General features: G+C 39.8%; 5 protein-coding genes across 7 annotated transcripts; 2 read left to right on the forward strand and 3 right to left on the reverse strand.

Annotated features, from left to right (window-relative positions):
- Positions 1-1,357: 1,357 nt before the first annotated feature.
- Positions 1,358-5,613, reverse strand: MRPL16 (mitochondrial ribosomal protein L16). Its single transcript, XM_014861816.3, has 4 exons — positions 5,378-5,613; positions 4,991-5,056; positions 2,910-3,058; positions 1,358-2,062 (listed from the first exon to the last, which is right to left on the reverse strand). The coding sequence occupies exons 1-4, from the start codon at positions 5,430-5,432 to the stop codon at positions 1,577-1,579; spliced, it is 756 nt and encodes a 251-aa protein (XP_014717302.2). The 5' UTR covers positions 5,433-5,613; the 3' UTR covers positions 1,358-1,576.
- OOSP3 (oocyte secreted protein family member 3) lies at positions 5,607-74,440 on the forward strand. 3 transcript variants are annotated; one of them, XM_070487904.1, is made up of 5 exons: positions 5,607-5,762; positions 52,374-52,555; positions 54,305-54,402; positions 55,900-56,053; positions 72,458-74,440. In XM_070487904.1, exons 2-5 carry the CDS (start codon positions 52,400-52,402, stop codon positions 72,707-72,709), a joined length of 660 nt encoding a protein of 219 aa, XP_070344005.1. In that variant the 5' UTR covers positions 5,607-5,762; positions 52,374-52,399; the 3' UTR covers positions 72,710-74,440. The 3 variants fall into 3 exon arrangements, with proteins under 3 accessions (XP_070344005.1, XP_070344007.1, XP_070344006.1); XM_070487906.1 differs by lacking the exon at positions 72,458-74,440 and adding an exon at positions 56,533-60,678; XM_070487905.1 differs by lacking the exons at positions 5,607-5,762; positions 72,458-74,440 and adding exons at positions 51,017-51,114; positions 56,533-57,371 and having other exon boundaries at positions 52,377-52,555.
- CBLIF (cobalamin binding intrinsic factor) lies at positions 13,374-27,454 on the reverse strand. The gene is made up of 9 exons (XM_014861810.3): positions 27,209-27,454; positions 26,390-26,566; positions 25,316-25,429; positions 24,740-24,880; positions 22,909-23,090; positions 18,988-19,165; positions 17,374-17,575; positions 14,780-14,898; positions 13,374-13,594 (listed from the first exon to the last, which is right to left on the reverse strand). The coding sequence occupies exons 1-9, from the start codon at positions 27,285-27,287 to the stop codon at positions 13,533-13,535; spliced, it is 1,254 nt and encodes a 417-aa protein (XP_014717296.3). The 5' UTR covers positions 27,288-27,454; the 3' UTR covers positions 13,374-13,532.
- On the reverse strand, positions 31,928-43,746 carry TCN1 (transcobalamin 1). Its single transcript, XM_014861809.3, has 9 exons — positions 43,591-43,746; positions 41,096-41,275; positions 40,096-40,236; positions 38,839-38,994; positions 37,431-37,612; positions 35,114-35,303; positions 33,624-33,804; positions 32,313-32,431; positions 31,928-32,148 (listed from the first exon to the last, which is right to left on the reverse strand). The coding sequence occupies exons 1-9, from the start codon at positions 43,667-43,669 to the stop codon at positions 32,087-32,089; spliced, it is 1,290 nt and encodes a 429-aa protein (XP_014717295.3). The 5' UTR covers positions 43,670-43,746; the 3' UTR covers positions 31,928-32,086.
- Positions 74,441-107,589: 33,149 nt separating the features above from the next.
- On the forward strand, positions 107,590-121,757 carry OOSP1 (oocyte secreted protein 1). Its single transcript, XM_044750455.2, has 5 exons — positions 107,590-107,665; positions 117,275-117,456; positions 119,409-119,506; positions 120,653-120,781; positions 121,646-121,757. The coding sequence occupies exons 1-5, from the start codon at positions 107,590-107,592 to the stop codon at positions 121,755-121,757; spliced, it is 597 nt and encodes a 198-aa protein (XP_044606390.2).
- Positions 121,758-130,482: the final 8,725 nt, after the last annotated feature.

Below are 130,482 nucleotides of genomic sequence, written 5' to 3' on the forward strand. Positions count from 1 at the left end.
AGCTTTGATTTCCACTCATGGACAAGTCCTTGGTTTTGACTCTTAAGCCCTTTAAGGCATCAATGGGCAATGGTCTGTTAGTATCAGGGGCTGTGTAAAAATGCCTGGGAATGGATTGATCCACTTAGGCAAAACTACAACAGAACCCCCATTACCACGACATATAGTCCTTTTTCTATGGATGGTCATGGTGGAGTTCTGTCTATCAATGGCCTCTCACTCTGTGAAGATGGCTGGGCCCAGGATTGTGGTTCAGTAACTAAACATTGACCTAAAACAAAAGTTAACAGATTTATACCATGATTGAACTCCAAAAAGTCATCAATACCATGCTCTATGAATTATTAAAAGAAGAGATGAAAATGGTAGGTCACAAAGGTGAAACGAGGCTGTCACTCACATCACTTCTTATCTGATTCATGTTGAGCTGACCTTGTTGGCCAGCAACGTGTGTACAAGAAACTGTTCCAAACACTGTCCCCAATTCAAGGTTCTGATGTGTTTTAATGCAATTTAGTGGTGTTATAAGAGGTTCCCTAAAAATACATGAAAAATAGTATACAACATGAGGACCACACAACTGTTTAGATAAATTTGTACTTTCGAAAGTAAATTATTTTCTTTGCTGGAGACCTTTTTAAGAAAGTGGCATAAAAATTTTGACCTTTTAGTCAGTGTACTGTTTTCTACCCATTTTCAAAAGCAAATGGTTTAATATTTCTATCAATTTGTATTCCCTTTAGTTTGAATAGGAGATAGAAAGCTATTGCTGGCTCTCTCTGAAAAGCAGATTAATCCTGTTAAAGGCAAACAGGAAGCTGGTAGACTGGGGATCTGAATCACGTGGGGCCCTCATTCATCCAGCAGTCACTGTCTGAGTGCTGTGTGGCACACTGCACTGTATTAGAACCAGACACTCTCCCTCCTCAGTTTCAGACCTGAGGCCGCACAATTTCAACCTCTGTTTTTATCAGTTCCTTTTGCTAAAAGGCAAAGGTATGTCCCTTGCCATATTGTCCAACATTCCCCCTTCCAAGATTGAGAGAAGATGGGTAGCTGGGCACTAATAAATATCTGTTGAATCAATTAACCAATGTACTGTTGTTTTTTTCTTTGCTTGTCCAAAAATGTTAGTTTGTATTTGTAACTACTAAAATACATGGAAACTAGCTCCTGAAGTGTGTTTATATAAAAGGTAGTACAGATAATTAAGTTCAGCTTGCATCAGAGGTTTGAGACGCAAACATTTGCCTCAGCCCTAGAGATGTTCATTGTATAGGTAGGGAGACCCAGAGATCCTAACAGTCAATCAGGCCTGTTTCTTAAATATTTAAGGGATTGAGTGACCAGTGAGAAGTTATATCCTGAGGTGATGTTCAAACTTTATTTAATATAAATGCACTTTTTAAAAAAATCAACAGATATCATACAATTTTTCAGAAATCATCTACTCATATGCTACTCCTTGGGTATGACATCAGAGCTACCCAAAGACTTTTAAGGGTAGGCTGAGGGGAATAAAATGTAGATTCCTTCTCTCTCAACAGCCTGTGTACGTTTATTTCTCACATTCTCACTACACACGTTCGGGCATGTAGAATTTGCCCCAGTATCGCCCCTTCTGGGTCAAGTCATATGGGCTCAGTACTTTCCGTATCCCCAGCATGTTGGCAGTGGCTATGCGCTCAAAGGTCCAGGGGTTTTGGTTATTACGTTCTCGTTCCTCTTGATCTTTCCGCATCTTCTCTAGAGTCTCACGGCTCACAGCCTTTGCTGGGAAGGGCAACTTGTGGGCAACCTGGTCGAGAAAACCTTGTACCTCCTTGAATTCACAGCGCCCACCCATCTCTACTATGAGGCGGCCAGTCTTCACGGGAGTCACGTAGTGATCAATGGCACCTTTGCCTCCCCCCATGCGCTGTCCCATACCCTTGCGGGTGATGGGCTTGAAAGGGGCCGGTACCCGCCACAAGGCAAACATGTTCTTGGGGTCCATAGAGCGGTTGATTGTCAGGCGCATCATTTCAAAATGGCCCCAATGGAGGTAACCACCACCCAGTGCCTAAAAGTGAATGGAAGAATTAGAAACACATGGGGATTTAGATCTCTTTCATGGGCTCTTTTCTTATGTCTCTTCTTTCATAGTAACGGTGGCTTCAATGATACACATAAAAATATAAGTTCTAATAAATACCATGGAGGAAAAGTCTAGAGTACAGTAATAAATGAGAACAAGGGTGGACTCACTTCAATGGATAGCCAGGGAAGGCCTTTTTGAGGCGACATTTAAAACAGGCCAGAACACTAAGAACTAGCCGAAGGAAAACAGACGAACGTTCCAGGCAGAGGAATGGTGTATGTGAAGATCTTCACAAAGCAAAGGGCTTGGTGAGTTTGAGCAGAAGCCAGTGTGGCTGTAGCAGAGGGAGGAATGGGGCAATGGCCATGAGGTTCTGAGGCAGGCAGGGGCTGCTCACGCAGGCTGTGGGAAGAGGACTTGAAGTCACATCACTCTGGCTGCCTGATGGGAAATAAACCCTAGACCACACCCATCTGTCACTACTGACACCAAGTCATCATGGAAGCTACGTGATGAGTAAGGAAACAGCTGTCCCACATCTTAAGTCATGGATAGTGTTATTTTTACCAGAGGCTTAAGAAGATCTCATGGTCTGATTGTGGGGTAAGTTAGGTAACCTCTTCCTTCTGCTTTTACATTATTTTCACTCTACATTAAAAAAAGATACAAACTCAAATGTTTACTGGGTAGTGCACATCAGTTTAAACAGCAACTGGTGGCACTTCTAATAAAACCTGTGGAGGAAGAGACGAGGATTAACTCAAAGAATATGACATTTTGCCAATCCTTGGCTTCCATCCTGTGGCTGCTTGACGCTGAACTCACTCACCAAGATTGCAAAATTGCCTTCTGTGAACTCAGTAGCTTCAGTGGAAGGTCCTCGTATGTCACGCAAGTTTTTAGGTTCTCTTCTCACTTTTGGCACAAGTGGTACCCTTTCAACAAATCTAAGCTTGGGCTTTTCAGGAATGGAAACATCTAAAAGGAGCACAGACAACCAAGAATACGTAAAACTACACATCTCAAAGGACTCATTTTCTTCCTAGAAAGATTTATAACCATCAGGTGAAAGTCTTAAAGTTACCACTGACCAATAATTTCGAAAGTATATTGGGTTTTTCTTGTGGATGCTTTTATTGACACTGGAATCTTTTGGCAATGACAACAGTTAATGCAAGTATTTCTGAACATTTGAAGATGGCAAAGTTTTAACCTTCAAACCAAAATGCACTTACTAAATACCTACTCTGTGCCTAACACTATAAAAGATACTGTTTGGGAAGGCATAGAGCTATAAGACTGTCGCAGAATAACACTAGCTAACATTTTTCTCTGAGCTGAATGCTTTTCATGCATTATCTTATTTAATCTTTTTTTTTTTCTTTAAGGAAGATTAGCCCTGAGCTAACTGCTGCCAATCCTCCTCTTTTTTCTGAGGAAGACTGGCCCTGAGCTAACATCCGTGCCCATCTTTCTCTACTTCCTATGTGGGACGCCTACCACAGCATGGCGTGCCAAGTGGTGCCATGTCCGCACCCGGGATCTGAACCAGCAAACCCTGGGCCACCGAAGCAGAACGTGCGCACTTAACCACTGCACCACCAGGCCGGCCCCCTTATTTAACCTTTTAAAACAACTTCATTGCCTGGGCAATTTTTTAGGGCTTCCTTTTTTAAAATTTTAACTTTTTAAAGTTTAACACACATACATGAAAGGGCCAAATAAAAATATGTACAGCTCAAGGAATTATCACAAAGTGAACACACAAACACACCCACAAGACTATCACTCAGATCAAGAGACAGAACATTAGGCAGGTAGTATTGTTCTCCATCTCATAGAAAAGGAACTTGAGGCCTAGAGACATTTTACAATTTGGTCTAGATCATCTGGTTAAAACAGCAAAGCCAGACCGCATGACACTGCTTTTTTTAAACGACCACACCGCCTCTTTGATTGTTAATGGGGGTAGTGGAAAGAATACTATATTGTACATGAAAATATCTAAGTTCTCCTGCTCTGCCACATTCTTGTTGGCAAACTCACAACCTAGGAATCTTTAGATCAATGCTCTTTCCTTTATTTATGCAAAGGCTTTTCATGCTGAGAACTGTACATTTCCTACAACGTGCAACAGCTTGCTGAGTGAGAGTGGGTGGGCTGAAATGTGGGCTGGGCGTCTTTATGATGTCTGAGATTTTGACAATTTGGGCAAAAAAAAATTACTAACTTGTAAGTCAGTTAAAACATTTTTATAGTAAAACAATCATGATTGTATGATGGAGTCAAATACAAAACAGGAGATTTCAAGGAATATCAAATTATTAGTGGTCTATTCAGGGTTACAGAAACTGCTGCCCAGTTTCTACACGCAGCTGTAGAGAAACTCAGTAAAGCTTTCTCTCGCCTCCAAGTCCATACATACTTCCAGAGCATGTAGTAGTTTAAGGGTTATGTGTAGAAGATAACACCCTCAGAGGTCAAGGCCCTTTCTTTGTTTTTTTGAGATTTCCAATATATTTTTATAAAGTGGCTTGCCTTAAATGTTTATGTTTAACAAATTAATGCTTTTCACATAATACTGTTAAATGACTACATATATGTAACCTCATTTGGCTAGAACATCAAAAGTCCAAATTTGAGGCAAGTTAGCCCTAGCGGAGGGTGCACCGTGGGCCACAGGGAAGATCCCTTTACACATTTGCTCCATAAAATCAGGGTCCTTTTTTGGGTCTCTTTTGTTCTTTGATTTATCTCTACCGCTTAGAACACTGCTCTGCTTGGCATACTGTATTAGTGAACGAGTGAATGGGGATTGGATAAGCACAACACCACCCCGGCATCTTCATCTACCCTCTGCTGGTTCCATCAGAGAAAAGATAAACATGAAAACGACAGATAAGCTCTCACCCTCAAAAGTTGGCACCGGGAGCAGCGTCTTTAGGCCAGCACTGGCGGGCGGGGAGGCCCAAGAATCTACAAAGACAAACCAAGTTAAAAGAGGACGACGACAAGGCCAGAGCCTAGTGCAACCTGGGCTAAGGACACTCCTGACCGAGGTGTCTTGAGGGATGGGACGCGGGTTCCAATCACGCTCCTAAAGAGGCCAGCGGAGTCTCTGGGCGCCGACCCCCAGGCGCGGCTGCGACCCTTCTGCACGAATTTTACGGCGGGAAAGCGCAGCCCCTCCCAGAGCTTCAGCCACCCTATGCGGAGCCGCCTTTGAGTTTGCGGGATGAAGGACGGGGGCAGGGAGGACCTAAAGGAAGGCTGTGAAGGACCAAGGGGACGTCCGACCTGATAAAGGCACGCGCAGGAGGGGCGCACTGGCCCGAGCCAGCAGCCGCCACATGGTCACCCGCGTCCGTCCGCGCCGGGCTTCCCGCAGCCACGCCGGCGACGACCTTAACCCGGGCGGACAGCGCGGCGTTCTAGAGTCACGCTAGAACCGCCGCCGGACGGCTGTGCGTGGGACCGGAAGTTGCACGCGCCCCGGTCCACTCCGCAGAGAGTCCCGGCGGAAGCTGAAGAACTGGGAGCGTCGGTGCTTGGGTTCCGGCACTGGTGGTGCTCTTGGGTTCTGGAGTCTGTCTAGAGTCGGGCAGGGCGGCAGGGCGGCAGGGCGGCAGGGCGAGGAGTGCTTTCCGCGGGGTCCGGCGCTGAGAAAGCCTGTGTTCACGGAGTAAGTTGGTTCTTTACAACTCGCTCCATTACGCCGCTTCTCTAGGGGCGCCCTCAAAGACTAGGAAAATCCCACTGGTTCATTATTGTCTTAACATTTACTGGGCGCTTGCAAGGTGTCAGGCATCGAATACCTTATCATTGCATTTACCTCCCAACAAATCCACGAGATAAGTAAATCATTATATCCATTTTGCAGAGTCCATCCCGAGGGTCAAAGGATTTAGCTTTCGCAGGGTCAAACGGCAGGAAAACAGTACAGTCAGAATTTGAGCACAGTGTGTGTTATTCCAGAGACCCCAGTGACTGGACAATATCATAACTTGATGTCTAGTTAAAATGAAATAATGTATAATTGTTCTGGAGGATGTTGGACAAATCGTTTTTACGTGCCTGAAGCTTTTTAATATTTGGAATGAAAGATGATCTTTTTCCGAGCTTTTAGGACACAAATGGGATTAGCAAATTGAGACCAATGTCTGTTGTACTTAAATCATGCTAAATGTCTGTGTGGTCTTTCCCCAAGGATTAATTTTATAAATAGCAACAAATAAAACCTGTAATGCTTGCAGAACTACTGAGGGAACTCTCCCTGTCCAGAATTTTATGCACTTCTGGACTATCTTCACACTGAATCTACCTCAAAAGAGTTAATGGAGTTTATTAGAGACAATCATTTCTGTCCCAAGGGCAGATCTAAAAAAACGGTCAACTGTGCCCTCCTACCTCCCCCAGCTGGTGTCAGATTCTGGGCAGCTCTTCTGTGCTCACCCCTCCCTTTTACCAAAAGTGGGAGATCTAAATGTGCTCAAGGATTTAAAAATCTCCAGCTGAACATTGCATAATCCTGTCTTGGGTGGAAAATAAGGCGGCAGTGCAATCACTGTCTGATTGGTGTCTAAGTCTTCTGATGCCCTAAAACTTCCACCTCATTGTTTATTTTAAAAGAACCAAAAGGTATACTCAAAGTTCTGCATTTAAATAGTAACTTTACTAATGTCTATTGTTCTTTGCAAGAATTGTGTTAGGTACGATGGAAGATACAAAGATGAAAAAACAGTGATTCTAATCTTTAAGAATTTATATTTATGTAGGGACCATATAGTGAGCATACAAATAGCTAGTGTTGAGATGTCAGAAGAGAAGTGTAAAGAAAGGGCTGGGAAAAATCAAAGCAGGGACCTGAGATCTTCTCTGATCTCTGAAAATGGCTTTCATGCCTTGAGTTCCTCACAGCTGTTTATTTACACATCTCTTGTGATATTTCAATGGTATTATATGTAGGAAATTGAGGTTCAGAGATTAAATGATTTGCCACACAGCTAATATGATGTAAAGCAGGGCTAGGAACCTTGATGTTCGTATTTACTTCTACTGGAGTGGGTTTGCTAAAATCTCCCGAAAGTTGGTCTTCAGACTACCTGCGTCAGAGTTTCCTGAGACCTTTGTTAAAAATGTAAATATGTGGGATCCAGCCCAGTGGCATAGTGGTTAAGTTCGTGCACTCTGCTTAGGCAGCCAGGGGTTGGCAGGTTTGGATCCTGGGCCTGTACCTGCACACTGCTCGTCAAGCCATGCTGTGGTGGTGTTCCACATACAAAAAATAGAGGAAGATTGGCGCAGATGTTAGCTCAAGGACGATCTTCCTCAAGCAAAAAGAGGAAGATTGGCACAGATGTTAGGTCAGGGCCAAACTTTCTCACCAAAAAGAAAGAAAGAAAGAAAGAGAGAGACAGAGAGAGAGAGAGAGAGAGAGAGAGAGAGAAAGAAAGAAAGAAAAGAAAGAAAGAAAAGAAAGAAAGAAAAGAAAGAAAGAGAAAGAAAGAAAGAAAAGAAAGAAAGAGAAAGAAAGAAAGAAAAGTAATATCTGGTCCCTACTTAGTAAGTCAGAAACTCTGAAGGTGGGTTTCAGGAATTCCTATTGTGGACGAGTCTCACAGGTGATTCTAATGCCTGGTCAAGTTTGAGAATCAGTGCTCTGTGAGCACTTTGAAAATTTAAAAATTGAGTATAGGTACAAGGCATTTTTTCTGGATTATCCAGGCCTGCATCCACTGGGACTTATATATATATTTTCCACCTGTATAAAAATTATCTGGCACATCAGTTGTTAACTGCTTATTTTAAAATCAAGAGATAACAAAAATCGGTAGCCTACTGCCAGGTCTGGTTGTTGACATAAATGATGCACACGTGTGTGTGCACGTGCTATCTCGTTTTGATAAACAGATTGGGTTTTGCTTATCAAATTCTAATCATAGTATCATAATATAATAAATCACTATGGAATTTCCTTGCTCCAGGAAGCCCACAGAACCTTCTCAAGGGGCTCATTAATGTTACTGTCTTCATCAGTTTAGCTTCTCTGTGGTGTAGAGCATTTCTAAAAGGGCAGTGGTACCATAGAATTTTCCACAACAGAAGACAACATACCCTAATACAAGATTAATAATTAACATACTGGAGTGACTTTCTGTTTACAAAGGGCTTTCATATACACATACATAGGTTATCTTATTAGGTTCCTATTTTGTAGATGATAGTGGTGGAAATGAGGCATAGAAAAGTCTTCATTCATTCAACAAATATCTGTTGGGTTTCTACCTTACTGCCATGAGAAAAATTAATGTGTCTATACATATATTCGAGAACTTTAAAGCTAATTGGATTCAATCCCAACTTGGGGAATTACTAAAGTTTTACAGGAGAGTTATTTCCAGCATTTCTCATTAAGTAACTTAACAGGCACAAAGAATGGATCAACTCCTTAACTGTCTGACCAAGAAGAGGGAACAATGCCAACTGTTCTTGTTTCTGTCTTGGCATTCACAGACTGTATCCATGGTATTCCTATGAATGGTTTCACCATAATAAATGATTCTCTATTGTGGTTCAGTCAGGTTATTTACAAATCTGTTATTATAGACCATGCTGTAATAAGCCTTCTTAAACATACCCTTTTGGTACTGTTTTGGTATTTCTTTGGGGAAGATTCCAAAAAGAGAAATTGCTGGATCAAAGAGAATGTTCATTTAAAATCGTTTTGCTTTGTACCATTGCACAAAATTGCCCTTCACCAACAATGTATCAGAGTGCCCATTTATCCACACCCTTGCTGAGGAAGCATATTATAGTTCTTTTAAAGCTTTGCCAATGTGAAGGGTGAAAAAGCCAATGTTATGTTTATAACAGGATTGCTTATGACTCAGTTTTGCCTGAGGCCCCGAGGTATGTGGTAATCTCCATATTCCAAAGTGAGATGCTGGGCCTCCCAGGCAGGACTCTGCTGTTGGGTGCTGTGTTAGTTTGCTAGGGCTGCTGTAACAAAGTAACCCAAACTAGGTTGTTTAAATAACAGAAGTTGATTGCTTCACAGTTCTGGAGGCTACAAGTCTGAAATCAAGGTGTCAGCAGGGTTGGTTCCTTCTCAGGGCTGTGAGGAAGGACCTACTCCAGGCCTCTCTTCTTGGCTTGTAGATGGCTGTCTTCTCCCTGTGTCTCTTCACATCGTCTTCCCTCTATGCACGTGTGTCTGTGTGTTCAAATCTCCTGTGTTTATAAGGATGCCATGTATTGGATTAGGGCTCACCCTAATTACCTCTTTTTAACTTACTTCTTTAAAGAACCTTTTCCGGATAAGGTCACACTCTGAGGTACTGGGGGTTAGGACTCCAACACTTCTTTTTTTGCAGGAGGAGAAGGGGACACATTTCAGTCCCAGAGGGGTCGGAAACAGAGGTGAGAGATCAGGGGCAGAAAAGATCTTACTTGCCCCGTGCAAAGTGGAAAGTGGGCAAGTACAGACCCCTCCTCTCCATTTTACTTTCATTACTACCTCTCTGTCTGGAGCAGGACTGAGCTGGGGGAGGGGAGCAGCTTTACCTTTAAATGAAATTCAGGGTTTTGACTATCACACAGTGTCGGACCTTTTAGTTACTGAAATGAGAATATTTTCTGTGACTGGAAGTGACAACACAACTTTTTTTTAAAAAAAATCAGAGAGTAATGAGAAAATGCAAAACACTGGTCTTACCAAGTTGGTTTGGATAAGCAGCTACAGGACAAACTAAAGTTGATTTCTTCTAGCATTCTCTGAGTCCTAGTCAATATAACTTGCATACTGGTTGTAGGGTAGTTTGCATTTTCTTAAATGACTAGTGATGTTGAACTTTTTCTCGTATCTCTGGTTTCATATATTTCTGTCTATTTGTTTTTCTGCATGTGTAATTTGCTTGCTTGTGTACTTTGTTTTTCAATTGTACTGTTCGTTTCTTTCTTGTTGATTAAAAACTGCTTGTCATATGTTAAGTATATTAACTCCTGTTTGGTTGTATATGTTTCAGTTCTTTTTTTCCAGTTTTCAATGTGTCCTTTACTTTTTTGAAGTATGACCATTTGTAATTTTTATGCAATGATATCTGCCAGTAATTTTCTTAGGAGTTTTTGACTCTGATAATGTGCTTATAAGGGCCAGAAGTAGGGAATGTAATTTAATTCTTTTTCCAAGTTGAAAATCCTCATTTAGGGGCCGGCCTGGTGGTGCAGCGGTTAAGTGCGGCTTGGGTTTGCCGGTTTGGATCCCGGGTGCAGACATGGCACCGCTTGGCAAGCCATTCTGTGGCAGGCGTCCCACATAAAAAGTAGAGGAAGATGGGCACAGATGTTAGCTCCGGGCCAGTCTTCCTCAGCAAAAAAGAGGAGGATTGGCAGTAGTTAGCTTGGGGCTAATCTTCCTCAAAAAAAAAAAAAGTGAAAAAAGAAAATCTTCATTTAGTATGTGACTTTATAATGTGCTAAATTGGCACATAATTTTTTTAATATGGAACGCTTCATGAATTTGTGTGTCATCCTTGCACAAGGCCATGCTAATCTTTATAATCGTGCTGCCAAAGCAAGCACCCAACATAAGTTTTTTGGTCTCTTTTGACATTCCGTTCCCATGTTCTCTCTGAAACCAGTGCTACACTGTTTTAATTATTGTCATAATTATGTCATAATAATGTGTGTTATTACACATTTTCATATATGTGTGATCAAATTCTACATTTTTACACTTTACAAAAAACCTCGTGGCTATGTTTAGCAAGTTCGATCTTCAAGATAGAATTTGGAACCATTTTGTTAAGTTCCGGTCTTTCTCCCTTTCCACTTTAATTTTCTTGGCTAGATTCTTTTTTTTTTTTTCATTTTAATCTCAGAGCCATTTGCATTTCCGAGTGAGACTCGAGGCTTTTGATATTTCAAAGAATTATAGGATCTCACTTGGAACGGGCTGGAGGAGTCATCTGTTTCATTCCCCTTCCTTGTCAGTGTGTTATCCGCAATCATGTACTTGCTATAGGTCATTCATGTATCTAGTTAAAGGCAGGTACAATTGTGTACAATTTTTAAATGGGGGGAAAGTATTTGGTAGCAATCTTCCCTCCCCCTTCCCCTCTCCCCTGCATCTTCACAGAAATATTTTTGTGTGATTGACCGCAGTCCTAAGGAAACTTTAGGCTTCACCAGCCATGGCCAGTAGAGGTCACAAGAGAGCTTATTACAGTCACTGAAACTGTGACCAAATGTATACCTGGGCATTAGGTATTATGCAAAAACGAGCCCACACAGGCTTCATTTTATTAAGGCATTTCCTCAAAGCAGAATTGCAACTTGTCGTAGCAGATCCAATGTCAACCTCACTCCCCTGTCCCCAACACCTGCCAATACAGATGAACAGAGTCAGTTAATTACTAGGCAGGTAGCTAAAACGAGTTTTTTATATGTGAAACCAACCTGTGATTCTCCCCTCTTTACTGTTTCCCAGGCCCGTCTTGTTCTTCCCGTTTCTATCAGTAGAGCAAAAGTCAAGAGTGGGACTCTTACATGCACACATACTCTCTTTCTCTCTCACACACACATGTCTTCCTTTCGTTGCCTAATTTATTGTTAAACAAGAAAAAGTCATCTTTGTTTAAAATAATTTTTTCCCCATTTTCGAGTTGCCCAATTATTATGTTTTGAATGGAGAAAACTTAGAAAGCAGAGAAGCAAACAAAATCAGTCACCAATAATTCTATCCTGCAAAGATAACCACTCTAACGCTCTGATATGGATGACATTGTAACGTTGTGTGGTCTGTTCCCTTCACTTGGCTAGGCATCATGAGCATCTATTCATGTCAGCAAGTGGTTATCTTCAACATGACTCAGTGACTTTTAAGTATCCCAAGATGTGGATCCACCAGGGTTTACCTATTCGTTGCCCTTTGTTGGGCATCTAGATTGTTTCCCTTTTTTCCACATTATAAACATTATGATATGTTATGAGAGCACTTATTCACCCCTCCCTGAGAGTTCCTTCCGTTACAGCAACAGTCCTGGCCTTTTTCTGGGGTACAGTGACTTACCTAATAGGTATGTTTGGGGTGAGGACCTGGACCTGTGTGGTTCACACCTTATTCTCCTGGGAGCCAGACTGTTACCAGAGAGCAGGTTCTTGCTCTGAGATGCCAGGAGGGGAGACCTGTGACAGGGCAGCTAAGTCTGTTTGCGTCTGGGGCTCACACAAAATTGGGAAGTATATTGAGGCTGCATATCTAAGATTCATTCTCTAATTGTCCCAGCAGACATTTGATTCTTGTATATCTGTGTCCTTTTATGATTCTCACTTTTGTATAACTTTCAGAATTGGGATTTTTTGGGGGGTCAATGTTGAGTATATGTTAGGTCTTTTGATACACATTTTCATATCCTTCTCTGGAAAGTTTATACCAGTGGTGACTCCTTTCAGCAGACATTAGATTTGTGATTGTCTTTGAAAGCTTAAATTTTTCTTTCAAACTATATTTAATACATCATATATATTATATATAGGGTGGGGTTATAGATGTATATCTACATTTAATATATAAAATATGCTATATATTAAATTTTATATTACATATTAAACACCAAATGTATATTCAATGTATATTTATATATATAAATTATGTAAAACTGTACATTTTAAACTTTATTTTGCCTGGAACAAATACAGTCATGCATCTCATAATGACGGGGACATGTTCTGAGAAATGCATCATTAGCCAATTTCATTGTCACGAGAACATCATAGAGTGTACTTGCAGAAACCTAGATGGCATAGCTTACTACACACCTAGGCTATATGGTATTAATCTTATGGGACCGCTGTCCTATATGTGGTCTGTAGTTGACCAAAGCATTGTTATGCGTAAGTGACTGTATTGGAAATAGAAGGGGAGAATTATGACATAAAATCATTTACCTGGTTCTGCACTATCTGGGAGTCTCATATGAAATAATTTTGGCCATTTCATGTATGTATGTCTGTACGCGTGTATGTGTGTATATATGTTTACACTAAGTGGTTTGAGAAGGAGTACTTGCTATAAGTAACAACAATAAGAGTTTTTAAAAAATATATCATTTCATTTGTAGAAATAAAAGACTGTGTTGGATAATTAATCAAGAAGGTCAGAATAATCTCCAAAAATATCAACTGGGCTCTCCCTTCTCGCCTCACCCCAGGTTTAAACAATGACTGACAGTCATTGCCTTAAGAAGCTGGAAGTTTTTTTTTTTTTATGAGTCACAGATACTGAGACTCCGGGGAAGTTTGCCTCATTTATTCTACATCGTGGTTTCCATGTTTTTACAAGGAATATGGTAGCATCGTAGATATCCACTTTTTTGCAGAGATTTGAAATGAAGTGAAAAAAATCCCAGCCATCCTTTGGAGATGTTTCATAGAACCTGCACCCATCTCGTGGTTAGTACTGTGTGAAATTGGCTGTGATGTGCTCATGGTTGAAGGGTATGTAGTCAGCAACTCCTGGAAACAAGCAGAGAATAACATGAGGTGACCATGGTGCGTATACCCACCCCCAGCTCCCGAAAGATCAGCCCACTGTTAGAGGAGTGAAATGGGCAGCTCGAGTAGCACAGAAGGAGCATGAAATTGAGATTTAGTGAGTCCTTGGTTCCAGTCTCTAGGTTGCCACATGGAGCATGTCTTTGGGCAAGTCGCTTACATTGTGTAAGCCTCCTTTCCGTCATCCACAACATTGCGCTAAACATATTTACCCTGAAGAATTCTTTTCAGGATTAGAAATGATGACTGCCAGATGCCTAATACAGTACCTGACATTTAATAAGTGTGCGATAAATGGTGGTTCTTATTAAGATGGCTTATTTAAGCCAGTTAGAGCATGCAAGGCAGGGGCTTATGTTCATTTCTGAAGACTTTGTAAGAAATAAGGTAGGGCAGTGGGTTGAGAATGCTTGTCTTTCAGGGCAGGAAAGATAGATGATGACAAGTAGCTTTCAAGTAGACGCGCATCAGAAAGATTGACAATTCCGGGCCCAAATCTTTTTGGATCTCAAGGCCTTTCCTCTGCAAGAAGAGGGTCACTACTACCTACAGAGTTGGTGTGGAATAAGAGAACATCACCACACAAAGAGCCGTTCCTCCTCTCCCTCGTCCTTGTCTCCCACTGGCTATGAATTCACTGTGCTTTCGTTTTATGTATACACATTTAATTTGAAATCCCAAAGTGGCCGTCTTCTTAGAGCACATACTACTTTTTCAGTCTTTTTCTTTTTTTTTTTGTCTCTCTCACATTATCTGCTTTTCCGTTTTTCAGCTCTTATTGCTTTAAGTAGATCAATCCACTTTTCTTGTGCACTGGATATTTTCCCACTGGCTCAGAGTGGAGTTAGGATTGATTTTTTGAAAAGCTATTTTAGATAGCCACCCATCCATTCTATCTATCTAGTCTGTCTGTCTATCATCTATCTATCTATCTATTTATCTATCTATCTATCTATCTAATCACTGTATATATATTCACGATAGAGGCATATGTACATATATGTAATCACTGTATATACAATTATTGTATATACACATGCAATCTCACAATTATTGATTAAATGAGTGAATGAATTAAGTAAGGAAGTGAAAGAATGTAGCCTTCAAATTATGTAAGAAATGCCCAGATTCCTTTTCTTGTCTTACCTTCATTCAAAGGTGTTTTGCCACTGAGGAACTGCCAGTATGTCTTGTGATTAACATTTTCAGCGATATTGTTGATAGAAGAAACGAGAGGGCCCCAAGATGTCATTGTGGTTTCAAATCTGTAAGAATAAAATCATATATGATTAACATCTCCCTGGAGGTCAAGCAATAAAAGGTTAAGAGGAAGAGACAGAGATGTTCTGAATGCTTTAGAGATCAGATAAAATCATGCTCAAAAGAGAAAATGCAAATGATTAGTGAATAAAAAATTACTTCACTTGGAATTAAATGAAATGAAAATGAGTGGACTTTTTAGAAAACCTATCAATGAGTAAATTTTAAAAAATGTAAATGCTGAACAATGGGTAAATAATTATGTGAGTGATGGAATGAATATCCAAGATTGAATATTTTGCAGTTATGAACATTGTGTCTTTCAATAATTTTAAGTGACATGGGAAAATGATTGTGCAATCATGGTAAGTGAAAATGTGGGATACAAATTTTACATGAACTATGTCTGTCCTATGTTTATGATGGATCATAACTATATGTAATATGCACAGAAAAAGACACCAACAAAATTATAAAAAATATCAACAGTGATTAGATTGTGGATGGACTCTAGATGCTTTTTTTTCTTCTTTATGTTTTTTCCCTCAAAATGTCAACTATGTGTATTTATTACATTGACAACCAGAAGAAGAAAAATCAGGCAAAATTAAAGCTAAGCTTGGTAAGCTTGGAGAAGAAGTAAAGTATGTTCAGAGGGTTGTTTGAAAACTATGTTTTTTAAATAACAGGGTGAATGACTTTTTTTTTTTTTTTTGCTAGGAAAGATTCGCTCTGAGCTAACATCTGTTGCCCGTCGTCTTCTCTTTTTTTTCCCCTCCCCAAACCCCAGCACATGGTTGTAGATTCTAGTTGTAAGTCCTTCTAGTTCTTCTATGTGAGCCACCACCACAGCATGGCTACTGACAGACGAGTGGTGTGACTCCACACTTGGGAACTGAAACTGGGCCACCGAAGCAGAGTGTGCTGGACTTTAACTGCTAGGCCATCAGGGCTGGCTGGAAAATTAAGTATTCTTAAAATGACTTTTATCCTGATCTGTCTATAGAAGTTAGGGAAGTTACGGAGGTGGACTGTGGGCAGCAGGCACAATGTATTTAACTGAATCCTTGGGAATAGATCCTGTGTATCACTCAATTGTCAATTCCTTGGCCTTTGTCAATCTTTCTCCTTGACGTCTCTGCAGAATTTGGATCATGTCCTCTTTCCTTTGAAAGGATTTCCTCTTTTCCTTTTCATGACCTGGCATTTTCCCTCTACACGTCCTGTAGTTTAGTCTTTTCCACATTTATCTACTGCTTGATCTTTTTGCAAACTAAAAACATCCCCAAAGTTTAATTTTCCCCTCTGTAATTTATTTCTGGACTTTTTCCTGTCAGGAAAGGGTAGTGAAAAGAACATGAGCTTCAGAGTGAGTCAAATCTGGGTTCAGATCTCAACTCTATTAGTTACACATTGCGTGATTTTAGGAATACTACTTAACCTCTTTGGGCCTAAGTGGTTCTGTCTATAAAATGGGAATAATTAGATCTGTCTCATGGTTTTGTTGGGAGCATTGTGTCTGCCACCTTCTGTGCATTTCCTTAACTTGGATCATCATCTCTATCAGGTGACTATCCAATCTCTTTTGCCTGTTTTGATCTTTTTTGCCTAAGATTTCCTCTGTACCTCCAAAAGCTTCCTAATGTTTCTGTTTTGAGCACCCACAATTAAACGTATCTAAAGGAATAAAGTCTTTTTCTGTGAAAGACATTCTGTCTTCCTGATACTTCTATCATTAGTTTTGAAGCTTCTTTCTCTTGACCCCCACATCCAGTACTCACAGAGCCTGTGGAGTCCTCCTTGATATGAGTCTGTTTATCCCAGATGAAGTCCTCACCACTTCACAGCTTCATTGCTATAGTCATGCCTTAGCTTTTCTCCTTGTCTCCCATTCTCAAGCCTAATTAACATTTTACAACATGATTTTTCTTACTCAAAAACTTGTAATGCTTGTCTGCAATATGAAGTCTGATCTCCTTAGCCCGGTATTTGAGACTTTTTACAATATCACCCAACCTATCCTTCCAGACATCACTCACTTAATTCAGTCCTGTATTTTCTTCTCTAGTCCAGCTGACCTACTTATTGATCATGAATCCCTTGCTCATTCCTGTCTTGAATGTTTTCTTCTAGATACTCCCTCTTCCTGGAATACCATCCTCCCGTATCTTCCTATTTAGTATCTATTCTTTGAATGTGGTCCAAAGCCGTGAACCTTCCTTGACTATTCTCACTTACAATGGACTCTCTCTCCTTTGAATTCCTGTTTTTAAAACTCTGTCATATATTGACCTGTATATTTAATTTTTCATGAGAGCCTTGCCTAGTTAGTACATTGTAGTCCCCTCAAGGGGCTATTAAATAAAGATCTGTTCAATTATAAGAAGGAAAAAAAGTAAGAAAATGAAGGAAGGAGAGAGAGAGGATGGGAATTCAGGTTAGGCCTGCGGAGAATGGCGGATGTTACTTGTCACACTCACTTGAACATGGGATTTTTGCGCTGTGCTTCCTCTAGGACGACAAGGAGCACTGATCCGCTTTTTACACTAACATTGATGGTCACGTTGAAGAGCAGGTCCACCCCCCTCAGCTGGTTATTTATCGTGTATATGACAGTGATGTTGGATGCTGAGGTGGGAACAGTGGTAGGCTGGTTGGGTAGAGTTGGCTGCACCTCATTATCTGTGAAGAGTAAAGAGGCCAAATTTGTTAAAAGTTGTGGGATTTGTATTACAGGTGGAAAATCTCTGTTACTGGCAACTCATCCCAGAAAACATTTCAAGAAATGGCAGTGAGTTTGGGGCTTTTGTGGATTGTTCTTAGGAGCTGGTGTGATCTATGAAGCTCTCCTTTCCATTCTGGAGAATTGCTTGTAGCTGAAGAACTGACAGTTTTACAATGAACATTTATTTTGTTAAAAGAATTTGTAATCTAAAGGGAGGATTGTGAGCCCTATGTCGTGGTATTTTACATGTACTCATTGTTCAGTTGTGGTTTTTGTTAATCCTAAAAATCTAGAAGCAAAAGTGGTAAGTTTCAGACCATTTAACAAAATACCTGGGCAGCTAGTGTAAAATCCTATGAAGGACTCCGTTGCTGCCTTGCTAAAGTTGCAAAATCATTGGGAAGCAGCCCAAGGAGTTGGGTGAATGTGGCTGTGTTTGGTATGATGGGGATCAGCTTACTTGATTGTGGTCTCTATGGGTTCTGCACTGAGATAGACAAGGAGCTTATTAATCTCCGCTTGTCTTAGGAAGGCCATGCAACAGAAGATGAATAATGCTTTAGATTAGCATTTAATTAGAAAGAAGAGTTGGAAGAATCTATACCAAAGATTAGCTATTTCCGGAGTGATAAAATTTTTACGTAGGACTCTCACTTTCTAAACGCGTATTTCTGCAATATTTGAGTTTTAAGTATCTGTGTATTATATTTGTAATTAGATAAAATAAAGATATTTTACATAAAAAGATAGCATGCCAGGATTCCAGCCCATCCCTTTGGTGTGCTATAAGCACCAAGACTTCATATTTAGATCTCCAAGGCTTAGCTGAAATGTCAACTTTGTTCTTCTCCTAGGCTCACAAAATCAATGATTGGTCACACTTTCTTTGCTTTTGCACTGTATGTGGCTTCTATTTCTATTTAATACTTATTTTATTCTTCCAAATATTGTAGTTTTTGTCTACATATCTGTCTCCTGACTTTGTAAAGAGCAGATATGATAAGATGCTGCATAATGTTTGATACATTTGTCAAATGAGTGAATGAAGTTATGTCATTTGATGGTTAGGACCATGGGCCTTCCCTCTCCATCAGCATCCCACAAAATGCTTTACCTATGGTAGGTGCTCGATAAGTGCGTGATGAATGAAGTAGACATGGGGGCTGAATTCTGAGGGCAGGATGGCAAGGCTGTGTGTTAGCACACAATTCTTGGGGACTGGAAGTCACATGTGGTTCTGCCTACATCTGGACATAATGGAGTAATGGACGTAATAAGCTCCTACACCACTTAGAAATGATCCACATATCATTCCTGCATAAGTTGCTACTTCATTACTTAAGGAGAGGCAGGTGTTAAGAGTTCTTACCAGGGCTGCAAGACACCTGGGGCACATCTAGGTATGTCTTGCCTTTAAGGGAAGGGAGGATTTGGGCAATGGACATGGGGTTGTGGAATTTTCCCTGCTCAATCTCGTTAAGTATTGTATCCATGGTCTCCTTGCAGTTCCATTCCTTGTTAGGTTTCTCAGGTGTTACAGAGAGAGCCTGGGACAGAAAAATAGAGAGATAGAGAGAAAGAGAGAGAGAATGGTTAAGCATAGCTGAGAGTTGGCTTTTATAAGCCTTATAAGGGATAGACTTGTTCACTAATCTTTGTCATCACCCAGAGTCCAAAATCAAAGCTGCACGAAGTTTGGGATGACGTCTGTCTGGTTCATTGCTGCGTCTCCACCACCTAGCTCAGTGTCTGTCACATAGTAGTCACTCAACACATATCTGTGCAGCATTCAGATTCAGGGAACACTGTTAGGGCTTCTGTGTTTACTAAGAGTTCTTGGATGCAGAATGAGGGCGAGAGCTGGGCTAACTGAGCTCCAGGGAGTGGTTAGTCTAGGACAACCTGGCCATCTAAATGTGGTAGGCCTTTTGTTTTTGGTTGTCCTGCATGCCCTTTGGTGGATTCCTCACACACTTTGTGATCGTGGGAAGACTATCAGCCAGAGGCTCCACAACCCTGGCTACTGGAGTGGACTCATGGCCTGGGCTGGGCTAAACATAGAGTGCTATCCTCTTGGTGGCAGTGATTGGCGGGCACACGCACTAATCAGAGTTCTTCTCTGGTATACAGACATTGGGAGAGAGAGGTATTTTTTCTTCCTGCTGGGGTTATTCAGAGCTTACTTGTATGGTTATATGAGTAAGTAAGCTGCTAGTACTATCTTCCTCAGCCACTTTGAAGAAGCCATGAGAAAAACCAGGGCTGAGAGATGAAAAAAGAGTAGTCTCTAATATTATGATTTGAGCCCTTTATTCAGATTAATCCTGAAATCACCTACTCCAGCCCTGGACCCCCCAGTTTATGTGAAATAGTAAATCTCCATTTTTTTCTTAAGCAAAAGTTATTTGGGTTTCTGTTATTTGCAAAATCAGTCTTGATTAATACACCCGAAGCAATTCATTCTAATTTGCTGAGTTTTTTAAATCTCGTGGATAAAATAGAAATAATAATTCCTGCATACTTTTGGGGGGTCCTTTGAAGTTCAGATGGGATGATATGTGAAAGCGTTTAATAGTTTGTGATGGGTAAGCTGTCGTTACCACCTTCCTCCTTTAGGGTTGTGCTGATCACAGCCACCAGAGCACGTTAATGGGCTGGGATTGCTGATTCACCTGAAGCTTGGGATGGGAAATGGGAGATGGGAGAGGGGAGTCAGAAATGGCTCTGTGACCTAGAGGCAGTACTTTGAGCAACTGAGCAGGTTTGACAGACATGACCATCACTGTTCAGCTTGGCAACCATGAACTGTGGCTCTTACCAGAGGCCCCTTTACAGGGCAGTTTGGTTTAAGGGGCATCAGGTAGGTACTCCCCAGCAACCATATCTTGTCCATATCCCACACTCACCTCCCGAATCCCAAAATGGGAGATGTACCCCCTTGGGATAAAATATTACCACTGTCAACACTCTAGAGAGTAGTAACACATTCAGCCGTGAGAAGTCATTCATAACTTTGCGTGAAGAAGTTTATCAGATCCCTCTCCAAGTTAAGTTCCTATCAGAGGAAACTTGCAAGCATTGGCATATTGATGGAAGAAAGAGGAGAAATTCCAGAACAGAGGAAATGCCCCGCCAATGCCTTTGAGAACTTAGAAGACGGTGAGTGAAGGCAGAAAATGAAGACGAATGTCAACCCTCCTCTGTCGGGGGAGACCACAAACAATTATGGAACACCATGTTGTGCCTGTGATTTTTGTATACCTTTGCAACCTTGTTATGATGAGGAAAAGGAAATTCAGAGAAATTCAATATTTGCCTAAGATGGTAGCAGATGCAGGATTCAAACCTAAGTTGTTACAGGTCCAGAGGCTTTCTTTTTCCACACCAGAACATTTTAGATTAGAAAAAGGTTATATGTTGGACATCTGGTGTTTTCAGACTTCAAGCTGCCTGGGTAAACTCTGGATATGGGCCATAAGGAGGGCAGGGAGAGGTTATGCATCCTAACCGAAAAGAAATCCACGTGGCCTATGATATCTGGATATGGGTGAGGTCCTATCTCTTCATGGAAAAGCTTTAACTCCCAGGAACAGCTTATCAGAGTGTACCCTACAGGTGATGAAATCCCAAACAGAATTCCCAAGTCAAATTAGCAAAAGCAAACACTCCTCTGTCTGGTGCTAAGGTGAACCGAGGTTATTTTCAATGAGTCATAAATAACACCCGTGACGTATTCCTTCCAGACTGCCTTTGTTCCTCCACAAAGCTGTTTAGATTTGAGCCCTGGGCATGCTCTTGTACGATTCAGCCACAGAAAAAACAGCGTTTGTTCTATGGCAGTATTTCATTGACCATGACATGACATGGAAACTTTGTTCTCATTCATTGCTCCAATGGCACATTGGAGTGGGGATTTTGTGTTTACTCTTAGGCTAAAATGAACTAATTTCTGGTCTGTTTATGCCTTTTGCCAATTTTTTTAATTTTAATTTTTTAAATTATTTTTTGTTGAGATACAATTGACATGTAACATTACATTAGTTTCAGGTGTACAACATAGTAATTCTATGTTTGTATATGTTGTGAAATGATCACCACAGTGAGTCTAGTTAACATCCATCACCACACAGTTACATTTTTTTCTTGTGATGAGAACTTTTAAGATTTACTCTATTAGCGACTTTCAAATATACAGTACAGTATTATTAACGATAGTCACCATACTATACATTACATTGCTAATTTTTAAAGTGTGGAATATCACTGACAGTCTCCATATTCCCCCACCCCCAACCCAAGAAAGAATTTCTTTCTAACACTAGTCCAGAGCCATATTAGATTTAGGGCTGGCATTGCATAGGGCTGGCATTGTAACTCCATGGTTCTCCGTTTCCTGGGCTTTCTGAGTTGGAAAGGTCATGGTGTAGTTTTTCTCTTAATCTCATAGGGCATTTTGAGAATTTAGAGCACACGTTTCTTAGTTTGGACTAGAGGATTTGGCCACAGATGAATTTTTAATTTCTGATTCTAGTTGGTTATCTCTCCCCACTGTCATTGGTGCGTCTTCCATGGAAAGATGCTGCTCTAATCAACCCTCATCAATGGGGAGGTTGTATTTGGAACTATGTCAAGCAGCATCTTACAGAAGCCAAGCCTGAGAATCACTGCTAAGGAAGCACAGGACTGAGTATAGGCTTGGCGACCAGATACCCCTGGCTCTGCCGTTTATCAGGTCTCTTTGTGAAGCTGAAATGAGATTGAAGTTGTAACAGAGCTTGCCCAGGATTAAATGTCCAGTCAGCTTTAGATTATTTTCACGAATCACTTTGAATACAAGCCCACCTTCTTTGGACCAAGATGAAGGGCTGAAAAGAGGACACTTGATTGACAAGATGGAATCAGAAAATTCACTATTTTCTTGAGAACCTACTTTAATATCTTATTTTTTATACATCAAACTTTCAACAGGCTATAATTATTATGAACAAACTGATCATTATTAATAATAAACCAATCAATTTCTTGGATTTATTTATTCCTTTTTTTTCCCCCAAAGAGGGGAAAAGAGTTCATGTATATTTGTTTTTATACTTTACCTATGAGGTAGGGAGACATTAACACTTACCTGCATTTTACCAGTAGAGAAACTGAGGCACAGGCACCACAAGGAACCCACCTCAAGTTCTACCAGCTGGTCTTTCTGAGAGATATTAGCAGAAGCCTAGGCTCTGGATCCTACAGTCTAGGCTTATTGGCATGGACCCAATGAAGAGCATCAATGATGTGTTACCTGCATGGCAAGGCCAGTGCTGTAGATGCTTCCGATGATGCCATTGTCTTGGATTCTTATGCTGATATTCTTCACAATATCCTTCAGTACCTGACCAAACAGGACTCTGTAACCTTCCTCTGAACCTACAGGGATCTTATTGTACATACAGGTCAGAGCTAGTGTTGCCATTGCTCCCGTGTCTGTGAATAAAAGTGGACGCGGGGGAGGATAAGACAACCACCACCACCACAATATGAACAACTAACATTTATTATGTGCTTATTGTGTTCCAGGTACACTAACCCCTTTTCTCTTCGGGACAATCTGTGAAATGGGACCTATAATTATCTCCGTTTAAAGGATGATAAAATGGAGGCTCAGAGGGGTTAAGTAACTGCCCAAGGCCACACAGCTAGTAAGTAGCAGCACCAGGACCTGAATGCAGATCTGTATGACTCCACAGCTCATGCTTTTAATTAATGTAGACTGGCAGTATATTCAATCCCACTTCTCTTGTCCCAGTGTTTAGCTTTCAAAATGTGACCAGTTCTTGAAGGCCCTGCCATTACCACCTCTCAGTGAAGCCTCCTCTGGTCATGCCAGCACAACAGCTGTAGTCTCTTTTCTGAACTCCTTTAGCATTTGTTTTTTGTACCTGTTTTGCTATCTCGATGCTTTCTTCTGTGTTTTGTGCTCTGTGAGCTCTTGGATGGTGGGAACTTTGCATCTCTCATAGCACCCAGCACAGGAGCTTTTTCATTATTTGCACGTGAAAACATGTGAGGACTGAATGTGTAATCTCTGGCATGATAAGACCAGAACAAATAAAAGGCTTGCCAGATGGCATCTTTTCTTTCGTTGATCTTTCCCTCCCCACCTCAATCTCCATCTGAAAATAACCTCAGTAAGGCTGACAGTGTTGTTGGGACCAATGTTGGCAAAGAAGTCCAAATTTCCTGAACTTGCAGAGATGCCCCAGCAATGCCTGAAGTCCCAGATGGGAAACAGAGGCCAGTATGTTGTTTACCTGCAGGGAGGGTACTTGGGTACATATCTACCTGGCTTGTTGGTCTAGTAGAGCCCGGAATGAGAGATTGCTGATAAGACCCATATAAGTGGGGGAAAACCTGATAGAATGCTGTTATTGCTTAGAGAGTGGCAGAGGAGAAAAGACGACCATGAATGAGGGGCATAATAGTGGCTCTCACAAAGGGCATTATACAGAACAGTGACCATTATCCACAGAAAGGTAGACAAAAGAAGGACATGGTGTTGTAGAGGAAACAGTTTCCATCTACAAGCAGCCATATGCTTGCAGAATTAAGGAATAATAAGATGGTTCCAGTGTATCCTTGAAGGGGAGCATCGTGGGTTTAGGGTCCAGAGAGTAGCTGTTTAATAGAAACAGGATATTTGGATGTTATAAGGAGAAACATTGAGAAGAATAGAGTGTGGAAGCATCAATAGTGATGAAAGAGAAAGTTCAGAGGACGTCTGAGTCTAGACATTGTTTTAATAATTTAGCAATTTGCCTGGGAATGACTCCAACTCCTGAATTGGGTGACATGTTTATTGCTGCCCATGGAGATTCTGGCACTGCCAGACATTTCAAGTATTGTCCTGGTTTCCATGTTTTACTATCTTTCTTTCATTTATTCCTTACCTCACATGTCGAACAAATACTTGTTAAGTATGTCCCATCTGTAGACATTTTCATGGTCCCCAGATCCTCCTCCATATAAAGCTCCCCCTTCTTTGTCCTCCCACTTTGTCCTCCAGTTCTACCGTTCAGTATCCTCGATGCTCCCCACTCAGGACAGTGTTTGAAAGTGGTGAACTAACTACTCACCCATGTTGAAGGGAGAGGAATTGGCCAGCAGGGTCTTGGCAAAGCGGGCTGCTATTGGTAAGGTTGTCTCAGGGTTCTTCTGACACAGTGCCAAGATCGCCAGACTGGGTCCATAGAAGGTTGAAGCTTGGGTACTGGTGCCTTGGGAGGGGATAGAGGGCCCTCATAAGACTAACATTTACCATAATGAGGACATTTGTGAAAAAGGAAAAGCCCAACCTTTTTTCAATAGAAACTTCTAGAAAACTTATCCAAAAAAAGAAAGACATGATATTGGCGAAAGATATTGTCAATGTTTCTCAGAATAAGAATGGCATCTGGCATGAGAATAGAATAAAAGGGATGATGCTGTCTTCAGGTGATGGCATAAGTCTGTGTCCCCAGGATAGTTGTCTTTTCTAGTTCATTTGGATGGGAAGAGAATACCCATTTGTGGGATTATCACAGGGAACGTGAGTGGAGATGCATTGTGTCTTTTCTCTAACTGTCCACTCTCCCATCCTTTTCTTTTTAGCTTTGAAATTCTCAGGAAGGACTCTTTGCTTCACTCTCCCCTCCCTTTGGATGAGGTCTTACTTGAAGGTACCCAGTTTTCCATTTGTCCCTGTAGAATTGATACTCTATTTCCAGGGTCTCGGCAGGAAGAGGTGAGGGCCATGATGGTGAGGGCAAGCTGACCAATGGTCAGGTCTGTAGAGTAAAGAAAAAAATCGTTAAACAAAGGCTTGCTCAGGGAGAGAGCACCAGGGGCCAAGGCTGAACTCTCTGCTTCTTTCCAGATCATTTTGATTTTTTTAATAATGTGATTTGATAATGTGTTTTTTGATATTTCTTAAGGAAAGAAGTATGGAAAAATACTTAAGAAATGTTTAATCTAATGGCCTCTGTGTGACTTGATTATTCCATTAAGAGTTCCTGGGGGCTGACCTGGGGGGCGTAGCGGTTAAATTCGTATACTCAGCTTTGATGGCCCAGGGTTCACAGGTTCAGATCCCAGGTGTGGACCTACACACTGCTCATCAGGCCATGCTGTGGTGGCATCCCACATACAAAATAGAGGCAGATTGGCATAGATGTCAGCTCAGGGACAATCTCCCTCAAGCAAAAAGAGGAAGATTGGCAAGGGATATTAGCTCAGGGCCAATCTTCCTCACCAAAAAAAGAAAAGAAAAGAAAAGAAAAGAAAAAGAATCCCTGCTGTCTGTTTAGAAAAGCAGCAAGAATACCCATACAAATTCATATATGAAATAGTTCCAAAATAATTTTAACTTTATTGCTAACTTGAGCCTCAAGGCAACTCCTGCGAGATTTTATTATTATCATTGTGATTGTCACTATTAGTGTTATTGTTATAAAATCATCTGCATTTTGCAAATGAGGAAGTGAGGTTGAGTGGGATCAAGTGATCTGTTCAAGGTCACAGAGTTAATGAGTGGCAGAGCCAGAACTGGAAGCCCTATCTTGTTACAGCTAGTGTAGAGAGCTCTTTCAGCTTTACTGCCCTCCTCTGTGAATGCCCTGGATAAATACATATTTCTTTCGATATGGATGATTTCGGTACAATCACAGGTAGCATTGGAGTGGGGGGACGTGGAGCTAGGGTCTGGGGTGGAGATTCAGAGAGCATGCGGAGGGAGTCTGACTTCTTACCAGCTGCATCACTGGCCATGAGCTGGTAAGTCAGGAGCTTCTGCACCTCCAAGTTGTAGGCTCCAGCCAGGTTCATAGCAATCAGGACACTGGGGTTTGGGAAGGCTGAGCTGGTTACAGAATTCTCCATACGCACTTGTAGACCATTAACCAAGGGCTGCTGTGCCGAGGGAACAGCTGAGAAGAGAAAAGCCATTCGCTAAACCCCTGTCCCCTCATTGCCTCTTTGCAGAAACATCTTTCCTGCATCTTCTAGGAGAAGATGGATTAGCATAAAGAGAAATGGAGAAAACATTGAGATTTTCTTTTGAGGCCAATTACTCCCTATATCTTCTCAAATAACCCTTATCTTTAAGAAAGTGATTTCTCACTTAATAACTTCAAGCAATATGCCTCACAGAGGTTTCATATTATTTCTAGCACATTCTTAGAAGTCATTGATTTCCTTGCGTCTATTTTTTTCTCACTCACGAAAAATATGAAAGTTTTGGGATAAGACCTATCCTCAGCAAGTACCCTACATTCTCACTAGTAATGGTAACTTCAGAACAACCTCTGACTATCTCAACCGTCATTTCTGCAACAGCATGTCAATCTCTCAAGATGAAATGCATAGACTTGCCTCTCAAACAACTTATGCTGTTAAGTCAGGAATGATAAACCACACACACTCACACCCTGACTCGTCCATTTTGGAACTCCCCTGCAGTGATCGCTATTTTCAACCGCTTTCTCACCAGCAGACTTCCGTGTCTGAGGTTTTTGCCTATCTCCACGGGAACTACTCCCTTGGCCTCCTTGGAGAAAACACATACTCACAGCATGAGCTTCGGCTCTGGGTGCTGGACCCAGCCATAGCCCAGAGAAAGTTCACGAGGTAGAGGGCAGACCAGGCCATCCCACCCTCTCCTGTCCCGTCCTCGTCTTCTGTCCACAAATCCCAGGGTGTGCAAGTGGAATATTTCTCTACTTTCTCTTTATGTATGCTTCACTTTGTAAAGCAGTCTGCCCTGCTCCTCCTTCTGCCAGCCTCTCTTCACCACCTGTGCTGACCTTGCTCTCCCTGATAGAACTTACTTCCATCTGCTTATCTAAGTTTACCTACTACAGACGTTCCAAGGTGTCTGAAGGTCACTTCTAGGCAGCACAGTCATATGAGAAACCCAGCACAGGCTGGGTATGCAGTGAAGACAAGGATGACAATGAGCCCTTTATCAAAATCCTGGATTGTTACACTGGGAGGTTGGCGAACATATGAGTACAAACAAGACCTCCTCCTGGGCCTTTTTACATCCACAGAGATGACCTCCTGGCTTTTGATCAGAGACCACTTCATTGAGGTTTGGGCGATTCCTAAGGCACCACCTCCCTTTATGGTCCAAGGCACTTGCTTGGCAATATGCTTTTAGGTTCTCAGGTGAGGATCTGCCAGATGGAGTCAGGCTTTCTGCAGTTAATTTAATTGACGTCACTGGATTCCAGCCTAAGCTCTTTGAAGGTCTTTGGCTTTAGGCAAGCAATGGATCACAGTTTCCCAGAAATGGTTTTGTTTGATTTTTCTTTCCTGATCTGCAGGTGAAAGTGGTTTCAAATGCCAGGGCTTTCAGATATTATCTTTTAAAGTAAGTAATTAGAAAACGAAGGATCAATGACCTATATTAACTATTAAGTATATATATATTTTTCAGAAATGTAGCTATATTATAAAGCAAAATGTATCTCCCTATAACAGAGAACTGGAAATAATACCTTGAGATTATGAAGGAGGGGGCTAATTTTTTCTAACTACTGGATGTTAAGCAGCTCCTTTTAGGGAGACATTCTTCAGTGGCTCCCATCTTTAGAATAAACTTCAAAGTCCTTTTAATGACCTACAAGGCCCTGTAAGATCTGACTTCTGGTTTCCTTTCCGACCTCACCTCCAACCAGTTTCTCCCTTGCTCACTCTGCTCCAGCCACAGAGAACTTCTTGGTCCTTGAACCCAACAGTCACCTTTGCACTTGCTGTCCCTTCTGCCCAGAACACTCTTCCTCCAAATTTTCTCAAGGTGGCTCCCTCACTTCCTTCATGTCTCTGCTCAAAGGTCAGGTGTCAGAGAGGCCTTCCCAGACCATTGTATATAAGACAGCCTCACCCTCACCGACACCCACTGTGCCCCTTACCTGCTACAACTCCTCACTGCTCTATCCCCAGCACTTGGGACACTATCTGGCTCACAGTAGCAATCAAATAAGTACTTTTTGGATGAGTGAATTAATAAACAAATATAAGACATGAGTTATAAAGCACTTTTTTCCTTTCTTGGGGAGTGTTGGTGGTCTTGTGAGGTGAGGGCACAGGGTGCGTATTGGGGTGTGCTAGACATCTTCTAACATCACCCCATGTTCCTACCTCCTGGTATTCATGCTCTTGTGTAATCTCCTTCTCTAGATTGTATGTTGACCTGGCTTCTAATGAATATAATACAGCAAGGGTGATGGGATGAGGTTACAGAAGACCAGCTTCTCTCTTGCTTGCACTTTTTCTCTGGCTCTTCTCGCTCCTTGCTCTGAGAAAGGCAGTGGCCATGTTCTCAGCTGCCTTGTGGAGAAGCCCATGTGGGGAAGAACTGTAAGCAGCCTCCAGCCAACAGCCAGGGAGGGGGCGTCCTGCCAACAACCACGTGAAGGGGCAGCTCCATTCCCCAGTCGTGTTTTGAGATGAAGGCAGCCCCAACCAACATCTTGATTGATGCCTTGTGAGAGACGCTGAGCCAGAGGACCCAGCTAAGCCATCCCTGGATTCCTGACCCACAGAAACTGAGATAATAAAGGTTGTTGTTTTAAGCCATTAAGCTTTAGGGTAACTTGTTACACAGTATATAACTAATATATGGCGTATAGTGGCAGATGAGACCAGAAAGATAGTTTGGGTCTCCATGGTGGAGGTCCCTGCATGCTTTATAAAGGAGTAGTAGGCAGAATAATAGCTCCCCAAGATGTCCACCTAATTCTCGGACCTGTGAATATGTTAGGTTACATGGTAAAGGTAATAAAGTTGCACCATGGAATTAAGATTGCTAATAAATGGATTTTAAAATAGGAGGATTGTCCTGGATTAGCTCAGTGGGCCCAATGTAATCATAGAGGTCCTTATAAGTGAAAGAGGCGGGCGGTAGAGGTCGAGTCAGAGAAGGAGATGTGACAATGAAAGCAGAGGTCAGGATGATACAATTACTTGCTTTGAAGATGGAGGGGGCCACGAGCCTGGGAATGCAGGCATCTTCTAGAAGCTGGAAAAGATGAGGAAATGGATTCTCCCCCAGAACCTCTAGACGGAACACAGTCCTTTCAACACCTTGATTTTAGCCCAGTGAGACCCATTTTGGACTTCTGACCTCCAGAACTGTATGATGAAAAATTTGTATTAAGCTAATAAATTTGTGGTAATTTGTTACAGCAGCAATAAGGATCTAATACAGGATTAGGAACTCAGCATAGCACTGACCTTGGTCCAGAGCCTGCTCATGACCATCCTGAGATGATTCACACCTGGTGTGCCTGTTTTTTAAACATGCGCTTCCTTGTAAATTACCACTTACAGCCATGGTTGCTGCAAGACTGATTCTGACACAATTGTTTCAATTAGCAAATAACTTGCAGAACAGGAACCACATAAGCCATACATTACTTAATTCATATATTTTGACAATTCTTGGCTAACCATTGACTGGGCTTTTTTTTTTTTTTTTCTTCCTGTGCCTAATTTTTCGCTTTCAAAGTGCCCAGACTCTCTCTGGACATTTGTGCTGATTATTCTTCGCTGTGGCAGCAGGTGGAAGTTTCTCCTCTCAAGTTCAGCCTTGGTTCTGGAATAGTCTCAAGCCTTAGGGGCTTCTCGTAAGGCAAGTGTGACCAGAGCTGTGTTTCACTGGCCAATGTTAGTGGAAAGCTGAGGGACTGTTCCGTTAGCCATCATGTCTATGTCTGAGATGAAAGGCGTTTCTATCAGACAGCAAGGTTGCTACATTCTACTTAAAGACCACTGGCTGGGAGAAACTCAGCTGTCTCTGTTAAAAATGGAGGCTTGTAGCGGTAGAGGGAGGTGTTAGAAAACATAGCGGCTTAAAGTGAGACCTGATATTTGATCCAATCAGAAAAATTTATTATAACTGCAAAGGAAATGACTTTTTAATTCCATGACTGAGTGTTATTTGATGCCATGTCAGTATACCAGTTAGAATAATCTCCTAAATCACATTTGGGAAAATAGGTCTAATGCAAATTGAGTGCTTTACTGGTGTTAGCTGAATATTATTGAAGGTGAACTAGAATCATTAAGCGAGAGTCAGGGATCTCAAAGGGACCTATTCCAACTTTGTTAGATTGAGATTCCACTTCACTGCTGAATTTCAGGGTCAATGCTGTTCTGTTATTTTGATATACACGTGTACTAGTTTTCCCAGAACAGTCCTAGTTCTTAAGCTGTTTTTTTCAAATTTCATTATTAATAATGTTCACTTTCACTCTTGGTGTTGTGGTTGGACGATAAACTTTACGGTCACACTCTTTATGATAAACAGTAGTGCCAATTCTAACAATCCATTGCTGTCTAGTTATGAGGGCATCAGTCACAGCCAGTTCATTAGGGCCAGGGGAGAGTTGAACCTGAGAGTCAAGGATCGGTACCAGAAAGCAGCGTGGAGAAGATGGTTCAAACTCTGACCATTAGCAGGGCTGCTGGTGGAGGGGAGGAAGCTAAGATTGTCATGAAGAAAACACAGGAGGAATGACGGAGACGCTTCTAAAATAACTAATTCTGCCTGAAGCCATTTTCCTTGTGGGGGTTGCTTTAAATGGGTTACTTTATGCTTTATCTGAAGCATCTTTTGCCCTTTGGCATCTTAAAGGCACTTCTGATTTCTGACTGTATGTGCATGTGGCTCAGGCACTCAGTATAAAGTGTACCCAGCTCATGCTGCTTAGACACGATTCAACTTTTTTTTTAAAACAATATGAATTCTGCCAAAATAAACATCAGATATGAATTTTTTGCATGTATTTTGATGGTATGAGTATCAGGGTTATTTTTATGGGGAAATAAAAGGAAAATAAATGTGGGAGAAGAACAAATGGGACTCAAGCAAGATGGCTGGAGGAGATGATACCACTCCTGAAACTTTATGGACTGACTTTTTATGTATAAGCCTCACATTTCTCTCTCTATCCAGAGCAATATTTTTCTTTCTACTCACTGTCTGCGTGAGGCCAACATGTCCACTTAGTTCCTCCCTTGCCTCTGGGTCTCAGAGAGCTCAGTCTCCCTAGAAACTTTCTACGTGGTCTCATTGGTTGCTGCTGCAACGTTAGACCTAGAACCTTGTCTCCATTTTCCCCAGTTGCCCAAGGTCACCCACGTGGTTATTGGGGGAACCTTGAGTAGAACTCAGCTTAGTAGACATGAGGTCTATGTCTTTCACTTCACTTCTTCCTGAGGTGGTCTTCTCGCTAATAATAATTCCCTTTTGTAATGAAATGATTAGAACATGCTCTTTTTGTATAGTTGCTGATATTTTATTGAACATGTAAAGAGAGAAGGGGAGGTTATTGATTCTCCTATTAGGATTGAGATAAACGAAAAGGAAGGCACGAGGCCGATTTTCAGATGGAATTTCCACTGCAAAAGGATTAGATACAGCTGAGGAAGCTTCGATTTTATTAGTATGTGCTCCAACGAACTTCCAGATTTTCTCCATCATGAACAACATAACTACCAACTCCTGGAAAGGAAGAACGAGAGGTGGGTCAAAGATCACCGAATCACCAAATCCTAGATATCACTCTCCCAACTCCTTGGCACGTTCCCCACAAAAGCTCATACTCTCACATCTGAAAGCTTTGGGCATCTTCACTCTGTGGGGCTTTTTGGCGTACTCTCCCTTACCTTGGCTCAATGGTTTGCCCTCACTCAGAAGTTGCCAGTAGGTTCTGTCATTGTTGTTGGCCTTTAGGCCCTGAACAGAGGTGATGTAGGGGCCCCATGAGCTCTCCTCCACTGTGAAACTGTGGGGACAGTGAACAGGTTACAGAAACTTAGAATTTTCAAAGGCAATCCTCTATGGGCATTTCCCAAACTTCAATGTACCTAAGAATCACTTGAACATATTACCAAAAAAATGCAGATTTCCTGGTCCTATCCTAGATACTTTGATTCCATAGGTCTGGGCTGGGACCAGGAATCTGCACATTTTATTAACACTCTGGGTGGTTCTGATGAGGCAGTCCACCGTCCACGCTAAATTAGAGAAACGATGCCCATGGTTTCTGCCCCCGCCTCCCTCCATACAGACACTTCTCAGTCAACAACTTCTAATCTTCTACCCCAAGATGGTTGAAGACTCTAAAGTAGTAGAAGAAAATGTTCACTTCGTGTCCTAGAGGCATCATAAGTTAGTAGCTTTCTCTTAGGAAAAAGGAATAGGAAAGAATAATTAATATTTCATGTGTTTATTAAAAGGTGACGTGGTCAATGTCTCTTTCACATTCTTTAGTAACATTACCTTCCTGGGAGCACTTGAGAGCAGTCTTTATAGTACATTTATATCACACACACACACACACATTTTCACATATATGATTTTCTCTGTAACATCTTACATCGTAGGATTAGACACAATAAACAATTATCAATTAGGTTTAAGGAGCTAAATAAACCATATTTTTCAGAGGCAAAGTCAATTTTAATATTTGACCGCTCTAGGCCAGAGAACCTTAATCTAGGGGTCCATGGATCTCCTGAAAGGGTGTGGGGGGGATGCATGGAGAGGCTTCCAGGCATTTTTGAAACCTCTGATTTAAATGCCAAGTTTTGTATATGTTCATTTTTCTGGGCTGAGCATCCCACTCATCTGATTTTCAAAGGGGTCAGTGATTCAAAAATAGTTAAGAACCACTGTTCTAGACACAAACTGTCAATACAAGAGAATCTATTTATTGAAATAGCTTTACTGACAGAAGAGAGATTCCTGGGACTTATTCACCCATTAAGTGAATATTAATTTAGTACCTACTATGTGCTAGAAGATGAACAGTCTCACCTCCTTTATTTAACCCCTGCCACTAGAAGTAGATGGATAGCAAAAGTCCTGATTAAGAAGTGTTTTAAATGTCCTTCGTATTCAGGTGCAGATATAGTCTTACTGAGTCATTCAGAGTCACACCAAATACCTTAACCTTAGGTTATACCCTGACATACCGAAATATAGTTTCATTTTTTTCCCGAGCTGCTTCCATCACGTTTAGGAAGACAGAACCATTTAGCACGGCGACGTTGGTGGAATATGTTCTATTGATTTTCACAGAGTAATGGACTAAGATATTTGAGGGTGAGTTAGTATATCTCTCAGATGTAGGCTTAGGAGTGGGACTGTTGAAATCTGGCAGAGACAGAAAAGCAAAGAAGAATTATTATTCAGAATAATACAAATGATGTTACAGTTTGCACACCTATACACCCCCTATCCGAGGACTCCTTTCCTTTATGCAGAGGAGGATTTGCTACAAGGAGAAAGTATCATCCATCAAAGGGCAGATCTCTTATATGACTAAAGCAGAAATTAAAACCAGAGACTTACCGGCTTGTGAATGCTCCTGTCCAGCTCAACTCCCAGCCGTTTAAGCAATTCAGTTGCCCCATTTCCCATTTCTCACAGAGGCTCCTTTTTGGCTTTGGCACAGCATACAATAATGATTCCCTTTTTTTTTTTTTTTGCCTTTTTATTTCTTAACATTTATTGAAAATATATTAAGTGCTAGGCACTGTACTAATCATTATCTGTGGATTATCTCATCCGGTCCTTACAAGAATCTAAGTTAGATACTGTAATCATTCACATTTCTTACATTAGGGAACTGATGTTTAGAGGCTAAACATTTTGTCCAAGGTCTGTAAACCTGTAAGTGGCTGAACCAGGAAATGAAGGAGATAGAAGGAATAGCTCCTTTCCTTATACCTTCTTGCAAAATCAGTTGTTGGAATAAATGAGTTGTGCTGCAATTTTCTTATAATACTGCCATATTCCTTCCACACTGATGTCTTATATCCCTGAGGGATCACTCATTGAGCATAATGGAAAGTCAAAGACACTATGCTTTGTTTAGGGTGGGAATTATGCTCAGAACATCTGTGTCCAGCAATCAGAAAACCTCCCGTTGGAGATAGACATCATTTACTCAAGCCTACCTTGTTTATCAATGTTTGAACCAAGAACACCATCTACTACCCTGTTAAGAACAAATCCTCAGGGGGCCGGCTCCGTGGCCAAGCGGTTAAGTTCGCGCGCTCAGCTGCAGTGGCCCAGGGTTCGGATCCTGGGTGCGGACATGGCACTGCTCGTCAGGCCACGTTGAGGCGGCGTCCCACATCCCACAACTAGAAGGACCTGCAACTAAGATATACAACTATGTACTGGGGGGGCGGGGGGGGGCAGGGTTGGGAAATAAAGCAGAAAAAAAAAAAAAAAGGTTGGCAACTGTTGTTAGCCCAGGTGACAATCCTTAAAAAAAAAAAAGAACAAATCCTCAGGTAGTTATAGTCTCTGATGACCTACGGAGGGCTGAGTTCTGTCTGGGAACTGATATGCTTTAGAGGTTTATATGGTCACTTTTGGTCCCTAAGACACCTAAATCTCACACGCTTTGGGCATTATGCTGAAAGGCAGAACAGTTTGCTCTTTAGTGTTATACCTGGATCACTGACACAGGGAGAATCTTTGTTAATATCCAAGTAGGTCTTTCCCACCAGGGCAGGTAAGATCTGGGCTGCAGCAATTGGAATACTGAATGCTCCTTGAGAAATTTCTTTGAACACTGTGTCCAGAGTTTGTTGGCAATTCCATTCATTTTTGTTGTAATATTCTGATGAGACAAAGAGAGCCTAATGAGAGAGAGAGAATGAATGAGAGAAACTTCAAATAAGGGGAAAGCCTACATCTAAGTAATTCAGTAAATACTTATTGAGCATTGACTACATATAAGGCACCTTAGACCACTAAGATACCTTTCCTTTCATCAAGAAATGTATAAACTAGTTTGGGTGGGCAAATTTCTTAATAACACAAACTATAACAGCTCCAATGAGAATAGACTTTCTCTACTGTATTCACTCATGTCTACAATACTGGAAGAACACTGTCATATGGAAGGTACTCAAGAAATATCATTAACAGACAAACTATTATAAAAGGAGCCCCTAAGATGAATGCTATAAGAGAAGCATCTAGTGGCATGGACTTTCAAAAGAAGAAAAGCTCTAAACACTATGTGAGGCTGAGGAAAGGCTTGGTGGAGAAGGTGCACTTGATAATATGATGGCATTTCAGGAGGTGATATAAGGAGAGGAGCACTATACCTAGAGGGAACAGCATGACCAAAGGTGCTAAAGTAGGAATGGCCAGGGTATGGCCTGGCCATGATGAGAGTATCTGTATTTTAGCAAAATGCCCGGAGGATTTCTCCTGGCCTGGGAGGACTGGTGTCCAGGGAGCACTCAGGACAATTGTGGAAGAGCAGGCTGGAAAGGAGGTTGGTTGACGGTTGAATTTCAGTGAGGTGTCTGACATTGTTTGCTCGACAATGGGGAGTCTAATGGGTTCTTGAACAGAAACTATCCAGGCAGCAGATGTAAACTGGATTGAAAGGGCAGAATTATGGGGTAGGAAAAGTTAGGAAGGTACTAGAGTGAGCCAGGCAAGGACTAAAATAAGCTGGACTTGAACATATTGCTCTGTAGTTTCCCAGGAAAGAACAATCCCCACTTTTCCTCTTTTCTCAAAGATTCTTAAAGTTACCCAAGTAGTTAACAAGCATTTGTGGTATACTTAAAAAAACAAAACTTATTGCATCTCTTAGAAACTGTCTTTTGGGTAAGAAGCTCCCAAGCCTGCTGTGAATTAATATCACCTGTGGGCTTTTAAACAAGACCAAAGCCTATGCTCCACCCGTAAATTTCTGTATTAACTGGCTAGTGTGGGGCCTAAACATTAGCGTTTTCTAAAAGCTTCTCCAGATGATTAAATGTGCAGCCAGAATGGCAAATGACTGTTTTATAGTAGGTTCAAACTTAGCAAAGCTGACAACATGAACAGTAACAACAAGACAAACAACATTATGCTTGACCCCCGCTTGCATCACCAGCTTCATCTTGTAATTTTTCCCAAGGAGCCTATGCTGATGATGCCAAACACCTTGACTTTCCTAAAATACATAGTGTTCTTTTGTGCCTTTGGTCTGTGTCCTTGCTGTCCTTTCTCCCTTTGAAGGTCCTCTCACCCGGAGTCAGCCTGGCAAACCCCTGTTCCTACTATAAAAATCAGTAAAAATTTTTTTCTGTAGAACTTGACCTCTTCTTGTGTCTATTAGAGTTGAGTAAATCAGTGAGTAAATGCGTGAATAAAGTCCCAGGCTTCAAGGAACATACGCACGACAGTGCAGGTCCTGAGTGTGAGTTTTGAAACCACCTGTTTAGGTCTCATCTCCGTCTGCATCAATTTCTGGCTTTGTAATATTAGGCAAGTTACCAATACTCCATGACTTATGTTCTTATTCTAGGAAATGCAGGTAGCGACTCTTTCCTCATTGAGTAGTTGTGTGCATTAATGAGTTAATGTCAATACATACTAGCTGCTGTTATTGCCACTACCACTTATTACTTCCACAACAGTAATCTAATTTGGGAGGTAAGATGAAAGCACAAAGCAATGCTATATGGTAAAGTGTGAAATTGCATGTGATAGAACAACAAGATAGGTTGAAGCAGACTCTAGAATTTCCTGAAGAAATTGTACTCAGGAAAAAGTTCATAGAAGCATTGGATATGGCAAGGTAAAGATTGAAGGTGAGGAGAATACATTTCATGCAGGGGAGAGGAATCACATGAGTAAAATCACAGTTAGTCCAGGAAACAGAATGGACAATAAGATCTTAGGAGGCCAATAAGAAAGGATAAAGATACTGCTTTCCTCCGTGACTCCCTTCTCTGTCTCCTGTTTACCCTCTGACTTACCTGCATAGCTTCTCCTGTACTAAATCTGTTTCCAATGAGACCATTTTCTTTTTTCTCAGACAGAATCTTTTTTACCAGTGACTTTTTATGCTTTTTGATATGATTTAAATACTCTCCATCTGTTTCAATCTGCCCTTTCCTCTCCACACAGGTCAGAGCCAGGACAGCCATTGCACCAGTATCTGTCGAGAAAAAACATTAGTCATGGGGTGACCAACCATTCCATTTGTCCTAGACTGAGTGGTTTCCTGGTATGTGGGAATTTCTGTGCTAAAAGAGGAACAGATCTGGGCAAGCTGGGATGGTTGGTCATCAGATATAGCAATCATCTCTCCAGCACTAACTGCTCAAATATTTCAAGACTCCTTTTTTAGGTTGAGTAGCCATGTACCTAGTACTCAATAACTCACATCGTGGTAGCAGAAACATATGGATTTGTAGGTGCATATACATGGACAATCTTCTACTTTTACTTCTTGGTTGTTTGATTTTCTCATTTTTTTCATCTTTCAGCCATGTTGTCAAAGGAATTGAGAAAACTCAGGATGATACACCAAACAAAATATGTCTTTGTTAGGTTTTCAGGTTTCTATTAGACTGATTAGAAAATAGCACTTAAGAGAATTTCCCTTAAGAACTTCCCTTGGAAGAAGGAAGGATAAGATCTATTTTGTTTCTGGCTCATTACTTGGTTCCCCTCGTGTTCCTAGGCATGGTGCTTCCCATCTCTCATAGAAAAAGGAGTATGATAAATTTCACATTTTCCTTACTATCCAGAGATACTGAATGGTGATTTTCTTTGAGCTTCTTGAAGAAAGATGAGCTTGCGTATCTGGATTAATACTAACTGTCTAGAAGGGACTTCTTTTTTGGATGTGTAAGCTGGCACACTGGAATATTTCTACTCCTTCTCCATTGTGAATACACACTTTGTTGATCAAAATATTGGGCCTTGTCACTGCAGAGGTTGTGTCGTTCAAGTAAAACCACACATACAAATGGTCTCAATAAATTAGAGAAAGAGGCAGGGTTAAGATAAGTGAATTCCACTGAATTTCCTTTCTCTAATATTTATATTTCCTAAAATGTCTTATATGAAGATTTCCATGATCCATCCTCATTTTAAGATGGGAAAATTAAAATCAAGTGTTAATATCCATTGAATATATAACTCAAAGAAGAGGTGAGGTAGGAACCAGGTCTTTCTACCATACTACACATCTAGGAAAAGGCTTAAATGCCACCCAATATCCATTCTTTTCAAAAAGAAAATTCTCTTTTGAGGAGACTAGGGTAAAGAGGATATAAAAAAAAGAAATCTAAGTATTTATTGGTAGAAAAACTCAAGGGGCAAGACCAACTGGTAACCATGGCTTCTATACCAAAGGAATTGGGTTTAATGACTCACCTACTGAGAACTGACCACTAAAATAATAGTTTTTATTTTCAGGATTGAAGAGTTCAGCAACTTGGCGGATTGAGTAGTTTCCATTGAACAGACACAAGGCCAAAACATCCAGGCTCAGCTGGTAGTAGTTGGTCAGTGGAGTGCAATTGTGTGCTCCTGGCAGAGAGAAAATGAATACCTTACTTATGGAAGCGGTACTGGAGTAATACATTTTCAACCTCTTCCTACTTACTTTATTCCTATTTCTTAACATTGAAAGAGAGGTAAGTAATAGAGGGAGATTACTCATAGAATCAGCAAACCTGAGAAATTTAAAGACTCTTAAGGGCCACCAAATTCAACTCAACTCCTTTCATTTTATAACTGAGGAAACCCAGCACCAAAGAGGTTAAAATACTAGACCAATATTCAGATGGTTACAGAGTTAGCACTAGAACACAGACTTCCTACCTCCAAGCCTCTTGCACTTTCAATAGTAGTATGTTGAAACTATAAGTAGAAGCCTGGGTTGGAGGCCATCTCAAAGGAAGATAGTATTGGAGAGACTTAGTGAATAATAGTGCAAATACTGGATGGGAGTTGAAATAACAACAATGTTACCTCACTAGAAGCCATCATGGTCAATCTATTTTTCTCAGTAATAAAGTACTTTGGCCATCTTAGTTCTTATACAGTCATGCATCACTTAATCACAGGGATGCTTTCTGAGAAATGTGTTGTTAGGTGATCTTGTTATTGTGAAAACATTATAGAGTGTACTTACACAAACCTAGATGGCGTAGCCTACTACACACCTAGGCTTTATGGTACTAATTTTATGGGACCGTCGTCGTATATGTGGTCCGTCATTGACTGAAACTTTGTAATGCAGTGCCTAACTGCATTATTATTGGATGCTTTAGTACTTATGACATGGTGTCTTGCATTGTTCAGCTATTTCTGGTGTTATTCATTATTTGTCTAACACACAAGCTCCTGGAAGAATAGAGAACTGTGTCCTACATGTTTTTGTGTGTTTGTGTGTGTCCATTATCATTTGTAAAATAGTGCTTGACATAGGGTCAATGCTCAGTTGAACATATTTGAAAAGAATTTAAGATGCGTGTTGAAAGAAGGAAGAAGGGAAAGTGATCTGCAAAGACATAGCAGGGTGAATGGAATGAAGAGGAGAAGGAAAGAGTGGAGGGAAACTTCATACAGTTTTGAATCAGTTGAGAAGACATGATTGGCCAGGGTCTCTGAACAGTTGGTTCTCACCCATATTTTCAACTTCTGCTTGGAATTTTGTTTCCAGCTGGCTGACCAGATTGTTATCATATATAAATCTTTCATCAGGGTTTTGACATTCTCCCAAAGCCAATATAATCAAGGCAACTTGCCCTGAGGTTAAATCTGAGCCTGAAAAGAAAAGTATTCGAGTTTAATAACGTACATGCTTATGACTCTTTTGGTCTCTGTCTTCTTTGTGACTTATATTGCCTGCCACTTCTTTCTTCTGTTCCACTCTATACTAATATTTTATTGTTCCCTTCTTTATCTCCAAAGAAGAGCCTTTGCTAGCAGTACTGTATAAATGCAAGCAAGATCTTAGTCTCTTTCCTATGAAATCATGGATCTTTTTGGAATCATGCAATCCTTATAAAAATGAAAAAAGAAGAAAATAAATAATAAAGCCTTGTGATTTTCTCTCTTTGTGGGTGCCATCTCATCAGGTTAGTAATAACTGACTTGTATGTTCTATGTCATAGAATATCAAAATTCTTGGGCTTCTCACAATTCTTCCAATAGTATTGTTAGTTAGGTAGGGGTGGCTGTATTTCCCCCTTATATTAATTAGAAAGTTGAGAGTCAGTATTGCCATGAAAGACTCAAGGTGGAGCCTGGACTCAAACCCACATCTCTATTGCCCTGTGGTTGCCTCTTTATTGTCAGCTTTCTTAGTTGTGGTCCACATCCCTGTCAGCTAGCTTATATAATATTAACAAATTAATAAATAAGACTCTATAGTTTCTTTTGATTTTCTTTGGGACCTCTTGAAGGAAAACAGTTTTTAGGACCCAAAGAAGTAAGGCCTAGCTCTAGAGTAAGGGGCAGTGGATGGATGTTTTGAGGCACCTTTCTGTCACCCCAAGTTTTATGCAGCTGGAATAGATGTAACAAGGATACTTTGAACACACAATTTTTAGGACTGACTCAAGATAATCTTTATAGATAGGAAAGTCTTTTCCTAAATCTTTCAGAGAACATGGGCACTCACTTCTGCTTTTCACATTCTCTTCGATTTGTTGGATCAGCTGTTGTTCTATATCTTGTTTCTGGATCCCAACAAGTCTGAGGGACAACAGGACATTGGAAGCTTGGATTCCTCTGGTATTATTTGAACTGATCATTGTGCTTATCAGAGGTTGCAGACGGAAGTAGTTTCCTTTGCTTACCTCTGTTGCAGGGGAGGGAAGAAATAAGAAATACACACTGAGAAAATGTTAAGGTGAGGAACAGGGGTAATAGTAAAATATTTAGTAACAGACATGGCACAGAGATAGACCAATCCAGGTGTCACTGGCTATGTTTCTGGAACAACACAAAGGTGAGTCTGGAACCCCTGCTATACCAGGTATAACTCCTTTACCACCCAGCATGGAAGTATTTCAATATTTTCACGACTGGTTCAACCTTACCATTGTGTACTGGCAGAATTTCAGTCCTGCCTAGAAGATCTAGTATCATTCCCTAATTTTGAATATGAAGCCTAGAGAGAGTGTCCTTAAAGAAATTTCAGTAATCCGAGACTTAACTGAGACTAGAATACACGTTTTCTGACTCCCAGTCCGTAGCCCTTTCTACTTCCTGGATCCAGTTCTTTCCTTCTTCATCTTCTTCTAACTCAATTGGGCTAATACTGAAGGAGAGAAGGCAAAATTCTATGCTACATTGGTGATTGACCCCAAAGCTGAATTGTATGATTGCCCAACTGGCCAGACATCAAGATCATTATTCAGCAGTATGCACCCTATGGAAAAGCCTCCAGTTTTAGTCTATAACATGTCCAAATCCCAGGGGAAAGGATCGAGGGAGTCACATTATTCTGTGGAAGTAAAAAGAGAATCCAGAGACCCCCAAGAACTGGAAGAGAATAAGAGTAGTTAGTTACCACTTAAAACATACTTTGTCCGTAATCCCACGAAAATCCTACCCATCTCCAGATTATCTTATGGGTTAGTGGAATAGTGAGAAGAAGATGAGCCCTGGGTTCAGCTTGACCTTGGCTGGATTCTGTGCTCCGTAACATATGACTGTGGGTAAGTTATGTAACTTTCCTTATCTTTGGTTTCCTCATTTGAAAATTGTGGATATTAGTACCTATTTCATAAATATTGCACAAGAAATCACTTACTAAACTGTAAAATGCTGTACATATGATTACTTCTAGCTCAACTGGTGTTTCTATCACTATACTTAGAGAATCTAGGAAATGTGATTTACCTTGCCCACCTTTATTCACTTTAAAAGAGAAAGTCAAGAAAATCTGAATTGAGTGATTGTAGAAAGGTCATGGTTTTTTACAGGCACAATTGGACAATTGTGAGTTGTCCCTGAGATTTTTTGGAAGCATCCAGTTCAACAGATTTTTTTGGCACCGAAACAGACATTTTAGTTCCTGGTCCACAACTCAAATTAGCTTCCTTGACCACTAACAACAAAGTTAATTATTTTGTACAATGAACTGGACTTCAAATCCTCCATAGAGACCCCCTCTTATTAGGATCCAACAGAGGAAATGACAGGCAGGAATAAAAATTAGAGTTGGCAGATTCTGTGTTTTAGCTTTATGAATACAAGTCTTTCTGCTGTGCTGTTGATCTCTTCTTGTAGGCTACGGAGTTCTAGGAAGATGTAGTCACAGATGGTACCACATAGTCATCTTTAGACTGGTTTGAAGCTTCATTCCAGGATAAAGACTTACAAAAGAGAAATCATGCACATGACAGCCACATCAGACTTCAAGAAATCACCTGCTTCAATACCCTTCCCCAATTATCTTCCATTTATGGATGAAGCTAAAAATATTCAGAAACATTGGATCATTCAGCTACTAAGGAATCAGACTAGACCTGAACTCAGTTTTTCTTTTCCATATTTAGTATTTTTCATAGAATCACACAATCTCTGGAGCCTACACCCAGAAGAGAGATGATGAGGCTTGTACCCATGTCCTGTGGGGAAAGTTGAAGGGAGGGAGATGTGTAGCTTGGAACATCTAAATGCGATAGTCACAAGACAGCAGTCTTCATTATTTGAAAGAGATTATCAGCATAATTTTTTTCTGTGTAGTTACAAGTGGTAACCCAGAATATTCTGTGTTGTTCTGGGTTGAACTTCAGAATAATGGATTGCATCTCAAAATCAAAAGATAACTTTCCATGATCTTGAAAAATTCCTGGGATCATGAATTCTCTATCACTGAAAAGGAACAAGAATAGACATTTACTTGGTAAGGTTGCTGTAGTAGAGAGGATTTGAGCATAGGAAGAACAGTTAGTCAAGTTAACATTGAATCTATGATCCCTCTTAAAACAACACCTTGTGGAACTTTCCTCACCATCTCCTGCCATTCTTTACATTACTAATAGAGTCTGACCACATATGGAACTGGAATAGGGTCTTGCCTTAGTTAACTCTACACAAAGTCCTCTGTCAGTAGCCTTCAGGAGACTATCACAGTACAGTAATTTTAGCTCAAAGCATACTCACCACAGATCTCACATAGTTGGCTTGGAATAAGAGAAAACAACAGAAGCCCCACTAGGGGCAGCTGGTGTGATTGTCTCATCTCTCCACCAATGTACTGGAATGGTGAGGGCTTGGCTGGCTTATGTATTAGGTGGTGGACAGAGGGTAATAAGAGCTCCTCCTTTAACTGGCCTCAGCCTCTTTCACTCAAGCAAATATTGAGCAATATCAGGAGGTGTGGTCAAGTGTATTTGTCCAAGTAATGTAATAAGCCCGGAAGAAGACTTGAAAAGTATGGTCAGGGAGAATGAGGAAATAATTTTTCTTAGCAGCATTATTCACAATAGCCAGGATATGAATTCAACCTAAGTGTCTGTCAACTGATGAATGGATAAACAAAATGTGGTATATACAACACGCTATTATTCAGCCACGAGAAAGAAGGAAATCCTGCCATTTGCAGTTACGTGGATGGACCTCGAGGGCATTATGCTAAATGAAATAAATCAGACAGAGAAAGACAAATATGGTATGATATTACTTATATATGGCATCTAAAAAAGTCAAACTCACAGAAGGAGATGGTAGAATGTTGGTTTCTAAGGGCTAGGGGAAATGGGGAAATGTTGGTCACAGGGTATAAACTTTTAGCTATAAGATCAATAAATTCTGGGGATCTACTGTACACCATAATGTCTATAGTTAATAATAATATACTATATACTTGACATTTGCTAAGAGTAGATCCTAAGTGTTCTCTTCCCTGACACACAAAACATTAATTATGTTGGGAGATGGATATGTTAATTAGCTTGATTGTAGTAATCATTTCATAATATATACATATATAAAATCACATTGTTCACCTCAGATATACACAATTTTTATTTATCAATCATATCTCAATAAAGTTGAGAAAAAAGAATTTATCAGCTTAGCTATGGACTTAATCATGACTTAATGACATACTATTTGCACTGTATCTCCCTACCTAGCACATTTTCTAGTCCACAGAAGGCATTCAGGAAATAACATTTTTAAAGTCTTTACAGAAAATCTTCTCTGTATAAGGTATCACAATAGAAGCTGGGGAATAACAAGATAAATAAAACAAAGACTCTAGGCCCAGGTTTCTTAAAAGTGACGCTCTTCTATCAACATTTTGCATCAGGAATTCTTTGTTCTGAGGGGCTATCCTGTGCATTGTAGGGAGTAAACATGCGTCCTTGGTCAGTAGCACTTCTCTCCCCAGTGATGACAATAAAAAATATCTCCAGACATTCCTATATGCTCCCTTGGGGGACAAAATTGCCATCCCTCAGTTGAGAACTGTTCTTCTAGTCTTCAGATAGTTTTAAGTTTTGTGTTGGGATAATGTCATACATATCTTACTTTTTCAACATAGTTTGGCCCCTGTGAGGTGTAGGAACCATGATACTAGCCCTTTTTGACTGATCCTTACCCCACTCGTGTCCTCACTTCCATCCACAGTTACCTGACTTTGCAGGATTCATCTTTATAATCATTTTCTTGCATGTCCCCTCAATTCCTTAGTCTCTCTCTCTCTCTCTTCGATGCTTTATTGGCACAATGCTGGTTAAATCTATCTCTCTGCCTGTTCTATGTCTGAACCCAGATAGCTTAATGAGGCTGAACAAAAACAACAAATTGTGCTGATTTGGCCTATCTTTAATTCACATGCTCACTAACCTCTAGTGGACCCATAATGGTGTTGGGCAATTGTTGGTTCCCCAGGTGAAACTTGAAACTGGCTGTCATACACAGAGGGCGAGGAGAGACCAAGTCAGAGGATAAATTCCCCTTAAACACTATTATTGCTATCACAGCCAACTGCAGAAGCTAACTGACCTTCAAAAATCTTGCCTTCAACTGGCGCATCTTCCTAAGAAACAGTGAGTCACAAATTAAGTAGTGTGACACCACCACATGCCACAGATGACTAATATCTCATTTTCTGCTAACGATGAGGTAATACTAAAATAGCTGAGCATCCAATTCCAGAATTCTAACTTAACGCTCTATTTTCTAAGACCACTTTTACTTTGAACTGTGTCAGTCAGGGTCCCGTTAGGAAGGCAGAAAATGCACCACGTAGTTCAACATAGGGATTTAACGTGAGGGCTTAGTTTCTAAGGTTTTAGAAGAGGTGGAAGAGTAAATGGGAGAAGATGAGGCAGCCCAGAGTTTAGCAACTGCGGGTAGCCACTACCCTCTGCCTGGTGGGGCGAATGGAGGTGATGGAAGCATGGAAGATAGGGATGTCTGACAGGATGTAGACACACCAGAGATGTCTTAAAGAGATTAAGGGGAAGAAATACCTTAGATCCTCCTCTTCTCCCATCTTCCAATCTCCTGCCAGTAACACAGCAACATCCAGTCTGCTCCACCAGCGGCAGTTTCACAATCAAACACATGAGGCAAAATAGGCTTCACCCAGGATCAAGTTCACTTACCATAAGAAAGGATACAGGATGTGAAACTACTCAGCGTGCACAATATCAACATAGAGGAGGTGTTATGAGTCCCAGGCTCAGCTTCTGATGTTCCAGTCATTCTGCACTTGAGATGACCATGGCCATGAAAGATGAGGCTTGAATGTATGTGCACATTCTTAGCTCAAGGGAACCATCAGTGCTGGGGCCTCCTCACCTTTTATACATGCCCAGTTACACAGACCCTCAGGCGTATGCGATTAGCCCTCATTCTCCAGGACAACAGCAACTAAGCAATACGTAGTCTTTATCTGGACTGTCATTTATGTTATCCCTGGTATAGGTAATTTCAAAACAATTCCTTAAGTTAATATTGTTAGGACAGTTAACCAAGGATCAAATCCCCAGGCATCCCTGAAAGCAAGGTGATAGGCCATAGAAGCAGCTATAAATTCTTCCCACTCAGCCTCCCACTGATTACTCCTAACTGGAAGCCAGTTAGTAGAGGGGCCTGGGAAAAGAAGTTTCCAGCATCAGCCCTCTGGTTCAAAGCTGAGCAGAGGAAGGGCAGGAAATAGCTCTTACAGTAGTGAAATGGCTGGAAGACTCTCTTAAACTTTCCAATTTTCTTCTCCCTCCGCCATTGTATCAAAATCCTCAGCTGACGTTACCGACAAGTTGGTTACAAATATAATGGACAGCTTTCAATTTGCACCCAACCTGACCACTTTCTAAAAACCAGTTTTTTTGAGATATAATTCACATCCTATACAATTCAGCCATATAAAGTAGTTTCACTGGTTTTTGGTTCAATGGTCTTTCGTATATTCACAGAGATGAACATTCACAGATATGTGCAACCATCACCACAATTGATTATAGAACATTTTCACCACTCCAAAAAAATCCTTTGCCCATTTTTTTCTTTTTGAGGAAGATTTGCCCTAAGCTAACATCTGTGCCAATCTTCTTCCTCTACTTTGCATGTGGGATGCTTCCACAGCATGGCTGTTGAGTGGAGTAGGTCCATACTTGGAATCCAAACCTGCAAACCCAGGCCACAGAAGTGGAGCATGCAGAATTTTAATCACTTGGCCATGGGGCTGGGGACACCCCTTTGCCCATTTTTAAATTGGGTCATTTGTCTTTTTTATTATTGAGTTGTAAGAGTTCTTTATATATTCTAGATATGAGTCCCTTATCACAAATATAATTTGCATATATCTTCTTCCATTCTGTGAGTTGTCTTTTCTACCTGACCTCTTAAAAGCACTGAATATGGTTGATTTTCCCCTCTACTTTGTCACATTTTTTCCTTGACTTCTGTGACAATAGCATCAACCTCCACCCCCTGATTGTCCTCCCAGTATTTTCGACTGCTCCTTCTTTGTACTCACTACCAATATTTTTTTAAACTTTATATGTTGTATGCCCTCAGAGCTTTGTATTAAACTATTATTGTTTCTCGTGCTACATACTCTAGGTGTTCTCACATCCAGGTTGAAGCCTTCAAATATACTAATATTTCCCACGTTTTCATTTCTATCTTAGAGTCCCTTCTGAGTCCCAACTTATAGCCAAATGTTTTCTCTACATTTCTACTTGGGTGTCTCATAGGGGTCTCATAATGAACATATCCAAAATTGAAATAATTTTCTTCTATTGCTGACTTACTTCTTCCTTAGTGCTGCCATCTTTGCTATTTAATAACTGTGTGACTTTAGGCAAGTCCCTTAACTTCTCTGAGTCTCAGTTTCCTTATCAGTAAAATGTAGATAATAATACTTCCTATCTCCTAAGTTTTTGTGAGAATTTTATGAGTTACCATAAGGTGCTTAGAATAGTACCTAGTACATACTAAGCAGTACCTAATTGTTAACTCTTGTATCTCACCAATAACAATCAACTTAGTTTTATGTACCTGAAGTCTAGTTGTCAAGCCTGATACTTCTGTCTCCCTCAGTCACTGATCTAATCAATCATCGGGGTCAAACATTCTACCTTTTGGTAGACGCCATTCGGCTTCTCTCTGCCTTTACTGCCACTACTCTGGTCTAAATTACCACAATTTCTACACCCCCACAATAACTTCCAAATGTTTGTTTTAGTCACTTGTACCTCCTCCAAGTCCTTCTCCATCCAACTCCAAGGGCAGCATTTCTAAAACTTGGTTAATCCACAGACCTCATTTAAAGAAAAGGAATTCTCAAGGAACAGAGTTTGACATATACTACCCTAAGACTTTTAATCTATAAAAATGTCATTTTTGAATTTTCCTTGCAGAAGAGATATTTTATCATTGTGCTGTTAATGTTTTTAAAAAGGTATTAAAATCCTCATAGAATGAAAATATGTCTGTGACTCTTGGGGCTCTGAATATTCAGTTTCACACCTACATTGATCTTCAGAACCATAATTCTGATTATTTGCTTCCTGGTTAAAATCTTGAAGGCTGCCATTACACTTTGAATAAAATTCCATATTTCAAATAAATCTCTAAGAACCTGTACCTTCTGATCTTTGCTCAGCTCTCCAGCATTATGTCGCTATCTTGCACGTTATGCTCTAGCCTCACTCTTTTCAGTTCTTCTACTGTGCCAACTTCCTTTCTGTCTCACGCTCATTTGCCCATGTGGATTTCCTCTCTTGAATGCTTGTTTTCCCTGTCCCCTCAAATGGCCTGCTCACCCTTCAGCTGGAACACTACTTCCTCACTGTACTCTCGCTGTACCTCCAGACCTGGTTGTGTCCCCCTGTTGTCTACTCCCTTGACTGTCTCTACTTCCCTTTGTAGCACTTATGAGAGTTGCAATTGGTGACTTGCAGCATTCTTTCTTAACAGTGTTTGTTTAATCTGAGTCTCCCTGCCAGACTGTGAGTTCCTCAAAGGCAAGGGTGAGTCTTTCTTGTTCACTGTTGTATCTCCTACTGCACCATGCAGAATGCAGTAAGAGGTTTGAAATATTTGCTGAAAGGAACAGCCTGAGATCCCTAAGCCGAATGATAAATTAATAACACATGTTGGTAGATAATCTCATTGGAATAAATATTAGAAGTTTATACAGAGCAAACTAGGGCCATGTGGGCAGGCAATTCTGAGGGTTTGAGCTCTTGGTGGCCTGTCCTCTTGGTCCAACACATCTTTTTCCTCAAGCGAAGGGCACAGTGGAGAAGGTCAGAGTGAGGCCCTAAAGCATGGGTCTCTGAGCACAGGTCCCTCCTTCCCAGATTTGAAGGTGATGCCACATGGCATGGTGGCAGACTGGTTTATCCCATCTCCTTTTTCCTGTTATGAAATGTGGCTGTCTAGAAGAAGCTAAAACTGGGAGAGAGGAGTGAAATGCTACATTGGGTGAAGGTCTTTTTTCCTCTTATGGAAAGGCTTTGTTCAGACTGCTGATTCTGGAACTTGGCCTGATGTCATGCTAGTCGGACTGCTGTCTCTATTTTCTTGTTGGTCATTCCAGATCCTCAAAAGACCACGACTACCAGCACAAATAACATCAATGTTTTACAGTGTTTATATTACATAGATGCTGGAAATACAGGGAGACTGTATGAAGAGAAGGAGGATTTGGATTCATTTTTTTATTCCTCATTGAGTTATCAAAGATGATATTTATTGAATAGTCCCTAGTAACATCTGATTTCTCATTTGAAATTATGATCTTATGCTTAAAATCAAAAGATGCAGAGGATTTATAATGTTGGTGGTTAAAAAAGGTTCTAGGGCCGGCCCACTGGTGCAGCAGTTAAGTTTGCACGTTCTGCTTTGGTGGCCCGGGGTTTGCTGGTTCAGATCCTGGGTGCAGACATGGCACCGCTTGTCAAGCCACGCTGTGGTAGGTGTCCCACATATAAAGTAGAGGAAGATGGGCATGGATGTTAGCTCAGGGCCAGTTTTCCTCAGCAAAAAAAAAAAAAAAAAACCACACACAAAAAACGAGGAGGCTTGGCGGCAGATGTTAGCTCAGGGCTAATCTTCCTCAAAAAAAAAAGATAAAAGCTTCTAATGTAAAACAGATGAAAGTGAAATAAAAATAACTGAAGGAGAGTTGGAGGTCTGCCTTCCTCCCTCCCTCATCAGCAGTCCTGAGGACATCTGCCCAAAGTTTCTCAAAATGTGAACCTCCACAAATCACCTGGGGCAATTGTTTAAAATGCGGATTCCTGGGCCCTGTCTCTCTGGGTTAGACTCTGGGAATTTGCATTTTTGACAAGACCCTGCAGTGATTCATTTGTACTCTAAAGCTTCCAGCCACAAGAGACCCCATTGGAATGGAGTGGGGTTAAGACATCAGTATTTTTGAATAGCACTCCAGATAATTTTGATAATTAATCTAAAGTTTGGGAGCCATTGAACTAGGTGGTCTCTAAAGTGATAGTAGCTGAGTGAGTCATTCTCAAAGTGTGGTCCTCGACCAGCAGCATCAGTATCACCTGGAACTTTTAGAAACACAAATTCTTGGGCTGCCTGCCAGCCGTGAATCAGAATCTGGGGCACAGCCCAGCAAGCTGTGTTTTAACAAGCCCTGCAGGTGATTCTTATGCTGCTGAATTTTGAAAACCCCTGGCTTAAAATATCTTCAAAAATATCCTTCCCCACAATTCAATACACATGCATTGACACTCCCTGGACATTTTGTTCTCCCAGGAACTTTGGAGGGGCTGGAGAAGTCACAGTTCTCAATGATTTGCTCGTGGTACTTTATCTGTGCCCCTGATTTTGGTACTGGAGTGAGCAGGAGAATGTCAAGATTCAGCAGGTAGACAGAAGTCTTTCTCTGAATAGATAAATAGTTTTTGTTTTGTTCTTTTTACTTTCCATATTTTCCAAATATTAAGCAATTTGGCTCAGCAAAAAACACCACACATATTCCTGGAAGATAAAAAGAGTCAGCAAAGAGTGATTTGTAAATACAGACAGCTGGATGTGGTATTGACTATAAAATTAAGTGGAGTAGGCCAGGCACTTCCTATTTCTTGTTTTTCAGAGGTCATTGATTGGCAGTTGACATCATGAAGGATTTTGTGAGGTTACAATCGTCTTTACTCTTGTGTGTGATTTTGGCTTTTTTTGAGCAAAAGACAGGTATGTGTTTTATTGTTTGACGGTGTGGTTTCTTGGAGGTTGGTGGGCCTCTTGTTGTATGCTATTTTGAGTAGAAGTGTTGCTTTCTCTCTTTCGCCCTCTGCCTCTCCTGAAAGCAAGTGATTTATCTAATTTATGTGTAGCTCTCCACTCCCTTCACTCTACCTGTGGAAAATGGTTTCTCTACTTGAAGTTTCAGCTTGTTCTTCCATGTCCCACCCTGATCTACTCATAATCCAGCCACCTGCCTCCCCCTAGGTGATCGTGTGTTTGTTCTAAATCAGGCTGTGGAAACAGCTCATCATTTTTTCTATTCTCACTTCTTATTTTTCCTGAGTCATCAAGTTATCTTGTAATATCTATTGTTTTATTTGCAACCCACTTACTTTGTCCATGTGTCCTACCTATGGCTTATATTAAAGTAGTCTTTTCTAACCTAGACTATATATCTTTTTCCTTATTAAAAAAGTCACTAGCTAGAAGTATTACCTAGAAAATAAACATTTTGTTATTTCTAGTATTTCTTTATCACGAAATTGTAGTGATGGATAGCTTTGTCTCTAGGACATGTCTTTGCCTATCTATCTAAAAACTTCCTTAGGATCTACTCCTGGTAGTAGAATTAATGAGGCACCAGAACTGTGGATAATGATTTGAGTTGACAGACGTATCAGACATGAATATATTTACTCTAAGACTATCTTCTTTTTGCCTTATAAAAGGATACAGGGCAGGGTACATACCAGGCACAGATCTTCATTTCATTGGCAGACTCAGCAGGTGCCAAAGTATGTGGTTCCCTTTGTCCCTTCACTCACAAAAGATGTGTTTGTCTGCTATGGATGAGGGCCAGAAGCTACAGAGAAGCTGCAGCTTCAGTGTCCCACCGATCATTTACACTGGTCTAGTCATGCAGACTCAAGGCCAGCACACAGCTTGAGGCTCCTGCAGTCCAGGGGAAGTCCCACACGATAAGAGAAGGAGAGACAACATCCCACATTTAGCTTAACTCTGTAGTTTTTCAGGAAATGGTACTGGGAGGAGGAGATGGAGGCTGTCCCCAGGGCCTGCATGAGCCTGGCCTGGTGTTAATTTTTCACTCACAACCGTGACAACGTCATCTGAATGATCACATTGCATCTCTCAAGGGTGTTCCGGGGGTATTTTTTTTTTTTTTATAAAAGTCTATGCTCAAATTTTCTCTGAGTGTCCTCTAGGACAAATTTCTATCTGAATCTTTCTTTTCTCGGTTCTTCCAGCAGTGTCCGTAGGATGTACCTCTTCTATGTTCTGGGCTGTGGTGGAACCGACTCTACTCGGTCAAGGTCACTTTCTGCATTCTGATGAAGTGTCTCTGGGAATTGGCTGCCCTGTAACGAACATAACTTCTCAGGGGTATGAGTTTAATTACCTTGTCACCGAGTGTGGGATTCAGAAAGAGGTAAGAGCTGTGACTGTTTCAAAGAATAACCTAACCCCCAGATCTTACCTCGCTGTGGTGCTATGCTTAGAGTCCGTGCAAGACAGGGGCAGCCAAGGCCAAAGATGAGGAACCTGCTCATTTTTATGACACTAGAGTTTGGTACTTTTAGGATAGAAAGACCAGTGAGACCCAGGAACTGGCCTTTCAGAGCTCATGGCCCATTGACGGAATCTAATTTATATGTTATTTCCTGCAGGGGGCAGGCCTGAGCCTGGGTTCCAGGGGGTTGGCCTGGAGACTGAGGCAGGCTGGGAGCCATTCTGGAGGCTGAGTCCCTGGGGGCTGGCGTGGCACTGGTGAGGGCCTGGTACTGGGGTCTGCTGTGAAGTCCTGTGTCTGCTCTCTTTTCTCCAATGGGAGGATGTCTCCTCCATGCTGGGTGGCCTGGACTTTGGAGAGCAGTAGTGGGGTAATGTGAAACTGTCTTTCCTACTCTCTTCAATGTGTCTTCTCATTTCTGTGCTCCACCCAAGGGCTATAATCCCTATCTGGAATCCTTAGCTCTAATGAAGGTATTTGCATGTGTGGATAGCTCAGACTGATGTTTCTGTGGGTAGACAGTGCTGGGAACTCCTACACTGCATCTGCTGATGTCACTCTCCTATTTTATTCTTTTGTGATGCTATTATAAATGGAATTGTTTTCTTAATTTTATTTCCAGATTGTTCATTGTTAGTGTAGAGGTTTTTGTCTATGTATTTTATATCCCACAACATTTATGAAGATGTTTATTAGTTCTAATAGATTTTTTGGTGTATTTCTTGTGATTGTACCAGGCCCACCATTTTTATTGAACACATGCTCCTCAGATTGTTACAAGCCTTTGGTTATTTTCCAGAGTTTTGAAAAAATTTAATTGACAGTTTTTGCCAGTTTTCTTTGTTTGAGAAGTGGGTTTTTGGTGATCTTGACTCTATCATACTGGAAGTGACTATGGAATATATTTCTATTAATAACAGAAGTAAGGTGCATATAGTATCTATTTTCCACACTTCATATACAACTTATAGACTCTCGACTAAAACAACATATTGAATAGCAACACAATGCACAAATAACCATGTTATAATCATGTTATTGGATGTTATATTTCTATTAACAGTCATTGGAAATAGTTTACTTACGTGAGAATATTTATTGTATAAATTAACAGATTGAAAAATGGTAATCCAGTATTCTATTTTTGTAAGAATGAGTAATAGAAAAATATACACCTAAATGTGTTTACAGAAGTTATCCCTGTGTTAGGATTATGGAGATTTTTATTTTGCCACAACATAGAATTTTCATATGTCTCCACAACATGCGTGTATTCAGAAGACACAAACCTCCAATTATGGTTTTAAATTAAAAGTGCCTCTCTGTCTAATCTTTCCAGAGACCTGGGACCCAGCACTGTGGTAACGTTTGAAGGCAAAATCTTAGAATAAATTTATTAAGTAGAAGTTGTAGCCTTTGTTTCTAACCTGGCAATTCATGATTCCAATTTCATGATTTCAGTTGCCACAAATGGCAACTGGTTGCACTGATGATCAAGACCCTGACTTGGTATTTTCTTATTGGTCTCTGTGAAAACAGTCTCTTCAGGATCCATGCGGAGAGACCTTAGTATGATCTTACATCTTGATCTGTTTCTAGTTCAAATTTCTTTAAAACTCCTGTGTGAGATGCTATACTTCAATTCAAAAGGTCTTTTTGTCCCATTAGGTTTTCTCCTATGGAGTGATATTTTATTCAGCCCTCCATTATAACATAATAAACAAAGGAGTCACTGGAAAAATTCCTTTAATGTGTATTGTTTCCAGGTGAGTATAATGGGTCAGCTGGTTCACAGTTTACTTTCTAAGAACTACTTGTTAAAAGTAAAACATTTGGAAAGTGAAGCTCAGCTTGGTTTGAGTCTTGGAATGATGTCTCTTTGTGTGGTTCCTCAGTCCAATGAAATACTTATCCATGTCATTCGGTCATTGCAGATGCTCTGCCCGGATCCTCTTGGACCACCCCTACCATTTCTGTGTGCCTCTTTCCTTGCTTCTCTGGAGTTTGGCTTTTAATGACCCCAACTGGGCCTGGGAGTTTACAAAATTCCCCCATCCTCACATCGAGCGGTGTGGGAATGTGAACACCTGGTTCTGTTGCCCGATCTAAGGACAAACTGTGAGGCAGGATTTAACTTTGGGGCTCTCTTGCAGGTTCTACTGAGGCTAGAACTTTGCTTGAAATAGCACACTTTTGTCATCTCTGTCTTCCTCTTATGCATGCTCCATTCCCTTACTGGTAACACTTCTATAATAAATCACCTGCCTATAACTCTCCTTGTCAGGTTCTGCCTTTGGGGAACCCTACTAAGACATACTAAAATGGATTAATAAAGCTCAGAGGTTGATGTGCTCATGATCAGGTAGTTAAGAAACGGTAAGTCAAGACTTGAACACACCTTCTCACATAGCTACCTCTCTGAAGATCAGGAGATGCTTGGAAAAACAGGAATTGGAGAGAAAGCATTGAGTATCTACTCTTTAAGATCAAACATTTTTTGAAAATTAAATTCTGACCTAAGTTGTATAATTCTTTATTCTATACAAGACCTAATGTTTTCTAATTTTTGTGACTTACATAAATCCTGTACACTTGCATGGGCATAATTTTTTTTGAACTGTTTTGAAAAAACAGTTTAAAAAAAGTAAAAAAGAAATGAGGGTGCTTGTTTAATATAGATACCATGACCCTATGGCTTTTGGGAAAACTACCTAAACTTTTTTGTATCTTAAGGATCAGTACAATAACACTTTTGTGTTGTTAGTGACATGGAATCAATTCTAACTCCTGGAGACCCCGTGTACAGCAAGAGGGAACCCTGCCTGGTCTTTTGTGCCATCTTCTCACCTTCCAGCGCTATATCAGATAATGCCCTGCTGCTGTTCATAAGATTTTCAAGGTCAATTTTTTTTGAAAATGGGTGGCCAGTTCCTTCTTCCTGGTAGTTTACGAATGGAAAATGTAAAAGATTCTAGGACTCCTGCTTTATGCTTGTCTCTGGGAACTTCTTCATAAGGCCATCAGAGCTAACTCTATCTTGGGGAATAGATTCCCCAATGGTAGAATGTTGAGAGGGGAAGGGGGGAACCATTAATAGTGTTATTCCTGAAAAAAAAATTAAGTAGTGGGAAGAGTGGAAGTGGTGGTAACACTGCTCCTGGTAAAGTCAGGTGGACAGCAACGGGTGAAGCCAAAACAAGACTGAATGGGTTATTTTAAAATTTAACCTGATATGCACATTTTCTCTTCTTTAAAACTTTTAGCTCGCCATTTTTAGATGACACTCCAGGCACTACCAACAACAATCTCACAAAGTCCCAGGATGGTCTTCCCTCTGACAATTCTTGTCCTTCCTGGACCTTAAGCAACACTTGCCTGTTTGGATTGCCTTGGATCCCATACTTCCAAGACTCCTCGGTGAGGATCCTTAGAAGAGACAGAACACGATGATGTGGATATAAGGAAGGCTAAAGCTTAAGTCTCTGCTAATAAGTTTGTTTGTTTGTTTGTTTCTGGTTTAAGTAATGTCTAGCTATGTGATGAGTCTTACACTAATTACAATTGTGTTTGGGAAAAAAATGTGACTTCCACATATCTATGTATGTTCTGGTCTTATTGACAAGTCTTCCTCACCACAATCATCATGTCAGAGTAACTAAGTCTCCAGTTGGGTTTAAACATAATCTGGGTTGATAATCAAACCATTCACTTTAATTATCGGCCACTTAGATAAAAGTTGCCAAGTGTCTAGATCTGCTCAACATCTTCCTCCAATCCCTGGCACTTAGATGCTCAAAATTCATTGGTCAAAGTGTTAATCAATGTGTTTTCTGTGCCACGTTTGTCAGTAGCTGCACTGCAGCTGTTTACTAACGATTTGTCTTTTTCTTCTGCAGGCGAAGCCATTCTACCAGTCACTTCTACCTAAAATGCCTCATTCTTTAGTCCATGAGAGTGCAAACGTGGCTACATTCTAGGTGTTCTAGGTGATTCTGTGATAATCTTGACAACTCGGTTGCTGAAGCATTCTTAAATTTAATTTTTAAACCAATCGCTATAGATTTTGGAACTTTCCCTATGCCACCTCCTGAGACGCCACCTAGAAGTTAGGGTTGAGACAGTGCCTAATGTGTCGTGTTTTTAGGAAGTGTTTCTTTTAAGCGATGTAGCAATATAGCCCTTGCACATTCTCTTATGATAAGACATTTGTATATAATTCTTATGTGGAGATAATTTTACAAATAAAATCTGCTGTGTCTTTGTGGCTATACTTCTTGATGTCTGAGGAATAACCTCAGAATAGGGCCTAAGCTGAGAGGTTGGTGTGGAAGTGTCGTTGTCACCCACCCCACTGTTAGTAGCTGTTCAAGAAACCGCTTACAGAGGTACTGCTGGTTACGCCTGGTAATGCGTTGGAATTCTTTTAGTTTAACTTCTTATGGTGAGTGGAGATGAGGTTGGAAAAAAGAGTTGATAAAGGACTTTCAGAAAGGTAAGCGAGTGATTCACGCCTGCCACTTAATTAAGCACACCTTCACGCCAGGAACCTTGCTCAATATTAGCTACTGTATTAGTCTCTTTTAAAACCAATCTTGGACTTGGAATCCTTGTCTCAGAGCCTGATTCTGTTCAGATTACATGCCACTCACTAGCTTTGTGAATCGGCAGATTATTTAACTCCTCCATGTATCACTTGATCATTTGTAAGATGGGAATAAAATATCTACCTCCTAGGACTGTTTTAGTGACTAAATGAGTTAATTTATAAAAAACTTTTAGAACAACACTTTATTTTTTTTTTTTGAGGAAGATTAGCCCTGAGCTAACTACTGCCAATCCTCCTCTCTTTTCTGAGGAAGACTGGCCCTGAGCTAACATCCGTGCCCATCTTCCTCTACTTTTATACGTGGGGCGCCTACCACACCACAGCTTTTGCCAAGTGGTGCCGTGTCCACACCTGGGATCTGAACCGGTGAACCCTGGGCTGCCGCGAAGCGTAACGTGTGAACTTAACTGCTGCGCCACTGGGCCAGCCCCTAGAACAACATGTTTAAATGTTAACTTTTATGTAGCAGATACAAAGAATAAGACATAGTTCTGTCTGTCAATTTAATATTGGAGATGAGTTGCAGAGTGCTATATCCAGTATGACATCATTTGTAAAGTCTTAAAAATATGCAGTGTGCCAAATTTTCAAAACTAATGCTGGCTACACGTATGTATTTAGTAAAAGTATAAAACCATGCATGGGGATGGTGGTTACTCTTTCAGGCGAAGGAATAAGGAGAATTGAATTAAGTAAGGACACATGGAAGAGGGGGTGGGTCTCCACTGTGTATTTTGGGTCTAAAATACATCTGAAACAAATATATACAATGTTAAAATATGTTAAAGCTGAGTGGTGGGCATATGAATGTGATACCCCATAATCTACCAGTTGTTTGAAATATTCTTTTCTTCTAAATTATGCCTTGGATATAGAGCCTGAGTAACATTGATTTGTATTAGTCTACACCTTTACAAAGTGTTCTTTACCAAGTTCATCTTCTGAATAAGAGAACAAAGCCGAAGAAGTCAAATTGCCGTGTTCTCTTTGCTAGCTGGAGGCAAGCCAGAACTGAATGGTACTTTTTATACTCTAATCTCCCACAGATGTTATTGTATTGGCAGATGCAGGCAGTACTGTTCTATTGTTTAGCAGTTTTCTGAATTGTGCATGTCATATTTTAAATTCGGTAGAAACACAGTGATCCCTTACTGTTGGTAGCTTCTGATTTAAGAAAAACTTAGTAGCCGTGGTGGAAATGAACACCATTGGGTCAACAAGGAGACAGAGAGGAAAGTTGACTATATTGCAGGCCTATAGCTTTTGGGGGGGGCTGTTGTAGAACATTTCTGTACCTTTCTTCAAGATCAAGTGGATGAGGTTAGTCTTTGTTCTTGCATTCTAGGAACGAAACCTTGAGAGATCCCTTAGGACCACCCTTCTTTGTATCGGTTACTACTCCATGGTCAGTAACAGCAAAATTCTTTAACATGCTAATGGGGATCTTCTTGAGAGCTTTGTAATAGAACCTTTTAGGGGCCAAGTCTTGTCTATGTGATCCTGTCCCCTATTTAATACTAGGAAAACTTAGTGAATAGAGAGTCTGGATGTGTGTCATTTGAAAGTGACTGCCAGTGCCTGCTGCTGTCAGAATCTGAAACGGAGACTGGAAAAACCTAATTTGTGGACTCTCAGCTCCAATAATGCAGGGCAGGGAAAGGCAGGTGTGGATCTGAGGCAACATGTAGGCAAGACGTTTGAGCTTCCTGGGCCAGCAGAGCTTCTACTGTCTATTTTAGTAATGGGTTCTGGCAAGGATTTCTATATTAGGGCTAAAGTTGTTATTCTTTGCTTAATCTTTCTCCTTCCTTCCCTCCCTCTCTGCCTTCCCCACCTTCTCTCCTTTCTAGGATTCATTTCAAATGAATCCTTGTTACTTTCACAGAAAATATTTCTTTTTGCCATTTTCATCATCCTTTAAATATCAACATTATGTTCAGACTCTCTCTACTCCCACCAAAACAACAACAACAAAAAAACCCCCACTAGTTCCAGAATGGAAACCAGGGGCTAAGAAATTCAGAAAATAGTGAACTAATCAGTAGTTTTTATTTCAGCAATGGAGATATGCCAGGATTTTGCATTAATTAGGGCTAAAGGTAGTTGTAATTTGTGTATGCTCTGTCTTTCATATCTAGCATTCATTTGGAGTGAATCCATTACTTTCATACAAAAAATATTTCTTCTTCCAATTCCATCATCTTTTAAAGGTCAAAAGCCCATTAACTCCAGAATGGGAACCAGCGGCAGACAGTGGTGACCCTGATTCAGTGTCCCAAAGCCAGGACGCTTTTCTTTCTTGAAAGGATCCAAACTACTAAAGAGAGCAAAAGCATTCCCTTGAAATTTTTTCCCCCAAATGATCCTATCTGTTGGGAAGTTATCTCTAACTTATACGTTTGCTTACATAGCTTTTATTTTTTGGAAGATAAGATTATAAAAGGACACAACTTTAAGAAATGAGCAGGTTAGGTAGGTAACATAAGTAAGTGAATAGGGAATGATGGAATGAGCTAGCTTGGAGAGCCTAAACCATTTTTTGAGGGTGTAGTCCATACTTAGCCAAAACCCAAATGTTGTAGATCTTCTGAGTTTCAAAACAATGCAGAAGTCCTCAAGTTTAACATGATGTTTCCTGCTTTTTTAACAATGGCTACTAGTTAAAACATTTCAAAAAGCAGTAGAATCCAGACTAAGTCAAGTTAATCTCAATGAGTCACCAAGAGTTGATCTTTGATAATGGAATGAATGGAGAAAAATGTCTGGCATATGGTGGTTGCTCAATACATGTTACTTCTCTTTTTCACAGTAGTTCTATACTTTGCTGACTGCAGCACAGCCATTTGAGTTGCTAGCCCCTGTACTTACTTTCCCCCACACTCAACTCCACACTGGGAATGTTGGCTTCATTGTCTACCTGGAAGGTTCCCTTTCTCTAAGAAGCTCTGTGAGTCTATGACCTTGCTTAAAAGAACATACAACAGCATATCCTTTGCCAACCATTCATGCTGTATCTTCCCATTTTTAGGACACTTTATTCTTTTAAGAGATTGGCATGTGTGGAAATGGAATTTAGTTTGCTTACTTCCCCTGACCCATTGCTCAAGGTACACATATAAGTAGCTCCAGATACTCCAATGGGGTCCACCTTTGGAAACTTCCAGAAGATTGGGAGCCCCCCACATCATTCTGACTTGAAGCTTGCTCATATAGGGCATAGCATCATTTTCAATGAGTAGGAAAAAAAAATCATGGGACAGGCTCCAGAGTCATTTAAGTATCAAATTCCTCCCATCACTGGGTGATAGTTTAGTCACAGGAAGCCATCAGCTTATGATATTGAGACAATGCCTGCCGTAGATTTAAAAGGATGGGGCAGAATAATTTTTTGTGGTGATAGGCTTATATCTGGGACTGTCAAAAGAACTGGCTTTAGATAAAAAATAGTAAGAGAAATCAATAAATTGTCCTATTAAAAATTATAAAAATTACTAAAATTAATATACTTAATATACACACATTTTGTCTTAGTCTATTAAGGCTGCTATAACAAAATACTGTAGACTGGGGTGGCTTCTAAACAACAGAAGTTACACAGTTCTGGAGGCTGAGAAGTCCAAGATCAAGGCATAGGCAGATTTGGTGTTTGGTGAGGGCCCAATTCTTGGTTCATATATTGCCCAGACATATTTTTGCTATGTCCTTACATAGCAGAAGGGGCAAGGAAGTTTTCTTGAGCCTCTTTTATAAGGGCACTAATCCCATGTCCTTAGAGATCTGCCCTCATGACCTAATCACCTCCCGAAGACCTCACTTCCAAATACCATCATATTGAGGATGAGGTTTCAACACAGGAATTTTAGGGGACACAAGCATTGAATCTGTGATACATACTAAAAATAAATTACACTGTATGCATGGCATTTACTGTATATAGTATGCTACATAAATAATTATAGACATAAATACATGTGGTTATGATGAGTTTGGTAAAGTTTTGGTCACAATAGCAAGCAACTATAAATTTAGAAAACAAATATAAAAAATATGCAGCACATTTTAACAGTGAATCTTAAAAATCTGTGGAATATAACAAGTCTTGACTAAAGAAGGATGACACATTGCTACTGGATAAGAAACTATGTAAATAAGCAAATTTTCCTTTAATAAATCTGAAAATTTCATGCAATTCCAAATAAAATATCAATAGAATTTTTGGAGGGACAGCTTACAAAATGATTATAGATTTGATCCAAAAAATAAACACAGTGGAAGTTCCAGGAAATTTTTAGAAAATAAAAGAGAGAGGAGATTTTTCTAGAAGATATTAAATAACTTGTAAAACTAGAGGACTCCCACACTTTGACCACAATGTAGGAAGACACACTCAAAGAGGTAAAAAGAGAGAAGTCAGCAGTAGACCAAGTATGTAACTAAATGGTGTATAATTAATGGTCAATTATCAGTAGGATGCAGAGGGATTATTTAACAAATGATATTAATATAATTGGGTTGGCATTTAGAAAAATTTAGATCCCACTTCACTTATTTTTTTAAAAGTTTCCAAATGGATCAAAGATTAAAGTGTCAAGAATTGTCATAAATATATTAGAAGAAAATATTGGTGAGTACTTTTAGAATCTTGGGTTGAATAAGCATTATAAAACACTAGAGACTATAAAGGAAAAGACTAATAAATTAGAGTGCATAAAAATTGCTGCTGTACTGGAAAAACATTATAAATTGAATTAAAATGATAATGAAAAAATATAAAGATAATTTGCAACTTACTTGGTTATGGTTAATTAGCCTGAAAATGGATTAGAAAATAATATAGACAGAAAATTGAGCAAAGGACTTGAACAGGCAATTCCAGTAGAGGTATAAATGGCTAACAGCTTATGAAAGAATATTTCCCTTGATCAATAATAACACAAATGCAAGACCAAAGCTAACAGTTTGGGCCTTTTGTATTGTGAGGTCAGAAGTTTTATAATACCTGTTGTTCAGGGTCTAAGAAAACAGATAACATCACTCACCCTAAGGCAAGTAGTAAATTATACCATCTTTGACAATGTGCGTTTAAAAATAGGTGTGCATATCCTTTGCTCCAAAAGCTCCTCATCTTGGATCTTGAGCTACAGAAGTGCTTGAATATGTGTGCAACAATATATATCTTAGGATATTAATTATGATTTGTGATAATTAAAATTTGGAAGTGGTTGAAATATTCATGAAAGGTCATTTGTTAATCATATAATATCTATTCATGTATTTCCATGCAACTGTTGGAAGAATGTTCTGGGTACTTGGCTACTGGCTCAGATTAATGTCAACAATATATTAACTGAAAATGGCGGATTAGTACATATCATATTTTTGTGAAGTCATCTATGTATATAAAGGACCATATATCAAGCTGATAATAGTGATTATCTCTGGAGGTAGAGGAGATTATAGAATTTCTAATTTAAAAATTTTTTTCTTTGATATTTTTATATAAGTGGTAGACATTACTTTTGTAAAGAGTTTTTTAAAGAGGAAATTATTTTCCATTTTTTATAAGCATGTAAAAGTCAACTGTCCAACAGGGGTTTTCTACTGCTGCTGATCTTAATGTCAGTTAAAAAATTCAGTTCCAAGACGTGCTACTCCAAACCTATCTCCCCAATTCAATACCAAAATCAGTGTCTTATGTTTGGATGATCCTAAGTAGAGATCCTTAAATTACTTCTAAGTGGCAAGGGGGGTAGATGAACACCTTCATGGGATGTGTAGAAGAGGAGATAGTCAGAATTTATTTGTGGCAAGTATGACATTTATTTAGTCTTTTTATCTAAATTTTATCTAAAATTTTAAAGCTAAATTTTGTATTCTATTCCATAATAGACTTTCACTTTTAAAAATGTAGAACATTTTTTTTGTTTTTGCTTTTGCTGAGTAAGACTGGCCCTGAGCTAACATCTGTTGCCAATCCTACTCTTTTTTTTTTTTTTTGCTCAAGGAAGATTATCCCTGAGCTAACATCTTTACTGATCTTCCTCCACTTCATGCGTGGGTTGCCGCCACAGCATGGCTGACGAGCAGTACATGTCCATGCCCGGGATCTGAACCTGGGCTGCCAAAGCAGAGTGTGCTGAACTCAATCACTACACCACAGGGCGAGCCCCAACAACGTTTTGTTTTAGTCCTTTCTCCTACAAATCTTCCAGCTACATTTGTTCCATTGTATCTTCGTGTAAACTCCCACCTTCAACCCTCTAGCATACTCTCAGAGATCTATAAATCTCAGTCTGAGAAGAAAAGCTTATTTGAAAAAAATAGATATTTATACAGTACTCCACTAAACTATAGTATTTAGATAATTGACATTTTGAAAAGAAGAAAAGTATAACATCAAAATGTGAATTCATTCTTTGTCTTGCCTTCTACCTCTTTCTCTTCCTTTATTGGGCACTTGTTTTGTATGCCATAAACTGAGTACGTAAAGATGAGTAGCCAGGAAACTTGGCCCTGAAGTGCTCACAGACTAGGGGATAGATCGCTTTAGAAAAATAATTTATTGAACCCATAATAGAGCTGCATGCAATGATAATAGCTATTGAGAAGAGAATAGTCACAGGGACAAAATTAGATTCAAAAACCAGAAAAATCCATTCATTTCATTATAAAAAATTAATAATTACTGAAAATCTATGAGTACCCAAGATAAATGAAAATATATCTACTTAATCCATGAACTCTAGGAATTGAAGATTTGGGCAAGAATAAGAGGCAAATGAGATAAATTGATAGTTTTTTTTTCTAATGAGTTTTGGGTTTCTTATTTGAAAATATCTTCTCTCAATTGATTTCTGAGGTTAATTAACTAAGAATTTACGTCGGAGGGTGGAATTCCACGAAGGTTACTTCTACATCATGCTAGTGTGGTCCTCTAGTTCTGAATTTCCTCGGACTTGCCCTTCTGGGTGGATAAAAGCCTTCAGGTCTATTGTAGATGCTTCTCTCAGTGTCCCAGGGGGAGGGAGACGCATGTTAACCAAACCTTTCCAAGGACTCGCCTTAAATCTGAAATAGTGACTTCAAGTTCATAATGAAAGAACTCCATCTATTAAGACAAAGCTCTGTGGCATCCCTAAACTGATCCCATAAAGGCCCCTATAAGTCAGTTGACCTGTGTATGACATCCACTCAGGAACTTCAGAGGTCCTCGAGAAGAATCAGGTCCATGAACACTTACGGCTGTTTAATTGTTTGGGACACACATATACTTTTTAGTACCAGAGTGGTCATAAAAACATTCAGGAGGCTAAGTCACAGTGCTTTGGAAGTTTTCTTTTGGTGTGCTGCAGTGGTGGATAAGTGCTTACACCTTAGCAGGGGTGGGAGCCTAAAATCCCCTGAGGCTTCCACAACCTTCACCCACGTCTGTTTCCTGAAGGGTTCTTGCTGTGAGCATTAGCAAGACAAAGGCCCCGGTGTGGTTAGGAGGGCTGCTTCCCCTTGAATTTTACTCTTCTGGGCTATTGTCAAATAGGCAAGAAATCTTGGGTTGATGGTGGTTTGATTGAAGGCAAGTGGTGGGGCTTTCAGTCTGGTGGTTTTGACAGGATTATTTGCTGCTAACAACAAAGGCCAATAGGAAACTGTACTGTTTGATCCATTTCCCCCTCTCCCTAGCCCCTGGTAACCACCATTCTACTTTCTCCTGTGAGTTTAATTATTTTGGATTCTCCATATAAGTGGGATCATGTTTGTTCTGTGTCTAGCTTATTCCACTTAACAGAATGTCCTTCAGGTTCATCCGTATAGTTGCAAATGATAGGATTTCCTTATTTTTTAAGGCTGAATAGTATCCCATTGTATGTATATAACACATTTTCTTTATCCGTTCATTCATTGATAGACATTTAGGTTGCCACCATATCTTGGCTATTGTGGATAATGCTTCAATGACATGAGAATGTCTCTTTGAAAACTGATTTCAATTCCTTTGGATATGTACCCAGAAGTGGGATTGCTAGATCATACAGTAGTTCTATTTTAATCTTTTGAGGAATCTCCATATTGTTTTCCATAGTGGCTGCCAATTTACATTCCCACGAACAGTCTACAAGGGTTCCCTTTTCTCCACAGCCTCCCCAATACTTGCTATCTTTTATTTTTTTGATAATGGCCATCCTAACAGGTGTGAGGTGATAACTCATTGTGGTTTTGATTTGCATTTCCCTCATGATTAGTGATGTTGAGCACTTTTTCATATGTGTGTTGGCTATTTGTATGTTTTCTTTTAAGAAATATATATTCAAGATATTTGCCCAGGAGTTTTGTTTTTTTGCTATTGAGTTCCTTATAATTTGGATATGAGCCCTTTATCAGATGTATGGTTTGCAAATATTTTATCTGATTCTGTAGGTTGCCTTTTCACTTTGTTGATTATTTCCTTTGCTGTGCAGAAGCTTTTTAATTTGATGTAGTTCTGCTTGTTGATTTTTGCTTTTGTTGCTTTCGCTTTTGGTGTCATATCCAAGAAATCATTGCCAAGACCAATGTCAAGAAGATCTTTTCCTATGTTTTCGTCTAAGGATTTTACAGTTTCAGGTCTTAAATTTAAGTCTTTAATCCATTTGAGTTGATTTTTGTGTATGGTGAAGTTAGGGGTCCAATTTCATTCTTTTGCGTGTAGATATCCACTTTTCCCAACACCATATAAGTCCTAGAGATCTACTGTACACCATAACGCCTATAGTTAACAATCTGTACTGTATACTTAAAATTTTGCCAAGAGGATAGATCTTATATTAAGTGTTATCATCAAAAAAATAAATAAGAGGGCGGGAGGAAAAAATATGTATAAAGCTATAAGTGAGCATAAGTGAAGCCATCTTGTAACGCTGAATGACCCCAGCCCCACCTCTGTGTGACTACTTGCTGCTCTGCACGAACTCTAATAATTCATGTGCTGTCCTGATTTATGGCCTCTTCTTACATTTATACTCCCCCATAGCTTGATAAATTAAAACTGTTCTATGAGTTTCTCTCCAGGAACAGGCTGACCACAGGTGAGAAACACATGTACAAGATATTCATCATCATTGACAGAAGAAAAGAACGATGAAAGACCCTGAAGTCTGTCATGCCTGAAGCCTGACCTTCCTAATCCCTCTCCTTACTGCCTATTTTCCCCATATAACTGCCTCAAGATTCTGTAATCCTTGAAGACAGGTTTTTTGAGACATTAATCACCCATCTTCTGATCTGCTTGCTAATTGAATTAAAGCTTCCTTTCTCGATCCCTAACTCATTGTGATTAATTGGCTCAGATCATGGGGAGAAGAGTGAGCCCATTGCTCAATATCAAATTTCTGGTGACCCGCATGGGAGGAGCCTCTGCCTGTGGCTAGTTGACTTGGAGGAGGCTGTTTTGGGATTTTTCCCAGCAGCTACTGGGTGGCTTTTTCTTTTTGTTCTTCCACCTGGGGAATTCCCCTTATGGCTTCCTCACTTGCAGACTGCCTCTAACACTTCAGTGATGGGGAAACGAAGGACTGGATCGTGAGCTGCCCAGCTTGCGCCTGCAGCTGGGTGAGTCATCCTTGAGCGCATTCCCGGATACTACATTCCTTTCTCCTTGTGTGAGGGCTTTGGTCAAGACAAGGTCCATCTGATTTAAGTGTCTTTATTTAGGAATAAAGGAAAGTACAGACTGCCTACCATATTATCTGGAACAATAGTCTCTGGTTTTTCTGTGGTGTGCAAGCCTCTGTGTTCTGTTCTCTTGATTGTGCGTGTCATTCCACTAGTCTTCATGCCAGTTTTTCTCCGTGTCAGAACCCTACAGCATACTTCCAGTGCTTGTTACATCATCTGTGGGGACCTGAAGTCTGCAGCCTGACAAATAAAAATGGCAAGCAATAGGGTATATTGGAGTATATGAGGAAGCCATTTGGTGTAAACCTAATTCAGCCTGACTTTGTTTTTCCAAAAGGTCCTGACATGTTCGTTGAGCATCCATTGTATATCTGCTTTAAGCATTTGCTGTGTCCCAAAGACAAGAAGAAATGGCCTTAAGATAAAGATGCAACTTCCCCCACATTCGCATTTCCTTAAGGATAAGCATCTCTCCCTAGGCTAGGAACTGATTGCTGTGCTCACCTGTGACTACACAGCTCAAGACAACAGACCTACTACCTGCTGTGTCCATCAATGGTTGTGCGAACGGAGCAGTCTCATGACTATTGTAAAAGGGACATTTCAATCATATGTGAAACATGCTCTTTGAGGTTATATAACCACTCTGTACATCCCACTTTTTTGAAGCCCTTCCTTCCCTGGGGAAGGAAGGCCCCTGGCTCTGTGGTCCTCACATTTGGCTCAGAATAAACTCATCCCAGTTTTCATAGATTGGTTATGGGTTATTTTTGTCCACAAACCTTTTCTGTCAAGTGTCAAGCCAGAATTGTATGCCTCAATGGGGGTGCTGCTGTTTGTGAGTTCCTCATCTTAATAATCCTTGGGAGGAAGCTGTGAGAGCATGGCCTGACCATCTTTTCCCCCTCTTTGTCTTGTCCAGCACTTTTTTTGCTATCATTCTGTGGAAGTCAGGTGTGGGCTTAAAGTAAGCTGTACTTGGATTTCCTGAGAAATAGAAGATTTAAAACCTTTTTGCCAGGCACCTGGCCCCCTACACTGGCGTTGGGAAACCAGACCTTTACCCCACCTTAAGCCATTACCTCTTGCCTCTTGGGCTGATTTAGCTCTGGTGTGAGAACTGTGTGCTTGGGTGGAGTGGGATTTAGGCGAGTCCCATAGTTATCAGGACGCCCAGAGTCAAGCCCTGCACCCTTCTCTGGATCCCTTAATTCTTAGACACAAACTTTATCCCCATGGGCATGGTGCAACTCCATCTGTTCCAAGAAAAAGCCTGCTATGGTGCATGCTGGCCAGTTGGGCTGAATTTAGTTATGAGCCCATGACAAAGAAAAGTATGATCTTTTACTGTAATGCAGACTGGCCCCAGCATACACGGGGCTCAGAAGAAAAGTGGCCCCCAGACGAGTCACTCAATTATGATACCACCTTGCAGCTAGAATTGTTCTGCGAGAAGGAAGGAAAGGAAGATGAAATCCCCTATGTCCAAGCCTTTATGCTGCTATGTCTAGATCAGGGAAAGGGGGACGATGGACCAAGGAGTCCCCCAGCTCCTTCTCCTCCTCCCCCTTTTCCAGGCCCACCGTTGCCCAAGGGGAAATGACTGAGGGATTGCCAGGTCTGAGGGACTCTCTCCTTCTCAAACCCAGCAAGGGACATGATTGACAAAATTACATTGACACATTGTAATCGCCCAAAGTCTGTAGTTTACCTTAAGGTTTACTCTTGTAATTCTATGGGTTTGGAAAAATGTATTATGACGTGTATCTACCATATTGCTTTAAAAATCCTCTGTGCTCAGCCTATGCATCCTTTCCCCTTCTCTGACTCATGGTAAAAGCTGTTGTCCTAATGATGGCCCATGAGGCCCTACGCAGGCTGGCTTTATTATCTTCTGGGGACAAGGACCAGGGAATGGCAGCTCCAGCTACAACCATGCTTCCCCACCCTCTAATTTAGCTATCTGACCTCCTTGCCCTTCGTTGAATAGACCAGGCATGCTCCTGCCTTAGGATCTTTGCACCTTGATGTTCCTTCTGCCTGAAATTCTCACTGCCCTCTATTCTTCCATGGCTGGCCCACGTGATGACTTCAGGTCTCTGCTTAAATGTCACTTTCTTAGTGAGGCCTCCCTTGATTGAGAAAATTATTTAAAATTCTATCCCATGTACTACACTAAAATTTCATAGCGTTTATCATCATCTAATATGAGGTATGCTTTTTTTGTTTATTTTTTATTGTCTGTATCCCTTCATTATAGTATTAGCCCCATGAGATTTCCCCCCTCCTCCTTCTGTATTTTCAATGCCTGGAACAGAACCTGGCATGTAACCTATTTCATCCATTCTAACATGTGCATTTTTTTCACATAATAAGGCTCATCCAAATTTTACAGGCTTTATAATTGGTGACATTACAATTGGCCAGTGGACAGGCATGCTGTAGCTGTGATCACTTATGTGTGGAGAACTCAGTCTGAAACTTTCTATTGATGCCTCCTGGTAAGATCAAAGAGGGCCAGCATGAAAACTTGAGAATCAGGGGTCACCAATTGGCAGGCAATTCTGGAGATAAAAATGGAGCACTCTTTTAAGAGCTATTGCATTATCAATACTTATGATGGCTCAAAGGATGATAGCTTTGTGGGAGAACAGGGACATTGGTGACTCTGAGCCAACAATGAATTTCAAAGTGTCATTCTCCCTATGAAAATATTTTAGGATTACTTTAACCTATTAATTTTGTTTACATTTGCTTTTGTATCCAGCATGAGAATGATATGATTAAAAATGTCCATAAGAGCTCTTTTTTAATTTGTATAAAATGATTCTAAGACTAAGAGATGAAATGTATCAGAGTAATTAGTGTCTTCTTTAATCTTAGTGGTCCATAAAATAATTGTGTATCTAAAATTGATGGTGTCTTGGGGCCAGCCCAGTGGTGTAGTGATTAAGTTCACATGCTCTGCTTTGGCAGCCTGGGGTTCATGGGTTTGGATCCCAGGCACGGACCTACACACTGCTCATCAGGCCATGCTGTAGATGTGTCCCACGTACAAAATAGAGGAACATTGGCATAGATGTTAGCTCAGGGACAATCTTCCTCACCGATAAATAAATAAATAAACAAATAAATAAAGTAAAATTGACAGTATCTTAGAATCAATGAAAAACGGCAGCAGAAGCTCAAATAATGGTTAAATGAATGAATCAAAGTTCACTCCCAACTTCTTTTTCCTCCAAAAGACCCTCATGGCTCCTTCTAAACCTATCAAACACTGCCACCTACAGGGAAGGAAGCTCATGACATGTGGGGGTGAGTGTGTGTGTGTGTGTGTGCGTGTGTATTTGGGGAGGGGTCAGGAGAAGGTGCTAGTCTATGCTGGGGGTAGAATGAAGAAAATGCCTTGAGGCGTTTTCATTCTAGTTTGAGAGGCTGTCATCTCTTTCAGCAAAACTCTTCCTCTCCAAGAACCAACTCACTAAACCAAGAACATCTTATTTTTTCCTTTCTTGAAAGCGATATTGTATGTTTTCTCTTCTTTGAACAAGGGAAACACACTGGTGATTTTTCTCTTGTCAAACGCTTCCCTTTCCCACATTTTAATGAACAATCTTTGAGCACCTGCTGTGTGCTGGACTCAGCTTTAGGTCTCAGGATATGTGTAGTTAGCAGGAAACACAAGGCCACCTCCCTTCATGGAGCTGACTTTCTGGAGTAGAAGACAGATAAATACATAAATACAGATAATAAATATGTAAACAAATAACTGGTAATTTTGCATTTTTAAAAATTTATTTTATTGAGGTCACATTGGTTTATAATATTAATTTCAGATGTACCTCCTTATATTTTGACTTCTGTATAGACTGCATCGTGTTCTCCACCAAAAGTCTAGTTTCCAGCTGACACCATACACATGTGCCTCTTTACCCATTTTGCCCTCCCTCTACTTGCTTCCCCTTTGGTAGCCACCAATCTGTTCTCCTTATCTATGTGTTTGTTCATCTTCCACATGCGAATGAAATCATATGGTATTTATCTTTCTCTGACTTATTTTGCACAGCACAATACTCTCAAGGTCCATCCATGTTGTCGCAAATGGCACAATTTCATCTTTCTTATGGCTGAGTAGTATTCCATTATGCATGTATATATACCACATCTTTATCCATTCATCCATTGATGGGCACTTGGGTTGCAGCAAGTGCTTAAAAGTGATAGTGGTGAGTGAGAGGGGAAGCTGAGTGGAGAAGGGAAGGGCTTAGAAGTGGGGTGCCTGGGATGGCCTCTCACAGCGGGTGATGTCCAAGCTGAGACCTACAGGATGAGAGTATGCCAGCCACAGGTGCTTCAGGAAAAGAGCATTCCCAGCTAAGTGAACACAAAATACTGAAGCTCTGATGTGGAGGAGCTTGGCAGTATCCAAGGAACAGAAAGGAAGTAAATGTGACCAGCAAAAAGTTGACAGACGTGAGATCTATTTGAAAAGCACAATGACCAGGAGTTGTTGATGGACTAAAAATGGGAGCTGAGGGGAGTAAAGGAAATAGAGGGATCAAAGATAATGTCTAGGATTTGAGGTCTGGTAGTTGGGTGGCTTATGATACCATTTACTGAGGAATAGTTTGCAAGCCAAGATGAATTTTCCATAAGTGGTGATGTCAAGTATGTAAATAGATACACGAGCCTGGACCTGGCAGAGGTCAGAGCTAGAGTCAAATGAGTGCTCAGGTTGGACCAAGCCAATAGTCCTGGTTTTAGTCTCCGTTTTGATGCTAGAGTATGTTATGTTGGGTATCACTTCATCATTTCAACAAACACGTATTAAGCATCCACTGTATAAACTTTTCAGCTGTGTATACCGAAAAAGGGCAAGGAATCTTTTTTTCAGGGTACAGTTCTTTGGTGGAAGGGAGAGCGTTTAATGGATACAAAGGAGTAAGAATATGAAGAGTAAGAATTGTGTGCAAATGGTTAGGGGTCACTCTGCTGGACGGAGGGATATCTCTTCATTCTTGTCAACTGGCTGCTGAGTTTCTCCGAGTCCTTTGGTTTGGGGGAGGGGGGAAGAGAATTGTAATATGATTCATATTTTTCTTTTTCAGCAGTGGTGGTAGAATACGACTTCTTTAACCCTCAGGTCTCAGTCGTGAAAGAGGAGACCGAAAATCAAAAATGTGTACATGCCAATGAATTTTATTTGGGTCCAGTGACCCATGAGCTGGCAGACTGATTTGAGCTTGTTTCTTTTTCGTTTTGTTTTGTTTTTACCTTGTTAGGGCTTGTGGAATTGAGATTCAGGTAAGAGTAGGGTGCACTTCTCACACTTTTGCGTCCTTCATTGTCCCCTCAGCCTTCAAGCAGAGATCACACTCTTTTCTTGCCTCCAGTCAATGCCTGAGCAAGACTGAAGCAAGGGTCTAGCCATTGCTGTCCAATGGGGTACTCCTCCAAAGGGCAATTGTTGCTCTGGCATCCCTTGTTGGGTGGCACAGACATTGTCACGTCTGAATATTTGACGACTCCCTCTGCTCAATCCTTTCTCTCTTTTCCTTTCATAGGAGTTACCCTTCAATAAAAAATCTACACTTCTGACTCCATCTTGCAACTGCTCCTGGGAGAACCTGACTAACCCAACAGTGATGCTTTTGACACCAGACTCTTTCTCTGGTAGAAGAGAGGCAGCGTTCACAGAAGTGACAGGCATGGGCTTTGCAACCACATTGCCAGGTTCACAGTCTGGCTCTCCTACCCACCAGCTCCATGACCTTGGGCAAAAAACCTGTTCTGTGTTTCAGTTTCCTAATCTGTAAAGAGATATACTAGTAGGGCTCGATCTCATGGATTTGTGATGAGGATCAAATGCATTACTACTAACAAAGTACTTAGATCCTAACATGGTAAGATCCTTGTGTTACAGTACTGTTATTATTAATATCACTCAAGGAAAGAACATCCTGTAGAGTCCTCTTCTAATGTGGTGATCAAAGTTTCTTGTTTTAAGATTTTAACCCAATAAACTATGGATAAGTCGCCCAAATGAGGCCTTCCCATGCAGATTTCTTAAACACCAATGAGAGTAGGCGTTAACCTAAAGCTTGGAGATCTTAGACCTTCTCAAGACCATTAGTGACAACAGCAGGTCTCTTTAATTGTTGGTGTGCACATGAATCGCCTAGAGACCTGGTGTCTCGCAGAGTCTGATCTATAATTCTGCGGTGGGAGGAGAGTCAGCACTTCTAATGAGCATCCAGATGATGCTAGTCAAGAAGTAGAGTACACAGAGCCAAAAAGAATCTGAAGCCAGGGATTCTACACAGGGCAAAATACTCAGTGAGCTCTTCATCCCTCACCCATGGTTGTAAGCCAGCAAATCGCATCCTGAGAACAACTTCTGCTCTCATTTCCCGTGTGATCTGAATATGTCAGTGTCTTTTTTGTTTCTTTCCTATCTCCTTTGGCAATCTGGAGCATGGGATTCAGTAAAAAATTAGAGCAATCTGACTTGGCTGCTTAAATTTATCAGGTTTTAGGTGACCCTAAAGTCTAGTAGTATTAAATGTGCAGACCTCCTCCCACTTCTCTTAGTGTTGATACTATTATCATATTTTAGGCAGATAAGGATGGTAAATATTGCAGAATAGAGTCAGGAATCAAGTTCTGTTTGCATCGAGGTTTGGCTCTTCTCTGGCCATACTACCTGATGTTTCAGGTTTAGTTGACTTGTCTGGAAGTAAAAGATGAAACTGAAGGCTGTACTTACATAGAGGAAAGACAGTTCACAGGTATGTCAGTTCAGTTGTTTAAGGTGATTGAGAAATACTTGATTTTAGTTTCATGTTGCAGAATATTACCTGGGAGAATCTGAGGACAAAGGTGTTTGATTAGGAGTCAAGCTATCTGAAATGGGCACATCCACTCTACGGTAAAAGAGATGAGACTTCTGCTTCCAGTGAGAAGATGAGAGAGATGGTTTGAAATCTGGCATGGTACCTGGAATTTATTATCTGATCTGAAATGATAGCTTTATTCTCTTTTCAATAAAATATATCATCTTTTGAAAAACTTTGAATAATGGTAGCGAGAGCATGTGAATTTGGGTTGAAATCCTGATGCTGCTCCTATTTACTGTGTAATCCTAGGAAAATTGTCTGGCCTACCTGAGCGTTGGTATCTTCAACACTGAAAAGCAGTAAGTTAATATTGTATTGCGGAAATGGATACTAACAACATTTAGAAAGTTAATGCATTGTAAACGCAATACGTAGAGCAATTATAAGAGTGAAGGTTAGAACAAAGGGATTCAGAGAAGTTTCATTAGAAGGATAGTGAATGCTTTTCTAAGAACATTTATCATAATATGGTCTTCATGAAGCTCTTGGTGCCTGAGTTCTTGAGATGATTCAATGAATGTAATCTAAGCACTTCTAACTATGAACAATGATGTTTTAAATCAAGGATGGCCAAGCTACAGCTCGTGGGCAAATCTGTTTGTAAATAAAGTTTTACAAACTGTTTTTGTAAATAAATTATTATTGGAACTCATGCTCATTTATTTGTGTGTTGTCTAGGCTGCTTTCCAGCTACAACTACAGAGGTGAGTCATTGCAACAGTGCCTAAAATATCTGCTTTCTGGCCTTTTATAGAAAAAGTTTGCCAAGTCCTATTTTTTTTTTGTTTGTTTGTTAGTTCTCTATTTATTTATTTATTTTAAATGCAGTAACATTGGATTATAACATTATATAGGTTTACCATATAATATTCATGTATACCATAATATATTCCAAATTCTGTGCAGGTTACATCATGTTCACCACCCAAAAACTAATTATAGTCCATCCCCTCACATGTGAGCCTCATCACCCCTTTTGCCCCGCCCCCCCATGGTAACCGCCAATCCATTCTCTGTTGCCAAGTCCTATTTTAAATGATGTTCCCTTTTATTTAGAAATACTTACAGCTTCTTTTAGAAAGTTTGGAAACTCAACAAGAAGAATATGGAACTCTCCTGATTTTATAACCCAGAGACTGTCACAGTTAATCTATGGCTGTATCGCTTTTGTCTTCTTTTTTGTTAACACAATCTTTAACATAGTTGAAACTACCCATATCTTATCTAGACACGACACAATTCCATTTCTTTTAACACTATATTCAGGATTTAGAAATATTGTTTTGTTTTAGCAAAATCTGACATTTGATGCTCAGTTTTTATCTGAAAAAAACAACTGTATGAGCTTGTGTGGAAAAAACATACCAAATTCATTGATGAGGTCCTACCAGGTCCCACCAGGGTATAAGATGAAGTGATATAGGATATAGGGCTGGCAAGCAGAGAAATGTGTTTGCTCTGTAAAGCTTCCAGGGGTTTGGCAGTGCACATACAGATTCTCTACTTGCATCTGGTTGAGAAGCTAACTAAATACCATAAATTATAGTAATTAAATGGACTAGGGAATAACTTGCTTGGTTTTACTATGTAGTAAAAAAGCTTTTTTTCCCTACAAACTCTCAACTCACAGACTCATCCCCCCACTAGTTTGGTTTGGTATCCCATAGGGTTGCAATATAGTAGCCTCTAGTCACATGTGGCTATTTGAATTTAAATTTAATTAGAATAAAGTAAAATTTTCCTTAGTCACACAAATCACATTTCAAGTGCTCAGAAGCCACACTTGGCTAGTGCTACCATATTTGAGAGAGCAGATCTAGAACATTTCCATCACTGAGAGAAAGTTTTGTTGGACAGAGGCTGGTACACGTTAGAAATTGCAGCTATCGAGCAACAAGTGAGAAACTTCAGCGTCTCCTTGACTTTCTGTGCCCTGAATGCAACTGGTAAGGAAGTCAACTTAGCTTTCTAACAAGGAGAAACTCAATAGCCTCTGTTTTGTGGAGCTAATAAAGAACAAGAAATGGGCAGATGATTCGATAAAATAGCCATTCTTCTTACTGTTGTTTTGGTCCCACGTTGAGGAACATTGTAGAAAAGCCCATGAATCTCCTAGCTCCTTGGTGACAGGGCATTCCTCTCCCAGAAACACTTCATCAGGGTGCATATACAGTTTGTCAAATATAATTGCTTGAATCTTGACCTGGATCCAAGAGGGGCCACATTGTGCACACACTTTTAAGAGAAGATGTCAGTACTGCTGTTTCAAGGAAGAGCTCAGAGTTTCAGCATTTCCAGTTAAGATAATGAAGACAGTTCCCTCCACTAAAGTAAACTGAATATGAGAGACACACAAGGATACAAAAGGTCTGTACACAAGGTGTTCAACTAGAGAAGACAGAGAGAGTTTGTTTAGGGGGTTCCCAAAGGTCACCACACATTCAGTAATTCATTGGAATGACTGTTGGGACTGGAGGCTGGAGCATAGTAATGGTTAGAGGTTATTCCAGCAAAAGCATATGTGACAGGGTAAGCAATGGAAAAAGAACTAGTAGGAGGATTCTGGAGAGTCTGGAGAAGCTTCCATCCAGAAGCTTCAAATGCTCTCCCCTCCCTGCTCAGGAGGGGTCATACCAAGCATGCTTCTTTCTCCAGCAGCAAGATGCAGTAACACGTGTGTGATGTTTCTCCCCAGGGAAGTATGTCTGAGGTCTGGGGTTTTTACTGGAGGCTTCTAGGCACCCTATGCCCACCAAAATTCCAGACTTCTGGAAGGAAAGTGGGTATTTACCATAAGTTGCATTGTTTGTACAAAGTGAGCAGGCTGGCACAGCAGACACAACCTTATCACCTAGGGAAGGTTGTAAAAGACTAATTCCTAGACATCAGTCAACAGGTAGCCCTGTATGCAGACTTGTGGAATAAAAACAATAAACAAACAATTACACAAGCATGACATGTAATGATAAAAGCTATTTACAAAAACCAGCTAATGGAACTGAAAATTGATGAGGGGCTATTTTCAGAGAAGAACAAGGTGATAATAAGTAGAAATCTGAATAAATAGAGAGAGGGAGCCATCACAAATATCAGTGGGATATTGTACAAATGCGATGGGATGGGAAGATGTCATAAGCAGAGTTTGAATGACTCCTAATGGCCCGCTCTCTTGTGTAACTCCCCTGTTAGTGTGCCTGGAACCTGTGGATATGATGATAAATTATTCCTGTGATTATGTTACTTTACATGGCAAAGGGGATTTTTTCAGTTGACTCTGAATTAATCAAAAGGGAGACCATCTAAGAGGGGCTAATCTAATCACACAGGCCCTTTAAAAGCAGAGAGTTTTCTCCAGCTGGTGGCAGAAGTCATCAGAGAGGTTTGGGAGTGTGAGAAGGACCAGTCCCTTTGCTGGTTTGAAGACAGAGGAGACCTTGTGAGAGGAAATGTGCATAGCCTTCAGGAGCTGAGAAGCCACTGGCTGAGAGCCAGCGAGGACACAAGGACCTCAGGCCTATAACCCCAAGGAACTGAATTTGCCCAACATCCTGAATGAGCTTGCAAGCAGATTCTTTCCTGGAGCCTGCAGATAAGAGCCCAGCCTGGCTGACATCTTGATTTTGGCTTCCCGGAACCCAGGTGAGCCTACTTGGACTTCTGACATACAGAACGGTGAGTAGTATTGCTTTAAGCTGCCCTATTCATGGTGATTTGTTATGCAGCAATTGAAAACTAATACAGAAAGTGTTTGAGCGCTTGAGGGAATTAGAAGGTCATGGTTGCTGGAACCCAGTGAGGTGGCAAAGAATAGTAGGGAATACAACGCAACAGTAAATAGGAATACATTAGATTTCATTTAGAAACATAGATTTAGTTCAAACACAGAAAGGTGAATAAAAATGCAAGAACAAAACTAAGATTTATATCACCAAACTATAAACAGACATTAAAATATATTTTTCACTTTTGTACATCTATGTAAAAAAATACTTGGAAAGTAGTATAGAAGGATGTACCTTAAATACTTTTAAGGGTGACTATTTGGGAGCAGTGAATGGGAGTAGAGGTGTTGAATTAAGGAGGAAATAATAAAATAAGAGGGTCTTTATATAGATGAATGATGCTAGTTGGCCATGCTAAAGAGTGTGGTCAACTGAGTTCTGGCTCCTGAGATTCACAATTACAAAACATCGTAGAACAAAAAAATAGACGAGAAAAAAACCTCAATTTCAATTATAATTATAGCTAACATTTATTAAGAATTTACTATGTGTCAGATACTTTTCTAAACATATATTTGTATTAAAACATTTAGTGCTCCCAACAAGCTTATGGGATAGGTACTATCATAGTCCCACTTTCCAGATGAAGACACAGACATGCAGGCAGTTTAGGGAGCCTGCATAAAGTTACACAGGTATCGAGTCCATAGAAGTGAAAATCCAATCCGTCTGTCTCCAGAATCCATGTTCTCATCACTATGCTAAGGTAGGTCATGGAATCTCATTTCCACCCATGGAATTCATCTAGGACAGTGGCCTTCACACTGTAATATTTATACTACTGAGAGTACACAGTGACTTTTCAGGGGGAGTTCCTGCATTGGTCATTTTAATGCGCTTAACTTCTCGAGTCTCAGCTTCCATGCATACTCATTCTAAACACTGACCTGCCAGAGAATAAACATGAATTCCCAATGTCCTTTTATTTTACAAAACATAGGCATACCTCTTACCCACCCCAAGTGATGCTCTTTGATGTCATGGGGAATAAAAATTAGACTGCCAAATAAGGTAATAAATTGAAATAATCAAGACCAGGGGTCAGCAAGCTTTTTCTGGAAAGACCCAGATAGTAAATATTTTAGGCTTGATGGTTTCTTTTGCAGCTTCTCCACTCTGCTGTGATAGTGCAAAAACAGCATAAGTAAATGAATGGGCATGGCTGTGTTTCGATAAAATTTTACTCATGGGCTGTAGCTTGCCAACCTCCGATTTCTGTCTTTCCTTATCTTATGCATATCTCTATTAGGGATGAAGCTTGGCTTCATAATGGAGAAATCAGGCCAAGATGGCAATCTCTGAATTCAGAAGTCAAAAAAGTATTGGTTTCTGATGCTGATTATTTTTATTTAATGTTTTGATTGCAAAACATTTAAAAAAGTGTTTTAGAGAATTAAAAAAATTTCAAGACACATTATATAAAACCCATAGATCAAAGTTGGATGCAATTATATTTTCTGATTGTTGTGCTGATAGTTAAAACCTATTTTATCAAATCATATCATGAATAATTCAAAATATAGTCAAGACTTATCTTATTTTGTCTTACAAAATATTTACTATCTTATCTCTCCTACTTTGACAGAGACTGGTCAAATGCTTATTAATCTCATTAGTTCTTGTTGGGTATACAAGAAAACTGCATTTCCCAGTCTTTCTTGCAGTTTTCTTGGGGTCATGTGACAAACCTGGGTATGTATTACGGGCTGATTTGTGCCACCCCCAAATTCATATAATCAAGTCCTAACCCCCTGTATCTCAGAATGTGATTGTATTTGAAGATAGGGTCTTTAAAGAGGTAATTAATGAATTAATGTAAAATGAGGTTGTGTGGATGGTCCCTACTCCAATGATTGGCGTTTGTAAAGAAAAGGAGATTAGGACACAGACATCCACAGAGAAAAGATGGCCATCTGCAATCCAAAGAGAAGGGCCTGCAGAAGAAACCAAACCTGCTGACACCTCGATGTCAGAATTCTGAGATTCTCCAAGACAGGCCAATAGAGCTGTGAACTATCCTTCAAGAAAAGTGAAGAATGACCCCAAAGTTGGTTTGGAGCTTGGCAGGTCTGACACTGCCACCAGAGGCCCAGTGTGCCCAGAGCCAATAGGCCAGAGCTGCTGTCCCACTGGGTCCAGGGGACAGAGCATAGAGCCAAAGGGGATTATTTTCCATCCTTAAAATTGAATGTAATTTTCCCTGCTAGGTTTCAGACATGCTTGGGAACCTGTGACCCCTTTCTTCTTTCCAATTTCTCCCTTTTGGGATGAGAATATCTATCCTATGCCTGTCCCACTATTGTATTTTGGAAGGAAATAACTTATTGTCTGATTTCACGGTTCACAGCTGGAGAGGAATTTTGCCCAAGGATGAATCATACCTCAAGTCTCACTTATACCTGATTTAGAGGAGATTTTGGATTTAGAGTTGATGTTGGAGTGGGTTAATACTTTTGAGGTTGTTGGGAGGGGTCAATGAACTTTTCATGTGTGAAGGATATTCAAATTTTGGGGGGCCAGAGGGTGAAATGTTATGGCCTGAATTGAGTCCCCCAACAAATCATATATTGAAGGCTTAACCCCAGTACCTCAGAATGTGCCTGTAGTTAGAGATAGAGTCTTTAAAGAGAGATGATTAAGGTCAGATGAGGCTGTTAGGATGGGTGCTAATCCTTTATGACTGGTATGTGTTTAAGAGGAGGAGAAAAGGACACAGACACACACAGAGAGAAGAACATACGTGAAGACACAGGGAGAAGATGGCCGTCTACAAGCCAAGGAGAGAGGCCTCAGAAAACACACCTTATCTCAGACTTCCAGCCTCTAGAATTGTGAGAAAATAAGTCTCTGTTGTTTAAGCAACTCAGTCTAGGATACTTTGTTAATGGAAACCCTAGCAAAATAATACTGTATGAGACTAATATTTGTTCACCTCTGGGATATTTGACTCTGTTATTATGTTCTCTGTTCAAAAAATCTAGTTTTATTCTGGTCCATAAAATTTAGTAGTGAAAATATTTGGAGGAACCTGGAGGGTGGATATGCTTGCGCTATTTACATTTCAGCTAACAAGTCATTTCTGGAAACAGTTACAAGTATTACCCAAGAAGAGGCAGACTCCAGATTCAGGACGAGATCCGTTGAGAGAACCCTGAAAAGATTTCAGTCTAATTTTGGATTTGGTGGTGGTGTTGGACCAGTAGTCAAAGCACCCTCGTTTTGACATAGCTATTACCACCTGCGTTGATAGTCTAGGACGACACTCTTCTCGACATTGGCCAACAGGAGCCCTGTCAGTGAAATGAGAACATTCATTTCCAGGTATCTTCCCATCTCTCTTTGGAACTAAATATTCTGGGCTAAAGTAGGAAATTTTTCACTCACAACACTAACTTCATTTGTTTCCAGTAGTTCTTCAGTTTATTCTAACTAGTTGCAAATAGATTAGCTGGATTTCTAGGCCATGTTATTCAACATAACTGGGATTAAATTTTGACTACAGGCACTAAACAACTAGTGAAAACACTAGCTTGCATATAGCAAGCTTTACATACACTGAGGTACCCCAGCACAGTACATGAAGAAATAATAGATAACCCATTAAGAGAAAATGCATTTTATTGTAATTCCTTATGAATTTAAAAACAGAGGCAAACCCTTCTAAAGAAGATATCATAAAACAGCAAAGGGTCATTCCAATAAAAATCAAATCATCTAAAACCTTTAAAAATATAGGATAACAAATGGGATCCTCAGACGGTATTCCAGGTTCTCACGTGCAATCTTCCTACAGTCACAGCTGTGGGGATCTGTATCAGCTTTGGAATTCTTGGGTGGAGAAAGACTAGCCGTGTGATTTTAAGTAGCAAAATTGCACATTAAGATGGTTGCTCTGCAAAGAAGAATCAGAAACTGCTACTGTGTAGTTTTCTACTTTTTGCCTCAAAAGGGCCTAGTGTTCCTAAATCACGTGGAGGAATGAAGAGGGTAGGGAGAAAAAGAGGTAATATTTGGGCTCATGTCCTAAGAAAATTAACATAGGAGTTATATGTAATATATATCTGATTTCATATAGCATCTGTAACACATCCCAAATTTTAAAAAGTGATTACCATTCCTCCAGTATACACCTCTTTCCCTTTAGGGAGAGCTACATCCAAAGTTTTTAATACCTATATATGTATATATTCAGAATTTTCCTTCTCGGCTATCTAGGAAAGAAAATCCATATAATTTAGGAAATGTACTCTCTGGCAGACGTCATTTAATCCTTTCTGGACAGAGTCTAAGATATTTCTGAGTGCACATTCTCATGGATTATCTACCTTATCAAAGTCCACGTTCTATAGCTTTGGTATCAATTTTAAAACATTTCTATTTAATATTTTATTGATGTTGATTTTGGTAAAAGTGTTTCACCTATTGCCTCCATGGCTCCCAAGGGACAACCTGAGTCCTCTGGTTAATGCCAGTTAATATGCCAACTAATGCTGGACAGACAAGGAGCTGTCAAGAAGATAACATCTCTAGGAAGAAAGGAAAGTATTAACCAGCCTTTCCCCGAGTCAGAAGCACAGGCGTTTATAAAGTTTCTTTGTAAAAATCCTGTTGTTTGCTCTTCTAAAACATCCTTGGGCAGCATTAATCTCTGTAATTTAAGTAACCTCACCTTACTTTCTGGTTGTTTGTCTCTCCCACATATAAATTTGCAATTCCTGATCTTTTAGGGGGGCCACTTTGTTGATTTGTATCATTTCCTGTGATTATTTTTTTAGGAGCTGGATGGCTACAGAAAGGGAAAAGAAGAGAAACAGAGGAATGGGATTAAGATCTATGCAAATCCTGGTGATTGAGATTCAGAACCTGAAGTTAAACCCTTAATCCTAGTTTTCCCTGCTTTCACACCAGTATCCTTTTCCACCAATGGGAGAAACATTAGGAAGTGTTGTCATCCTGTCCTCAGTTTAGAAAATGAGTTATTCACTTAATAATCGAACTGAGTAAGCTTTATGTAAAAGAAAGCCCTCCCAAATACATCACCAGATTTGCTATTAGTTGAGCAGAAGTCGTTAACTTAAAATTTGAAAATCTTAGACCATCTATGAAAGGTAGAGTCTAAATGAGCCAATAAGGGTCCTATCCCATGGATCAAGAAGAAAGCTAAAATATTTAACTACTTAAAACTGGTATTCTAGTAAGCTGCTTTTCTCTCACTAGCCTATAAATTCACAGTGTTCAGCCTACTCTCCTCCCCTTGTTGATTTAATCAGGACCGCCTAATATTCCCAGTTTATCTTGGCTAAGAGATAAGAAATAGAATTTGTAAACTGGACACTAAATGTAATTAGAACAAAGTGATTTCTCAGTCTAACAGCTTCCAGGTATATGGCGAAGTTAGGCCTAGTAGTCTTACACACAGCTTTATACCACGCTGAAGAGAATTAACTGATGTATTGATGGCACCAGCCGCTATGTACAGCATGCGTTTGAGGGGCCAAGCACTGTTCTAATCTCTTTATGTGCATTATCTCATTTAATCTTCACCAAAAAGCTATGAAACAGGTACCATTAGCTCCACTTTAGAGATGAGGAGACTGAGGAATTCTAGACTCACCGGGGGACAGCACAGGCCACAGGTATTGAAGCTTCAAGATCTGAGAACTTTGACTTAAAGGTAATTTGAGATATAAAAAGGAGACGATCCTCTGGGAGGACCTGAGGAGACAAAGAGAATGTGTAAGTTGACTTAAAGATTTTGTTAGGAATTAGGAGTTCAGTCAACGTCTCTAAAAAATGGGCATGCACACACTAAAATTTATCACCTCAGTGGGAAAGAGGACCATTTTCTAAGTGGTCAGAAGACTGAACATCTGGTATAGGGTATGGTTCATAGGAGATGAGAGTACCTGCCACTTCAGTTTGAATCATGTTTCTCCAAAGCTATTATTTATTATTATCAAGAAAGCATTTATAATCTCTTCTTTTGAGAAACTTTCCTTTAGCTTCTAGGAGACTCTAGGATACTGAGCATGACCTTTGAATATTAGATGAATAAGAGATACACCTAATTATAAAGAATATGTTAAATAAATTTGTGTTCTTCAGAAATAACTTCTTTTTTTTAGGAAATGTGAAAAACATAGTATAGACAACGTGAAGATTTAGTCTCATCATCTAGAGACAGCCACAGTGAATATTTGTGCATTTTTCTTCGTTTATTCTCAGTATTCATTGAAGATAATTGAAACTCCCCTACTAGCTTATCTGGCCCTGCTACTAATTCTCATCAACATCCTAAGATTTTTATAGGATCATGAACATATTACAATTTGTTTCTTAGTTTTTGAATGGAGAAAAAGTGAAAGGAAATGACGCTTCCCTCAGGGTTTCTCGCAGGCTGTTAGGTGGAATGAGATTGGTTATGTGTGAAGGCAAGGCATTGAAGTGACTTGTGATGCTGTCACACTCTCTGTATCCCCCCTCAGACTGATGCCCTTATTCTGTGCATCCTCACCGTCAAACTGGGGGTGGAGGGTGGGGAGGGCGGGGCGCACCGGAATCTCTGGTGGGAGCTGAGATGTCAGCAGGTGGGTCAGGCAGTCATTTGAAGATGTCATTTGAAAATGTCAGCCGTGTCAACCACTCAAATTATCCCTCCACTTCCCTACAGCCTGGAAGGACTGGCTGCTTCTTAAGACTATAAAAATTTGGAGGGATATGAAGTTGCTTGGTCAGCTTTTATACTGTAGAACAGTGATGAGCAAATTTCTGTAACGGGCCAGATAATAAATCCTTTTGCCTTTGTGGGCTCTGTGGCCTCTGTGCCAGCAACTCAACTCTGCCCTTATAGTGTGAACATAGCCCTAGACAAAAAGAAAATAAATGAGTGAAGGAGCATGGTTGTGTTCCAATTAAACTGAATTTATGGACACTGAAATTTGGGTTTTGTATACTTTTTACCTATCACAAAACATTTTTCTTCTTTTGTTTTCTTAATCCTTTAAACATTTAAAAAATTTTCTTAGCTCATGGACGACATAAAAGTAGATGGTGGGCCAGATCAGACCAACAGGCTGTAATTCGTAGACCCCTGATATAAAGAAGAAAAAAAGCATGTTCTCTAAAATAAAGACAAGTTGCATATCTTGTTTAGTTTTACATTCTTTAGAGGGAGGTACAACTGACAAGTGGAAACTCTCCATTCTTACCTTCCTTCACTGCCCATGGCCTGGATGCAACATTTGGAAAAATCAGTTTAGCTTATTACTAGGAAAAAAATTAAAAAAAAAAACCATGGCATGCAATGTGTGAGCTTGAAAGTCTCTAAGAAGATTTAGTGAACAAGGTGAATACCTAATTACCTCAATCCTGATGTTGCAATCAGTGGGATGGTATTGAAACTCATAAAATCCTGGATACACTGAGGTTACAGGACACTGATCCACCAGAAACACTTCATCGGGGGCCACAGGCAGATCATTACCAAATGCAGTTGACTTAACTCTGGCCAAGAACCAAGAAGGTCTGCACCGTACGTACACTATTGAGAGGTAGAAAAGAAAAAATATCAGATAATTCTTCCAGTGGTACCAGGGAAGGTCAGGGACACTCAGAGCCAATTACCAATAAAAGGCGACTGCCCCTGGAAGAGGAAAACATATTTTAGAGGTGATCTTTATAGTCTTACCTTCTCCCTTAAAACACTCACATGCCCTCCCACCTCCAGGAAGAATCCAGGTGAATCCTATATTGGATGAGAATTAACCCAAACAAGATCGCAGATGCCCCATTTCACAGTTCTAAGTGGAAGACCATCTCCACTTAGAACTGTGGCATTTATATTTGTAATTGCGGGCAATAGTCCGCCTACCCTCATTCCCAATCTTAACTCCCAGAAAGCAAAATCTTTGTTCTAATCTTGGTATCTGTTTAATTTTGGTATTTTCTGAAGCAATAAAGTTACTTGACCAAAAGGAAACTAACAAAGCTGGGATAGAAATCTAGTGATCATAGCTTAACCCAGTACAGTTTTTCAATACTTTTTTTTTTTCTTTTACTACTAATTGTGACCTGGTAATTATATTCTTTAAAATTTTGTCCTCTTTGCATGAGAACGTATGCTCCATGAGAATGGAGTTGTAGTTTGTTTTGTTCACTGCTGTGTTACTTAGAGCCAAAATAAGCACACAATAAATGGTCAATATATATTTGTTGAATGAGTTCATGAACAATACTGTGTATTGCTGAGGAAGAGAGAAGCATGTACAGATTGTCCCTGATATCTGGGCTATGTGTTAGGTGAACTAAAATAGATGTAAAACCTGGACTTGTGATGAAGAGGGGGCTCCAAGGATGAAGTATCCTAGATGTTGCTGATAGAGGATTGGAAAGAACTGGTGGCTTCAAGAGCTATTATACACCATTAGCCGAAAGATAATTGAAGCTATAATACTTTTCATTGAAGCATTAAGGTTTGCAAGAAGTCAAGAAGTAGGGTGGTAAAACATAAGATCTGGCAGTTAAATCCCAGAGTAATTTGGGACTGCTGGTCATTTAGAAGACATTGGAAAATCTGAGAAGGAATTAAGGAGGCAGGCATAGAATACTGGAAGGGTAACCTGTGGTGGGATTGATTAGCTTTTAGAAGTAAACTGTTCACAGGTCTAAAGCCATCTTCAGCTGCTGGAAATTTCCATCCACTAGAGAATCTTGATACTGCAATCATGAAAGTAGCTTCAAATAAAACCATTGACCTGTCCATTCTCCCTTTTTGGCTCATGGATGGTGGGTAGACTAGGTATTCTCCCTTTACACAGAGAGGAAGAGGGTGACAGGCATTAAGTCACTTGTCGTTCAGGCAACGGGATTAAGAAGTGCAAAGACTGTGGTTGGTGACTTCCAAAAACAGAAAGAAGGTCAGTGTGGTCAGAATGTAATGAACCACAGCGAGCATAGTGTAGGGTAAATAGGATCTGATTTACAATTTCAAAAGCTCATTCTGGTGAGGAGGAGAGTGGGTTGTTGGGGTGGGAGTGGAATCAGGGAGATGGGTTACAAGGATATTCAAACAGACCAGGACTAGCTGTTGCAGGCTTGGACTTGAGTTCTTGTAGAAGAGATGGAGAGAACCAGTGGAATTCTAGAAACCTTTGGATGCGTGTGGGTGTGGGCCTGGGGAAGAAAAAATGATGATTCTAAACGAAACTGAATGGATGGTGCTATTAACTGAGATAAAGAAAACCAGTGAGAGGCAGGTTTGAGATGAAAAAAAATGCATGTATTTAATTTTCGAGATAATAATTTCAAGATACATATTGGACGTCCAAGTTAATATGTTGACTAGTGAGTTACATAGAAAAGTTCAAAGGAGATAATATATAAGATCTCAGAATTTAGAATATAGAAGATATTAAAGTGAACTCATATGTGGTATGGAAGAATTGAAGAATCTTGCCAAATCTGAGAGTTCATTTTGTCCACTATGAATATGTACATAGAGTGACTTCACATTGAATCTCATTTTTAGTTAGAATCAAGAACTTATAAAATCTGGCTTTTTACTAAAATTCTGTTGTGGAGTCATCTTTAGTGCTTGTTAAAAGCAAATTTCTTGGCCAAATTCTCAGAATTCCAATTCATTAGGTGTGAAGTGGGACCCAGATGTCTACATTTTTAATGTGTATCCCAGATCTTCCCTATATCTTCAAAAAAACACTGAGGGATATGGGACTTGCATTTGTTAGAATTCTGAGTTAGTCTATCCAGGTGTGAGAGATCATCTACGTTTTCTTTAGAAACAGCACTAAGAATATCCATCCAGAGGTCCTTATGTGTATATTTCAAATAACCGGATTCTGGAGGTAGAACAGACTCTTATCTTGAAAACGTATTGGGACATAACTGTCTTGGCCTCATTGTCAGAGTATGTTACAAATAATTCCAATCACTTGGCATCTTGCTTTATCAAATTGAAAAAATAAAAGTCCCTCTGAAATAGCTGAGAATCTAGAGACACGCATTTGCCATATATATATACATATTGTACATATGTATATATATATATATATATATATATATATACATGTGCATATATATACTGTGAATGTGCTTCTCTTTTCAAGACTTGTTCCCAAGCATTATTCTCTACAGCTGAAACCAAAACAACCATCTCAGATATACGGAAACTTCTTCTATCCAATCAACCAACCCCACTTTCCTTACAGTGTGATAAGCCATCCTCGGAGGGGAAAGGGATATTGTGGGCAAAGGAAGTAACCAGGGGTGAAGCCAAGTGGGGAAACAAGCATTCCAACCTCAGCCATCCAAAGCAGACTCTTTAGTATAGACCCTTAGCTATTGGCAATGCAGCGGTAGATCGAAATGTTCAGATTTGGAAAGTGAAAGAAGCAGCCTCATTATTGATCATCAATTACCCACCATCTCTCCTAGTATTCTGTAAATACCTGGCTGTTCTCCAGAGCAAGTCCAAATGAGAGCAAAAAGGAGGCGCAGCCCTCCCAACGCCAGAAAGACCTTCATCCGGCCAGAGCCCAAGGCAACATCCATTCAGGGAACAGGAAGTCGTGAGAGGACCAACTGCCTTGTGTTATAATAACTGAAGCCTGGTGTCCGCAATAACCCATTACTTTGGGCAGCTTGAGGAGAGCCTTTACTGATTATGAGATAACCTAAAATTTAGCATTTTATGTTACAGGTGCTAAAGATTAATAAGGTGAGTAGAGTGAAATGTATTATTTGAATGTTTCCATGGAAACTGTCTTCCCCGGGGTGGGGGGGGGGGGGGGGTGTCAGGATCTATTTGTGAATCCATTGCTTGCAAGTGCGTGTTCACTAAATTTCAGGGAGCGGGTCATTGGGAGGTAATTGAAAAGCACAGATAGGCTCAACAGCATTGCTGATAACTCTGAAACTAAACAGGAGTTTTTATCTTTTCTCTTAACATTTCTATTTTTGACTATATATATTTCTAGGTGGGGGGTGGTGGTACTGAAGTGAGCAGCTTCAAGGAACGTTACATTTCCTATACATCCCCAAAGCAAAGCTCTGAGAAGAGTTGGGATCTGGACGACCAGTTTTTCCTGCTCTTAATATCGCCACTAGGCAACCTTGTCAAAGGCTAATTCTTAGTTAATGCAATATCGGGAAATACTTAGTGCTAAAGTGTAATTCCTTTATTTTGTCACTTGGAAATCTTAAGTTTTAAAAAAAATTCAGAGCTTCCTAAGAAAAAACATTTTTTTGAGTGAATATCATCGTTTGATTCACGTGTAGCATATTTTTTCAATATCAAATCATTTGCTAGAGATCAAGGACTGTAGAGTGATTTTCAAACTTTAGCATGCATTATAGCCACCTTAAGGATGACAAATTAGGTCATCTGATTCACCTGAATCAGAAACACCAGTTTCTGATTGACGAGTCTGAAGTGGATCCTAAGAGTCTGTAACACTGTTAAATTCCCAGGTGAAGCTGATACTCTTGGCCCTGGTACATACTTTGAAAACCAGGATTGTTTGGTTAAAATTAGGAAGTAGAGGTCTCTCTCTCTATAGACGAACATCAATTTTGTCATCATTTTATAAGATGTATATAATTATTAATTTTCCAGTCTGTGCTGAAAATGGATGCATAAATCCTATCTGTATGTTCAGGATTTCCCCCCCTTTTTATAGCACAACTGATTGCCTTAACTAATTTGACCCTCCAGGATAGAGGCCTGATCTATCTACCTTTGCCTTTGTGGTGTGTAAAAAAAAAAAAATACGAAAAGAAACAAGAATAAAAAAAGGAAAACTATGAATTCATACTTGTTTCTTTTTTTAAATTTTTTTCGAGGAAGATTAGCCCTGAGCTAACATCTGCCAATCCTCCTCTTTTTGCTGAGGAAGACTGGCCCTGAGCTAACATCCGTGCCCATCTTCCTCCACTTTATACGTGGGATGCCTGCCACAGCATGGCTTGCCAAGCAGTGCCATGTCCGCACCCGGGATCTGAACTGGCGAACCCCGGGCAGCCAAAGCAGAACGTGCACCTAACTGCTGTGCCACCAGGCCAGCCCCCATACTTTTTTCTGTTTTAGACTTTTCTGTACTTTGCAGGTATATTTTGTGGTCTGTGAGATGATTATGGATTATACCCGTATGAAAACGTAAAGTTTTGTTACTTTTTATTTTAATATGTGTAGGAAACATTAATGCCACACTAAACCCTTATTTGTGTGGATAATATTGCCTAGGACAAAGCTAAAAAAGGAAGTGCCATACGATGCACTGTCTCGGACTTCATGAAAACAGGTTCTATGCTCAGACATGCACATATCATGTTTAACCATTTATAACCTTAAACAGCTGATGTTTATAAACAAATTAAGTTGTAAAAGCAATTGGTGATTTATATCTTCTATCTACCTGATCAAACCTCTCGGAGGGTGGCCTGTGTTAAAGACGAAGATGTGGATGATGAGGTTATTAGCTCACATTTATAAATCCTGTCATTTTAAATCACATAATATTTGATCCTACTTTAAAAAATAATTTGTGAACCTACCTCCTTCTCTTGATTCCTATCATTATAGTTCAGGCCCTTATCATCTCTTGTTGGACTGTTGCAATGCAGCTGATAACTTTCTCAGAGTCCTGTCAATTGATAAGAAGGCCAAATATGGAACACAGGACCGCTCCTTTAGTTCTTTTATTTTTGGGCCATATTGTATTTGGTCCGGGAGGAGTTGATACCTCCCTATTGATGACCACTGCTGAAAGGACACTGATCATCTTTCTATTCCTGAACAGGACAAACTCTTCCTTCTGTCTTGAATGTTCTACAAATGGACATTTGCACTGATGGATCCCATCTTTCATGTCTTGGTTTATGTCACCTCCCCAACATGACTTGCATTGAGCACCCTATGCAAAATGGCTACCTTTTCCATATCACGTTTTTTTTTTTTTTTTTTTTTTTTTGCTGAATCACTTTAGCTAAATGGATAACGTAACCTGGAGTTGTGTATTTTATAATTCTGACTCTGCCACTAGGAGGGAGCATCTATGAAGGTAGCGATTTGTTCACTGCTGTATTCTCATCTCTGCTGGCTGATAACTCACATTTCTGTCATGACTAGGAATGGGAAGCATCAAATGGAAACAGACTGGGTAATAGGAGAACATGGATTTTGCTTTTGGGAAGGGAGGAGGGAGCATCTTTTCCAAGAACCTAGTCCTTAAGGAGGTTTTTTTTTTCTTTCTTGAATTAGAATTAGGGTAATCTAATTAGGGTAATTAGAACCAGCAAGCTTCTATGGAAGATATTAACAGAAAAATGTCAGTTAAAAGAAAGTTGACTTTACTCATTTTGCTTTATGAGGGAGAGAGTTCCAAGACCACAAGATTCAGAATTTTGGTAAAGAAAGGATCTGGGAATGCCCTGATTTCACTTATTTTCAGCACGAGGACATTCCACAAAAGCCTTTGAGAGCAAATCAAACCTTTTGCACATTGTTTCTCCTGCCACTGCAGAGTCATTTTCCAACTGAGTGTTTATATTTGCAAGGATCTTGCAAGTCCATTTTTTGCCTTAAATGTCCCATTTCTACTTACTGTTGTTTGTTTTATAATTTTTTTTTTGCTGAGGAAAATTAGCCTTGAGCTAACATCTGTTGCCAATCTTCCTCTTATTTTTGCTTGATGAAGATTAGCCCTGACCTAACATCCATGCCACTCTTCCTCCACTTTATACATGAGTCACTGCCACAGCATGGCTGATGAATGGTGTAGGTCCACACCCAGGATCTGAACCTGTGAACCTGGGCCACTGAAGCAGAGCACACCAAACGTAACTACTATGCCACAGGGCCAGCCCCTGTTTTATAATGTCTCTGGTAGGAAAAGCAAGCTCTCCAATTCCCATTTGAAGAAAAGAAAGAGAGAGAGAGAAAGAGAGGGGGGGACCCCTGGAGTGAGTAACAGGCCCAAGTACAAAATTTATAAGAAATCAGACCAAAATAGCAGGATTCTTGTTCACAAGGTTTACTCTCATTTAGATTTCCTCCCTTCCACAGTTTCCTTATTGAATGACAGTGGGCAAATGTCAGACAAGATTTGATAACAGACTATCTTAGCATCAAAAAAAAAAATGGAGACTTCAAAAAAACTCAGTTGAGATGGGTCCTCCTCACACTGCTATCCAACTCCACATCTGCTGTCCTGGTCCCTGACAAGGTTTTGCATTGCCCTTAATACAACAAGGACTTGCACAGTTAGGCTTCTGCCTCAGAAACAAATCAGGCCCCCACACTTGGGATACTGAGCCCAAGAGTAGAGCAGGACACGGAGAGGAGGGCAGGACCAAGCCTGTTATTGGGGGAATGCTAACACTGGTGATGCCCCCTTGAAAAGCCTTCTCCATCTGCCCCACTGACCACTGACCTTCCAATTATTTATCAAATGGGCTGATATTGCATTCACACAGCTTCTTGTATTCTTTTCTTCAAAGAGACCTCATTTGGGGTGGGGGTAGTGAGATAAATGCCTGCCCCTCCATCTTTATCCCCCATCTCTTTGTCCCACTTCTCCTAAGATTTCAATTTCATCTCAAATCACTATTTCTAACCTTTCTAAATTCCAGCCACATGGCTGCCTTTCAGTATCATACCAACGTAGGATATCGCTTCTGACATCAGGGCTTTTGTCCATGCTGTTTTCTCTGCCTGGCACAGTCACTCTCTACCCGTTCCTTTACCTAAGAACATATAATCCCTAAGGCTTAAGATTACTTCTTCAGGGAAGATTTTCCTCTCCCTCTCAAACTACACCAGTTCTTATTATTCACTTCCATAGCTCCCAGTACTTTTTTTCAAAGCACTGAGCAAAGTTTATATAGCTGTGTATTAGTGTTCTCCAGAGAAACAGAACCAACAGGATGCATGTATGTATGTGTGCATGTATGCATGTATTATAAGGAACTGGCTCATGTGATTACGGAGGCTGACAAGTCCCAGGATCTGTAGTTGGTAAGCTGGAGACCCACGAGAACTGATAGTGTAGTTCTAGTACAAAGACCTGCAGGCTGAAGATCCAGGAAGAGCCAATGTTTCAGCTGGAGTCTGAAGGCGGGAAAAAAACCAGAGTCTGAACTGAAGGCAGTCGGATAGGAGGCCTTCCCTCTCTCAGCGATTTTGTTCTGTTCAGGCCTTTAGCTGATTGGAAAAAGCCCACCCACATTAGGGAGGGCTTTACTCAGTCTACAAATTCAGTCTACAGATGAGATGTTAATCTCATCCAGAAGCACCCTCACAGACATACCCAGAATAATGTTAGACCAAATATCTTGACACCCTGTGGCCCAGTAATGATAGAATTAACCATCACAAGCTGCATGATTATATCTATAACATTGATCTCTTCTCTGAGGTCAAGTAGCTTGTTTCTAGAACTTCTATGGTCTGCGTAAGGTACTGGAAACAGGATATTTAAACTATAGCAGAAAAAACAATTGTTAATGTCCTTCCTGAAGTTTTTAGATGAGCAGCCATCAGACATGTGGGCTCTGGGGTAGGTTTATATGGGAGGTAGGATATCAGTTTGAGTCTATGTTTCACCAAGATGGCTCTAGGGAAGCTCTGGAAGTTTAAAGGAAGAATTGGTCTAAGGGGTGGATTTTTTTGGTTTTTGGTGAGGAAGAGTGGCCCTGAGCTAACATCTGCTGCTAATCTTCCTCTTATTTTTTTTCTCCCCAAAGCCCCAGTACCTAGTTGTATCCTAGTTGTAAGTCCTTCTAGTTCTTCTCTGTGGGATGCCACCACAAAGGATGGCTTGATGAGCGATGTGTAGGTCTGCACACAGAATCTGAACTGGTGAACTCTGGGCCCCTGAAATGGAGTGGCAAAACTTAACTACTTGGCCATGGGACTGGCCCCTAAGTGGTGACTAAGAAAACTTATATAATAGTGTTCTGGAGGGGAGGAGAGGCAACTAGACAAGGGAAGAGAATTGATAATGTGTAGTAATGTAATTTAGTGTGGAGTAGTGAAAGAATGAGTGAAGTACCATAAGCAGGAAGGCGGAACAGATAGGACAAAGATGACTTAAAGGGAGGAAATGGGAGATAAGAGAGACGTTAAATTTGAGAAGCCTCAGACTATTTTTGAGAGAGAAGATAATGATGTGAGTCATCTATTCCAACAATATTAACTGGACTCAAGGAGAAGATAACATCTAGGGCTAATTGGAACCACCCATTCTCAGTGTTTGGGAAAGAACAGTCCAACCTAAGCAACTAGTCTGGAAGCCCCATGTCTCATGGTCATCAAGAAACTACCCTTTCAAACTACTATCAGCCAAAGTCCACTCTTATACCTGGCTCTTGCCCAGAACATGTCCAAGTCAAAGAAACAGGTAGAAGGTAACTCCACCAAGGCTGGATTGTGGGTTAAGAACACCTCAAGCAAGCGGATGTTGAGAGGAGCTGAGAAGCCTGAATGGGTTTATATTTAATTCCACACTTGGGTGTGCAGGATGACCCACCACTCTGGAGAACAAAAAGAAAGCCCTCAGCACACTTTTAATTCCACACTCCTGAGGTCTGAAGTGCAGGCTATTATGTCAAATTAAATGGAAGCATTTTGTAAATCATCTTTAGGACTTTTGAAGTGCCTGGATGGGTGTTGTCCACAGGCTAACCTTCATTGCTACAATGTAGTGATTTCCAAAATGTGCTCTCCAAGGTAGCAACATCAGCATCACCTGGGAACTCCTTAGAAATGCAAATTCTTGGTCCCATTCCTGCAAGTGGGAGACCAACAGTCTGTGTTTTAAATGGCTCCCCAGGTGATTCTGATGCATGGTAAAGTTCAAGAACCCCTTTACTTTGTAGGGGCTGCCCACAGAGGATGATTTGAGGGATGTTGAACATTCTGGTTTAGCGTAGAATGCTAAATTAGAAATGCAATAAATATATGTCAAGTTTTATTTGTGGATTTGCAGCCACAATGAAAATTAAAAATGCAAATGGCCTCTTCTCAAAGGCATCATGAAGGGGATTACAGTAGATGAAAATAAATTAAAAACATGGAGAGTAAAATGCCACATGATATCATTAAACTGGGTTACTTCTGTGTTGCTGCAGAATGTCCAAGGGCACAAAGTTCTAAAATTCGTAGATGAAAGGATGGATCAAAAACCTTTCAAGCGAGTAATTGCGTGGTCCATAAAAAGGTGTTGACTGTGGAAAAACAAAGTTCATAAGTAGCTGATATTTGGTAATTATGAAACCCAAGTTTCAGGCATATTGTTCAAAAGAGGGGGAGGATACTCTTTTAGTTCATACCCATGGGAATGGAACCAGTTAAGATACTTAAGATTAGTTTTAGGATATGATTTTTTTATAACTCCCAGATATGAACTATATCCCAGATGGTCTTGAGATAGTCCAGATTTTGAGAAGGGGAACAACACAGATCCTGTCTCTTTATAGAAAAATGGAAAACAAAATTCAAGGGAGTCTTGTACATATTTGAAATTTTGTTGGAACTGGACCCAGTGGGAGGACCCAAATGACTTAGCTCATATATTTCCTTCAAAGGACCCCCCCACCCTTAAGACATTTCATATCTTGATGGAAGTCAAGAAAAATGTTCTAAACTGGCAACCTCTGAACTTATCAACTCTTCCTTCCATGACAGTCATTGGTTTTGGACTCAAATATTCAGTTCTGAACTTAGTAAAGTGAAATCCTTATTGTCAAGGAAAAAAATCCTAGGGTGAAGAGATAAATATAAGCCTGGTAGGTATAGGGTCTTCCTCATATTAACACCAATCATGGTGTGATACAAATACAAGAGACAGAACTCAATATAACCGTACTTATATATCTCTGCTACTGAATTGTATGCCATTCAGATCTCAGTGGGGATTTAGATCTTACCTGTTGTTAGTTTCCCCAAATACATTTTTTGCTGATAAAATACACAATTGGGCACATTGAATGTTGGCTTTTGTAGTTATCCTTACCCAAGATTCTCTGAAGTGGGCATAGCTGCATATCACACAGTATCTGTACTGTATCAAGAACCAGTGGTGAGCAGATAGGGCTGTGATGACGAGATTGCTCATTTCAGTGTTGTCAGGGGACCCATCAGGTGAGACATAGAAGCTTTCAAAGGAAAAAAAACAAAAGCAATTAAAAAGTAATACAAAGCCTTAAGATATCCTTCCAGCTATTACTAGGCCTTGTTTTAGCAGCTGTAACTTTTTATGTTGTTTCAAGAATAACGCATTATCATATTGTTCTTGTTCAACACCCTCTGCCCTTCACCAAATCCTTCATTGTGGGGTAATTCATTATGCACACAGAAACTGTTCTCTGTTAAATTAAGAAAAAATATTTCAAGAAGATATTCACAGTAATTTTTGTTTGAAAATAGTAATAGATCTAAGGCAAGATTTTCCTAGAATCTTCTGAACTTTATTAATAGGTTATCAAAGAGCTAATAAGGTCCTATTCCTTTTATTCAAAAGACTACATAAGTCAGGTTGGAAGCTGAGAGACAAGAGCTTACTAACCAGAACAGCACGTCAGATCACAGTAATATAAGGTTTATGGATAAATAATGATAAATTGTAGCAAAAAGCTATTGGTATTTAAGGGAGGAGCCAACGGATATTTTGGACTGACCTGGGAACCGTACACTCCAAACGAAGTTCGGCAGAAATGAACTGATTCTTCGGTGTGTAGGTAAGCCAGGACTGAAAGACAGTTCCATCAAAGAAGACCTGGTGGGAAAAGAGACCTTCTTTAATGTACATAAATGGGATGACATCAACCTCATAGGAGTATGAGGATTAGAAAATGTATGAAAATGCTGGATAACATCATCCTACACATTTACTGGTGGTTCCGCCATAACAGACTGTACTCTTCACAAGAAAAATGTCTTTGAGTTTCTCATTCACTCTCAATGTCCTACACATAGGAGGTCTTTTGTGAATGAACAGAAACAGAGAGAAGGTTTTTCATGTTCTTTCTAGGTGTCTGCTCAGTCTATGGTGCCAATTAGCAATATCAGTAGCATATTATAGTAAGAACGAACGTGAAGTAATGCTTCTAAAGGTTTTACAGATAGTATGAGGTAAAACAATGGTTTCTCTTACCTGTGTGATGATTCCGCAACGATTAACAGGATAATCAAATTCAAGTTCATCTGGTCGCACTTGAATTGCCTGGCAGCCAGTCCCCAGAAATAATTCATCAAGGCCTACCAATTCATCTCTGGAAAATAGTGCTCGTTTAGCAATAGCGCGAAAATTAAAATGGCTACATTCCACCAACACTGTTAAAAGAGGTAAAGAAAAAAGAAGTCAGTCAGCAATTCTGCTTCAATGAACAGCTCAGAGAAGTTTAAGCCGGATTAGGTAACACAAAGGAAGACCGTGTTCAGCTAAAAGAAATGAAGCTTAGAGATTTGTGTAAAAATAATTTCCTTCACAGTAATACACTCCTCTTTCTACCTCTCTCGAACAGTCCCCATTCCTCCATGGCACTCTCAAAATGTCCAGAATCAGCTTGCACAGCACTCAGAATTTTTACCTGAGAAGGAACCACAGTGGCATCTCCTTAAGCCTCATCTTTTGGTGGAGGAACAAAGGTCCACGTCTTTATTAGGGCACTCATCCCAGGTACTAAGTTCCCCAATACCTGGTGTCCTTGGAAAACTTGAAATCTTTGAAAATAGATCCCATGTTTTAGCTTTTTGCCCATGGCTGTGTGCCACACAGTAGCAGATGTGCCATAAACAGGCAAGAATGAAACGATTCATTCAGGGTCACAGAACTAATAAAGAGCTGGGACTGAAAATCATGCTTGGTTCATTGCTCTTTGGACCATGTTATTCACCTTGGGACCACAGACTATTACACCTGACCTAGGCTTCCCTCCTGAGTTTGAGAGTCATCTTTCCAATTGGCTACTGGATATCTGAGTGGATATTTGAAATAGTTCTCTCAAAAGGTGTATGTGCAATACAGAACCCCTAATTTTACCCCTATTTGGTTTTTCTCCATTGCAGTCAATAGTACCACAATCCATCCAACTTCCAAGCCAAGAGATGCTAGAATTTATTCCCAATTTCTTCTTTTCCTTCCTCCCAGTGCCCAGTCTGTCACTGAATCTTCTCAATTTTACCTTCAAAATGTAACTCATGTCCATTCACTTCTCCATGATCAATACCCCGGCCCAAACTACCCCTGTGTTTCTCCTGGGCTGCCTCAGTAGCCTTGCAAAGGAGCACCCTGCTTCCGCTTTTGTTCTCCTATAGTAGCTGCAAATGTGAATAGAGAGAAAATTATTTCCCCAGCTTGTATCCAACTCTCTAATTGCTTCCCGTTGCAGTTAGCATGAAATCTGAAATCCTGCTGGCCTGTAACTCCGTCATTGCCCTGGTCCCCGGAATCTCTCTCCATCTAACCTTCCTTGATTCACTAAGCTCTAGCCTCGTGGGTCTCCACCTATGAGACCCAACGCTCTAGTTTTATAATAAGCTGTTTTAATGCCTCCTTTATTATCCTAAATAAAATTCATAGATCTATCTATACAGATTTCTTTAAAAAGTCACTATCATTTGCTAATTTTAATATAAAAGAAATAAAAGGAAAGCAATGTGCGATAAAGATGTACATCAATGTGTGGCTATTCAGGCTGACCTACAGCGGCACTTCAAACTTACATCAGAGTCACCATGAGCGACACTGCCGTTAGCACAAACAGATGTAGACCAGGATAGCCTTCCGTTCTCTCAGTGGTGAGGGTTTTCCAGAATGATGAACAATTCAGTAAAGTTCGAAGCCAAACAATGCGCCATTTTCCCTTGGTTTATATGTATAATCTGCATAAACAGACTCTGTTTATACTTAAATGAAGGGTAAGTTCTAGGTTCAGATTAGAAACAGGTTTGCACCTATATGAAAGAATGGGGAAACATTTGAAATTCATATGGGACAATTCTTTGTTATATGGGATTGTACTTTGAATTGCAGGCTGTATAGCATATTCTATCTCCCTCAAACCTTGTTCAGAACAAAGTACCATAAATTTCCCAAATGCCCCTGGGAGCAGTTTGGTTTGAATAGCCACTCTGTAACCACACCGACCTCGAGGTTCATCCTGCATCGAGGTTGCCACCCTCTTCCCAATTCCTTACACATGGACTGCCTTTCCTCTGGATTTTTGCCTTAATGTCTCCTCTTTCATGTTCTAACTCAATGTCACCTTCTTGGAAGACCTTACATGAGTATCCTAGTCAAGCAGCTTTTCTTTTCTTTTCCCTAATTATTTCCATTTCACTATCACCCTTATCAGAATCTGGAATTATGTTATCTACTTATTTTATAGTGTCTTTCTCCCCAACTACAATGCCGGATCCATAAAGATAGAAGCTGTTTACTGCTGTATTTTTACTGCCAGCAACAGTCAGGTACATGGTGGGTAGTAAATAATGAGGAAAGAAAACGTGAAATAGAAACTGAGCATTCTGATACCATCTGTTCTAAATACTGACAGGAGAGAAAAAGTAGTATAAGGTGGACCTTGCTTCCAGGAAGTGCAGAAAGATCTCATATTCTAGGCCGTGTGAGGGTCCTGAAGTATGATGGTGTTACTATGGTAACACAAGTAGCCCAAATAAAGCTTCCTGAGCATGAGTTCACTAGGGCAAGATTCAGTTTTAAGGGTGAATAGTGGGTATAGAAATTGCACTAAAGTTACTCATTGTCAGTTCTAAAGTGTAAGGGACACTTGACAAGCCCTCACAGCCTCATATGCTTCTTTTGCCACCAGGGATATCCTAATACTGGGGGAAAAAATGTTAATTCCATTGTAAAAACTTTGAGAGTGATTTGTGTTTACAAGGCACTTGCCTACTCATTCTTTCTTTGGACCATCACATTTCTATTATTATTTTAAGTTTGAGCTTCTTAATGTCCTTGGGAAATTGGATAAGCATCCTCTGCATTTGGTAGATGAGGAAAATAGGGACTCCAGGGCTTCGGGTGGCCACGTTTTCTTTTTTTTTTTTTTCTGCTTTATCTCCCCAAACCCCCCCTGTACACAGTTGTCTATCTTAGTTGCAGGTCCTTCTAGTTGTGGGATGTGGGACACTGCCTCAGTGTGGCCTGACGAGCGGTGCGGTGTCCGCGCCCAGGATCTGAACCCTGGGCCGCCATAGCGGAGCGCGCGAACTTAACCACTCGGCCACAGAGCCGGCCCCAGGTGGCCACGTTTTCAATCTGGCCAGGGGTCATCTCGGTCGTCTAGCACAGTCAGGCCAGGGCTCTACCACATCAGACGACTTATTTACAAAGGATTATTTGCTTAGAAATTAATTCTTCCTTTCACAATCCTTCACCCATCTGGAGTGGTTTTGTGAGGAGGATGGCAGTTTGGAGAAGGGCATCAGGCAAGGCTTTGTAAAGGTTATTATAGGGTGGTTGAGACCTTAAGCCAACGCAAATGCAATGGACACCCAGCACACTATTCTCATCTCTGTTACCGCTACTTGGGTCTCTTGATTAGGATTTTCATTGTGAATAGGAAAGAGATCAAAGTCCTTGACATGTGCTGCAAGGCCCTGCCCAACCTGGCGCCTGCCTCAGAGGTAAGCCAGGCCCTGGTACTGGGGATATGGTGCCCAAGAGCAGGGCCAAATTGGGTTGGGGGGCAGAACCTGAGCTGCTTCTTGCGGGGTGCCAGCACAAAGCGGGGTGTCCTCTTTGATTTCCTTTTCTACCTGCCTCACTTCTGAGTCCTGCTGTTTCAATCACAAACCAAACATTCCATTTCTAGCTTTCACACAAAGTCTGAACTTTTAACCAGTCCTCTAACAACCGCTGTAACAGCACATTACCCGAAGTCTCAGAAAGGCTTGCTTTTAGACAATGCCCTGTGTAGGGGGGAATGGTCTTCTTGGTTACACCCATCCCTCACCATCTCGAAATCCTCCCCTGCCCTTTCTACCCCTTTCAAATCACTTTTTTCAACATCTCTCTCTCATTCATATTGGTCATATTTCAGCAGCCTGGACGCAGATCACCACCTCTGAAATAGAGGCATTTTGCACAACTTTTTTTTTTTTAACATAAAGCAAAAAGCAGAGTGTTCCCTGCTCCCCACAACCCAAACCTTCCCCTAAATAAAGACAATGTCATCCCCAGGGTCCTAGGTCAAATGTGACTTCTTCAGGAAACCTCTCCTGTCCCCCTAGAACTGCGTCAATTCCACTTGTTCCATGCATTCATAATCCATCCTTACTTTTACTCTCCCTTCTGAGCATTTAGAATGGTTTATATATCTGCAAGATTTTTTAATTAATGTCTTCCTCCTTTAAGACAACCCACTCTCTGTGGTCTACATGACCTGAATATCTTATGAAGGGTCTTGCAGCAGATTCTCTCCAGGTGCTGGAGTGAGACTGCAATGCCAGTGAGGAAACAAGCAGTCTGAAAGTCCCTCTTTGGGAGGCAAACACATGGGATCTGAGGGAAGCTTGAGGTCAGTTAGGGCATCCTGAAGGCCGGTCCAAGCTTCACCCAGGTGGCTGCAGGAAAGCTTTGGAATTTTTAAGACCAAGAGTTTGATCAGAGTAGTATCTTAAGAAAATTTTTGCAATGATGTTCTGGAGAGGAAGAGAGGCGATTAGATGAGGGAGGCCAGTTAAGAATGTGTGATGAAGTAATTCAGGTGTGAAGTGGTAAAAGAGCGGGTAAGATGCCAGCATTGGGAAGAGGAAGTTGTATGAAAGAGCAAATGGTCCAAGGATGACTTAGTGGGAAATTCCAGTAGCTGACAAGTAGGAAGAAGTGGGAGGAGACAAGGAGAGACTAAATCTGAGAACCTGCAGAGCAAATAACAACAACTCAAGTGCAATATTCCTTCACTCATTCAACAATGTTAGCTGGACCCAAGGGGAAGAGCATGGGCTATGAGGGTTATTGAGTTCTTAACTTTTCTGAGGGGCAATCAAGTCCAAGCACCAGAAGCCCCACCCCTCTTGGTCGCTGAGAAACGACCCCTTCAAAGCACAATAGTCAGGGTCCACTCTTATACCTGGCTCCTGCCCAGAACACGTCCAAATCAAGGAAACAAGTAGAAGCAGCAGTCCTCCTAACTCCACAAAGGCCTTCATTATGCTGGATCTGGGGCTAAGAACTCCTCAGGCAACAGGATGGTGAGAGACGCTGGGAAATCTTAAGTGTTTTTATACCTGATGCCACACTCAGATGTATTCAGTTAACCCAGTTTGCTGAAGAGAGAAAGCCTTTAAACACATTGTCAGCTCCACCTGAAGCCTGACCCTTTCTTGATCGCTTAGGTGGAGACAACCATGGTGTCATATAAAACAAACACAACAAAGCTTTATGTAGTGCACATAGGGGTGTCTTTTCTAAGACCTTTGAAGTGCTCAAATAGGTGTCATTCGCAGGCCAATTTTTGACATTATGTGGGATGACTTAGGGAAGCCACAAAACTTTGACCTGATGATGTACTTCAACACTCACTGTTGGAACCATTTTTTCACAGTTTATGCTTTAGTTTTTAGTAAGTTTACTTGGGGTGCTGATAGAGTCTGCAGCAGTAACTGCAGGACTTGCCCAATATTATCAACCTGGGAAAGAGAAGCCAACAGGGTCAGGAAGTCCAAGCTTGACTGCTTCTGCATTTTGTAAAACATCAATCTGACAGAGTCCCATCTCTCAAGTCCTTTCTTTTTTTTTTTGTGAGGAAAATTGGCAAGGGCCAATCACATCTGTTGCCAATCTTCCTCTTTTTGCTTGGGGAAGACGGTCCCTGAGCTAACATCTGTGCCAATCTTCTTCTACCTTGTATATGGGATTCTGCCACAGCATGGCTTGATGAGCAGTGTGTAGGTCTGCACCCGGGATCCAAACCTGCGAACCTCAGGCCATGAAAGCACAGTGCTCCAACTTAACCACTATGCCACTGGGCCGGCCCCTCTTAAGTCCTTTCTTAATGTCCTCCACAGAGGTCAGACAGTGTAACCCTTTGATATAACCAGGCTTTACTTATCCCCAGAGAGATACTGTGGCGTACTAGCACCAATGGATGCTTCTGGGTGAAGAATGCATATCTCCTGGAGGGTCTGTTTTATGGGAAGATTTTCAAAATTCCTATGAAAATATTTATTAGTTTCTCCAGCAGCATTGTTCTTCTCATACTGGGATTTATACGGCTCAGGACTGTGCTCTCATCTGCCACAACATAGTCAAAGAGACAGCATGGATATGGCAAAATTTCCTGGAGAATCTATCAGAGAAGTACTTAAGGACATATCTGGAAAACAATTTAAGATGTTATTTAAAATGCAAATAAAGAGGATGCTGTTGTAGAAAGGAAAGGAAACTTCTATGAATACTTAGAATAAAACCATATTTCAAGCATGCAGCTTCCAGCTACACCCCTATACACTATGGCATTGCTTATTTTCTCCCCTGTTTCACAGATGGTTTGAGAAGCACCAGATAGGTAAATGCAAAATGTCATTGATTTTAGAAAATGACTTAAAAGTTATTCCAGGTGCAGCAAGCATAGGAAGTGCTTTAAGCGTATTCAGTCAGCCGTGGTGGGAGATTCCTATTAACTAGGTGGCTTTAAGAAAATCCATGGAATAGTATAAATGCATGAAATACAAAATGTTAAAAATATACAATTGAAGTCACATCTAACACATTCCTTGGTGATAGCCATTGTGATCATTTTCTTCCTAAAGTTTTTCAGAGTATGTATATATATATGTTGATCTTTCTCTGAGGAGCTCAGAGGCACTTCAGTGAACTCCCAGGGGGACCAGAGAATATTTTAAAATTTCCAGGCACTCTTGACAACTGTCAGGCACTGTGCAAACTACCAGCTTATGGTAACCCACAGTTCCAACATTTGATGGCACAACATTCCTTGTAATGAGGCCATACCTTTGTGCAGTGGGGGTTGCAGTGGTTGCTGTGATAAAAAGCAAAAGCAATCACCATGGAAAAATCAATGTGGAACAAAAAATGAGAGTGTTGATGTTGAATCTGATTCTAAGATTTGTGTGTTATCAAACAGGCATACACATTCTGTAAGTAACTAATTGTGATTACTTAAACAATAAAATAGAAAAACGAGCAATGAAAAAGATATATAAATCTTCTTAAACTTATGAGATCTTTAACTTTACTGCAAAGATACAACATCATCTATGACTTATTCTTGCCAAAAGGATTTAACTTGAGTCTAATTATGAGGAAATAATCAGATAGATTCTAAATGTGAGTCTTAACTATCCACGACACTTTTAAAAAGACATCATCAAAACAAAAAAGGTCAGGAGGCACAACTTGGTAAGATGAAACGACTCAGTAAAAATGAGCAAAATGTATGAACAGACACTTCTTCAAAAGAGATATACAGATGGCAAAGAAGCACATGAAAGTTGTGCAACATCAATAATTCTTAGAAAAATGCAAATTTAAGCCACAATGAGAAACCACTACATACCTACTAGAACGGCAAAAATTAGAATGATTCGTTACACCAAGTGCTGGTGAGGGAATGGAGCAGCTGGAATTCTCCTGAATTTCTGGTGAGATTACAAAATGACACTATCATTTTGGAAAACAGATTATCAATTTCTTAAAAAAATTAAACATACACTTGTCATACAAGCCAGCAATCCCACTCCTGAGTATTTACTCAGGAGAAATGAAAACATATGTCTATACAAGGATCTATGCACAAATGTTTATAGCTTTATTTGTAGTAACCTGAAACTGGAAACAGCTTAAAGCCTACCAAGTCATAAATGATTAAACACCTAGTGGTACAACCATAAGATGAAATACTACTCAGCAATAATGAGGAACAAACTGCTGTTACTCTAACAACTTGAATCAATCTCAAAAACATTATGCTAGAGGGAAAGAAACCAGATACAAAAGGCTACATACTGTGTGATTCCATTTAATTGATATTTTGGAGAAGACAAAATTATAGGGACAGAAAACAGATGCCTGGCTCCTGGGGATGGAGATGGGACAACTGTTGGGTGCACAGGGGCATTTGGAAACATTTTGGGGTGATGGAAATGTTCTGTATCTTGATTTCGGTGGTTACGCGGCTGCATACATTCAAGACTCATGGAACTATACACTTAAAGAGAGTGAATTTTATTGTTTGTAAATTTTGCCTTAATTTTTTAAAATTAAAAAACGTAATAAAAATCTAAACTGAAAAAGAAAGTCGGGGGCTTGACTTTACTACATTATCTTAAAGAGATTAAAGAGATGTAATAACCAAAAATAGTGCATCAATCTTTATTGTATTTAGAATAAAATAAATAGCCCTAAAAAGACATATTGAGGACAATTGGAAAACCTTAACTTTGGCCTGTATGTTAGGTGATCACTCTCACTAAGTCTGGAAGTTTCTAGGATCTCAAACATAGTAGATTAGGAGTAGGTCCCATCTCACCGTCCTGCTATTTCCTATACTCCAAACCATTGTGCTCCAAAAATTGAAATATATTCTAAGACATATATTATTATGTACTTAATTTTTGTAAGTACTTAAAATGTAGTTTAAAATGTTTTTTTAATAACTTACAATAGAGAAAGGAGATTTTTTTAGGGCATAGAAAGCAAGTGGGGATTTATCGCAAAAAAGGAAAATGATCATGAAAGCCTAAAGATAGAGGCTCACAAGTAGAAGAAAAATAATACAGAGACCTAGACAACTGCCTCTTCAATGCCTCCATCCTCACCCTGAAAGTACTGCTCTCCTGGAAGATTAACCAGGTAATTTAAAGATTTAAACCACCAATTTCTTTACCAGTTTGCTAATAGTTTGCTAACAGTCACAGTTTTGCAGATTGGCAGTGTTGATCTTCAAAAACAAAAACCAGTTAAAGAGGCAAAGCCTTTATTTAGGATCAAAGAATTGCAATTCAAGGAGCACAGATTCAGGTAGAGACACAAATAGTGTCCCACCAGAGACTAAAAGTCAGGGGCTCTTAAAGGCAAAGAAGGGAGGTTGTATTACAAAGCATTTTAATTGGAGTTGCAGGCAGAAGCTAAGCATTAATTCACTGTTGATTCTATCTTCAGAAAGTTCACAAACCTCGGTCTTTGTGATCAGGACGTCAGTTCTCCTGCTGACTTCTCAATTGCTTGTAAAACAATTACCATTTTGGCCCAATCCAAAGGTTTGGCCCAGTCCAAGGTTCAAGACAGCCAGGAAGTTTCTCTGGAAAGAAGCTCTGAACCTATTTTAAAATGGATTCACTATAGCTAATTTTGACAGCAGCTATGGGGGTTAAGATTGTGCTACTCAAAGTTGGAGACATTGATGTGTATGAGGCTTGACCCTCATTTGGGCTGTTTTTTATTAGCATTGTCCATGTAGATGGCAAGATCTAGGAAACGATGTTTTAATATGCTCTTTATCCTAATACATATAAAACTTAAGCATAATTATTAAAATTAAAATATATTTACATCTATACTCAAGTGGAAAATAAATATTTGATGAACTCTTAAATAGAAAAAATGTTAATTAATTATCTTTCTTTCTTTTTTACTGCTTCCCTTCCCCCTATGTGTTCTCAGGTACCAGGTTTGTCAAGTCCTGCAGGTGCAAAAATACTTGGGAATGGCTCTGCCCTTGAAGATCCCAACATTTAGTGGCCTTTACTTTTAGAACAGACATGAATGTAGCTATAAAATCCACATAATACCAAGGATAGTTAAATGCGTTTATTTAATCATTTCTAATTTCTGTAAATTTCTGCTTCCCACATTCTATTAAAACAGCACAACATTGTGGAATTCTAGAAACTGGCGAGATAGAGGTGAAAAAAAGGCAGAAAGCATTTGAACCAAATATTCCTTCAGGCTCCTTTTCTTAGTATGATTTGAATTTCTCGTTTTCAGTTGCACCTTCTGTTTTGAAGAGAGGAATCTAAACGCTGCAAGTCTTTGCCAAAAATTACTTACAAACTAGCATCATTGGTATTACCTGAGAATTTGATAGAAATGCAGAATTTCAGCCCCTATCGCAGAGCTTCTGCATCAGAATATGCATTGTAACAAGATCCCCAGGTGATGTGTATGCTCCTTAAAGTTTGAGAAGGACTGCTAATAGGGATCAACTCAGCAGGTCCTCTGAAGGCAAACCCTTTAGAGCAGTAGTTCTGAAAGTGTGGTCCCTGGACAGTATCAGCATCACTGGCAACTTGTCAGGAATGCAAATTCTCCAGTCCACGCCTGTCTTACTGAATCAGAAAACTGGGTGCTGCTCAGCTACAGGTGCTGAGCTTCGATACGCTCTGCAGGTGATTCTGATGTCTAAGTTTGAGAGCCACTGTTTAGAGGTTAGTAGGTAGAATAAGGTGAAAGTAAGAAAATCAGTCCTGTAATCCCCAAATTCCCAGGGCTTGGCCTTCTCAGGTGCACAGGACAATTAAATTCTTTTACAGTTATTTTTTTTAATGCTCAGACAAGGAGAGAGACATTACAGGATAATAGGGAGTTTTAATGAAATAAGCCTTATTGCATAAAAATAACTCCATGTTTGATGATTTAGACTCTAAAGAAAGTGAAGCAGAGCCTTCTGTTGACTTTGGATCATATCTAAAAGACCTGCCTCCTATACTTCAATAGTCATCACTACAATTTGTGTGTGAATTTCACGGGCACTTTTCTAGGCTCACAAAATTCATTGTTCCATGAGGACACTCAAATAGCACATTTTGCTTTACCTTTGTTCACATTCTTTGATATTTGAATAAAAGTGTTAGGTTTATATAATGAACTAATGATGTATTTATGGCATGTGTGTGCTGTCCAGGGTTGGTAGTTAATTACTCACACTTGAGTGTGGTTCAGCTATTTTGGCTTATAAGGCTGACTCTCCTTCCGGCTTCCATTTTCCTGAGTGGGATTTGGTTTCCGATCTGGGCCAATGAAGACCTTCTTGGGGTTAAGAGGTCTCTTTCTCCTTTTTTCTATGATATGGACCTGTGCTCAGGATTGGTCAGGTATAACATATGATTTGGAGAATAAGAATTTCTGAACAAGGGCTGAAGGATGGGGCTTTCAATGTGGCTTTTGGATTATTCACAATTTTGGTCTAGTTGAATCCTAGAAATAGCCAAGGATGCATAAAGTGGAAGTTTCTTTTAGATGCTTGATCTTCGCATGTCATGTTTCTCTTCTTGAATTCAAGTACTGAGGCTAGAGAATGTGCTCAAATTTGAGAGTTTCTTTCTTTCCTCAACTCCTCTTCTCTTCTGACCCCTTTCAGACCATGTCACATTCTTGAGACTCAAATAGTTGAAGTGGGTTGAATATAAGGAGACTTCCATGGATGGTGGCAGGTCCTCAGGACCCTGTGGAGAGTGACATACAGGAAGGAAACCTTATCAAGGGCTCAGTTGTCCTTTACATTTTTCTTCATAAATCCATTTTGTTTGAGGGGAAGCATCTAGCCCTTCCTATGTGGGGTGACCAACTGTCAAGTCACCTATTTGACAAGACCACCCAGATCTGCTGTGTGAGTACTCATAAGGATCTCAGTGCTTATAAGGATCTTTTTTTCTTTCCTTTATTTAAGGAAAATTTGTAATATTTAAAAGGAAATATTTAAAACAGACCTCTATAAGGAGTCATAAATATTCATTGACCCGCTGTTTTGTACCGTCTCAGCCCATCAATAATAATGCTATTGGCTAGAAATGCCTGGGAGCACTGACCTGGGTCTCAGGCTGAGCTACCCACAGACATCTCCTCTTTCCAAACCAATGTTATGACTGGACCGGCTCTTTTGCTTCTTATTATGATTGCAAAATGCCCTTCAGCAATAACCATTAGGGAACTTTGAAGAACAAAAGTATTGCTTATAGGCCCTGGAGTGTAAAAGTCATACCTGGGGCCACATAGAGAGGTTGCACGTGGAGAGAGAGAGAGAAAGAGCATGGGCCTAGGATTCTGCTTTTATTGGGGTCGAGGGTGGGCATCTAGGGTTTTGTGAATTTAAAACATAAGAGTGGGAATTTAAAGTGCCAGAAGAGAGAACAAGAAAGGAAAAAAATTGGTCCAAATGGCTGGTTCTCTAAATCAATTGGGATTTCTAAAACAAAGGAACCTCATGGTGTAGGGTTGGGGACACATGTCCTTGCTCTTTATCTAGTTGTGTGGCCTGCAATGTGTTTATTCAAGATTTCCTTCATTGAAGTAGATGCCTCTTTGAAATGGATGCCTTGGCAATCAAAGCTTAAGTCAGGTGCCTGCATTACAGAAAGAAAAGCCAACTGTCAGGGCTTAAAATTTACACACTTTTCAGCTTTATTAGATCCATAATAATTTGCTACATTTGCTTAAATTTTGTTTTCTGATAGAAGTAAAAGTTCAGATAGAGTTGAAGTCCTCATGGCCATCCCTGATGCCTTTCTCTTCCTTCTTTGCCCAGATGTGAGTTTAGTAATTATTCATTTCTGTGTGCATTTTATAATTTTATGTCAAAGTTATGGATCCATAAATGTTTTGCAGGCATTTAAACTTTTATTTCTGCTTTATTCTACAGCTTTTTATTGTTCAAAATTAGAGATTTATATGTGTAGCTTTGATTTATTTTAATTACTTTACAGTATTCTATTGAATGAATCCTTCATAAATTGTTTCTATTTTCCTGTTGATAGATAGGATTTTTCCAGTGCTTGGCTGTTACAGGTATTGTTTGTACTTGAGCATTTTTCGCATGCCCAGGAATGGAATCATGAGGGCACAAGGTGTGCAGATCTGAAACTCGACTCTCTCTTGCTCTGTTGTTCTCATAGTGAGTCAGTTTACAGCATTCCTAGAAGAATGAAAGTACTTCTTTCTTCTCATTTTTGCCAATACTTGGTGCTTGTAGACGTCTTAGTTTTTGACAATGTGTGAAATAATAACAACTCAGGCTTCAGATTTTTTTAAGATTTTTATTTTTACATAATTGTAGATTCATATGCAGTTGTGTAATACATGACAGTTGCATAAAAAAATAGAGAGAGGTACCGTTCACTCCGTTTCATCCAGTGATTCATCTCGTAAAACTGTAATATAATATGTCAGGACGTTGACATTGATACAGACAAGTCACAGAACATTTCTGCCACAACGAAGATCCCTCATGTTGCCCTTTGAGAGCCACTTCTGCTTCCCTCCTGAACTCCTCATGCCAACCCACCCCCTCCCATCCCAGTTTTTTTATCTTTGGCAAGTATAAATCTGTTCTCCATTTCTATAATCTTGTCATTTCAAGAATGTTACATAGATGGAGTCATACAGTGTGTTAATTTTGGGGATTGGCTTTTTCCACTCAGCATAATTCCCTGGAGATTCGTCCATGTTGTTGCATGTATCAATAGTTCATTATTTTTTATTGCTGAGTAGTATTCCGTGGCATGGATGTGCCATGGTGTTCTTTAACCATTTACCCATTGAAAACCATCTGGGATGTTTCCAGCTTTGGCTATTACGAATAAAGCTGTTATAAACATTTGTGTACACTTTATGTGAACATAAATTTTTATGTCCCTGGCATAAATGCCCAAGAGTTCAATTGCTGGGTCATGTGATAGTTGTATGTTTAGTTTTTAAATAAATTAGGAAACTGTTTCCAGTGTGGTTATATTATTTTACATTGCCACCAGCAATGTATGAGTAGTCCAGTTTCTCCATGTCCTTGCCAGTATTTGATGTTATATTTTTATTTTAGCCATTCTGATAGGTGTGTAGTGACATCTCGTGATTCTAATTTGCATTTCCATAATGGCTAATGATGTTGAACATTTTTTTCATGTGCTTGTTTGCAATCTATATAGCCTCTTTGGTGAAAAGATTGTAGGTTTATATAGTTTCCATTTGGCCAGTGAGTTTGCAGTATCCTCTGAGGCTCCTTCCGGTATCCTAAATGCAACAAAGAGAATTTATCTTGAGTGAGGACAAGATAAATAGTCAACCTGACTCTTCTATCTCATGTCTTACCCAATCCTGTAATTTCTAGGTTATTCTAAATCTCTCCTCCTGGAACCTAGCCCAGATAGAAGATTATATCAGAAAATTGTTTCCTTTCCCAGATTAAAAAAAATTACTGTCCAGGCTTTTCAAGTTAGAAGGGGAAGGATAAGGCACTATAGACACTCAGTTTCTATAAAAGCCTGGCTGCTCGGTTTTAGTCTTCTGGACAAGTCTTTATTGCTGCATCAACTCGCAATGCCTCCTTTTATATATCATGAAGCTGGAGACACAAACAAGGACTTGCATAGAGGACTTCAGTTCGACACAGGAGATCAAACATGCTCTCCACTTCTTTTTTTTTTTTTTTTTTTTTACTGAGTTATTGATAGGTTACAATCTTGTGAAATTTCAATTGTACATTAATGTTTGTCAGTCATGTTGTAGGTGCACCACTTCACCCTTTGTGCCCACCCCCCACCCCACCTTTCCCCTGGTATCCACTAAACTGTTCTTAGTCCATAATTTTAAATTCCTCATATGAATGGAGTCATACACAGATTATCTTTCTCTCGCTGGCTTATTTCACTTAACATAAATCTCTCAAGGTCCATCCATGTTATTGCAAATGGAATGATTTTGTTCTGTTTTGCAGCTGAGTAGTATTCCATTGTATATATGTACCACATCTTCTTTATCCATTCGTCTGTTGCTGGACGCTTAGGTTGCTTCCACGTCTTGGCTATTGTAAACAGTGCTGCAATAAACATTGGGGTGCATAGGACTTTTGGGATTGCTGATTTCAAGCTCTTTGGATAAATACCCAGTAGTGGGATGGCTGGATCGTATGGTAGTTCTATTTTTAATTTTTTGAGGAATCTCCATACTGTTTTCCATAGTGGCTGCACCAGTTTGCATTCCCACCAGCAGTGTATGAGGGTTCCTTTTTCTCTGCAACCTCTCCAACATTTGTTGCTATTAGTTTTAGATATTTTTGTCATTCTAACGGGTGTAAGGTGATATCTTAGTGTAGTTTTGATTTGCATTTCCCTGATGATCAGCGATGATGAGCATCTTTTCATGTGCCTATTGGCCATCAGTATATCTTCTTTGGAGAAATGTCTGTTCATGTCTCCAGCCCATTTTTTGATTGGGTTGTTTGATGTTTTGTGGTTGAGTTGTGAGAGTTCTTTATATATTATGGATATTAAGCCTTTGTCAGATATATGACTTGCAAATATTTTTTCCCAGTTAGTGGGTTGTTTTTTTGTTTCAATCCTGTTTTCATTTGCCTTGAAGAAGCTCTTTAATCTGATGAAGTCCCATTTGTTTATTCTTTCTATTGTTTCCCTTCTCTGAGAAGGCATGGTGTCCGAAAAGATCCTTTTAATACTGATGTCAAAGAGTGTACTGCCTACGTTTTCTTCCAGAAGCCTTATGGTTTCAGGTCTCACCTTTAGGTCTTTAATCCATTTTGAGTTTATTTTGGTGTGTGGTGAAAAAGAATGGTTAATTTTCATTCTTTTACATGTGGCTTTCCAGTTTTCCCAGCACCATTTGTTGAAAAGACTTTCTTTTCTCCATTGTATGCCCTCAGCTCCTCTGTCAAAGATAAGCTGTCCATAGATGTGTGGTTTTATTTCTGGGCTTTCAATTCTGTTCCATTGATCTGTGCACCTGTTTTTGTACCAGTACCATGCTGTTTTGATTACTGTAGCTTTGTAGTATGTTTTGAAGTCAGGGATTGTGATGCCTCCCGATTTGTTCTTTTTTCTCAGGATTGCTTTAGAAATTCGGGGTCTTTTGTTGCCCCATATGAATTTTAGGATTCTTTGTTCTAATTCTGTAAAGAATGTCATTGGGATTCTGATTGGGATGGCATTGAATCTGTAGATTGCTTTAGGTAGAACAGACATTTTAACTATGTTTATTCTTCCAATCCATGTACATGGGATGTCTTTCCATCTCCTTATGTCGTCATCCAATTCTCTCAGAAAGGCCTTGTAATTTTCATTATATAGGTCTTTCACTTCCTTAGTTAAATTTACCCCAAGGTATTTTATTCTTTTTGTTGCGATTGTGAATGGTATTGTATTCTTGAGTTCTTTTTCTGTTGGCTCATTACTGGAGTATAGAAATGCTACTGATTTACACAAATTGATTTTATACCCTGCAACTTTGCTGTAGTTGTTGATTACTTCTAAAAGTTTTCCAATGGATTCTTTGGGGTTTTCTATATATAAGATCATGTCGTCTGCAAACAGCGAGAGTTTCACTTCTTCCCTCCCTATTTGGATTCCTTTTATTCTTTTTTCTTGCCTGATTGCTCTGGCCAGGACCTACAGTACTATGTTAAATAAGAGTGGTGATAGAGGGCATCCTTGTCTTGTTCCTGTTTTCAGGGGGATGGGGTTCAGTTTTTGCCCATTGAGTATGATGTTGGCTATGGGTTTGTCGTATATGGCCTTTATTATGTTGAGGTAGTTTCCTTCTATGCCCATTTTGTTCAGAGTTTTTATCATAAATGGTTGTTGGATCTTGTCAAATGCCTTCTCTGCATCTATTGAGATGATCATGTGGTTTTTATTACTCAGTTTGTTGATGTGGTGTATCACGTTGATTGATTTGTGGATGTTGAACCATCCCTGTGTCCCTGGTATGAATCCCACCTGATCCTGATGTATGATTCTTTTGATGAATTGCTGAATTCTGGCGGCCAAAATTTTGTTTAGAATTTTTGCATCTATGTTCATCAGTGACATTGGCCTGTAGTTCTCTTTTTTCGTGGTGTCCTTGTCAGGTTTTGGTATCAGCATGATGTTGGCCTCATAGAATGTGTTAGGAAGTGTTCCATCTTCCCTAATTTTTTGGAATAGCTTGCAAAGGATAGGTATTAAATCCTCTCTGAAAGTTTGGTAGAATTCCCCAGGAAAGCCATCTGGTCCTGGGGTTTTATTCTTTGGGATGTTTTTGATTGCTGTTTCAATCTCTTTCCTTGTGATTGGTCTGTTCAAATTGTCTGCCTCTTCTTGAGTGAGCTTTGGGAGATTGTAGGAGTCCAAGAATTTATCCATTTCCTCTAGGTTATCCATTCTGTTGGCATATAGTTTTTTGTAGTATTCTCTTATAATCTGTTGTATTTCTGCAGAGTCTGTTGTTATTTCTCCTTGCTCATTTCTGATTTTGTTTATTCGAGCTTTCTCCCTTTTTTTCTTTGTAAGTCTGGCTAGTGGTTTGTCAATTTTATTTATCTTCTCAAAAAACCAGCTCTTTGTCTCATTGATCCTTTCTACTGCCTTTTTCGTTTCAATAGTATTTATTTCTGCTCTGACTTTTATTATTTCTCTCCTTCTGCTGACTTTGGGCTTCATTTGTTCTTTTTTCTCTAGTTCAGTTAGGTGTGCTTTAAGGTTGCTTATTTGGGATTTTTCTTGTTTGTTAAGATGTGCCTGTATTGTGATGAATTTTCCTCTTAATACAGCTTTTGCTGTATCCCATATGAGTTGGTATGGCATGCTATCATTTTCATTTGTTTCCAGGTATTTTTTTATTCCTTCTTTAATTTCTTCAATGATCCATTGCTTGTTCAGTAGTGTGCTGTTTAGTCTCCACATCTTTGTGCCTTTCTCAGCATTTTTCTTGTAATTAATTTCTAGCCTTATAGCACTATGATCTGAGAAGATGCTTGTTATTATTTCAATGTTTTTAAATTTGTAGAGGCTTGCCTTGTTTCCCAACATATGGTCTATCCTAGAGAATGTTCTATGTGCACTTGAGAAGAATGTGTATTCAGCTCTTTCAGGGTGGAGTGATCTATATATGTCTATTAAGTCCAATTGTTTTAGTTTTTCATTTAGCTCCACTATTTCCTTGTTGGTTTTCTGTCTGGCTGATCTGTCCATTGATGTGAGTGGGGTGTTGAGGTCCCCTACTATTATTGTGTTGTTTTTAACATCTTCCTTTAGGTCTGTTAATAGTTGCTTTATGAATCTTGGTGCTCCTGTGTTGGGTGCATAGATATTTATAAGCATTATATCTTCTTGATGAAGTGTCCCTTTGATCATTATATATTGTCCCTCTGTGTCTCTCTTTACCTGTCTTATTTTGAAATCCACTTGGTCTGATATGAGAATTGCAACATCTGCCTTTTTTTCCTTGCTATTTGCTTGAAGTATTGTCCTCCACCCCTTCACCCTGAGTCTGTGTTTGTCCTTGGGGCTGAGGTGTGTTTCCTGGAGGCAACAAATTGTTGGATAGTGTTCTTTAATCCATTTTGCCACTCTGTGTCTTTTTATTGGAGAGTTCAATCCGTTCACATTGAGAGTGATTATTGATGCATGTGGACTTAATGCTGTTAATCTGTCACTCATTATCTTGTTTTCCTGTGTTTCTTTTCCTGTGTGCTTTAGACTACCCATTTAATACTGCAATTTCTTATGCTGGGTTTCTTAGATTTTTCCTTATTTATGATTTGTGACTCTGTTCTGTACTTTATTTTAGTGTCTACCTTGAAGTTTGTATTTAGAATCTCGTGTATAATATAGTCTATTCTCTGGTGGTCTCTTACCTACTTGACCAATACTGATTTAGACCCTTTGCTCTTCCCCTCCTAAATAATTGTTTTCATTTTTTATTCCAACTCGTCTTATTCATTTGTAGTTAGAGTGCTAAGATCGTCCTTGTTTTGGTAGTTTCCTTACCTTTACCCTAATGCTATAATTGAATATTTGCTATCCTGTTCTGGTTCTATCCATCGGTCTCCCTAGTCTGTGGATTGTGTCCCCTTTCTCCCTTTTTTCTTTTTTCAAGTATGAGAGCCTTCTTGAGGATTTCTTGTAATGGAGGGCTTTTAGTTACAAATTCCCTTAACTTTTGTTTGTCTGGAAAAGATTTAATTTCTCCCTCATATCTGAAGGAAATTCTTGCTGGATAGAGTATTCTTGGCTGAAGGTTTTTATCCTTTAAAGCTTTGAATATATCACTCCATTCTCTCCTAGCTTGTAGGGTTTCTGTAGAGAAATCCGCTGACAGTCTGATAGGGGCTCCTTTATAGGTTATTCTCTTTTTTTTTCCTTACTTCCCTGAGTATTCTCTCCTTATCATTCCTATTTGCCAGCTTTACTACTATGTGCCTTGCAGTAGGTCTTTTTACATTGACAAATCTAGGAGATCTAAAACCCTCCTCTACACACATTTCTCCATTGATCCCTAGATTTGGGAAGTTCTCTTCAATAATTTTGTTAAGCACACTTTCTGCTCCATTTTCCTTTTCCATATTCTCAGGAATTCCTATGATCCTTATGTTCTTACTCCTCATTGAATCCATTATCTCTTGGAGATTTTCCTCATTTTTTTAAATTCTTAGTTCTCTTTCTTCCTCTGTCTGGTGCCATTCAGCCTGTCTGTCCTCGATTATGCTAATTTGCTCCTCTATGTTGTCTACATGGGCATTCAGGGAATCCGTATTCTGTTTTATCTGGTCCATTTTGTTTTTCATCTCAAGTAATTCTGTTTGATTCTTCTTTATGATTTCAATCTCTTTTGTGAAGTAACTCCAGAACTCGGCTTGTTTCTCTATCTTTCTCTCTACCTCATTGAGTTTTTTGATTATAGCTGCTCTGAATTCATTATCACTTAGTTTACCTAATTCCAAGTCCTCAGGACTTAATTCTGTGTTTTTATTGTTTTCTTTCTGGTCTGGGGCTTTTATAAATTGCTGGATGGTAGAGGCGCGGTTTTTTCTCATGGTGGTAGAATTCAGTTGCAGTTACAGCCTGTCACCACTAGATGGGGTCGAGAGCGGCGTGTTAGCTCTCCGCCTTCGGGGCAAGATGGCTGCGCCCACTGGCTTTGTTAGGGGGGAGGGGCTGTTACTCACACGCGCTGGTCTGGGTTCAGATCAGTTCTGTTCTCTGGTCTCCCAAGGCCCTTGATTTATGGGGTCCCTGCAGATGGAAGCTTCCCCCCCCCCCCCCCCCCCCCCCCCCCGTCAGTGCGTCTTCACTGAATCAGCAGCAGGAGTCCTGGATGATCCCCCCGTCGCGCTGCCCCTCCCCTGCTCCTTCCCGACCCGCGCCGCAGCGATCGCAGACTCTAGGGGAGGGAGCAATGTTCTCTCCCACCGTTCTAGTGCCTCTGAAGGTGTAAGCAAAGTTTATGATCTCCACCTTCTTGGTATTGTAGGTCTCTAATGAACTGGCATTATTTTTGTTCTTTGAAATTCAGTTCTTCCAATCTTTTGTTGTATTTTGGAGGGGAGAGAATCCCAGGTCAGCTCACCCCGCCATTTTGCTCCTCCCCCTCTCCCATGCTCTCCACTTCTTAGCATAGATGCTATAATATAGACAGATTCTTATGATGCCAGCTTTATAAAAGAAGACTGGAGAGTTGGATCTTAAGATCTTATTTTGTATTGACTTCACATACGGATTCACTTAAGAGGCTCTTTGAAGGATGTGTGCTTGTCTGGGTATTTTCAGAGGTCAAAGCAAAATATAGAGACCACTTTTTGCAAACTTGCTCATTTCTAAGACACGTTTTATTTGAGTGGAGGGATGATCTCTTCGTTTGTATTAACAGGCTGTGCTAAATTTTTCTGAGCTGATTTATGGAACAGCAATACTAACAGAAAGTTTCTCTTTTCTCCTTCTTAGCTGTGCAAGTACAATGCACCAGCTTTTGGTTCTATGCCAGGATTAAACCCACCTTATTCCACAATTTGTATATGAACCCTGATGAAGCATTTTTAGGAGATGACTGTCCTGTCACTGGCATGTGGCAGGATGTTTACTATGAGTTTTTCTACCATCCTCGTGACTGTGGCATCATAATCAAAGTAAGAGAAATGGCTATTTTACCTAAAACCTGGTTCCTTCAATAGGTCCACAAACCAGAAGTCGCTAAGTTTCTATTGTAATATGGCTGGAATGATTTCCCTAATAGTCAGATTCAAGACAGAGCAAATTAAGAAAGGAGATGCTAAATAGTTTTTTTCTTGTTGGGAAGGAACTACAAACTCTAATGTGCACCTCGTAGATACAAAACTCAATTAGTGATGGAACAGACCAGGGAGTTGACAGGTTTGAGAGGAGAAAAGCATTTTCGATGCATCACAAGTTTACCAAGCAGTTTCCCAAGCTAGTGACATACTACAAATCATGAATTTTGGCCAGGAGCAAACAGAAGAAGGGAGTAACACTAGCCAAGCACCGAAATGAACACTTTACCAGCCACAAACCCCATTTACCAGATATTTTAGTGTGCCTTATTGGGCACACTGAAAGATCAATTATGCAAACCACTGCTAAAAACATAATTGGGATTCTGGCTTCATTAAAAAAATTTAATGGCTAATGAAACTTCACTATAACATTATTTTGTTCACTATCCCAAATGCAATTTTAAGAGAAGTAATAGAACTTTGTCAGGTCTAGCTGAATGTCACAGACTGGGTTCCACAGGAAGCAAAATTTGAGATGGAATTGAGCATGAAGGATGTTTATTAAGAAGTGTCCAGTTTTATGCCAGTACCATCCTGTTTTAATTACTGTAGCTTTGTATATAGTTTAGTTTTTTCCATATATGGCTGTAGATTCAGTGTCTCTGTGGGAGGAAGTGAGTTCAGGATCTTTCTATGATGCCATCTTGAACTGGGTGTAGTATAGTTTGAAATCAGGATGCATGATGCCTCCAGCTTTATTTTTCTCAGGATTGCTTTGGTTACCCAAGATCTTTTGTAGTTCAATAGAAATTTTAGGGCAATTTTTTCTATTTCTGTGAAAAACGCCATTGGGCTTTTTGATAGGGATTGTATTCAACATATGCATGGCTTTTGGTAGTATGGACATTTTAATAATATTAATTCTTCTGATCCCTGAACATGAGATACCTTTCCATTGTTTGTCCCTTGAATTTCTTTTATCAAAGTCTTGTAGTTTTCAAAGTACAGTTCTTTTACTTCCTTAGTAAAATTTACTCCTAAGTATTTCATTATTTTTGATGCTATTGTGAACGGGATTTTCCTTTTCAGATGTTTTATTGTTAGTGTATAGACACACAACTGATTTCTGTATGTTGATTTTGAATCCTGCAACTTTACCAAATTCATTGATTAGTTACAACAGTTTTTTAATTGAGTCTCTAGGATATTCTATCGATATGACCCAGCAACTCCACGTTTGGGTATATATCCAAAGAACATGAAAACAGAATATCGAAAAGATATCTGCACTCTCATGTTTATTGCAGCATTATTCACAATAGCCAGGAAATGGAGACAACCTAAATGTCCATCAATGGATGATTGGATAAAGTTGTGGTACATATGTGCAATGGAATATTACTCAGCCATGAGAAAGAAGGAAATCCTGCCATTTGTGAAAACATGGATTGACCTTGAGGGCATTATGCTAAGTGAGATAAGTCAGACAGAGAAAGACAAATATTGTGTGATATCACTTATATGTAGAATCTAGAAAAGCCAAACTCATAGAAACAGAGTAGAATGGTGGTTACCAGGAGCTGGGAGGTGGGGGAATTGGGGCAATGTTGTTCAAAAGGCACAAAACTGTAGTTAGAAGATAAATAAGCTCTGGAGATCTAATGTAGGTATTGTGATTATAGTTAACAATCCTGTGTTATATGCTTCAATATATACTTCTTGTTTCAGTGAGAGTGTGTCCATTTTTAGAGAGCTTGAAGGATCCATAAATTTCTATTCAAATGCCTTTAAGTTTCCTGAGACACTTGAGAAAAACATCTGTTTAACACCTTTCATTGTCCCCTTAGACTCTCCAGGAGACTCTTCTGCTTAAAACTAAAATCAAGTATATTTCAAGAAACTCCAGTGACCGAGCTGAAATGCCGCTGTTGTGTGTTGTCCGAAAGTGAGTATGGCGTGCCAGACTCTCGTCCTGGCCTCTGGCTTCCTCTTTACCTTCCAGATAAGAAACCAAACCTGATATATACCAATTATACCTTAATTTTTAAAAAAAGAAAAACCAACTTGAAAGGTTAAATTGCCTAACAGGGGAAGCAGGACACAAAATCCTAATGGGAAAACCAATCTGTTGATCCCTGGCCGTGTATTCTTTCAAGTTATTACAATTGTCCCCTAGGATATAGGAATACTAGGAATAGTGAAAAATGGAGTGATGATGATTCACTTTTTGATACAAGTATCAGGGTTACTGAAAACCTCATAGATCTTAACTAGCCAAGTCTGGTTATTGTAGTTTTAAGTTTGAGCCAACATTTAACATTTCTGAAGGAGATAAACAAGAAACAAGGTCTAAGGGATATATGAACTCACCAAGGAGTTAAGATCAGCAGGTATTGTGATGGGCTGAAGATCTAGGGAGAGAGATGGAACATGCCAGAACAAGATCCACAGGTTTAGATCTCTTTTTGTATCTTAGTGACTGAAACTTTTGAGAAAGTCTAAGATAATCAATCTTTCGATCATAACAGCTTTGATCAGTTCTTAGCAAAATTCTAATACTTGGCAGGACTTTCTTTGGGCAATTTTTCTGTAAGGTTTTTCTGGTTAAAATCTTGAACTGAGATTTTTCTTTTTTCTCTCAATGATTACAGAAGGGCCACATTATGTAGGGTTCTTCTCACAGATTATAGCAATAATAAATAGCTAACATTTATTAATCATTTGCCATTTTCCTGCACTGTTCTAAGCACCTTCCCTGTATGATTGTGTTTGTTCTTCATGACAACTCAAGGAGGTAGATACTATTATGCCAATTTATGGGTGAGGAAATTGAGGCACAGGGAAATTAAGTTATTTGCTGAAGATCATTTGCTGGTAGATGGTGGGACCGGGAAGTGAACCCAGAGTTTGATTTCTAAGCCCATGCTACTTAGCACTACAAACACTGCCTGTAATGTACTGGAATACCAGTAGAAATCAATACATCTACTAGGAGTAGGAATTTGTCCCCAAATTCAGCCTTGTCAATGCTAGGGTCTAAATATATCTTTAGCCTCATATGGTATTTCTCCATTTTCTTGTCTCACTTTAGTCAGTACCCTCTTTTAACTAAAGTTGAAAGGAGAGATAATAAAACCAGCAGTGCTGCCAAATGGGAAATAAAAACAAAAGCGATCATTGCAAATGAAGATGCGGAAGTTGCTTTTATAACGCGGCCATGGTAAGGGCACTCAGAACTAGCATTTTACGATTTTGTCCAGGCATGTCCTAGATAAGAGCCAATACAACTGGCAAGGAAACGTCATGTATTTGTATTAAGATGCATTATGCCTAAATAACTTCCAGTTCAGGAATGGTAAATTCATGCATTTTCTGTGTTTGTTGAAGGTGTTGCTGATCATAGTGGTTTTGTTAATCTGTCACTAACTGGTAGGGATCCCATATAAATAAGAGCTGTCTTTCTTGGGCGTCATATGAAATTCTATGATCAATGCAAAGGTAAAATATCCATCAATTCCAATATCAACAAAGTTCTGAATCTCAAAAAAATAAGTGTCAAACTGTGCTTACAAAGTGGTGGTTTAGATATGTTGATAATCCCTGGGGAAGTGAACTCAGATGTGCCGTAAAGCTTGGTTGCAACTTCTTCCAGGAAGGGCCAAATGCCTATAAGGCAGCACAGTTCTTCATTCTTGAGTCACAAATGAAGGGATATTACAGAAAGCCCACAGGTATGTTAATCTTTGACTATTAACGAAGGGATGGAGCTATGTTTTACGGAGAGTACCGGGATATTCTTAGAACATTTCGGATGTACTTCATAGCTTACAGAGGCAAAAGCATCCTTATTCACTTATACATGCATTGCACTTGAATTGTTATACACTTGATATGGTCTTAAGGATAGATCACTTCCTTTCTTTTAAATTCTTCTCTTCCCTTACCTTCAATCTGTACCCTCTCCCCCATCCCCATCCCCATAGGTATAAACTGCTTTACTTATGACTACCAGGCTCTTAGCAATAGCTGCGTAATGTTTATATTGGGACTGGTTTTATTTTTTATTGTCTTTCTTCCATTTCAGGGAGAATCTGAATGTTATATTTCCTTGTGTATCAAATGATGGAACTCTACTGCAAGAGAAAACTTGGGTTGTTCACCCCTCTAACCAGAGGCAAATCAGAAGTGCCTGTTAAGGACGGAGAATTTAATGTGCTATTTTTTAGAAATCCGAGAAGCTAGTGTGGAACTGAATGATACTCCAATTCTCTTCCATTTAAAAAAAACTAATTGGCAATTTTAAATAAATGGCATGTTGCCTTTTTATATTCCCTTTTCTAAAAAGTCACTGCCCCTGCTTTTAACTTTGTGGAGACTTATTTATGAATAAAGTGTGTCCTACTACATGGCTGTCTCTAATTATTGAAGGGCTGATCACCATCATTTTAACCTTCGATGATCACTATAAAGAGGTTTTTAAGGGTAAAATTATTAACTCTGCTCTGCTTAGAGGCTGAGTCATATCCTTAAAATTTAGTCATAGTTGGACTTGCTAATAGTATATATTCATTTATTTATTCCACAAACATGCCCTCTTGGAGTTTATATTTTAGTAGGAGACAAAAAAACCAAAAAAGTATATTCTATAGTATTCCAGGAAGGGGTAAATGCTGTCAAGGAAAATAATACAGCAGAGAAGGGAGATTGGGAATATTTGGGTGAGAGTGCTCTTCTAAACATGGCATCAGAGAATGCCTAGCCAGAAGATGATGATTGACAAAAGACCTGAAGGGAGTGAGGAAGTGAGCTGTGCAGATCCTGAAGGGAAGGTTGTTCAAGACCATGGAAATCCCTGCTATAAAGTCCCTGAGAGGAGAGCAAGCCCAGGGTGTTCACAGAGTGGAAGGCAACTGTGGCTGGAGAGGGAGAGTGGTAATAAATGAGGTTAAAAAAATAATCCAAAACAATGGGAAGGGAGTGGGGTAGGTCATATAGTTTCCCAAAGTTGATGTGACAACCTTAGTTTTATTTGAAACAAGATGAGGAGCCACTGGAAAATGTCAAATGAGGGAGTGACATGATCTGACTTGGGTTTTTTTTACCAGGACCACCTTGGCTGCTATGTGGAGAAGAGATACAAGAGGGAGCAAAGGCTGAAGCAGGAAGACCCATTGGGTCAGTTCTCCGAGTGGGAGCTAATGATGACATATTAGACCAGTGGTTCTCATCCAGGGATGATCTTTCCCTTCAGGGGACAGATCTGGAGACAGGTTTTTCTCTTATAATGAAAGGTGGTGGTGGTGGTGGTGGTGTGCTACTGACAGCTAATGGGTAAACGCCAGGGATGCTGCTAAACATCCTACAGTGCATAAGACAGCCTCTCACAGCAAAGAATTATCTGGCCCCAAAAGTCAATAGTTCTGAGGTTGAGAACCATGGCTTAGATGTAGCAGTGGAATAAATAGGAAGTGGTCAGATTTACATATACATAAAAACTGAGAAGGATTTGCATACAGTTGGATATGGGGTATGAGAGAAAAAGAGGAATCCAGGACACTATGATTTTCAAGCTATGATAAAGTGATGCCACTAACTCAGATAAGAATGTGGGAGATCCTTGTTAGGAGCTCTATTTTGAAAATGTCAAGTTTAAATGCCTGTTAGATCTCCAAGAGGTGATAGCATGTGGGTAGTTGAATAGATAGGTTTGGAGTTCAGAGGAGAAAGTCCAGACTGGATGTAGAAAATTTGGATTCATCAGCAAAAAATAGTATTTAAAGCTGATAAGACTGGGTGAGTTCAAAGCAAATAGTAAGGAAAAAGAAGATAATTGGTCCAAGCCTTGAGTCTTGGGATTTCCAGTGTTACGAGGTAGCTGAGAGGAGATAGCATCTTCAAATGAGGTACAGAGAAGTTGGTAAGGTGTACTGGAAGTAATACTAGGATAGAGTGGGGTCCTTGAAGCCAAGCAGGTGGAGCCATCAGTCACATCAATTGTTGCTGGAAGGTTAAGTAGGATGAGAACTAAGAATTGACCATAGATCTAGCAATGTGAAGAGCACTCATGACTTTGACAAAAGCAGTTTTTGTTGAGAAGTATGAGCAAGAGTCTATTGAATCAGGTTTAGGAGAGGATGAGAAGAAAAGAAACTGGGTGAGTATAAATGGCTATTCCTAGGAATATAGCTGGAAAGAGAAGAATAGAAATTGGGTGGTTGTAGGGGAAAGCGGATACAGGATCTGGAGTACAGGTGGAAGGAATAAGACAGATTCCTGAAAAGCTGAATGCAAAGAAGTTTGCTAGTGGAAGATCCAGGACCATCAGGAAGTCAGGTGGAGTCTGCTGGTGCTGCTCAAATTACTCCTACAACGACTGAGATGCTAAAATGGAAAAAAAAAAAAACATGGCATGAGATTTGCATACACTTTCTCTCCTGTCACTACCATGGACATAAAGAACAAAGAGATTTCTGGCACAACTAATCTTCATGTTTTACTTTACCTACTCTGTTGAATTTTAGAACCCATGTGATCAGTAAAGGATGGGATTTTAGGAAATTGGGCTGAGTGTATAGCAACACCAGATGCTATGAGCGTATAGAATACCCAAGTTCATTGTGAGCTGTAAAGTCACATGAGGCAGCTCAGCTTCCTCTTATTTTCCTTATTCTGAGAGGTGATTGTTCTGGATCTGGTATCCAAAAGGCTCCCTTGAAGTTAGCTTTACTGCAAATCCTTCTTGATTTGACTTTCTTCTGGAGCACTGAGAGGTATAAAATAGAAATTCAAGAAATTTGCTTAAAGAGATAGCTTTTGTTGACATCTGGGCACACTGACATGCTCAATATGTGGACTGAATGAATGAACTGGATTCTTATTTGATTTTCTGATTCTCATTGTTCTGACTGGATACTAAATAGGGAGGAACTTAACCAGGATTTTCTGGTTCTAATTAGACTCGGGGCCAAATAAGTGTCGCTGTCTTATTTTACCTTTTCAGCTGATGTACTAAATTCAAATTGATGTTATTTTTACTTTTCTGGACTACTCTATAAACAGCAGGTGTTTCTTCTCATCCCAAGTCTACATTTTCTCCTCTGCAATGTGCCTCTTCCATGTCTGAACCCTCCACCAGAACAACTTTCAAGAAATCTTGCACTGGTCTCTGCCGCCCTGATCATCTAGCTCTTGTCTAGGATGCTTTTCCTAAATTAATTTTCTTATGCTGCTTATCCTCCAGTTTCTGCAGGAACATTTTATATTGATGGACACCTGCCTTTTCATGTTTACCTCCCTTTCCTCTTGTATGTAGGAGATCAGGAAATGACTAGTCAGCCTTGGCACTGAGCAAATGAACCAGAAATAAGCAACTGTTAGAAGATATCTATTCTACATGTAACCTTTGAAGGTTACGTGACATATAAGTAATTCTTGGGGGCCAATGAGATGTCAGGTCTCACTGTCAACCTTGTTTACAGGTTTGTCTACAATTGGGTTTGGCAGACACTACTCTTAAGGCAATTGTCCTGAGATAATTGGTAATAAATCAATGTGACTAAATTTGGAATAACTCAGTTAGACTCTGTTATTATTAGCTGTACCTACCAGAACTTCAGTGACAGGTGCTTTAGGTTTGAATTTGTTTTTGTTGCTATTTCATTGTTACCATTCATTTTCCTCTGTGTTTGTGAGCGGCAGTGGGTATGACTCATGAGCAAGATGAGGTTGGAGGGTTTTTGGAATTAAGAGATGCCTGTCCCAGGAAGGCCACAAACAGTTGAAGAACAATGTGAATATGGTTTTGCAGACCTCAGTCTTCAAAGGCCAAACTTCTAAGATCATGGATTATTGAAGACATGTGATTGTTGAAATACAGAAAACCTTAGAGCGGAAGGAAGAAGAAAGCCATAGCCTTAGTTATAGAAATAGACCTGGAGTAATTTCCTAGAAACACAGTGAATACGAGTTCTTTGTGCCTCATAATCAGAAGTAATAATGTGAAGAAGAGTTAGCAGTAAGAAATGTTTGAAACATAAAGCGAGTTCTAGAAAAGTTTGTTATTTAAATATTTTTCCTTAGGCCTGATGACTTTTAAGTACTAATTGAAGAAGGCTGGCTACTGGCTGAGAGAGTCTTGGTTTAGATCCTACGGAGGCAGATTTTTCCGGGGGAAAAAGGGAGCCAGCCAGTGGTAATCGCAGTCCTTAGTTATCTTAGGTGTAGGAATTTTAATTAGTTTAAATTTACAGGAATTTTTTCCCCCAACTCCATCCTAAGACTTGTATCTAAGAACTGACCTTTTAAAAGGTGGATATGAGTGTCTTCGAGATAACTTATTTATAATAACATATTGGGGCCCCAAACTGAGTGTTGAAGCTCCACTGGGATTAGGACACTGTCCAAAAGAGGCTATGGGGTGGAGGGGTTTGGTTTAGGGTTTTGAAGCTCAGGTGGGTTCCTAGTGGGGTGAAACAGGCATCTGCTTCAGAGAGCAACATGACCTTGGGTTTCAGAGCATACGTGGGATGAGGTGGTTATGCACACAGAGAGAGATGGGCATAGCATGGCAGGAGGTTGAAGCCAAAGTGGGGTGAGTATGGTTTATGCCTGGTGGGGGTGATGATGACAGTAGATTGTTTCACACAGGGATGTTGATCCAAAATTTCCACCTACTAAAGATAAGGGGAACCAGAGTTCTCACTGTTAGAGAAGGGAACAAAAATATAGAAAGACAAACTGAAATGAGCTTTGTTCTTTTGCATTGGAATTGGAGATATAAATTTGAACTCATAGTGATCAAGATATGTAAATATAGAAATAACGTAAATATATGCACGCATATATGCACGCATATGTTTTTGTAGTTTTTTCCACTGACCGGGCGTGAGAATAGTGACGCCTAGTGGCAATGAATACACCCAGCATCCGTATCTCAGTTCCCAAATACCATGTTCTACTTAAAGAAACCAAGGCTCACTGGAAAGAATGGCCAATGCCAGGGCTGGGGCAGGAAAAGCACAAGATAAACCCAGAACAACTTTTGATGCCAAAAACTGTGGAAGTGCTTAAAGAGTGCTAGAGAAATATCAAAGGAATGCAGGAGCTCTCTAAAGAGGCTCCCACTGGTCAAATCTGAAACAATTTGAGCTTAAATATAAATAATGATAGTAACGAGTTGTAATCCATAGTCTCTAAAATAGGTAACCATGAGTGCATACTGATATAAGCAGGTAAATTGAAAGGTTATCAAGAGAAAAGATATTTACAGTCTCAGAGCCTATCTCCCCATAAATACAAGTCACTTACAAAGTGAGAAAGAGTAACTTTATAGTGAAGAAGCCTGGAAGACATCGGCTTAATCAAGTGATCAAACTTGCATCATCCATAATGGGAAAAATTGAAATCGTGCACCACCTGATAGGGTACAGCAAGAACACAGTACCACTTCTGTGAAAATCCTGCCAGACCTAATGATGAAGAAACGTCAGACAAACACAAATTGATGCATTCTACGAAATGCAAGTGTGGAGGTCATGAAAATCAAGAAAAGATTGAGGAAATGTTGGAAGCTAAAGAGACAGCTAGATACAATATGTGATCTGAACTGGATTTTATTTATTTTTTATTATTTTTGCTATAATGGGCATTGATGGGACAATTAATAAAATTTGAAGGAAGTGTAAGGATTAGAGCCAGTACTGTATCAATATTAAGTTTTTGGTTTTGGTAACCCTCAAAGTTTTAGTGTCAGGACCTCTTTCGCACTCTTAAAAATATCGAGCATTTCAATGAACTTTCGTTTATGTAGGTTTCAGCTATGCAAATTGACTATATTAGAAATTAAAGTAGGATTTAAAAATATTTATTAAATAATTAAAATAACTGCAATAAACCTATCATGTGTTAACATAAATAACATGCAATTTATAAAAATAACTACTTTCCCCAAAAACGCAAGCTGACATTGTTTTATATTTTCGCATGACTCTTGTCTGGCTTGATAGAAGACAGCTGGGGTCTGATACGTCCTTCTGCCTCTAGTCTTTGTGGTATGTTGCTTTAGTTAAAGTACATGAAGAAAACTGGGCCTCACACAAATATGTAGCTGGAAAAGGAGGAGTATTTTAACAGCCTTTTCAGATAATTGTGGTTATTCTTCTTTGATGCCACACCAAATCTTCCTCAAGGTTTGTTGTCCTGTGGAATCAGGAAATACATCAATAAACTTGGCATACTAAGTTATATGAAAATCCTTGGGTCTCTCTTGCATTTTGAATAAAATTTTTAACACTCATGCTTTTATCGCATCATACCTAGGTTATTTGGAAAATGTGGGTTCATCAGTTATGCAGATCTTCGAAATGTCAACATGTTTCATACTGCAATGAGAAAAAAAATCACTGGTGTGTGATCACCACTGAGCTTCACAGCTCATTGCCCAGCTCAGTGGTAGGGAACACACGTTTTCTAAAATTCTAATTTCTGCTTGTACACTTGAATTTTATCATTGGATACAAAAATGGTCAGTTGTTTTCTTTGAAGTGACAGGCATATTTCATTCAGGTTCTAGAAAATATCTGTCAAATAACCAAGTCCAAATAGTCAATGTTTGCCTGACCATCCTTCTTTCAGGTAAACGTGGTGTTCTTTGAAAAAAGTGGCTGGTTCAGCATACAACTCAAACAATTGCAAAATCCTCATACTTTGATACACAACAGGAGTGCTTCATATATACTTTCCTGTTTTATGATGCAGGATATTAAAAAGACATGCACTCAAGGGTTGACGTTTAATAAAATGAATGCTTTTTAGTACTTCGATTCTTAAACGAAACTGGCTTTACCCGTCTTTACCGAGATTATATGGGGTGAAAATACAATGACAACCCACATGGTTTGGTGGCGCTGCCCTGATTGCTCAGGAGGCGGTGGTATTAACCACTGCTGTTTTCACACATCTCTGCAAAGATCAACATGGTGAAAAAGGCTTATTATGTCTTAGTATTAATATGCAAATTGTTTTGATCCTGTGGGCCCACAGACATGCAAGAACCACATATTGAGAACCACTGCAGTAGGAGACTGTCCTTATTTGTAGGGAATGTTCTTTATTTTTGCAACATTTCTCTAAGTTAGAAGTTGTTTAAAAAATAAGATTTATATTTTATCTCTGCTTTAACTCTATCCATTTTACACTAATGTTATATTTAAATTCCATTATCCTGGGGCTGGCCCCATGGAGTGGCAGTTAAGTTCACACATTCCACTTTGGCAGCCTCGGGTTCGCAGGTTCAGATCCTGGGTGCGGACTTACACACCACTTGTCAAGCCATGCTGTGGCAGGCATCCCACAAATAAAGTAGAGGAATATGGGCACAGATCTTAGCTCAGGGCCAGTCTTCCTCAGTAAAAAAGAGGAGGATTGGTGGCAGATGTTAGCTCAGGGCTAATCTTCCTCAAAAAAAATAAAATAAAATAAAATAAATTCCATTATTCTTTCACAGTGAAATTCTGTATTAAAATTGGAATTTCAGGAAAAATGGCCTTTGATTATTCCGTGGCTTTGAGTAATCCTTGGAACAGGGCATGAAACCCTGGTACTAACTGTGCTCAAGTTTGAGTAAAATAGTTATATATTACATATTTTTTGTACAATATTAATTTTGGCTACACTGCTTACATTTATCTCTTTTAATATTCACAACAAAATTCTAAGGTAGATGGTAGTATCGGCTTCTTCTTACAGAGTATGAACATGAGACTTCGCTGGTTTAACTAATTTTCCCAAATCTGCATAAATTGAGAGTGGAAAAATGGTCTATGATTCCAGAGGTTAAACTCTTAAAAAGTAAACTCCAATGCCTTTTGGAACAATATTAGATGCTTATATTGGAATGATTTAAAAGATACATGTAAAGTTTATGAACTAGCTCATAGCAATGTGAACATCAGGAGAAAGTTAAAAAGAAAAGAAAAGACAGCAAACAGTATCATGTGGACTTCTCTATGTCTTTCTTCAATACTCTTTCCTCTTTGTTGTTGGTGGCTGGGTTCTCCATGATTTCCAGATGCAGGACACTGTGAATGGCAGTTTTAGGGATCTTACTGTCCATTAGAGAATGTGATGTTGGAAATGGAAGTCCTTTTCCCGACACTCAGGGAAGCCCTGTGCATTTACCTATTCGAGAGCAGATCATAACATCGAAAACATAATTCACATGTCTCCAAATATAGTAATAGGCCTTCAATTCAGACTTACTGAATTTTATTTACCATGAGCCTTGATTTCCAAGTTACTTTAAAACTACACAGTCACATTTGTGTCGCTACTGACACTTTTAGAAAATAGAGTAAAAATCTTTAGCTGGAACTTTTATTGTTTTTTTTATTTTTATTTATTTATCATCCCAACTGAGCAGTAGAGTGAATATATATATATTTATTATACATATAAAATTATGTATACATATGTATGCATATATAACATGAAGACAAATATATGTATATTTTATATTTATCCTTGTGAGATATATACATGTATTTGTTTTCTTATAAATAAATAATTTTAAGTCTTAACGTTATTGAAGTAACTGAAACGTTAATTTATGGAAGAATCAACAGAGATGGATTTGTGGATTTTCTTGATGCCAAGAAAGATGGTTTTTCTTTAGGTCCCTGTCTCCTCCTAAGGATTTATGTTCCTGGTCAAGTCATTTTATTATTTCTGCTGCTGATTCTTCCAGCCAAACCCATAGAAATGAAGAAATAAGTCTTTTGATTTCAAATTTTATGATTTAGGCTGTTCAGCATATTAGATAACACCTGAAAATTACCTGGTGAAAACAGTTTCCTCCAATTTAGCATTTATTGGAAGTGTGTGACATGCCAACCTCCCAGATGATTTCACAGGCCTCATACAGAC

This window comes from Equus asinus, chromosome 17, assembly GCF_041296235.1.
Source record: "Equus asinus isolate D_3611 breed Donkey chromosome 17, EquAss-T2T_v2, whole genome shotgun sequence".
Classification (NCBI taxonomy): Eukaryota; Metazoa; Chordata; class Mammalia; order Perissodactyla; family Equidae; genus Equus; species Equus asinus.

Coding starts and splice junctions, on each gene's coding strand:
- MRPL16 (XM_014861816.3), bottom strand. CDS start 5,432: ATGTGGCGGCTGCTGGCTCGGGCCAGTGCGCCCCTCCTGCGCGTGCCT. Junction 5,057..5,377: donor CCTGCGCGTGCCTTTATCAG/GTCGGACGTCCC, acceptor TTGTCTTTGTAG/ATTCTTGGGCCTCCCCGCCC. Junction 2,063..2,909: donor AAGGCAATTTTGCAATCTTG/GTGAGTGAGTTC, acceptor ATTCACTTTTAG/GCACTGGGTGGTGGTTACCT.
- CBLIF (XM_014861810.3), bottom strand. CDS start 27,287: ATGGCCTGGTCTGCCCTCTACCTCGTGAACTTTCTCTGGGCTATGGCT. Junction 25,430..26,389: donor CATGGCCAGTGATGCAGCTG/GTAAGAAGTCAG, acceptor TTTACTCTACAG/ACCTGACCATTGGTCAGCTT. Junction 24,881..25,315: donor GGAAAACTGGGTACCTTCAA/GTAAGACCTCAT, acceptor TCCCCTCCCAAG/GCACCAGTACCCAAGCTTCA.
- TCN1 (XM_014861809.3), bottom strand. CDS start 43,669: ATGAGACAATCACACCAGCTGCCCCTAGTGGGGCTTCTGTTGTTTTCT. Junction 40,237..41,095: donor AGAGAATGTGAAAAGCAGAA/GTGAGTGCCCAT, acceptor TTTTCTTTTCAG/GCTCAGATTTAACCTCAGGG. Junction 35,304..37,430: donor GTACAGGAGAAGCTATGCAG/GTAAGTCAGAGG, acceptor CTCTCTCATTAG/GCTCTCTTTGTCTCATCAGA.
- OOSP3 (XM_070487904.1), top strand. CDS start 52,400: ATGTTCTGGGCTGTGGTGGAACCGACTCTACTCGGTCAAGGTCACTTT. Junction 54,403..55,899: donor TTAATGTGTATTGTTTCCAG/GTGAGTATAATG, acceptor TAAAACTTTTAG/CTCGCCATTTTTAGATGACA. Junction 56,054..72,457: donor CATACTTCCAAGACTCCTCG/GTGAGGATCCTT, acceptor TTCCTTTCATAG/GAGTTACCCTTCAATAAAAA.
- OOSP1 (XM_044750455.2), top strand. CDS start 107,590: ATGAAGACCTTCTTGGGGTTAAGAGGTCTCTTTCTCCTTTTTTCTATG. Junction 117,457..119,408: donor ACTGTGGCATCATAATCAAA/GTAAGAGAAATG, acceptor TTGTCCCCTTAG/ACTCTCCAGGAGACTCTTCT. Junction 119,507..120,652: donor CTGTTGTGTGTTGTCCGAAA/GTGAGTATGGCG, acceptor GTCTCACTTTAG/TCAGTACCCTCTTTTAACTA.